The sequence below is a fragment of the Chroicocephalus ridibundus genome, chromosome 5 (genome assembly GCF_963924245.1).
Source record: "Chroicocephalus ridibundus chromosome 5, bChrRid1.1, whole genome shotgun sequence".
Taxonomy (NCBI): Eukaryota; Metazoa; Chordata; class Aves; order Charadriiformes; family Laridae; genus Chroicocephalus; species Chroicocephalus ridibundus.
In genome coordinates, this window is record NC_086288.1 from 69,164,582 (window position 1) to 69,308,760 (window position 144,179).

Genomic DNA, 144,179 nt, shown 5'->3' on the forward strand with positions numbered 1-144,179 from the left:
CCACCATCTCAGTCTTCTTCCAATATTATTATTGCATTTCTCACTTACTTTCCTCTTCTTCAGGCAAGAGTTACGTATAGTATTATATAAACCAAAGAATTATTATACCAGCAAAATATACAATGAAAAGCTTCACAAAATATCTACAACAGAGAAATCCTTTTGTGCTTAAATACAACGTCTGTATTAGAAAAATGGTCCATATTAGAAAAATGGCCCGGATTAGAAAACTGATGATAGTTGAACTAAATTTATATTTAAGAACTGTTCACTAGCTGTTGAAACTGGAGGGCTCTCAACAGTAATAATAACCAATAATAATAGAATATTATAGACAAAATAATGCTTGATAATATTGTAGACAGAATAAAATCAGCCTTGTACCTAGACACAAAGAGGTTGCATCTTGGTTTATCTGCTCTAATTTTAGTGGCTTCATGCTGTCTGTCTTTACCTTAACAGCATTACTTAAAATATGTTATTGTGAATTCTTCTCTGTGGCTTTAAACTTGAATAGATGGAGTTTGTCTCTTCCACCGACAGATCATGAAACTGAAACTTTTTTGCTGTTGGTTCAAATCCAGCTCATTTTGCTAATATATCCATGATGAAACCATTATATCTTGATCCCATAAAGACGGGAACATAGGCAGCTTCTGGTTTTGGCTCCCAAGCATGGAAGTTTTACCTCAGAAAAAAGTTTCAAATATTAAGAATCACATATCTGTTGTAGTTGCAGTATTTCCCCCCCCTCTTTTTTACTGTCATGCTCATCTGTGGTAATTTCATTCAAGTTAACAAAAGCAAAGCTTTTACCTGCAATACGTTCTTAAGCTGAATTTTCATAATGCACTGGCTCTGGATAAGTCAGGATTTTGTTTTAATCTTATATAAGGTGGCTCCCTAGGAAAACGAAAATAATAAAAGGAACACAAGGGATTGTCAAGGCTTGCAGAAATGCTTGGGTTTTAAGTGTTCAGTGATGCAATCTAAGCACCTTTCTGACATCCTAAGCAAATGATTTATGGAATGTGGAGGAAGAAAACTCTTATGGCAAAACACAGAACACCCAGGCCTGTAATTGTTTGTGTCTGCAGAATTCCTGCTTGTTTGTTGCTGCGTTGTTTCATCAAAATCATTTATTTTATGGTGATTTTAAATTATTATATCACATTTTTTTATTTTCAGTTTAAGTCTTTTCCAGCATTTAAAGAAGACAACACTTCATAGCATTTGCAAATGTTTACAATCAAGAAAATTACAATTTCTCAAATCTAAATGTATTTAAGTGTCTGATGTTGGAAGTAGCTGACAACTGAGCAGATGCTCATCATGTGCAGTAGGACACAGAGTTAAGGTTTTCTTATATCATGGCAGATGGAAAATTTTAGATAATATTTAGTAGAGCCATCTGAGGTGAAGGAAATCTTTTCTTGTGCATCTCTGAGAAATAACAGATTATAATCAAATGCTTCTAATGAAATAAGCTCTGTCCTAGGACAGGAGGAAGAGAAGGCTTGGTGTCCTGGTTTGAGGTAAAAAAGAACCAATTTTCTGTTCAGAAATTTTACTTTTCAGTTAAGTCTCTTCTAACAGACTGCACTCTCTGAAATTTATGGTGTATTTTCATCCAGGGTCCACTTCCACAGCGGTAAGGTCTGATGTTTATAGAGAATACCAAGGGACAGTATGCAGGGACGCTCCGGCTATACTTATTGCTATAACAACCAAGGTCAGATAACTTAGTTATTTGCTCCATTGGAGAGTCGGAAGCAGAAAAGCATAGAGGGGTCGCACCTGCAGGGAGGAGCGGACAGGACAGGTGAACCAAAATTGACCAACAGGACGATTCCGTCCCATCTGCCCCATGCTCAGTATAAAAGCCGAGGGATCAAAGTGTTGGCCTCTTTCTTCAATGGCCAGCATCCAAGGAGGACTCTGTCTGTCCATCTGCCGTTGATCCCGATCCATGTGTTCCTGTCTCCAGGTCCAGAATCCAGTTCCTGTCCATTGCCGAATCCAGCCTGGGACCTTCCCAGTGCCTGCTGGTGACATGATCGTCATCCTGGGAGATTGATACTGGTTTTGTATATATTCTATATATATCATTATTATCTTATTAATATTATTATATTTCTCTTAATTCTATTTTATTGTTAATATTTCATTAAAGTAGTTTAGTTTCTTTTCAACTCATAAGTCTCTCTCTGTCTTATTTTCTCTCCTCTCTGAAGGGGAGAGAGATAAGAGAGCATCTGTCGTTTGTTTTAGTGGCCAGCCCAGCCCAAACCATGACACTTGGACAGAAGATGAAGAATTTCAAAAAGCTAAAATAATCAAAGAGATCCCAATTCTGGAAGATGCCCAGTTTCAGTAACCGACTTTTCAAATTGTGAGTAGATGGAAATCAATAGAGCTAACAAGGGCCTGGTTGTAGTCTCAGTGGTGAAGACCTAGCTAATTTCCTAGCTAACTGGAGCCACCAGTACAAAAGCAGAACCACTTTACTAATGATTCATCATTTTGTTTTCAGAGAATACTTGCAGGTGTGAGTCCTTCAGAGAAAATAAGAGCTCCAATACTGTCACGTCAAATCAGGACAGCAGTTTCTATCAGCCTTAATAGGAAGAGAATTAATAAAGAAAGAAACTCAGCTAGCTTGGTGTCGCAAGTTATTGTCAAAGTAGAAGCTGGGACTCTCCAACCTAAAGCTGCTGTTTCCCCAGTACTTGCTACCTAAGTCAGCCAAGTCTCACTAGAAGAGAAAGACCTGACCTAAAACTTACTAAAGTTACCCACTAATTTCAACTGGCTGCAAGAAATTTAGCTTAAAATGTATTTGGCTAAACTTGTAATTTGAAAGGGACAGAACATTAATCCTGGGATCTCTGGGTCTCTTGTGATGGCTAGGGGTCAGATTTCATTCCTAAAGGTCTTCATTTGAAATTGCAGTCTACCGCTTGCTTTTGGTAAATTGTCTTTACAAAGACTTTTTTTTTTTTCCTCTTGTTTTGTTCATTGTTAATTTGTTCCATCAGAAGTGATATAGAGTTTGCTTAGTCTCGTTATTGAAGTTAGTGCTGTCTTAATAACCTTTCTCACAGTTCTTCCTCCGTCTTTTCCTTACAGTACAGAAAACAAATTTGCAAAGACAATGCCCCATTAATCAGATTGATTCTAAGTCATTAACGACTGTTAATTACAAAGCAAGACTAAACAAATGTACCTTCTCAGCCATTTTGTTTCCTTCCAGAGACTTCTTTACAGCCTTTTTAAAGTTAGATAATGTCTAAGATAAATATGTTCCATCTCTTCAGAAATATGATTTAATGCTAATATAATGTAATATGATTTGAGATCAAAATGCCTTTAAAACAATAGTATGATTTTACTACGAAAAATGGTATTCCAATTCTTTTCTTCTGATTTTAATATGGCACAAGCTAGATGATTGCTCACTGAAATCCAAATTGTTATTCCAGTCAGAGAGTCCGCTTGCCCTATACATCAAAACATTAAAACCTTTTAATTACTTGATGGAAATAGGCAGCTTCCTTTCCCTTTCACTTCCTGAAAGCAATAACATAAAATCTTTACTTCATAGCAATGTTTCATTTCATGTTATTAGAAATCTGTCAAAGAAATAAGGACGTGTAATTTTGATAATGGTAAAATTGGCAAGTACGAGCATCCCCAAATTCAGATATTACTGCTAAAGAAGGAGGAAAGCAATAACTTCCACACGGATTTCTTGGAGATCTGTCTATTAGAGTCCCCATGGCAATGAAAACTCTAGGAAGGCTCACTGTCAAAATACTTACTATCTTCATTCAGTGTGTCAGGATGGGCTCAGAGGAAACTAAACCCTCAGTCCTTCTTTTAAGAAACAGCCGACACAATTTACATTAGTAGGCACTTTACTCATCCTCATTCACGTGTCCGCAGTCTAACTTCAAGTCAAGAAGTTTATTATCAGTGAAGTGAGCAGGAATGTTCCCAATCTTTGTCAGATTTTTAATAGCACACTTTTCAATCTTTCCTCACTTAGGAATAAGAAAGAAAGTAGAGAACTTCTGACTGCAGGATACTGCTGTCAATGGAGAAGGTATTACTTAATCCTATGAAGTATGCAAGTTTGTTTAATATGATGGATGGCAAAGAAGCGGGTGTTTAACGAGAGAGACCTAGTTTTCTGAAAAGTAAAATAAAAAACGCTATAGGCTCTTGCATCAGCAAATACAAAAAAAATATATGGATTTAAAAAAAAAAGTCTGCCTATTAAATTTAAAATCGTAGAAAAGAAAGCTGACGGAACATATGATGCGGGAGGAAAAGTGTTATTGACTGTTAGATGCAGATCACAGAGGGAGACAGATGAAAGAAAAATTAAATGGAGAATTTTTCCTGATAGATTGGGTAGTGGTCTACATTTTATATACGCACAAATAAATTGTGTGCGAAAAAAAGTGGTAGTCCGAATTGCATGTGCCTGTTAGAGTGATTTGTTATCTTTTGTTTTAAAATATGGCGTACTCCTAAGGATATATTTCAAAGATTATTCAAAGTTTAGTAAACATATGATGGCAACTGTAAATAGGGAAAAATAGGAACAGAGAATTACAATTAAAGTATTTTGAAAAAAACGCAGAGTTCAAACTAAATAAATAATGATGACCTGTGAGGGGCTGGGTGGGGAAGGCAGTGTGTGTGGAGTCGATTTAGCAGAGCACGTCTGTTGTAAGGCCTGATGTGAGCGCTGAGCAGGGGGAACTCCAACACGTGGCAGTGAGACGGACAAGAAATTGCGGGCAATGGGGAACCCAATTGAATTGCAGTCCGGGTGACCGAAATCGCATTGATCGGCAGCGTGTGACAGGAGACTGGGGAGCAGCTCCGTGGAGGACGACACCTGCATGTCTTTGCACTCTAAAGGGTGAGTCCAACATTAGTTTACATATTCGCATCCCAGTCTAAACTAAAAAGAGGGAGAAGTCAACAGCAAACTAGAAGGGAAGCAGATGCCACAAGTGGCACCGGCAACTGTTTATAGAGACGATATATATTTGCATTAAAACAATCCCCAAGATATACTCCGTTCTGGGCAGCATGAAAGAAAACATCTGTTGCAGAGAGTGCAGAAGCTTTGCATTCAGAAGATGTTCAATCTTTTATGTGCAATTTGGTCTTTTATGCATATTACGAGACATTTATAGTGGTGCCTCACATAAACTGTGTCTCCCTTGTGGAATCTCACATTGGGGTAGGTTATTGGAAGCCAGTAGCCATTACAGTGGTAATTTGAGCTGGGACAGAGTAATGGCACCACATTATGGACCAATAATGGGATACTAATGTTTGTAGTACGCTCTTGCAGTGCATAATAATGAAGGGGAAGTATAAGTTTAAAATCAATCCTTAATTGGGTGGATGACTTTCTGATTCTGACAAACACTGAAACTTGCCCAGAACTTCAGTGCTGACTCACATCATCTCCAGCGTTTCTGCCTTAGGATGCACAGGTCCCTACCAAGCCATATTTCAGGCCCTGTTTGCTTTAGCTTTTATTGAATAAAGCCACCTGAGCCTCTGAGTAGCTTTTCAAATCCCTTAGATTTGCATAGAGTTTTATCCCTGTAGCGCAAGTGATCTTATGCCATTTGGCAGCACCCACTGCTGCGGTGAACACATGTCACGCTTTCAGCAGCATGAGAAAGGCAACGAAAAGGGAAAATGCTGGCATTTCGGGAGCAGGTGGCTTGCTTTCAGTCGGTGTGAGGAAGCGGACACTTAGCTGATGAAAATTATTTCAGGAACTGTCCTCTGATGTTTCCAGTGGCAAAGGTTGTGAACTTTCCCTGTGTGGGTGACGCTGGCTACAGGACACCTTGCGTGGGCAGGGCGGTGATTAAAAAGACCTGATGCTTTATATCCAGTGGGAATGGCACCCACAGGGAATGCCGTGGAGGCAGCTCTTTCCAGCTCCTGGAAGGCCTGAATATCATACATTAGTCGTATGTGGGGGAGGAACTGGTAAAACAAACAAACATATGGCGTGATTAAGTCTGCCACGGTATGTACACACTGGCCCAAATTCTCTTCTGCTGCATCAGTTGGAGTTTATAGTCACCTAAACGGAGACAGAAGTTGGGCTCCTCAAAGCTGAGCTGCAGAACCTCTTTTTTTTGGGTGTGTGTTTCTGTATTTGTGCTTCTGTTTTAATGAACTTGTTTTTATTCAGGAACTTTTTTTTTTTTCAAGGGCAACATTGAAGTCTTCTGTGTGTGCCCTCAGGGTCATCTGTACCAGCTTCAGAGCCCATTAAGTTAAACATCCCTGCCATTTTCACTACTTTATAGATGTGGTGTAAAGGATTAGGGAATTCTGCTAAAGATCTAGGAACCACATTGAAATCCGAAGAGCGGAGATACTGTATATTGAGTTCATTCATCAGTCCATGTCTTTGAACATCTGCGAGAGCTGACGGAGGCTGGGCTCTCACCGCACAAAGGAGATGGGAGTTAAGGAAACAGAGCAGCAGAAAGAAAACTGCCCGTTTGGCATCTCTGGCTTTAAAAGCTTATATTGGGAGCTTCCTCCTTCAAAATATTATTTGAAGTCCACCTGCTGAAGCCCTCGGGTCTTCCAAGAAATGAATGGGAACAGATTTAAAATGGTAATCTCTATGGGCCAGGAATTCTTATAGAAATGATTTGTATTTTCCTGTAGAGATGCACTCTCTTCCTCTCAGAGTACGCATTTATTATCAATCCTCCCTCAGTTTGTTATTTACTGCCTGCTCAGAGGTCAGGTCAACCAATTAAATTTTTTAATGGCCGATCATGTTCTTAGGTCATTTAATTTAGGGCAATTAAGTAAGTTGCTAGAAATTCCAGCACATTCCAGGTCAATTCATTTAGTTTTATAATTCTTCTGAAGTTTAAATTTAACACTTTTCTGCTGAATTACAACTCTAATTAATTATCTTCTGTGGTATGCATCAAAAGGACTCTTCTCCTATCTTTACCTGCTAGTAAATGACGGTGTTTATGAAGAGGAATGTGCCAGATTTTTCATTTGCACTAAGGGTCTTCTCAAGAAATGACAGTAAAAGAGGCCTAATGGGGGTGTGAGGTGTTTTGTCTCCAGTTCTAAGGACCCTTCTCTACTGGTATAATGGACAGTTATTTTGACAGCAACGATGTAAGATTTTGTGAGAGGCGAATAGGCAATGAATGACAAATGTTCTGGCATTTAGAACCCATTATATATGTACACACACCATTTTTTGTTTGATACACTGTTCATATATTACAATAGGAAGAGATCTTTCCTCAGTCTTCCTAGGGACATGCCTAACTCTCTCCCTGTTCATAAGACTTTTCAGAGGTTCATATTGTTTTCTTCTATCAGCTCCATTGTTTTTAAAAGCCAGTTACATAAATTGAAGGGGGTGTGTGTGCGCGCGCAAAGAATGGGATTATTTTTTTGTGTTTCTCTGACAAACAGGTATTTCCAGAAGCATGTTGACATTTCATCATCCTCTGGACTCTTCTGGTCTATGTTTTGTGGGTGATTGATTGCTTCCAGTCCACACAGTCACAGCTCCATTCCTGTCCTGTATTAGTTTAAGCACATAACCTTCTTGTCCTGCATGAAATTAGGACGAGCTGTTTCAATTGCAAGGACGGGGAAATGAGCAGTGAGCAGAACTGTCCGAGGCAGGTATTTGCGCAGCTTCTACTCCTTGACCTGTAAAACACAAAAAAAAATTACAGGAAAGTGATTACTTCTAATCAACTACAATTGTAACATGACAGAGGCATTGCTGCTGCTCCTGCATTTTTGTCACTATTTTTTTTTTCTTTTTTACTTTATTATTCTAGTCTTATTTTTCTTCCTAAGAATTTATCCAGTTGAACAGCCACTGCGTGCACAGACGCTGCCGGGGTGGCAGGGGCTGCCTGGGGGGCAGCAGGGCAGGGGCTGGCAGCCAGGGACGGTCCCACCGCCCCAGCTAGGGAGCGGGGCAACCCCGGCCACAGTGTGCACCTCCCTGGGGAGAGGGACAGACGGAGGCCAGGACGTCTTTCCATGGGTGGGGGTTCCTAAAGAGGCAGACTGGCAGCTTTGCTCACAGTCCAGGCATCCCAGATGTCTTCAAACTGCAACTCATCTGCTGCCTGAACCTCCAGGTGTCTGTCCATCCATCATCACCTAACTACCCAAACGCCTGCAACCTGAGGTTCCACCCCAGGGCTTGTACCCAGGAACAATCCCCAGCTCATCCAGCAGAACATCTGGGCAGCCACATCTGCCACCTCCCAGAATGCCTTTGCTGCTCTGGCTTTCTCCAAAAGCCTAATTTTTTTTTAATGAGGTAAGGGACACACCTGTCCTGCTGTGGGGGACGGCTCAGGTAGTGATGCTGGAGTTGAGCAATCATTCCCCCTACACAGATCCGTGTCCGAAATGCAGCACTGCTGCAATGAGGTCAGTCGAAAGGCAGCTGGTGAAGAAGAAGGTACGGTGAGCGGCTGGGGAAGGAGGGGGAAGGGGCGGTCTGCACTGGGAGGTGATTATCAGTTCAGTGAAAGGGTGGAGTAATCAGAGAGAAAGTTTTCGGGGCCAGACAAGTTTGGCAAAACTCTTAATTTCTCCTCTATTGAATTTAGCTTCCTTCTGGAGGCATGTTTCTACCCTCTGTGGCTTGCAAGGGAAGAAATTACGGTTTGTTTCCCATCCCGCCCCCACCATTCACCTACTGAGCAGTTGCTGCTTATTTTCGTGCCCTTGACTCCAGCCGCAAGCCCTCTCTCACTACCTCTCCCAAACGGCACAGAGATGCTGCTGGCTTCTCCCCAGTGAATCCATTGGTGGTTCCCACCTCAGCCCAGGAACATCACGCTCTCTGAGCACACGGAACCTCCTTCTGCTCCCTCCACGACCCTCCACCCGGGTGTAAGCCCTCTCCTCCTGCAGCTCTGGGCCCTGCAAGTCCAGGAGAAGCTGAGATCAGCTCATCACCGTCACCACCTGGGCTCTGCTCAGCGAGGTGCCTCTGCAGGTGCCTCTCTGTCCATACGGGTGTTGTTTAAGGCTCCTTCTCGGGGGCAGCACCTCGCTGCAGCTTGGGCAAGCGTCATGTGGTTGGCACAGGTTGCTGTGTGATCTTCCGCTGCCCTCTCTGCACTTCCCACTAGCTCCGTCTTATTTTTATTCAAAGAGAGATGAAGTTGGCTGCCGGCCCAGGTTTGCAGCTGGTGTCTCTAGAAGAAAGCTTACAGAGGGGAAAAAAAACAAAAACAAAACAATCCCACAAACCAATAAACAAAATAACCCAAATTCCATGCTGAATCTGCAGACTATGCAGTTGGCATTATCCAGCCATGTAAGACATTGGAGACTGAGGAGGAGGTTAAGGCTATAATGACTTTCTCCTGTGGTGGGGAGAGCAGCAGTAGTCCCTCTCTGTCCTCTGGTGGTGTCCAATAAACTGGGAGTCCCAGGTGGGAGCAACGCTTTTAGTTACATGGCTCTGCTGTGCAGTGCAGGAGTTAGAGCCTGAAAAAAAGGAAGAAAAAAGGATTTTGCTGATGGTGGCTTACAGAGAACACGCTACACCAGTGCCAGAAGATATCCCTGCTGCCAGAAATAAATAGCTCACTCTTCCAAAAAACTGTCAAAAAAAAGCATCTTGTTTTCCAAACCAGCAGAGCACAGAAGGTACAGAAAGGGTGAGAACACACCTTTCCTACCACTCAGCATGGCACTTGGGTAATACAAGTGGACTTGCAAATGATAAGCGTTGCAACAGTTAAAGGCAGTGATGGGCCAGCAAATTGTTTCAGGCAAGTACCTTCCACAGAGGCTTGGCAGCCCATTTTCAGGGTTGCCTTTGAGGAACTTTGGGTGGAATGTTCTATGCAGTCAGTGAGCAGAAACGTGCCCTGCGGCCACCTATCCCAGTACTTCTGCCCAGTGGATGGGGTTATTTGGAGAATTCATCTGTGTGGCATTAAGCCGGAGAGACTCTGCCTTGAGTCTCTGGAAAGGTCTGGGTCTCCGTTCTTACAGGTAGCAGAGCTTGCAAAACTGTTAAGTGTTCATTTTTTTTAATCATTTCACCAGTCTTTCTGAGGAACATGATGCTTTTCCAGCTATCCCTCTTCCATGAGGTAAGATCTCATGGCTACCAGCTGCGTCAGAATACTCCTCTGCGCTGCTAGGACTTGAACAGATGGGAAGCTTAAGAAATCAATTTTAAGTCATTAATCCTGCGATTGGATACCCACGGGAAGAACCTCATTCATACCAACAGACCTTTGCCCAACCATATGGTCTTGCTTAGACGTTAGGCTGCAGGACTGGGGCCTGTGAAGAACTACCCTCATCCATTGAGGAGCTTTCCTGCTTAGCGACACATGAAAAAACTTCTCAGCTACCACACACCCACCAGAATGTTCAGTAGGGGAAAAGGTTGTACGTAATTTCTTTTTTCCTCTATTTTGCATTCACGTGACACAATTTCTAAGTTAGTGGCTCGCACAGTTGATGAGCAAACAATAGAGCAAAGTAATTTGATAAGTCTTAAAAATATGAAAGTGTCAAAGAGGAAGATAGGTAATTAATTAGGAAGATTTGGTGCAGAAAAGCATAGTCTAGACACGACTTGATTTAACTCACATGGAGTTTCGTTGATTTAAAAACAAAAGAATATGAAGAGATTGTGATCTTACCCCACACTGTAATAAAGTTTAAACAGAACCATTCTAAGGAATACCAATAGAAATTACAGAGAACAACCAATCTCTTTGCATTTATGTTACATTAATTTCAACAGTCCCAGTTCCTGTTTTGTCATTTTCAATTGTCTAGGGGCAGGAGAGAAGTCTTTATGCTTAACTGTAAAGCACTAACCATGCATCTCATGGAAAATAAATAAAAAATGAATCATGATAGGCATTCTGGTATATTAAGTAAATCAGCACACGCCTACTGCATCAATAATCATTCTTACTGAATATCCTTGGGTGACTGAGGCACCAGCGGGGAAGAAGAAAAAGCAATAACAGATCTTCAGAACTGGGAGGAAGCATCAACCAGATAATTGCATAAGCACGTGTACAGCTTAAAACCCTGGTATTTTACGAGCTGAAAATAATCCTTTAATAGTTACAGTAAAAACAAGCTATGGTAATCTGAACATGAGTCCTGCATATTATGGCCGTTTTTCTGAGATCTTCTGAAGTCAAGATCATGATGGGATCCAAAACCTTAATTCCTAGGAGCAGTATATTGCTCTTGCACCACTCTTAAGGTACGATTGGTGAAATTACATCTGTGTTTTCTAAGGTGGGGTATCAATGGTGTTCTGGAGATGAGGCCCATGATGGCTGCAATGAAGTCAAGCAGGATCTCAGCCCCTGAGCACCAGTTAGGAACTATGCAATAATCTGGAGGCCCCAGCCCACAGGACATCCATCAGCAGACAACCAAGGTAATCACGTGGGGAGGATGAATTCAAAGTACCTAAAGACCTCACTGCTCCCCAGGTCCTTGGAGACAGGGGAAACACACTCAAATTACTTTCAAAGCCATGGAGAAGATTTTTGTCCTGTTCTTGATATGATTTCCCTCTCTTCCCTCCATGACAGCTTCATTGTGTGTAGACGTACAGAGGGACACAGAAGCCTCTGGAAAACTTCTGTAGATTTTCAGAAACACTGATGTACAGCTAATTTCGCGGAAGCTTGAATGCGTAAGAGTTCTTCTCATTTCTGTACCCCACAGAGCAGCACCATCACTTGGCTCCTGCTGAGATGCCCATCACAGGCTGGCTCAGGCAATTGCTGTTTACCACAGCGTGAGAATGAGACAGACTCACAAGGAGTATTAAAACATAGCTCTTGTCAGACTAACTTGATTATTCCTTTCAGTAAGCACTACAGAATAAGTGGATGAAAGGAATGGGACAGTATAATAATTCCTGATTTCGATTTCAAGAAACTTTGCTTGTAAAATTAATTCAATAGACTCGGAGTGGAAGTGGGAAGCTGCAGTTAGAGATGATTGACAGGTCCTATTGAGATGAGGAGAAGGGCATAGGGATCACTGCAGAGACAACATGAGTTTTTCAGAGACAGAAAATAAAAAAAAAAAAGAATTACGTGCCCAAGTCTCAGTAAAGGCCACAGGGAATTAGGAATCTCTCACCTGTGCCTTTGAAAAATCTCTCTCATATGTTTTATTTGCCATCTTCTCTAATTATCTAAGATAAAGTAAGTGGGGTGTTCATGCAATTCAGTTAGAAAAAAAGAAAAGAGACTCATGAGTAATTAGTAACATAGAGAAGGTAAAATGTGACTGAACTTTTGAAGAAAGTGGTCTGGTTAGAAATAATTGAAAAATCTGTGCTGCATATTTCCAGAGGGCTGAAGTAACCAGGAGAAGGATGTTAAAAAAAAAATAATAAAAAGAGTCAAGAAAAGTGACATAAGCTTGCAGCATAAGGAGGCAGTGAAAAAGATCATGCAATAATGATTTCTATATATGGAAACATCCCATCACAGTGCAGGAAGGGAATAACCTTTTTTTTCTACCTCTGTCCTTCCATTACTGATGAAAACTAGAATATGTGCGTTTGCGAGTATCTCTTTCCCAAAAGAGTATTGAACAGTTGGAATAAGTTCACAGAGAGTAACAAGACGTGTTTGAAAAGACAGACCTACACTTTCCAGGGCTTCTCTGGAGCTTTCCAGGTAGTCATTCACACAATGACTTAGCGACTAGTCACAAAAACAGAAGCCAAGCCTACTTTCTCTTCAGGGACCAAGAGGATGCTGCTTCATTTTTCCACGAGGACATTCAGGACTAGCATCATAAAACCTGAGCAACCGTTTCTTTTTCCCAAAGACTGGGCTTAGCTCTGCAAGATGGTGAAACCAAGCTTTCCCTTGGGAAGGGCACGCAAAGGGCTCCCTGTCCGGAGATGGAAGCACCACATGCCATGTCCTGGAGGGGCTGGGGCTTCTAACCCTTTGGGATGCCTCCGAAACCACACGGAGGACTATTTTTAACCCCATCTTCTTTAAGCCCATTTTTTGACTGTATGGCAGGTGTTCAATCACTCAGTCGTCTCAGCTGTTGGTGTCAGAAGCTTACCAATATAATTTAAATCAAGGGTAGGTATAAATCATAACACTTCAGGGCCAAAGTGTCAGCGATTGTTTTGTGCTGCATTGAATCTAATTCTACCTTCAACAGAAAAATGACACCACATAAAACACACAATTCGCCTAAATAGGAAGAGAAACAGAAAAAAAGCTTTTTAGGGTCATTGATTGATGATTTTCCACACTTCATCCTAGGCCAAACTAGCAATCTAGTAGAGATGAGAAATTTTCCATCAGGTGTTGCCTGCTATCAAAATTTACATTTACTATGTACAGTATACATTTATGAAGAAAACAATCTTTCAGAAATTTATCATGAGGAATCTAAGCTTTGAGCATATTATGAATTAATCAATATTAAACTAATGAATTGTACGCGTGTTAAGCAGATAGTAGATAAAGTGACAGTATTTCAGCATCAAACGTTGCTTTGGAATCTGGAAAGATTATTTATTGCCTATTTGTGACCTCCCTTCCTTTTATGTTAATTTAATTTACTTCTTGTTACTGGTACTCATCTGGTCTGGGGTGACTTCTTGCTAAAAATTACACTGCATGTAATTGAAGACCTCAGCATGCTCAATACTAGAACTTCATCTAATATGTGTGTGAAAGATTATCCAATCCAGGATCTCAGAACTAATCCCATCAAGCTATTTCTACATTCCCTTTTTCTGTCCATAAAGGAACATAAAATAACATTGTGAGGAAATAAAGTCATTTTTAAAAGTAATGCAACACAGAGACACAGAAATGCCCGCTACCTCCATCTGGTCTATTATCATTTTTCACAATCCCTTTTCCTTTCTCATTGTCTGAGGAGAAGAGAGGGCCCAGCAAGAAGGGGAGGAGCCCTTAGGGAAGGAGAAAAATCTCAAATATTTATTCTCTTGTATTCATCACCAACTGCACTGACTCCATTTGTGCTTCTCTGCAGTGTGTCTTACCCAATCTAACGCCTGGGGCTGAGGGGTGCCACGGTGCCGGGCTCCGAACAGAGGGGAGCACGGTTGGCACCCAGTTTATCTTCTGGGAACCAGTTGTACTCTGCTTTCTCGGCACCCTGTTCCACGCTGGCACGAGGGCAGTTTCAAAGAAGGAACAGCGTGCTAAAGCAGCACAGATCGCCACCTTCTGCTGTGGACCCACATGTAAGGACACCGGGATTTAGTCTCACGGGACAGCTGCTTTCTGCGCAAGCAGTGATGATCCAGCAGAACAAAACGATCCCAGCTCAGGTGCAGCGATGCAGGATGTGCCCATGTGAAGGCAGGTATCCACCACAGCAGCCTGCAATAAGCAGTATACCCTTGTGAATCCCAGCATCACCATTTCTGAACTGGGATGGCCACTTCAGCTGCAGCACCAACACACAGCAGGCGTGGATGGCGACTGGGATGCCGACAGCGACAGAGGCACATTTATCGGTGAATAACGTCTTTGTGGCTCGCTTTGTCGGACGTCTGGGCAGCGCTAAAGGTGTTGGATGCCCGACAGTCTGAGGGAGAGGACGAGCCGTAGGGTGACGTGACTTTGCCATCCAGCTTCTGCTTTTGAAGGTTGTTCAAACCAGCAACATTCCCAGTATGCCCAGCTTCCCCCCGTCATTTTCCAGTGTGAAGACTGTGGTAGTCCCTTATGAATTTGGGTAGGTGCCTCCAAGCAAGGAACAGACAAGCTCTTAAACACAAGTGATTGTACGAATGTCCACAGTAACAATGGAAAAGAGGGGGTAGAGCGGAAAATATGAAACAGGTTGAAAATTACTTCTAGATAACAGATCCTGGAAAAGTAGAAACTGCTTGACGGCCTGTAATATCCAAGGTGACGTAACGAAGCTATTTTTACGGTGAGCCATACCAGTGGTGCGATCCTGCAAAAAGCTCAAGGTTCCTTGGGGATTTCTGAGCATCCCAAAGAGCTTGGTTCAGGACATGAGTCACTTGTAGAGGGAACACAACATTGCCCTCTCGTTACCAAGTATGCTAAATTGGGTTTTCCACCTCCAGTAGGAAGTATATTTTTAAATATCATTACTCAAACAAAGACAGCATTAGCAAGTCAAATGATTTTGCATAAGCACTTTTTTTTTTAAAGGAGGACACAAAATTATGCTTTTTATACAATTTAGCATTTTTTTTAGTTCCTTCAAAGTGAATTCTAAAATTCTACTTCAGAATTAATTCCAATTATTCTAAGACTTGTAAATTTTTGTTAGTGGAAGAAGGTCTGAGAAGTATTCCTTCAGTAAAAGACATATTAGTCCACCATGTAATTCTGATCTTTGTTCACACGTTTTAAAGGTGTAAACATCACCGAATGGCAAAACCGTGTCTCTATTCCCCATCTGTTCAGTTAGAACAATAAAGTCTATAAAAATTGGCGCACATAATACCCATTATGAGGTCTTAAAATTAACTTTTACGGTGAATAAATGTGGGCAACGATAACAGCATTTTTTCAGCAGATTCTGATACACTACTCTTGTGAAATATTAGCTTAACTGGGAGACTACTTGTAAAGGAAGATTTGTTTTATTTTTATCAGCTGCAAATCTTTAAATACAATCTAGAATATCGCATTCTATATTGCTGAACATGTTAAAAATTTAGAATTAAACTTGTCTGGAAAACATAAAGAGATGGTATTCCATGTTGAATTCCCAATACGACCGCGATTTAAGGGGTTGTGTTGATTTAGAAAAAAAAATCTGAAAAAGAAATAATTCAGTTTCTCATCAGAATTACTTTCCTTCCAGAAATATGCTTCATTTTCATGTTATATTACTTCTTTGTATTTTACCTTTTTATTATTATTTTTTATATATTTTATCAAAGCAATTATTAATTACAATTTATAATAACAACTGCTGAATAAAATCTACTCAGTCTTTAATGACACTAAACTAAATAGTTCAGAATTATAACTGTAAAATATAACCCTATAAAACTTGAAATTAATATAAAAATCATAATTGAAGTATTGAAAGAAAAATAAAAACTGTATTTATTATTTAGATTCCTTTTTAAATTTAAGATTGACAACTGTCAGTAATTTGATCTTTCTTTCCATTCCATAAAAATGCTATGTTTTAGAATCATAAAATTCATATGAAGTGGAATTTTAACGTACTGACCACCTCCGTTGAAGTCCCACAAAAGGCACAGATTCCCACGGTAGATTATTCCTGTGTGTAACAAAGCGAATAGCTGGAAAGAAGACAAAAAGAAGACTGAAATGGAAAAAGAAAAAGCAGCTATCAGAGGAAAGTAAGAAAAATTGAAGACAAAGGGAAACAATGAAATCCCCCAGCTCTTATCCCTTCTGTTTCTAATACGCCGTTCTCCTGTAACACCTGGGAATTTCCCACCAACCTCACCCATCTACCCGCCCACAAGCTCCTCTGTTCCACCGAACGTCTCAGCTTGCTTCCTCCCTAATTACAGGCCGGAATCTGAAAAGTGTAGATTAATAACCATACAGATAGGGTTGGAGCTGGAACTGGGTGAACTGGGTGAAAAGCGTGATGGGAATTAGAAAATACGGCTGAACGGATTCTCGGGAGACGACTTTTTCTCCCACTCTCCCTCTGACTATAACACATCCCAATTTTTCACTCTGAAAGGAGGAGGACAGTGTCCACTGTGCAATTTCAAACCCAAAATCTTAAGATGCTGGGGTGGTTGCTAAGGAACAGCAATGTAGTTTATCTATCTATCTATCTATCTGCCACATCGCTCACACGCCCTGTGAGCACATGGGAAGCGGTTAAGGTTATCATAAATCTTACGCTGCCCATGCGTTAAGATACGTATTAAGATGATATTCTCTTCTCCTCAAGAATGAATTAAAAATGCTCTGAGAAATTTCAGGTAGTTTGATAAAAGAAAAAGAAAAATTAAAAGCTTACAAAAACATCTATATACGGACAAATTACAATAGATGGCAGGTCAAACAATCACCTAAGCATGCAGTGTCCTGGTTTCAGTGGGACAGAGTTAAATTTTTTCTAGTCGCAGCTGTGCTTTGGATTTAGTGTGAGAATAATGTTGATAACACATATTGTTGTAGTTGTTGCTAAGTGACGTTTACATTAGTCCAGGACTTTTTCAGCATCCCATAGAAGCTGAGAGGGAGCATAGACAGGACAGGCTGGCCAAAGGAACATTCCAAACCACAGATGTCATGCTCGGTGTATGAATGGGGGTCAGGAATCCACAATCGCTGCTCAGGATGGGATGGGCAACCGATCATCGGGTGGCGAGAGCGACTTCTCTGGTATCACTTTATTTTGTATATTCTTTTACCATTATTATTATGGTTCTTATTATTATTACTATTATTATTAATATCACTACTACTCTTATTATTATTTTCCTCTTCCATAACTCTTCTATTTAACTGTCTTTATCTCCACCCATGAGGTTCTTTTCCCCCTCCTTTACTCCCTCTTCTCCCCTACGCTACGGTGGGGGAGTGAGTGAGGAGCCGCGTGGTCCTAGTTGCCACCGGGGCTTAAACCACGACAGGCAGGTACCGTCTAAAATCCTGAGAATAACCAGGAAGGCAAAATAAATCTCCAAACTCAATGGTAAGGTTTAACGGGAAGGTTCAAGATGCTGTCTGAACCTAAAAGCTATGATCCCAGATGGAAAGCTAGCCTAAACAAAGGTAACAGAACACAGCATAAGGTGTGAGAAGTGCAATGAAGACAGACTAAAAGGGCTAGAAGAAAACTCAGTGTGAGAGTTTCAAAAGCTCTCAATAACAGTCTAACTTTAGACTAAATAAAACAGAATTGTATCCACTGGAGGTTAGTAAGTCATGGTTAAATAGTCGGAAATTTCATCAGGTAGAGACTAGGAAGCCGAAGATAGAAAACGAGAGAGAATGAGAAAAAGGAGTCCAAGAAGCAAGAAACTTTCAAAAGAAGGAATGGGTCTTTTGGACCTCAGAGAATGAAGCAACCAAGGACCATAAGGGCAGAGCGGAGAAGCTCTGTGTATGTGTATGTTTATGTGGGTGCACACAGTAATAATTTCAAGGCTGTGAGAACTCAGCAGCTCTCGCAAACTCCAGCAGTCCCTTCCCATTCCAGCTCTGGCTGGCTGAACCACAGTCGTCTTCTTGCCGTTGCTGTAATGAGAAAGGCATTGATTTTCCTCTGCCTGGGCTGAGAAAATAGGTTTGTCATATAAAGTTGACTATTCATAGAAAACTTCTCATTTATAAATGTAGCTCACTCTGCTGCGATATTTTAAATCTTCTATTTCTAAGCTGATTTTTGTGAACTTGTCAAATCGGAACTGCTTTCAGCTCTGTTAGTAAAACCACTCAGTTCTTTAGTTCATTCCCTGCTGCTTCTTATCGTCTTGAAGAGTCTGTATGGTGGTTCCAACTAAATGGCAATACCCTAAATATTTTTCACCCACTCTTGAAACATGTTTTTTATTTTGGTTTTTTTTTTTTTTAGCATAGTTATGAAAACAGTAAACAAAAAGTAACAATTTGCTTGATTCAATTTTTAAAAAAGAGAGGAGATAAGATAGCCAAGAAAATCTACCAGATGGTTCTTTTAATAAATACATTAAAGTCTCTTTTATTTTTCTCCAATTTGAGCGACTAACATAACAGAAACTTTCAGACCATCAAACCAGTTTTCACAATCTGCCATAAATTTGCATTTCACAGAAATAATCCTGACAAGCACTAATAGATGAACGTTGTTGGTGCAATAATAAAACAGTATAAGGCATATTTACACCATCCTTACATACAGAACACTGTACACACAAAAAAATCACAGATCCAGAACAAAGTAAATTCAATCCCTTAGACGTTTTACGTTTATAGGCTTGGTATCAAACAAACAATTCTCCAAGCAACAGACAACCTCTTGTTCTTGTGTGATTTATTTGTAACATTGTGCTCATGCAAAATAGGTATTTGCTTTATTGCATTAACATTGAAAGAACACTGGGAATTAGTTCTGAAACCAGTTCGATCCAATTTTAAACCCTGTTTCTCTTCATCCATAGCAAGTCTGAGTCATTTTTATTGGTGACATAAAACGAGGCGTTAACTGATGATTGAGATTTTTATTCGGTAAGTTCCAAAACGATAATGAATCTCAACGGATTACAGTTCGAAAACCATCTTTCTTGACCATGCACACTTTTCTTTGCTATTACGAGGTGGTTTAGATGAGACGCCTTTTGTATTTTTTAAGTTTCTACCTTTTTATATATATTTTTAAAGAGACCGTGTACTATCCAACATCCACTGTTCACAGAAAGAAAAAAGCAGCAGGAATAGCTCTGGTGGCAGAGTTGGCCAGAAGGACATCAGTAAGTTAGTGGCAACTTAATAAACATCAAATGCCCCAGAGACACGTCATGAAAGAGTTGATTACTATAACCCATATTTCTGTAAGAGTTCAGACTGCCAGGGACGTTTGCGCTCTGGAAAGTAATCTGGAATGTGGATTTTTTTAAAATCTTGGATACATTTTCTCATTTCTTCTTCAACGCTCAGCTTCTCGCATACCTTCTTTTTGGAAAGGTTTGTTTCTCTGGACTTGCTAATGAGAGTTTGAAAGAGTTCACTGTTCCTGCGTTTGTCTGGTGGTGGCATCCACTGCACCGGGGCCTTCTTAGATGGACGATCCAAAGTCAGAGTATTTGGCTGGTGGGCTGTGGATGGCTGAGTGCTGGTGGCGTTTTCTTGGGGGGTGCTCGCTTCCGAGTGGCTGTCACAGCTTGAGGTGGACAACTCATTACAGGAAGTCCCACTTTCACTGCCCTTGTCCAAGACTTTGTCATGCTTCCTTTCTTCGTGGTCTTGCTTGGGGGAAACGGTGCGCTGCGGGGGTCCTAATACAAGGCAGGAAAGAAAAAGTATTAAACAAGCACTGGTTTACATAGAAAACCGATCAGCTACCATTTAGAAAAACACAACTCAAGAGTCTCGGCCGGCGTAAATTGGTGGTGTTTCCTTTCAGTTGAAAGAACTATATATACCAGACTGGTACACAGTTTGAAGTTTTCTGGTCCTACACGTGTGTTCAGTTGTCAAAATTCTCACTCCTGAAAATGTTTGTGGCAAGAGTAACTTCACTGCCTGCCTAACAATCCAGGTAATGAGACGTGCACAATGCTCACAGATTATCTGCACTGGAAATCCCTGCAGGCAAATTTAAATGAGCTAATTTGCCATTACACCTCAAGAAGTTTTTTATGAGAAATTAGATTTTGTAGTATTAGGAAAATGCTACCATAAAATTTGCAAACTCTTTGCTCAAATAAAAATATTCCTAGGTCTCAGATATTTTTTGGAAGCTCTACCTCACCTTCCCAGAACAGCCTACTGATATCATGCTCTGCAGATGTCAACTCTGCAGAAGCCCTAGACAGAAAAAGGAGTATTAATCCAAGAATAACAGAGATATCGCTCACTGCTGACAGAGTCTTTATGTTTTTTTTTACTTTTATCCCCTAGTGATTTCACTGCACTTCTTACTGTCAGTTATTATCCCAGACTTGCCTCAGTGCAAGCTCAGAATTCAGTCGTACACCTCTTACTGCTCAGGATGGCAGGGAAAAGAAGGTTATGAAGTTATCAGCGAAGAGGCACTCTGCAGCGGCAGGGAGAGCGGCCTGATGGCCCATCAGCCGGCACCGCTCGGCGCTCCACACGCCTGAAAATCAGATCTAGGCTGGTATTCTCTCCAGATATCACTTGTGCTTTGAAGTCTTAAGCAGAGTATGAATGTGAAAATTAGGTGGTAGCCACTAAATCTGTACAAGCGTTTTCATTTCTGAAGCCTTATTTCAAAACTCCAGCTGTGAAGTGAAATGATGCTACGCTGACATTGTATAAACGTCACGATCTTAATTTAGGACACTATCTACAGCTCACAGAAATATCTACAGAGTTCAACAGGCGTTGGATCAGACCAAAGGGAAAATTTGCAAAGATGTTTAAACACCTAAATAAAAACAAAGCATGGGACTTCAGTGGCGGTTGTCTGCTACAAATCCCAAAAGAGCCCGAACAGTTTAGGTATCTAAATGTCTTACAAATACTAGATTATCCTTGCGGTTTACCCAAACATCACCAGCACCAACCACCTTTGCTGGTACCAAAACTCAGGGTATGACAGCTCAACCTTGAGTTACTGAGACAGAGTTTCAAGGAGATTTTTGAGTCCCTTAGTATTCTGTTTTTCAGAACTACAAGCTAGAAATATAATTACAATTATAAAGAATACAGGAGCAATATGAACACTCTAGTGTCTTTTTGACAGTGCAGTTTTATGATTCAAAGGAATCTAAGAAAACGGCAATATTTTACATAACACACAGGGGAAAACAAAACAAAACAAAACACAAAAGCAAATAAATAATAATCTAACAACAGCAGAACTCCACAACCTGTTCTTTTGTTTTAGCCAGCATCCCAGGATGAAGTGTCCCATTTCTGTAGTCCACCTACAGAAACCCATGGATAATCAAGATCCAAAGAGTAGAGGCAACAATCCATCATGGCTTGCACTTGCATTATTCCGAGTGAAAAACACAAGTGATTTTTCTACTTCATTATATTCAAGCCGAATATTTAGTGCATGGATGCAGCACTTTCCTCCTCTTTCTCATCCAGAAATACGTTCACCTTCTTAAATAGATTTACATGCCTGCCTTCCGTTGTTGTATCTGGCATTTCATTTCATACCTCAAACCATTATATGAATATGCTACATCTAGAGTCACTTGGCGTTATGGATTTACTCTGTCTTTGCGGCATGTGGTTATAAAACTGAGTAGTTAATCAGACAGTGATTTCAGTATTGTTACTCTGATTTTCAATAACATGGTTAATATTATCTAATCTAGTTTACGACCTTACCTTCTTCAAATGTAACAACGCACTCTATGACTAAGCAGCTAAAGTTTTCTGCTAGGAACACCCTGTAGTCTTCAACTCTGTCTTTCCTGCCCAGTTTTTTTCTGTAACTTCATAAATCAAGAGATTATTTCTAGTTGGCCTATTTATACTTACTTCTTTATTGGTAATCCTTGCTTCTCAAGGGCTCAAACCTGCAATGTACTAAGGATCTATTTCAAAAAAGCCCTGAAATACACCTTCAAGAATATAAAAAATTCCATTTCCTGCTACAAGATTATTCAGGAACCTGACAATAGGCAGGTGTTTAAATACTTTTTTGGATCAGAGCCCCAAGGTTCAGTACCTTACAGCACTGAGCTCTGCATGCTTCACCGAATCGCCTAAATCCACAATGACTTTAATCCAAACACAGGTTTCTCCCACACCTCTCCTTTGAAAAATTAACAAATCCTCCCTCACAAAGAATTCTTTATATGCTCCTGCACTTCTTTCTCAATAATGTGTTATTAACAGAAGCAACAGCTCTGCTAGAGAGGAGATTTTCTCACAGTATTTTCTGCCTGCTGAAACCCAAAAGAATTTATAAATACATAAGGACGGATCCTCAAAAGAAATTTTTTTTAATTGTCAACATCAGGGATTTTCAGATAAATTTAGCTATATCTCTAATTCAGAAAACATCTCCTTATTGCCCTCTATGCTGGCACGCTCATTTGTGGCTGGGATTGTGTGATTAGATACTGTCTCCGCTGCACCTTTCAGAATTAACACCAAAGACCTCCAAATAGCTCAGTCTAATTTTTCAGGAGTGCAGAATAGTTCTGAAAAACTCCAAGAAAGTATATTTGGTCTACCATGCACATAACTCTAAAAAACGACATGTACTTACAATCTGTCCCTCCTGCTCCTGCCCTTTCTAGCATCTCCCACCTGCTGCTGGTGCTCCAACTTCTCCTCCAGGCAGTTCCCATAGACACTGAACTTCCCACTTCTTTTTCGCTTATTGCTCTTAAATGACTTCCTTTCTCTTAGAAAGTAATCGCTCCCTTTACTCACCAGCTCTACCACAGCAGCTACTAGACTCCTAAGTCTAGTAGAGTTGAGACAGTATCTCAGACACATTTCTCTGATCAGGAAGGCATAGTACATTTACTTGGACTGTATTTATTTCTCACCTATGTTGCCCTCTGCACACATTTTAGGCAACGTTTCCTGGCAGAACTGACTGATAAAAGAATCACTTTCAAGCAACTGCTACAAAATATTAATGGAAAATGAACTTGAAACTTATAAACCTAATTCTCTGCAGTGAAAATCTGCTTCTACTGGTTACAACAATCTAAACAGGAACCAGAAGTTTCCTCTGGCTTCCCTGTTGAACAATAACTGGGCAACAGAGCTCCAGTCAAGAACACAACATGACAAACAGCACAGCAAGCCATCCACTGGCCAATATCTATTGGCTCAAAATTGTAATCGAGTATGTCAGGAAGTAAAAAAACCAGCTTAGATAGGTCTAAATTGCTTGTGGATATTCATAAAGTACAATCTGAATAACTACTTGAAGATTTCTTTAGCTCTGTCTCCTGCAACAGAGAAGAATACCACACTGGAAACATTAAAAGCATAAAATAACAGTATTCTGTTTATCTATATTTCCATTTTTGTGTACACTTATTTTATTAAATACTAATACAACAGGCTTAAAATAAAGGAAATCACACTCAAACCCAATTAACCTGACTGCTCCATTCTCCTCTCTCTCTGCAGGTCAAATGCCCAGTTTATTTTATGTGCAGTGGCAGATGCATGAATTAACTTCTTCCTCATTCACCTACTTGATTCCTACAGTGTCTCGAAGATCATTTTTTGTTTATAAATCAGTTTATTTTCACTGCAGAAGGTAAAAGAGGTTGTGAACATATGCATAGATTGCTGAGGTTAGCTATTTTAATAACAATTGTATTGACATGAGGAACGGAAAATCTTAGCTGTGGCATACAACAGTTATAGCTGGATGTAAGATAAGAGTTGAAGCTGATAAAAACATAGTAATTTATAAACAAAACATAACCAACATTTTAAATGTGTTCATTATGCAGTACCTCAATCAGGCAGAATGGGATCTGTTAAAGAGATGCTGTCTTTTACTGTTGGTTCAGAAAATATACATGAAAAAAGAGAAATTAATTGAGTTTTATTAATGCCCTTGACAGCACTATAAAATTAAGCCTGTTTGTTGACTTAAATAAAAAACTAACCCAGTTAAGAAAACCCCAAGTTAACAAACCCAAAATCTTGAGGTTTTCTATGATGAAATTTTAGTGAAAACTAAGTTCTTGGAGGTATTTCATCTTCATAATTTTCTGTTTCTTCAAATGTACTTAAAAAAAAAAAGTTCTACTAGATATAATCTATTGAATTAATCAAATAATCCAATTAAGAGTTCCTTTGAACTGATAATAGCTATAAACAGAACTAACTCTTGCATAAACTGAAAATTTTTAGCGAATACTTTATGTTTATTGAGAACGCATTTTAAAAATATTGAAGCAAAACTGTTAATAAAATTATGATGTAAAAAAATCCATGTTTTTAACTGAATTAATCAAAATTAAAACGGGAGGGCAAGATGGTTTTAAACTGACAGATTACATTGGAAGGCTCATAAACATAATAGCAAAGAGAACAAAAGTTATTTTTATTTGTATCTGTAAAAGAAATGGTATCTAATCCAACTAAATCCAAAATACTATTTACAGTTCGATTCATAATTTTTACATGGTTGAAAATATTGGCAGTATGTGATTTGGAAATGATTTTGCATGAAATGCGATTTTTTTCATAGGCAAAAAAATCCTTATTTTTATAGGCTACACAGGACTTTCAGTCTGGTACACAGCTATGTTAAACTCCTGAATGAACATTTCTTCCACCTACTATCTCAAAATTACGTTATATTCAGAGTGAACATAAAATGAATCCTATTCTGGTTTACGTTTTAATGTTAAGAATCTAAGTAAAATTAACTATAACTAATATACAGTCATAGAAAAAATACTCATCAAATCTCACATTATGACGGACTTATCCATCTTGCATATCCAGGGGTTTTTATTACCTTTCACCAACATTCAAAGTATTACACTACACCGAATGCTTAGAGAGAAGTCAGCTGTGAAATCTGATGACAGGTTATGGCTACTGTGGGAACATTTTCATTACCAGACTTTTGAGTACTTAATATCACACTTCAATGGTAAATGATTATCTTTTATGTCTAATTTCACTTTGATTTTATTTTTTAAAGAGATTATTTTTAAGAGCTATGAAAGGACAGCTCTAAACCCCTGACATTTCCTGTGGCGTATTAATGGTATTTCCAGTTTTAGAAGAAAATCCTGTTCTTAGAGCCCAGCTGAACACCTGAATTCTCTCCCTGAGACCAGCAAGGGATCCAGCTTGCCTCGTAGCGCTACAGCTGTCGGTTAAAACTAACTTTATGGCAAGCAAACGTACAAGGGACTTCCTGACCCCTGCACTCTGTCCTCTTTAATGCACTACAAAATCAAGATAAACCCACTGCTTGCATTTAGCAGCCAGAGTTTAAATGTTGTTTTTTTTAACTTCATACGGTTTGTCAAGGAAATGTTTCTACTTATTTTAGGTATTGCAATTTACACCTAACTTAGTCTTGTTGGGAGCGGGGGCAGAGGGAAGGCCATGCCCCACTCACTTTCTAATTTAAGGCTAATATGCAGGCCTACACAGGAATTAAGTGGCACGCAGTCCTTAGCTGCCCCTCTGCCTATGGATGAATTTTATGCATTATGAACATCCCAAGCAAACAATACTAATAACTAAGTATATAATGTGAGAAATATCTAAGTGCTCTTGACAAGCTCTGCTCTTGACAGCTTGCACTCCTGGGAAAAACTGAAGAGTTCAGTGTAGAGATTTCGGTGGAACAAAACTTTGTGTGGGTGTCTTTATGCTGTGTGGTTTCAAATCACTTCTAGCAAAAAAAATAAAATATATATATTCAGTTTCCAATTTGGGTCTCATCTGGCACAAAATTTCCAGCCACATTTTGGATTAAAGGCTTGATCCAAAGCATGCTTAGTATATAATGGTGAAGCATTTTTCAGAAAGGAGGATTGAAACTCAGCGTTTCCTATTTTTCTTCCTCCTTCCAGATGAGTGATGAATGACTACGGATAGCCAGATGCTCACACTTTCATGTTCTTTGACCCAACTGAAGCTCGGCTTTAGTCAATGCAAAGTAGAATAGCTTCAATAAAATGAAGAGAATGTTCCCTTCACCTTTGATTACTTCAGGGTAACATATTCATTTGGAAGAAGCGACTTAACTTCCCTCAGGCACAAGAGAGAATTAGTATCTGGGAAGCTTTGATTTATTAATGTGCTAAGCCCTGAACTGTTGGGTAAAAGGCCAGCACTGTTGACATATCAACTTCAGTACTTCGAGCAGAACCTGAATTTTATGTGATTTAGGAAAGCCAAACAAGGCAGCTTGCAGATGAGACTGCCACAGAGAGGTCTTGTGAATCTCAGCAGGGCTTCCCTGACATGAAGAATAGCACTTAGGTTACTCACATTTTATCAAAACAGTTTTGTAAATATGCCCGATGTTCTGGTGAAGCTTCAAATTTCTATCTACAGGGCATGTAAATTGGTTTGGGTTCACTAACAAACTGATTCTGAGCTGTGAGTCTGGGTCCAAAACTGCATTCACTTAAGAAAAAGTTTCGGACTTAAATGTTGACCCCATTCAAGTCAAAGACAACACACTCTGTGACCTTAAGTCACAAAAAATTAATTCAAAAATAGTGCCTGTTCATTCTAGTGAGAACGCAAAAGAAGATCTTAGAAGGAAAGCAATTTAATGGTGAAAGCAGAAAGGGTGAAAAAATAGTCTCCTCTTACAGGGGAAAGAAAAAGAAAAAGAAGTTAGAATGATTTCTGTAACTTTTCAGTACTTTACTCAGAAAGCATACTTTTACTGGCACTCCTGGAAAATTCACCTTTAGGTGAAACCACGAAAATTATTGCAGATAATCATTTACCCCCAATATATTTGAGCAAGAACATGTGAAAATACTATGTTCTAAAGAAAACATGACCATAGACTTAATTGTTGTCTTTGCTAGAATATAGAACCTATTGCAATAGCGTGTTCAATGAGTCATTGTAGAGAAACTAAAGAAATGATGGGAAATAAGAAAAATAAATTATGGCGATGATGAGAGATAAAGGCAAAATATTGATTATTCTGAAACGTTTTACTACATTCAGAATTTAATAGGAAATGCAGATTTTCCCATAATATTTCCTGTCCTCTACTGCCAAGCCCATGAGGCATCTCACATGCTTTGATTCCAACACAAAATTCCAAAGTGGGAACTGTACGCTGAAGCCTTCTTGGTAATGTTTAGGAGCATTACGATTTTTAGGAGTGTTTATTTGCTGTTTCACGGGGGGGGGGGGGGGGCGTATTTCAATAGGAAGAATATGTCTGTGATTGCACTCCTGATGAAGCCTTTTATTTAAATCTCCTTACCTGCCGTGGAAAGATAAAAAGACACTGTGTAGAGATTGCGGCTGTATTGGGCATAGCTCCCACAGGGGAAATTACCCTTTAACAGTGTTAAACTCGATGGTGTGTGAATGGTTACGTGGTACTTGAAGTGAATGAACCAATTCATCTTTCAGATTAGGACCACATGCCTGTAAGTGATAAGTGCTTTGTCTCAGAAGAAAAAGAAAAAAAGAACACAACAACATAAAAATATTTTTCTGTCACATTTACTACCACCTGATGTTAAACTACCTTCAAGAAAGGGTAGCACAGAATGAGTTAAATAAATCAATGAGGAAAATTCATTTGCTTATTTCCAGTCAGGCTGTATTTTAAATATTACCATTATTCACAATATAAAAAGAACAATTAATATATAGAGAGGGAACTATTTTTGTTATTGGAAATGACAGAAGATATACAATAAACAGTCCTGTGTCCAACTTGAATTCATTAGATTCTTTGCCCTAGTCTTGTTTTGAACAAATAACAAAACCAACAAACAACCAAAACCAACATGCCTTCCACTTGTTACTGGTCCAACTGGGTTTCGTGGTAGGCAAAACAGTACTTAATCAGGAGAGACGCAGTGAAATCCTGACAGAGACAATTTGTTGTATTTCAGTAATACCAATGGAGAGTCCACAGGTTTTTATTAAATATATTAATCTTTCAATTAATCTAATCAAAATTTTGTAGTCACTCTGAGAAGTGTCTTTTCTTGGCAGGTAAGCAGATAGGCTAAAGGTAACAGGAAAGATCACTAATTTTTCATATCCAACTACTGAGTCAAATATTGAAGAGGATGTTTTTATTTTGTGGAGCTAGAGATGATGATGATGATGATGATGATGATGATGATGATGATGATGATGATGATGATGATGATGATGATGATGATGACGACGATGTGGAGCTTTCGCATTGATGCTATGCCAGAGATACATAAAGAAAATGAAACGTTTTAAACAGATAAGATACAAATTGAAACAACATTAAAAGACTGAAAGTCAGAAAACCACCAATATCTGTTTCAAGACTGTATCTCCAGATCAATACGTTACAGACAGAGATGTCAACCCTCCTAATTATCCTTGAAGACACCACTGTTTAGCAAACAGATTGCAAGACCTTCTGCAAAATCCCAGAAGCAAATTTTAACAAGTCTCCACAAGGCTCACAGCAAAAGGAATATTGTAAAGTTATCTGACAAGCTCCTAGCAGACAACACAAACTTCCAGAGTCAACCAGATGCTCCACATTTTGTATGTGAGTTATACAGTGAGAGGACTCACTGAAGCAGTATAGAATTTTCTTCCTGAAGGAAGCTCCGGGTAAGTCATCACATTTTCCAGTGATGGTCACACGCCGTATTAATCTTCGCTAACAGCAGAGTAATAGCAAAAAATATACAAATATTATACTAGCTGCAGTAAGACTGAGCTTGATCTTGAGACTGAAGGGCTTTGGTTATTTTAGAATGAAAGCAATTTGACGCAAATGCATTTTACATGTAGGATGCTTGGTTTGTCGTCTCTCCATCCATATAAATATTTCACCCTGGCCCCACATCTGAAAATGTAGGTACTTAAAATAATTTTGATGCTTGAAGGAAATCTCAGAAATGAATGCATTGGTATACATGACAAATGAGAACAACTTTCATAAAAAACATGCCTCTCCCATAGCTTCACTTGCTACAGTAAGCAGTTCAAACTGTTTGTGTATCTCAGCAACACCTGGTATATGAGCTTGTCTGTCATTTCCAAACTGTCAAGTAGGTTCAGGCTCATTTCTGTGTGCTAATATAATTTGCCCTTTTTTGACTGGTTATTTTGCAGTGCCTATCAGTTAAGAGCTAAAAACTTTTATTTTGCCCATAAAAAGTGCTTATTGGTTGCTTATTAGATGTAGTATTTTCCCTTAAAGAAATAGTTAGTTGATATTAAACTCTACCAAATTATCTTCAAATTATTAACGTGGTGCCTGAAAGTTAATTAGAATTATCTAGAGCGATATTCTCAATTTACGACAGAAAGGAGTCAGGAGAATGGTGTCAAAAGCAGGACATTTTATCATGTTGCTCCCTTAAGACTTTGGTGCTCCTTTCCCCTAACTGGTGCTGGCAGAAAGTTTACTTCGTTAACACTGATCACTGGAAGAGCGACCCAGATGCCAGGCTTCCAGCTCCCACTCTAGCCCTTGCAGCTAAACCGACGAGTACATTCTTATTCTTTCAACACCAGGATACCGGGCACTACTAGAGAATGTCGGGGTCAAGGATGCAAATGGCTTTAAGTTGTTCTTTCTTAGCCATTTCCTTGAAATCACATCTAACACAGGCTTAAAGTTACAGGAGGAAAAAAAAAACAGACAACATATTTACAATCGCTTTATAAGGGCATAAGTAACGAAAAAGACAGACAACTGCTCCATCTTCGCATTGCAGAAACACACCCTAGATGCATGTCCCTCCCAGGATTCACAGGACAAACTATAAATGACTGCCTGACCTGTGGGTCTAGAGACTCATTTCTATTTCCATACTGCATTCAGAGAAAACAGCTGTTGGGCTGGGGAAGGACGCTGACTTTTATATCCTTGTTTATCCCTGATACAGCCCCCCGATCCTTGGGGGTCCCTCTGAGGTTACCAGATGTTATCATTCCCCTTCCTCCCTCCCTTCCCCTTTCTTCTAAGGACATATTTATTTGTAAGTCATTCAGGAATTTCAGTCTGTTGTCAACCACATTGCTGGCAGCTGCCTTCTGCTTTGTAAATATTAATATTGGTTGGGCATCTGCTCAACTGTGAAATAGTCTTTTAGCCACCAGGTCTGTGTTTGGCAAAGCCCTAATCAGAGTTTTAGGCAACGTGAAGCTGAATCTCTTTCCACCCAGATAAGCAACGCTCGTCTTTGAACCACTCGCATTTTGTTTTTCCTAAATTAGTTTTAACTTCTCAGCTGTCAGATGTGGCTCCCTATGTGGCCACATAAATGCTTGTGCCAGAAAAAAAGGCATCAGAGGGAAGGGAAAGAGTATTCAAGGGAAGGGATTGCAGTTTTCAGCGATGGCTTATGGCAATTTGAAACACACCTGAGGCAATTACTTGCCTTCTCCTGACACACACATCTGTTAAATACACTGACTTAATAATGTCCTCGTCAAAATATACTTTACTTTCAATAAAAGTATACATTGAATGTAAAAAAATGCCACCTCAAATAAGATCGAGTAGTCAGAAACGTTATTTTAGTGGGACTGTCCTGGTTTCACCTGGGACAGAGTTAATTTTCTTTCTAGTGGAAGAAAAAAACCTGAACAATAAAAAAGGGACAGAATCAACCACCACCTTTGTGCCTTGCTTCACCATTCAATTTCAGATACGAAACCAAAACTTTTCCTTGATAATTCTTATATCTGTTTGCCTAGTATCATCTCACATTACTTTGCTTTGTCAATTACTTTGTCAATTACTTTAGGTAAAATGTGTAATCTTCATTTCTTCCTGCCAGCTCTTTCAGTTTTACAGGTTTCCTTCCTACCGGCATGCAAAATAAATTAATGTGAATTTACAGAATATGTATAAAACATGCTAGCAGAAAGTTGTCAAAATACCATGCACTGGCTTTGGCACTAGAAGAAGTCTCCCATTAAAGAAATATTTCAGACACCAGCAATCTTGGCAGGGTTACATGATACTTATGATAGCACTTTAGGCAATAAGCAAGTGTGAAACAATGGGAAATGCACACTTGAATCAAGTCTGCATTCTGCTTTTGATTACTGAGAACTAGCAGTGAATGATATGGACTGGGTAAGAGCCCACAATGAATTATCCTAAGGGTTCAAGCATAAGAGGGCAGCAATTTTTAGTATACTCAGACTATATTTGTATAGTTTTATGCCTTTCCTTGCTGGTCCCTGGGATAATAGAAACTTCTCAATCTGCAAGAATTCTGTGAAAAGACCAGAAATGTTTGCTGAAAGCTTTCCCTAAGTAACAGTGATGGTCATCGATGAGGTCTTTCTCACTTCTGTGTACCTAGCATGAAGTACATTTCAGACTAACATTCCAACTGTAGCAGTGCCATTCATCTATTTTATCATTAAGGTCTGGTACATGAAAAATAAAGTAAAACAATAAGAAATTAATGGGGCATTGCATCCTAAACTATGTAAACACATGCTGATAAGAACACACTATCTTTAGATCCAAATTCTTAGATCAGCCTTATGGAGCATTCAAAGCATTCACTCCATGTAAATAGCTACAGAAAATATGAAAATATATGTAGAAAGCCAATCTTATTTATATGGTAAAGATTTAAGTAAAATAACAATAACTGCATACGTAAAGGATAATGAATTTGCGACACACACAACATCTTGTCTTCTGCAAAAAGCAAAATAGCTTGCAAATCATTTGCATGTAAAAATATTATATATCCATACTTACACAAACAAACTATTATGACTTTATGACATAAACCCACAAACAGATAAAAAAACTGAAGGTTGAATTCATTAAATGAATTCTCCTTGGGAAACAGAGATTACAACTACAGTATAGTAAAAACAATGTGAAGTTCTTAACAGAAATCCTAAGTATTTGCAGAACAAACTAAATTTTTGACACGACAGAACCAACAGCATTTAAGGGACAGGACTACACTGGTTACTCTTAGAAATTCAAAACATACAGGGATTCCTAACAGCGATATTTGAAATATTGCAAAATTTCTTCAGACACTTCTTAGGTAATACTGAAGATAAAAGTGATGTTAAGTATCTTGAACTAACCTAAATGTTTCCTCTTCACTTAATCCTGTAAGAGTAATAAAAAGGAAAGTCTAACAAGGATTCACTGCTATTACTGAGGTGGCCGTTGTTATTAATATTCATTCTATTTCTCTCGCAGTCTATATGTTCCAGTAACAGGCTGCATTGTGCAGAATGTAGTTGGGCTGCATCATCATTAATTAATAGATGACCTTTGCCCTGACCAGGTTAAAATCTAAGAAAAAGACATGAAACAACAGATGGGAAGAGACAGACAGATGGGAAAGTACCAAAAAGTGCAGTGTTGGTCAGCATGATAGGCCGGTTGTCTCAGACCGCCAGCTGTCTAATCTTTTGTCAAAATTTGTAAGAGCAGCAGAAAATCAGAGAGTTTTAAGGAGGATTTTGAAAGATAATATAACACAATAGCTTTGCAGTTGTTAGTGGTGTCTTTTCCCTCAAGTAAGAAGCAGCACCAGAGGTGACATGAACATGAGCAATAGAGAAAGTCACCATAGTCTGGTTGGGGCTAAGAGTTAACATTGCAACAACAAAAGACAGGGGCTTCACACTCAACCGAAGGCCTTGAGTGTGAAGATAGGCAACCCCTGTTTGACATAAAACTGAGAGATTTAACGTAAGGACTGAGAAACAAGGGTCAAAACAATAAACTACAAAATTTAAAATTTTTTTCATCAACAAAATGCAGATGCTCTGGAAGGAGACAAAGTACTATTTTCCACAGCTCGATACATAAAGTCTGGGTGGAAGAGGTGGAAAATGAAGACCCATTCTTAGAAATACAATTTAACTCTTCATATTTCCAAGCAACCCCATTTAAGACTCAAAAATCCACGTTGCTTCCAATATACACAGAAGGGCCCATGAGCAATTTCCATTCAAACACAAGACCCTGCTTCTTCAGTGTATCAGAGTGTCATCTGGATATAGTTGAAAACACCATTTTCCGGAAGACTTTTCCATGTTCTTGGTCATGCAGCTACACAGGTCTATGGAGCAACCAGGTCCTGGTTGGCTTTTCCATGCTTTCCTCACCACTTCTTCTAACACTTTCTTGCCTCACCCTAGCTCTTCCCAACTAACTCCTCCTATCTTCTTGCAGCAGAAATCAAGGGACAACTGACACCAGTTTGAGCAACTTTAGGCTTGTAAGATTAGTCCTGCAAATACTATATACCCTTCTGATTCAAATTTGCTTACACATGCAATGCATAATTTGTGAGCGGAGAGACCTTGCCGACAATACTTATTTCTTAAATCCCCCATCAGGAATATTTTCAGCAAGGTGACTTCTAGTTGTGTTCAATAGCTGCATTTACATGTGATGTTTCCATCCCTGACCAAGTAATAAAGACTCTGGTTGCTAGTCCAGGTGAAACCAGCATTACAAAGGGTAAGACGAAGAGGAATTCATCCTCCTCTTATTCCAAATGTTTCAGATATCTATCAGGAAACACAATCAATACACATAACTGAGATATTTAATCACTTACCACAGTTTGCAATGAATAAATTATGCCCTGTTCAGGCTGAAATTTGTTTGTTTAAACTCATTCTTTCTTGAAATATTAACTACATTTGCAAAGTTTTTAAATAATAAAAATGTTAAATAATAAAATATGGACTGATTTTTTACTGTCCTGCAAATTGAATACCAAATGAGTACAGAAGGCTCTCTAAAGAAGGTGACAGTGTTCTTTAGGGAAAATTTCATTTCTTACATTATTCTTATAATTTTTTTTAACAAAATATACCAAATCTTGAGATACTCACAAAACATGTCTTAGCAATACTGAAATATAGGTACTATCAGTTGATATCTAATTTAGCCCCCATGGAGACAATGAAAACAACAAAAAAAAGCCCTACAAGAAAAAGTAGGAGATTTTAGAGGAGAAATACACATTTATTTATATATTTCACCACAATCCTACATTTCAGTAAATTATCTGAAGAATGTTTCAATTAGGAGCTGAGTGGCTTTTGTCGATTTGCATAGTAATAAAAAGAATGAGAGCAGGAAGGAAAAATACATTAAAATTCATCTTGGGAGAGTGAACAGACAGTACTATTGAAAATTTTTACATCAAATTTCATTTGCCAAACAAACCTGCACAATTTTCATTTCAACATAATAACCTACCCTATAGTAAAAATACTACACAGAAAGGAATAACCTCACTCTGATAATCACTAATAGTTCTACCTCAGTTTGACCAAAGGCACAGTCAATAATTGTTTTACTAGTGTTTCATTAAAGCTAATTTACTTTTTCTTATTTTCTTTTCCCACCTTTGACTGGCTCAACAGAGCATTGACCAGCAGATGGAATAATTATTTTGAAATATTATCGCACAAAAAAGTCACTGTGTTAGAAAAGCAGCATTTGATGAATTTTAGTAAGTGATCATTTATAAGGAATATAATCTTATTTTGTGTTAATTGGCATTTTCGTTCCATTCATGTAAGAGCTATCATATCTTAGTTGTACAAAAAACTAAACCACACAAAATTACGAAAAAGATAAATGGCAGTTGATATGAAAACACATCTTTCTTCTAATAGCCACAAGGCTTGCGAGTATTTACTCTTTCAGGCTACAAGACTCATTTGTTGCCTTACAGGTGTCGACATGAGTCTACAATAACAGCTGCAGTTCCGCATTTGGAAGTTTCCAACAGCAATCCAAATTGAAACCTGCTTCTGATGGCAGCTGAGATGGGTCCTTCTTTTCTGTCACCATCCAGAGCTGACAAAAAAGACCAGTCTATATGTGTAAGGACGGCCAGGGGGCAATGATGTGACTCCAGTCACAGATTTCCAAGTGCAATCTGTACAGTTAGTAATCAGGGAAAGGGCCATACGCGCTCTCTCTTCTCACTTTTTGTATTCCTTAAAAAGGAACTCAGGATCAAAATGCTCCTCTTTTGTTACATTCATTGGCCTCTTGTTTCTCCTACTATTACTATCTTCATTCCCTTATATGCTAGTTTAATTTAAGCAAGCTTTACCAATGATAGCGTATCTTTCCTATTCAGCTGTACATTGAGCTTTCAAACACAACAAGGCAGTTACCCTGAACAAATTGGTTTTTTATATGAAAATGTAGTTTCCTTCTGCTTTTCAATGTCAATGTGAAAGGGTGCTTCTATCTCAGTGCCTGAGTTTCTCCATCTGTAAAATGTGAGTCATTCCTTCTGTAAAACGCTTCAAGATTTACTGATGAAAATATACGACAACTGGATACTAGTAATAAACTAGAATAAATTCCACTGAATTCTTACAAAATAAATTCCAAATTTATTTGGGGCTTACAAAAAAAAGTACAGCTGGGGCAAGAGAAAGTAAAATCAAGACCATAAATTAGGTAACAGGTTTATCTCATGAGACTGTATAAGAGGTCCCCCCTGTACATTCTTATTAGTATTTCTGGTCTGCGGATGCATGGCATGCTACAGGATTACTGTGGTCTGACAAACTGAGCGACGCAAAGGAAGCCAAAGTCCTCACTGAAAAAGCGGAATGAAGATCCAGTGATCCCAACATTGGTTCTTCTGGCTGCTTTTGGTTGACTGATTTTCACTCTGCCGTCAAAAGTTTATGACATTATCCCTTCTTAATTGTTTTTTATTAGCCTTAAAGAGTGCGAACAAATATGGAAAAGAGGAAGAAAAATGTGCTGATATGAACTCCTGCATTGTTCACACACGATACTGTAACTTACTTAAGATCTAGCTTTCGTGTTATCCTTAGTATGCACGAATGGCAGAGCTTTAGAGCTGCCTGTATTCCAGGCAAGGTCACAGACGGGAGATGGACACTGACAGGGACTTTTACTGATAGAACAAAAACTTTGAGATGTCCTTTGAAAGAGACTGTCTGCATTTAAAACAAAACAAAAAAAGGAAACGTGTAGAGAGCGCTCCCTTTTCTGATATATTCTTCCGTTTCCCCACAATTGCAGCTTAGGGGCTTCACAAACTGGGAACAGTGACTGCAATATGGTGGTATTGCGTTATTCTAGCTGGGTGTGTTCTTCATAATTATACTGACACGAAGCAAGAGGCACAATCTTGGCTACATGTTCTATTTTTTTAGAGAAAAACTTTAAATTGGATTCCTTATTGCCAGTTGTGAAACATTTTCCAATTCAAATGCCACCAACTGTTCCTTGCACATGAACACCAAAATAAAATAAAAGACCATTCTTCACAGTAAACTTATTAGCTTCTTCAGTTTTACTTTTCAGCCTTCTGCCATTGATATTTTTTGTTTAGAATTTATCCTCTTCAGCAGATGTTCATAGTAAAAAATCAGAAAACATGGGTATTTGTAATATTCTAATTATAGTAGTGCATTTTAAAAAATATGTAAGGGCCTAGAACAGAATTGCTTATTCTCTTGCTCAAGGTGGTTTTTGGCTTTTGTTTCGTGTTTTAAGACATAAGCTTTGCCATTTCAGCAAGTCGGATGCTTGTTGTATTTTTATACAACAATGTAAAGAAAGTGGGGAAATCAATATCGATAAAAAAAAATATTAAAAGTCATTAAATTAACTTCCAACGCTTTTGGAAATTATCTGTTTTTCTTCTTAAAAGTACTTTTTCGAAGAAAAAAAAAATTAAAATCCATGTGCTTAAATACTTTTGCTTTTGATGAAACCCATATTTTTCACTGAAAAAATATTTCAGCATTTTTCTGAACACAATCAGTGCGATAAATATACCCTCCCCATCCTACCTCACCCTGTGTCTGTGACACAACCAAACCAGTAGTTCTACAGATCACTTTTATCATATTTGTCTGAAGCTATTTAATGTCTTCATATGAAAGAATAAAAGGGAGAAACAGGCAAATAATAGGAATAATTTTAACATGTATGGTAAAGTAATTTGAGTATCTCTGGATTATGCAGTATCTATGGTTAATGCATCCAGTACTAAAAATATAGATATAGAAATATGTTTCTACTAATGGCAAGACATTATATAATATATCCATATAACACAAAAAATGCCACTTTTTTCCTCAGCAGGTGGAGGCAGGCAATTATTTTACAATCACCATCTCCTTTGCTTCCTACTGCTATTGTCACGCTCAATAATGAGAATTTCAATTCTAGCACATTCATATGGATACATTTCTGATAGCCTGGCTCAGATTCCGAGCGGAGTTGCACCGCTGTGAATCCAGCTTCCTGTTAGCGGAGCTGATGAAGGAGTTCTGGTCTTTCACTGCGCTCACAACAGAACAGGAGCTGGGCTCAGCGAGCGCGTCTCATTTATTCTCATGTATTAACCCAAACATGTGCAAGGGAGCCGCACTCCTATATTCAGCAACGCTACAGTCTGACCTGCAAGTTCTCAGCTCCTCTTCTTTTTAGCACCTTCTAAAACCTCTTGGTTTCCAAAAACGTGGAAATGTTTTCGCAGTCATATATTCTGTGTTGGAACCATTGTGTTCCTCTTGCAGTTCATTTCTTACAGTTCGTGTATTTAGACGTGTTTTTTAAAACATAGCTGCTGGGAAAGGATTCATCATTTTTAGATGATGAATTATTTTCTGCCTTGTGGAACAACCTCAGTAGGCGGCCCAGGCACACGCACACGGAAAGCATAAAGCCTGGGAAGGGGGAAACTCTGCTAGAGATTGCAAGTGTTCCCAGAGTGAAGCGATAGCTGAGTCAGGTTTCCTAGGGTGACATTTTGGACTTGGCTGTCTAAGTTCCAGCACACATACCTAAATCTTCTTTTTTTTGATGTGGCTTTCAGTCTTCCCCTAACTGGAACACAGCTTAGAGATATTTGCTTCTCTCCTCTCACGTAAGCAATGAAAGATTTCAAGGTTTTCCCTCGCCATGTTTCTTTGATAAAGACTTTGCTAAGCACATTGAGCATTTTAGTTTAACAAAAATACACACAAAAGCTTATGGCTGGGAAGCGAATGAGCAAAAGAGGTTTGGAAATGGTAGTGTATGCAGTAGTTTAACAGAGACAAAGCTAACAAAAGTAACGTGGGATAAAAACCATCACAAAATCCTTCTCTTAACTGGGACATGAGTACATAAGAATGCGTCGTGCTCCTTTCCCCTCCTGCCCACCACTGCGGGTTCCTAACGTCGCTGGGTGCCTGTCCAACCCTGCTTTGAAGCATCCACAGAGGGAAAATGGGCGACCACCTCCCGCAAAGAGGTCCACTTCAGCGCTGGCCATGTGGGTGGTAGGGCCAGGAGTCCTGCTTGTGGCTGGATGCCCTCCCCCGTGACCAGGCTGGGTGTCGGGACAGGGTCAACCAAGGCAAGAGGGCTCTCAGAATAGAGAGCTGGGAGCTACTGCTCTCTGAGGAGCAACGGTGCTGACCTTCAAACCTGCTTCCCACTCACTTCTGCTCAGGCACACAAGCTAGACAGCCATTTCAGTTACGCCTATTGTTTTTACTTGAGCTTTTTTTACAAAATAAATGAAACTCTTGCTTGGATCAAGGGACACCCTGAGAATGGGCTCAATTTATAGAGAAGCAAATATTGCCTGACATGCACAATTCCAGACGTAAGAAACAGCGATAGTCACTGAATGGCAGTCCGCAGCATTAAACTAACCCCCTCTGTGAGCAGCATGTCTTTTCAGGATTAACAATTTATGAAGTTAATGCACATCTAAGTATGCAGCTGTCCTTTTCTATTTTTAATAACCAAAAAGAAAATGTCACCAAGTAAAGGGGAAAAAAAGCTGCTTCTCAGCTGGGACTGTATATAAAACAGTGGCAGCATTATCCTCTGTGCTGTAAAATGGTACTAACCAGTTTTGTCATGGAGCTTAAAAATACAAGACAGACCTAAAAATTTAAACTCTCTTCATTTTCCCTGCATGTTATTATGGTGTTCTTTGACTGAACTTACTTTAACTGTGACTGTAAAACGAATGTGACCTCACGTGCGTGACTTGGTATAAAGAAGCATTAAACAAAGCTATTTGAGACATTCCAGGATTTCATTGAATTTTCCTACTGTTTTATACAAGACTTAATATAAATAATCCCTTACTTTCCTTAGGCATTTAAGTATGAATGATCCTTAAGTGCTCTGCAAAATTATATACGTGAAGGAAAAACTTTCAGTGTTTAAATGCAGCAGCCCTCTGAGTGGGCTTTGTGTAAATATGTATTTTTTTCTGCTTGCCATGGGTTTCTTGGACTTCGGTGATGGGTGTGCTATAAATACTTTGATAGGAATAGAACCTGCAGCTGCATGAAAAGATGAATTCTGAGCAATAAATATTTTGCTAAGACATCAGTACACCACCTCATTCATATTGTGAAACTTGTGCAGCAGTGATCTGCAAAAAGGCAGCCCAGAAGGGGACTGATACAGGAATACAGAGGTAGCTACAGACTTGAGTAAATGGGAGGTGAAGATGCACTGAAAATTGACATGTTGAGCTAGAGAAAAGTGACAAGTGTTTTTTGTTAGGAATCATTCTTGAGATGAGTCTCATTTAATATCTGTAGTAATGAGCTCTGCACAGGAGCATGCTGCTAAAACGTGGTGTTGACACAAAGCTGTAAGATATTACTGTTAAGAGGGAAGATCAGGATATCATACCAGAGAAATGAAGTGATGCTGAAGACCTAAATGATAGAAACAGGACTTTAAAGTGGCCTTCCAGTACATGAAGGGGGCCTACAGGAAGGATGGGGAGGGACTCTTTATCAGGGAGTGTAATGATAGGAAAAGGGGTAACGATTTTAAACTGAAAAAGGGGAGATGTAGATTAGATATTAGGAAGAAATTCTTTACTGTGAGGGTGGTGAGACACTGGAACAGGTTGCCCAGGGAGGCTGTGGATGCCCCATCCCTGGAAGTGTCCAAGGCCAGGCTGGATGGGGCTTTGAGCAGCCTGGTCTGGTGGGAGGTGTCCCTGCCCAGGGCAGGGGGGTTGGAACTAGATGATCTTTGGGGTCCCTTCCAACCCAAACCATTCTGTGGTTCTGTGATTCTATGAAATGTAACAGTACAAAATGCATCTTGGACATTATTAACAAGAATTTCTTCTTTAAGCATCTGAGTGGAAACAAAAGGAAAGAATTGGTTGTGCTAATTGATCACAGTTCCTCTGAATAAAGTAATACAGTCATTAAAGGAAAAGTTGTATGCAATTCCAGAACACAAGTGAGGCATACCCGGAAGGAAATACTGTACTGCTCTACAAGATAAAGGTAAGACCTGACCCAGAATATTGTGTTTAATTATGGCTTCCCACGCCTATGAAAGACAATTTCAAACTACAGAAATTGCTTCTAGCTTTTTTTCGCCTTCGTCTTTTTTTTTTTTTTTTTTAAATTTGAAAGCCCAAAAGAAGAAAAAGCAATGCAAACAGAAATGACAGTACTGGTATAAAATAAGTTGGTTTTAACCAATTATGAATTCAAAAGCTTTTTAACAAGCAGAACAACAAGGTTTTGCATTTTGATAAATTTATAAACAGGATTATGTGTGGTCGCTTGGGATAGTACAAATTCAGTAAACTGGGAATTGTCTTCCAGCCACAACTATGATGAGACTCCCAAATCAGCTACAGCTTTGGGGTGGATCTGCCTTGATAATTTCCTTATAGGTGCTTCTCAAAGGCACTTGACAAATTAGACGAGAAGAGAAAAGAATAAAACCAAAACCAGGTTTTCTTTGAATTGCTTGCGCTGTGGGCTACTAATTTTTTTTCTGGGAATTGCACACCTAGCAGCTTTGCAGACCTTTTCCACCCCCAGGACACTCAGTGAAGGAGTCAGGCAGAAGCAATCTCAGCAATTTCTCCCAGCCTACATATAAGAGCGCAGCGTACCAGCTTAAAGACAAATAAATGCCACATGCATTCTATCATGCCTCACAATGAAGCTGGTCAGTTATACACAAAATAATTTTTATAAATCCTGCATTTTGCTCAGAAAAAAAACCAAACTAACAAAAAAACCCCTCTACCCAACAGGTCTTCCCGAGAATTTGCTCTGCAGTTGGCAGTAGCAGACGTATTACACACGCCGTGCTACGAACATGGTAATATCAGCCAAGCTCTTGGTACAGCGTGTGGGAGCAAGACAGCGTGCCATCCCTGACAAGAAGGGGCTACAAAATACTCTGAAGCCAAAGGAGAGTAATAATCCAAGCCCAGAATGGAAAAAATATTTCACAGTTCAAACTTCATACTGTTAAGACACAGCATGAGACTGTGTTAGAGCTGCTGGATTCAACCAACTTTTATTATCTGTTTAAAACTATATGTGCTGCTCTTGATCTTTTGGAAACTGTCTTAACAGCTCTGTTTGGGTGTAACGACAGCGGGTCCACCTTTTAGTGAAACCTTGTCATCATAATTGGGGAGTATGTATCTTACATGCTGTTGATTTCATAAGACTTCATCACTTCCGTGGCTGTCAGTCTCAGCACTCGCAATGTTATGTTTCTTCCTCCCACAGTCTAATTTCTTTAGCACAGGGCAGGCAGTGGAGCATGATGTTTATGCTGCTATCTCTGCTGCTGTTGCTACTTCAACTAATGCATCTGTGATACAAGTTGTGAAATCATCATGAGAATAATGACACATCATGAAGCAGGCTACTTTACTATACAAGAACTATTCAGTAACGGTATTTTTAATGTACATTTGATTTCCCATCATCATTACAATCTGCATAGAGCCGGCTATAAGTCTAGAAAGAAAACAAATAATTGTATTCCAGTGTCATTAGTGCAACAGGTTATGAAGGAAATTCATAAACACATACGAAAACCTTTCTTGCAATTCAGTAAGGTAACTCTTTTGGGGTTATGTTAATAACCTGTACATTTCCCTAGTTTATCGGCATTAGGTACCAGTTACTCTAGAAAAAATAGTATACTATGTCCACTTCTGGGGCAAAACGTAACATACTTCGCTCCTTTGAAGTTCTCAGCAGCAACTGAGTGTAACACAATATTCACTGCCGCTGGACCCTAAATACCTGTTCACGGGAGAGGAACCTTAAAGGTTTCTTCCATGTTCAGCCTGAAAACCCTACATTTATCCACTAGTGCTATGATTCCAGCGGGCAAACGTAGACTTCCCAATCCCTCTGGAAACCAAAGCAATTAATCTCTTCTTTGCAGTGTATTTGTAGGGCAGATACCAGCATACATCAATACAAGTGGTCATCAACAGGGGCAGAATTCAAGGGACATATTAAAGTAAGAAGGACAGACATCCCTGGTAGATCTTGCTGAAGGGGGACAGAAGATTTAAAACTTAAACTCCTCCTTGTTTTCTATGAGCCTCTGGAAGAGGTTATTGCCCCCTGAAACAGTGAAGAAAATAATGTGCTGGCACTTCATCTGCCCCAGATCACAGCCCAATAACCAAATCTATTAATAAAAAACAATTTCAGTGTTGGTTTAAAGTAATAATCACTAATAAATAGAATTCTTGTTTGGTTCCATCATCATACATCAGAGATGTTCCTTGTATCATGGAGATATTTCTAATGCAAAGAACAGTGAAGCCTGTTAATTTATACCCTCTATTTTTCAAAGGCTGTTTTGCTCAATAATCCTGTAGTCCATAGATAATATTCTTGGTGAGCAACTCTCCTGATATGTAGAAAATACTTTAATCCTAATGGAAAATGTTTAACATAGTGGCTTCATAGTGTCTATAATTTCATCACTAACACTTACTGAAAATTAAAAGAAAATGTAGAAAGGTATAGCACCTCATTAATTAGCACCACAGCATGTGCAAAAAAAACCCCAAATAAACACAAGATATTGTATATTATTGAAAGATTTTGTGAAGATTATCTATTGTGACTTGTACCAGGATGCTAAATATTGGATAATGCCTATGTAAAACAGTTCAATTTCACTGATATCAGTGCTGTTATAACTGTTGCAGAAATCCATTTGGCCTTATTTTTCTGTTTCAAATTTTTAGGTAGCCCAGTCCCACTTCTACTACTCTGCACAGACATTCCAGTGTTTTATTTTCTTCACCCTATAACCTAAATTAATCAAATACAATGCAATCTTTGGATTGTAGCACAAGGCTGAATTGTGCAAAGAAAACTTCTACAGATAAATATATACTAGTAAATATACGAAAACTCAGCTACCGGTGAAAGAATGTCCAGATTTATAACTGCTAGCAGTCTTCTTTGAACAGTTATACCCAATGCCCAAAAGCTCTTTTCCAGACAATGTCTTGACACGGCTTTCGAAAGAGCATGGGTTGGGGTCTGTTCCCACTATGTTGGTTGCACATGGCCACAGTGGTTTTGGGTGAAGAAACTTTTGGTGTATAAATGGGGACTTTTGATCTCAGGCACAGCTCTTATTTTTTTTTTTGTTGGTACAATGAACACAGACCAGATGTCCAAAATTGACATAGCCCTCACTTTTGCTTAGCTTTCTTCCATTCCTTTGCTGAGGAGCCTACGAAATACTTCATGAGGGATCAAAGACATACAACCTAAATGGCGTTGTACGAGCACATCTGCCCATGTCTGCTTTGATGCTGTTTTTCTCTAATGACCAGATGCAGAGAGAGATAGTTAACAGGCATTAAGCAACCCTACAGCGGCTCTGATACAACGGTTGCTTTGGGTTAAGCTTCCCACACCATCCCTCCATGCCTTTAATGCTGCAGCGTGCCCCATAGTCACTATTCTGAAGTCTAAAGATACCTACTGGTACAAGACGCTCAGGATGAGAAGTGAGGGGACAGTCCTTCCTGCAGCGCTATCTCCAAATGAAAGAAGTGTGCATTTTACAGTTTAGCAAAATATTACAGTTGAAATCATTAGAAGCTTCTTGCAAAATGGTTTGGAAAAAAAAAAAAGAAAGCAATTCTAGCTTGAAAGCAGATTTGCATACAGGAGCTTAATTTATCAAGCTGTGGGATGTATTTTGGAAAGAGAGAGAATACAGGTAGAGAAAAAGAGAAGGCTATTTAAGATGATTATGCCTTCCAGTTACATACACCTTCACGCCCTGTATATTTACCTTCTGACATGTAAAGCTTCTATTTTCCAAATAAGAAACCTCAACACCTTAATTGAAAACAAATACGTTGAAACACAGAGGAAGAAGCATTTCCTAATCCTGTAAGGTAAAGTGGTAAAAAGCCAGCTATAGCAGGATAATAAGATAAGAAATACAGTTTAATTGGTGATAAAACGTCAATATGCTAATAGATGTATACAAGCAGTCCACTAGATTTAATTAGGCTCTCTCAGCAAGCAATAAATCACGTAAAAGACGAATTGAAAAGGAAATCAGCTGACTGCTGTGAAACACTCATGGGCTGGTTTATCAAAGCTAATCTTTGGGTAAATTAAGAACCAGCACAGACATGTTAAACACAGGATTTGAAAAAAAGACCAATGTCTAATATTAGTACAGCATTACGAGATTACACATGAAAATCTAAAGGCACTGTTGATCTGCTCAAGTTTTAATTATGATCTCATTTATTGATATCATAAAAAAAAGTATTAAAAAAGTATTAAAAAGTTCGAATGACGGGAAGCACTGGACTGGAAAACTGGGCTGCTTACGCACAGCCCTGTTCTAGAAACTGATAATAATTACTGCGCAGCACGCGGATGCTGAAGCTTCACCCTGTGTTCAGCGGGGCTCCATGTAGCGGCCACTGTACACACCATCAACTGGATTAAATCCTACAGTTCACAGGGCAGGAATGGAAAATGAAATGCAAATGAATCAGCGGCCCCGTTTGCAGAATCAGGGCAGAAGAGTAGCAAGTGCAACACACATTGGCTGAACACACAAAACCAAGTAGACAGAGGGGACACGACTATGAGAAAATAAAAGCAGTGTTTCTTGGATTACTGCAACACAGAAGAGTGAAAAGCCCATAGACTGTAATACAGCTCTCTGAACTAAAATTCTGCTTTTAGGTTGAGATCAATGATGGGATTTTCTACTTCCATGGCTCTTCATTAAAAAGATGTCTGAAAAGGAGCACATGACATTTTATAAAGCTTTAAAAGCAAATGAAACACAGGCCACATGGAAGCAAAAGAAGGGGAAGTTTTGTGTTACTGTTTGCCGGAGGACAAAGCATGACAGGAATAAGAAGATACAAGAAAACACAGCTTCTGATCAAACCTAAAAGTAACAACTGATTTTTTTGGTTTTGGTTTGGGTTTTTTTTTGCGAACTAATCACGATAGTCACTATTTCTACTCTATTTAAAATGGATCTGGCGAAACTGGGATAGGAGAGAACTGACACAGAGTGCCATTTCCCGCAAGCTAGACCTGCCCTAGTCACGTGCAAAGCACAATAAATAGTCTTCATGTATTCAAGAGTGATGCCATGACAGTTTGCATTAAGCAGTGAGACAGGCACTTAGTCTGCGTGTTACAAATAGGATGGGACTGGCGAGAAATGGAGGCTGAAGAAAAGTTTCTGGGTTTTTTGGCTTTCAGGAAAAATTCTAGATTTTTTTAAACTTCTGGTCCTAACCTGCCCTCTGTGAAATTACAGGGAGGAGGTGGAGAGGAAGTGAGAGGCAAAGTTCTACAAGGGTCTGTGGATTTAACTATTACTTCATGTTTGCCTTTTTTTTAAGTGTATATTAATATTCTATGAAATTAGCTCTGTAGTAAAAGCTCTACAGCGATTAGCAGTGAATAATGGAAAAAAGCAGCAGCAAATAAGCTTTCCATTTGTAATGTTGTAAACTCCCAATTTGTGTCTCTCTGTGTGAGATTGCCTTAATGTCATATCAAAAATACTTAAAACTGAAGGTTAATAACCCGTCTCTATTAACTTTCTTTAGCTGCTGTAAAAATAAGTTGAATATTTGCCTTTTTAATAGTTGTGCTTGATGTCTGCATAAAGTCAATTAAGGAAGAGAAATTTTGTACTCTGGTTTTAAAATAATTAACTGATTTTCATCTGTTTCCTGCAAACATTAAATCTCTCTCTGTTGGATGCCAGCATGATCCCCTCTGTGAAACTCTGACCTCTCAAGAGAAGCCATATTTACCAAGGAAAAAGCGGTCCTGGAGAGTTCAGTATAGATGTGAATTGGGTAGCCCGTACATCGAGCAGGTCTGGATTTTTAATTCCGTGCTTGACAAAGCATGTGCTCTGGCCGCTCAGAAGAACAGGCTCTCCTGTGGCTGCTGTTTTTCCAGATGTGCTTCATCCCTTCGCATAGTGAGTGCCATACTTCAAACCCAGAAGTCAAAAACACACGGATAACTAAGTCTACAATAATACTTGAAGAGCAAAAGTAGTGCTTAATGCAATGTGCTCCACGCAGGAATATGGATTTGTTAGCGTATGTACAAAACTCTTTCACCATTGTAACAACCACTGGCTCTGTGCTACGCTTCCGTTTGAGACTATCCAAGTTACCGACGGCTAACACATTACACCGAGAATTATCTACGGCATATTTTCAGTGCTACACCTGAGCACCAGGGCAGTGCTAACACGCATCAAGTGGATCGCTTCTGGCATCGGACAAGCTTCATCAGCACTCGCCTGGAGATGTGCTCCACTGCACTGTGTAGACCTGTCCTATGGGAGGGAAAGAGTGTCCAAGCTCCACTATGCCTTAAGTAGCTCATTCGTCTTCATTTGTTTTCTATTAATTTGGAGATGTCCTTTATATTTTCAACGTCTAGAAATGGAAGTGTGTCCACGCAACCTCTGCATGGTTACTATGTTTTATATGCATTACTACTGTGTCAGCAACCAGTGAGTCCACACAGGGGGGGTAAAATTTGCCCAGTGATTACTTTGGTATTGTGCAGTTTTTGGAAGACTGGAGCTTGTCACCTAGCACTTTCTGGTAAACAAGGTCTGCTAAACTTCTATTTTTCAATAAGTTTCCTGATAAAGTCAGTGTTTTTTCGTATTGGATAAATATATGGGAAAGGTTTAAATCTTCACCAAAGTTTATTTGATGGATTCTTCTTTATTATTACCTTTAAGAATGCAATTTAGATGTTAAGAGCATAACCTTCTGGCAGTAGTAAAGCACTTGGCTATTCAAATTATTCAGTGAAACAACTCTGGGAAAATTCTTTCGTTAGGATCTCCAACACACACATGCTGCCATTTCTTTAGTCTCACTTAGAATACATATAAAGATAGGATTTTTTTGGTATTAACTTGAGGATTTAATTAGTTTGATTATCTAATTCCAGTTCAGTAGGGAAAAATTTGCTGATTTGACCTTGCTGTGACAGAGTGCTTTATATTTGCTCAGTTTAAAATTATGTACAGTAGCCTGAGTTTGGTGATGTCTTTTCATAAGTGTTCTATTAACTCCTACTACTGCTGTCACATTTTGTGTAATAAATACTTTGGTCTACAACTTTTGATGGATAAAAGTACATTAAATTCTCACCTAAATCAGTTTTTCTTTCTAGCAAAAATCTTGCACTGAACTTTTCTTGACAAAGTTACAGAACAAGAATTAAGTCTCATTTGATGCTTGCAAACCATCCAGTAAATTGATTAAATAAATTAATCATTACAAATTATTTGCGCAGTGGGAATTGACTATTTAAGGGAGAATTTGGCATTTAAATTCTGTTTTAAGCTGTTTACGTAGAAGAAAAAAATGAAAACAAAGAGCACCGTTAGACCTGATCAATACATGACAGAGTAACCCAGCTGAGAAAGCACTTTGGTTATGGTTACTGAAAACTGCTCATACATTTCTGTTGATGCATATATTGAGTCTTTCAATAAGCACAGAAACTACCTCAAAAGAAAGCTTATTGGGTGTTTTCTGAAAGTGAGTCTGCATTCAGATAACGAACAGCATATACCACCCAAATCACCTCTGGTGGTACCTCCGAAGCATTTGCTGGCAATGGAAGAAAAGCTATTTAGTCTACAAAAACTAGAAGACTGGATAAGGTGTGCCTGTATGATCCAGAGCTGTTTAGCTAACCGTTAGAGGTTACCTTCATAATCCTCAGCAAGACTGCAGTAAATTTACAGGATTGCTGAGGCTGGAAGGGACCTCTGGGGATCACCTAGTCCAAACTCCTGCTCAAAGTTAACATCAACTACAGCAGGTTGCCCAGGGCCATGTCCAGTCAGGTTTTTAGTATCTCCCAGGATGGAGACTCCACAGCTTCTCTGGACAGCCTGTGCTAGAGTTCAACCATTCCCACTTTTACTTGTGTATCCAGAATTCTGTATCACATTGGCAGGGAACTATAGGTTCTCTGAACTAAGCAGTAAAGGTACAAGGGCACTACTTCTTTTACTGAGAATGGGAATTTCTCATATTTCATAAATAATTGTTAATTACGTTTACTCTATCAAGAGTTTTCCATGGGATCTTTAAGGGGAGAACCATGTAGAAAACCAGAAGAGGGTCAACGAAGAGCTGTCAAAACCACCCAGCTACCACCTGGAATATGTGATCCCAGTTAATGCCTCCTGGATCAGAATGTGACCTACTGAAATTCTTTTGAAAAAGGAGCTGCTTTGCTGTGAGAGGATGGTGCATCTAGCCTGATCTTTTGAATCGGGTAGTGGAGAACACCTTTTCTCCACTGCTTTTGCATAGGTTACATCAACAGCACTAGACTGAAAGTCTATTACACTTACAGATCATCTTCCAGAGAGAACATCCTGTTCTCCACAGCCTGCTCACCTTCTGCTCAGAGGCTGCCTCAGGAGAAGATGAGCAAGCACATGTGGCAACAAGCCAACACACTCAGGCAAGGCTTACGGGCTTGTACTGGTTTCTAGAGGCTTGAAGTGAAAACCAGTGGCATACACTGGTTTCCAGTCAGCATTGGGGCCACCCTTAGCAGACAGCATGCACACAGATACAGAGCCTTTGTATTTCCAGTGCAGAAGCTGTGCCCAAAACTGGCATTAATGTAAGAGCTGGGATGGGGGAGAGAAGGAAGAGCTTTCTTGACAACTTTCTCATGGAGATTCATGACAGAGGTGGCCACCAAAGTAGCTGCTTCTTACCATTTTTCAGGCTGCTGGCAATTCATCAAAATTTACGAACCAGGTAAGTTAGCTTTGGGGAGAGCAGGGAGGATCAGATTATTCCAGTCTCCATTTCTAGTACAGAACATGGGAAAGGGCAGGAGATACAAGAGCGTCCTAATAGGTTATTACATTATTTATCTCAAGAAACTACAACTTAATATATTGTCACAGTTACTGTGTTTGCTTCAAAGCTTTTTATTCTTCTATTACTGTACTCCCCATTACCTATGCTTTCCTTAGCCTTTCTTTCAGATAAAGAAGTAACATGATACTCCTAAAAAAGAAAGGAAAACTTTTGTCAAATTGTCAATTCTGTCAAAATATGAAACCATTTTTAACAGCCATACCTGATAAATACGAAGAAGAGGAGGAGTGTGTACATGTGGACAGCCTCATACCTAGCATTATTTCTTTCAAAATATTATGTATTACTCTAACCCTACATGTGCTCATCAGAAATGTGAGATTCAGAAAAGAGTTCAACGTATTCCTGGTTGAGGTATCTTTTTTTGCTACCTATGGTACCCATGTGTCGCTGCATCACTGCTTATATGGTATCACTACTGTACTGTCAAGAGAAGTGTTTTATTTACTAATAGAGGAACATGGACAATAAACATCTATTTAGAAAATGGAAAATAAGTGACTCTGAGTTCAGTGCCTCTTGGAAGTATTTTGGATGTTATACATAACAGTTCATTTATTTTATTCATCAACTGTTCATCTAAATAATATGAACGAGTATGTTCTAATAAAAGTAAATTTAATACCTATAAATATTCAGAAGGAAAATGCTTTTCCTTTGGGGCACATATTCATTCATTTGTTCTACCTAACTAGTATCAGCATCCAGACAAATCCCGTGATGAGAAATTGATACTATCCACCCATGGTGTAAAGTTTGTAATTTGTGACTGAATACTGGTTTTTGTAGATATGAGGCATCGATTTCCCGGTAGTGATCCTTCCATAAGAAGCTGATGAATTCTGAAGGTTAGTACTTTCTGAAGTTCTGAAGGTTTTAAAGCTTAAAGAAATTTTTAATAAAAAATTGCAGGGGACAGGAAGCCTGAAGGAGCTTTTTTAGGCTGGATGACAAGGTACGGGCTGATATTTCGAAATCTTTGAGGTTTCCTTTTTATTTCAATTTTTTAAACATTTTAAGTCACATAACAATATATGAGTAAAAAAAGGTTGATAGCTATACCCTTTGATGACAAATCATTATACTTTGTGGATATTTTCATTTAATCTGTTAATCAAATACAGATTTTATAAAAGTCTCAATTTCTCATGTCTTTTAAATAAATGAGAAAACATCAAGAATAAGCATGTCATCAAGCGCGCAAACTCAATATATAGATATAGGTATATTTTCCTAGATGTAATAGACTGAATTTTGTAGAGAAAGTTACAAGTACAAAGAGTAAAAAGATTAATGAGAAAACAGTTTTACAGAATCATACAATCATTTCAGTTGGAAAAGACCTTTAAGATGATTGAGTCCAACCGTAAACCTAGCGCTGACAAAACCACCACTAAACCATGTCCCTCAGCGCCACATCTACCTGTCATTTAAATACCTCCAGGGATGGCGTATCCAACACTTCCCTGGGCAGCCTGTTCCAGTGCTTGACAACCCTTTCAGAGAAGATTTTTCCTAATATCCAATCTAAACATCCCTTGGTGCAACTTGAGGCCATTTCCTCTTGTCCTACCGCCTGTTACTTGGGAGAAGAGACCGACCCCCACCTGGCTACACCCTCCTTTCAGGGAGCTGTAGAGAGCGATAAGGTCTCCCCTCAGCCTCCTTTTCTCCAGGCTGAACACCCCCAGCTCCCTCAGCCGCTCCTCATAAGGCTTGTGCTCCAGACCCCTCACCAGCTTCATTGCTTTTCTTTGGAAACAGAAAATATTTAAATTTATAAATATTTAGAAAGCCTCTTCTTGAAGGAAGAAGGCTATTTACCGAACACCTTCCAGTTTACAGAGCTTACCCCAGTGACTATAGATCGAAGGAGTGACAGGACTGGGGTATCAACACTCTGACTTTTAGGACCTCAATCCAAATTTTATCAACAGCTACTGCACAATAAACAGCACAAAATAAGCACTGTTTTGGTGAAATGGGTGTTTACTTCCTCCTTACTAATTATCCACAAACAGGCTAACTGACTCATTATTAACTCAATTGTGTGGAAAAACGTGAGCTGGAATTTCTCTGCTGTGGATAAACTCCTTTAACTATTCAAAGTCAAACAGCTACACACTTCCTATGTAAACAAAATTTTACAGGCTACGTTCTGCCTAAACATCCTAACCCTTGAAAAGTGAAAATGTAATACACAAAGATTGCTTATAGATATTTACAGAAAAGTAATTATAATTGTTTATTGAGCCAGATGCCAACCTTCCCAATTGTGATGGGTAGGGCCATACTGCACAGGTAGTCCTTATGTCTCTGATGCAGTCTGTTTACTTACAAAAAACCTCTGAACTGAATAAATAAATCTCTCCACAGTGGAGACCAAGAAAAACTGACACTCCAAAAAGATGTGTTAAACCTTTTTTTTTTTTTTTAAATTTCAAGCAATGCTTAATAATACCAATAACTAAATCTCCTCTAAGTGGTTGATAAACTGTCTGATAATAGAAACTTACAGAAAGAATCCTAGTTGACTTAAATTATTGAATTTTACACTGAATACTAAGCACAAAAAAACCCTAGTGTCTAGTAATAATAACCTGGTATCCTCCTCAGGAATTTTACACTTACTGTAGTTATAGTCTGGATGCTGAAAATAGCAAAATAATATGATATAATTGGACTAAAAGGCAAGAATGCTAAGTCCTTTATTATAACACTTGAAGTCACTAGCATGAGAAGCACCAGCATATCCTGAAGACATATTTTGGAAAGAATTATTTCACTTTTATATAAAACAGCAATTAAAAATCCTGTTAAAGTGATCTCACTTATACACACATATCTACTTCATGCCTGCCACTATATTGTGCCAGTAATCAGCAGCGGCAATCATATTTTTCTGTTTCTGTTTAGATACAGATGTGTTTTCAGCCTGTATGAGGAGACTGTTTGAAATAAAACCCTTTTCTTGGCTGACAACCATGTCATCCAAACAGGGGTGAAGCTTTTCCACCCTCTCAAGAAAAACAAGCATCGTTTGTCCTTGGAAGCACATGGACACAAAAGGCTTTATTAATGAAGAGTCAAGAGACTTCAGGAGACCAGTCACCTGCTAGACCAGAGCAGTCAGTAATAGAGAACTGAAGTACAATAATCTTATGCTTTTTGCAGTCATCAAAATGCTTAGTCCTAGATATCCCATTTCTCCCCACTATCCCTCCAGTTGCTATAGTTCACTCATCTGCAGCAGGTCTCCCTCAGGAGACAAGAACACAAATGGAAGAAAAATAGCAGAAATTGATTATTTGAGTACTGAATCACTTCCTGAAGAGTGGCTACAAGTGAGACAAAATGGTACTTTGCCTTCTTCAAAATGAGGTTATAAAAGCAGTCCCACAGAGTTTGAATCTTCTGCACGTAGCTTCAAATTCTCAATTCCCTGCTTTGTCAATCCCACGAAAATTCTCTCCAGAATAAGAAAAAATACGCTTCCTTAACTAAATCTTTAACTATACATCGATCAGACCAAAAAAATACCCTTGTACTTGATGTAACCTAATAGCAAATGTGTGACCCAGATTGAGCTACCAGGCTGACCCAAGCAGCTCTGCATAGTATACAACTGATGCTAAACATTGCAAGGGTGGGGAAAAGCCACCCTTAGAGATCAATACAAAAGTCAATGGGGACTGCACTGTAGTGTAGAAGCACATAGTTTACCTTCAGTTAACTTTAAGCTACCGAAATCATATTCCGTTCGGCATCTAATTACATTAGCACAGAGCTCAGCCCAGCCTCACACCAAAGAATTTATTCTGTTCTCTAAGCGATGCTGTGACCCTCACAGCTACAAACCCTGTATCGCAGTCAGGGCAAAGAACAGCAAAGACTGCAAAAGAAATAAACCCTGTTCCTGGAAGAAGGCACTGAAGGTGTTAAATTTACTAGAGCAATGAAGAGATATATAAATCTTGCGGCATCATCTCAACGTCTTCAGTTTGAGAGGCAGGAAAAAATATTAATTCACCTGGAAATTCCTCCTGTTCTCCTTTCTGGTGCATAAGAGACAACTATTGATTTAACAGTGCTGATAAATGAATGAGTGGTTCAGTTGAGGGCTATGAAATGGCACTTTCCAAAGTAAATTCCAACTTGTGTTGGAGTCAGAAGCAAAATAGCTGTCAGAGAGATTTAACTTGCAAGGAGCAGTGTTTGGTAGGAGGATAGGTTAAGTATTACATGCTTATCAAAACACAGTAATTCAAAACAGATTCACACTTTAGGAATGAAAACTGATAGATCAAGAATGTTTAAATTATCACAGGTAAATAAAAACCACAAAATAGGAGTAATTCACTCTCAGTAACGCTTCAGGCTGTCCTTCTCTTGAGAATTGATTCAGGAAGAGTAGGCATACTTGTCCACTCCAGCCCAGTACTACTGAAATTGGCTCTTGCTATTCAAGCAATAAGGAAGCATCGTCTCAGATCAGGCGCTATAATCAACCATCTTATGAAAGAAATAGATTTGATTAGTTTTAGTTAAGACTGGCAGGTCTTCAAAAGCAGATAATGGATTGATTTTTTTTTTCTTTTCTATATAATATGCTAAATAAAGGAATTACAAAGTATAATTCATAACCTGAAAGTACTCAGTAGACAGCTCTGAAACAGTGTTTCCTGGGTTTTTCTCTCGACTTCTTTTTCCTGTTTCCCACTGGACCTCAGCCTCAAACACAGGATGATCTTTCAGCAATAGGTCACTGACATGTTTCTCTCCTAAACCAAAGGCTTCGTGAATGATCACTGCTGTCACTTCCACTTTAAGAAAACAGTCAGTACATATTCAAATTCTAAAAAGAACCCCTGAATTCTAAGCCAATATTGACATAACCAAGCATTTATGTGATTCTACCAGCACAAGAAATGTATCTTAACTTACATCTTTCTATAACCTATTTTATTATTATTACATTTCTTTAAAGAAAGTATAGAAATAGAAATTAAGTGGCCAACTTCAGGAAAGGGTTTCCATTTTTTTTATTTATACAGTTAAAACCCCCCATGATTACAGATACTGTAATAATAAAGCTTAATAGTAACCCTTTTGGATCTGTCACCGCATAATATTTTGCTCGTTTTCTGGCCACTTTGTTGTAAGGAGGAAGATCACCATAGTATGACTTTGTTAAAACTGGTGAGTCTATGGAGTCTGCCTGAAAATAATCTGTTCTTCACTTGGAATGAGAAATATCTCACATTCTCTGCTGTAGCATGAGCTGCAAAAACATTTTAAAGGAACAATATATACACACAAGGAAGGAATTTGCTGGAGAGAAGGAAAAAAACTCAAACAAAAACCCCCCAACCAACAACATAAAACAGGCAACAAAGTGGAACTTGGACAGGATTATACTCATAACTCTTAAATGGATGATTCTGGAGTTTATTGCCTGTAAAGAAGGCAAAAATCTATTGGTATCTTATTATTCAAGTGTTGGCTAAACTCAAATGACATATAGTAAGCAGGTCTCCAGCAAAGTCAAAGCGGTATAAATTGCTAGATATAGAAATATAGTATTGGATATTCATTTCCAATGCACTACGTGACTTTACCAATTTTCTCATGTGAAACATCCCTGTAAAAGATTGAGAACCACTAATGGCAACTGGCAGATTTCCTACCGATACACACAGGCGCACACACACATGCTGCACTTGTCACCTGTGTTTTGAGCCAAAACCAGGCAGGAAACCATGGCATGAGAGGAACATGTCCAAGATAATGAGCTTTGCTGAGAGAGCGTGCATTTCTGTTAAACCAGACCCCGCACGTGTCGCAATGCCAAACGCTGAGCAATGTTTGGATCGGAGCTTGCTCAGAACTTGGGCAGGATTCATCTGCATCAGCCTGAAATCTACCACCTGTGGTCTAAGAGGGAAAACTACACTGGTACAGAAACCACCTGCAACAGGGATGCGCAGATCAGGGCCTCTTTAATGATCTCCCAGGGGGCTCAAGCTTACTCATCTCAAAGTACCCCAGACTCTCCACCCCCTGCCTTTAAATGACTTCTGAAAATCAGCAACTCTACCTGTGCAATTCTCGGTATCAAAGTACATACTGGTAGAGATTCTTCTGTCAGAAAAGTTATGCAAGTATTTCTTCATAGAAGATTAAGAAAAAGTCCAACTGAGCAGAAGCAAAAGCTACAGAAGGAGCCCAAGAGGCTAACCCTAAATTCTTCATATGCTTTATTTGACTAAAGTCTTAATATATTTCGTTTTATTTTATAAGAAGATTTATGAGCACCCTTGAAGAAACAATATCATTTTCAGATAAATTCTATCTTTATCTAATGTAACCAGAAGACAAATCAATTTTAGAATCCTAATTACAAGAGGAGAGATACAAGTCTAGACACTCAATCAAAACCAAAAAAGCAAGAGGGGCAGATGGCCTGAAATAAGAATTTTTTCACGCAGTGCAAAATCTCTTAATCCTTAAGACGGAAAAAAAATCAGACAGTTTCTAAATGTATTTGGCCCAAAAAGTTATATTTTTAATGTGATAGCTACTTCTGGTGCTTTTCTTTACATAGTGTTTGGTGTAGGCTGCAATACATTTTCAAGTATTTCCATGTTAAAGTGGGAGAATATTTTATTTAAAATGTTTCCGGAGGATGAGAATCAACAATACTCCATTGTATTCAAAAAACCACCTCTGATAGCCTTTGTTAGAATTGCATTTCCTTTTTGGTATGATTTCCTATATAATTTCTTTTCAACCTCTTCCATTTAGTGATGTCACACTAAAATCACAAAGTATTTCATGAAGGCAAGGCAAGACGCATCCTTGAAAATTCAGGATTTTCCCTGGGAAATCTACACATTAGGTGATGGGAGCAAAAGATAAAACAGGGCAGTAGTTTTCTGTGTCCAGCTGTAAGCTTGAGAGAGGTAGCTGATTCTTAACATACTGGAATACAACTGGGTCATTATTTTTTTAAAAACTTATATGCTTGCTTGAAAATTGTGGCCTAAAGATTTTCAAGCTTTTCAATCCCTACCATTTGGCTGTGGATTTCTATAAACTTCCAAGAAAGGTTCAGGTGAATTCAAGTTCTTATCAAGATCTGAAGTTAATGATAGCAAAATCCTCATAAATAAACTCCAATTTTAAAGTTCTGTTATACTAGCCAAATGAAGAGACTAGTAATTAACAACTGCTTCCTCATCTAGGAACTGCTCTGTAAAGTCTGTACAATCTCTTAAAACAAATGGCCGCGGTGTGCTAATTACGATTCAAATAGGTAGATGACCATTTCAGGTGATCAGGGGGTTCAAGTGCCTAAAAAACTGAATTGAGCCTATGACCGTAGTTATATGTCTTTGCAGGACTGAATCTAGCATGTTTAGAAAAGACTGAGTCAACTCCTACTACCACTGATGGGTGGGATTAGGTGGAAAAGAATGCCTGGCAGAGATGTTTAGTTTGTTTGATGTTATTTCCTTAAACATATATATACATATGAAATAAACAATTCCTTCTAATTGCTACAACCACCTCAGCTCTTTAGCAGATAGCAGGTTTCATTATTGGGCTCGTAAATTGACTTCTTTGACCTTATTTTGTAGGGAACAATCCAGATGGTCTAACCTTGCTGTTGGCAGCATTAGAGATGAAGCTGATCTTAATTCCATTTAAAGCCTTGCTTGCTCTTTGATCACACTAAACAAGGTTGAATTTATTTTACCTGAAGGTGTACCCCGTAAAACTCAAAAGAGTAAGTGCTACAAAGAAGCAATGGAAGCATTCATAATTTAAATGACAGCATGTTTTATACAAAGGACTGTCAAAGAATATGACAAGGCTATGAAGCAAATTGAATAGAATTGAAGGAATCTAATGCAGTTGGTAGAGTTAAATGAGAAGGATTAAAATCCTAGATAAAAGAAAGGGCAATGTAAATGAAAGCAGTCAGAGATAGATGCAAAATCACTTTTTTGATTGCCTAGCACATTTCTAGTATTTTACAAATAAAAAATAATTGCCAATTAGGAGAAAATAGTTATTAACAGCATAATAAAAAAGAGAATTGAAAGACAGAAACTCGAAGAACCAAAAGAGTTAGAAAAGAAGATGGGGCAGCCTGCAAACAATATTTCAGTTATAAGCTGAGGTTCTTTTAGTGGCTGAAGTTCTGAGGAAGACGTGTAGGGGGTCTTACACACCTCATGTGGTCTTGTGTAAGTGTCAGCAAAAATATACTGTATGAAGATATCATGCAAGTGAAAATGGAGTAGCTTAAGTTGTGATTTTTCCACTAATTCTCGAGGGGTTTTGTGCGATATTATAAAACATTGTTTCAGGTGTTTTATTTGATTTGTTAATGGTAAATAAATGGAGTTCTTCTTCCTCTCTCTAATGCATGCACATGCACACAGCAGTCTTATTGGAACAGTGGTAGAAATATCAAAATGCTACAAAATTGTTTAGCTAAATATAAAGCTTTATGCTCTAATTACCAGCAAGCTCACAAGAGATGAAACTAGGGTAGCGAAAATGAGAAGAGTCACTGAAATGAATGAAGCCATGAGACATCCCAGGGATGGCTTATATCTGTACCCACGTCCCTGAGATGTTCTCATTTGCCTGGCAATATCTCATTAAGATGAATGGGCCACTTCACAAATCTTTAGAGAGTTTCTGAAAGGGCACATAGCCATGAAAGAGAGAAATGATAGCATTTACTTTCTGCACCATTTAATGGGTATTTACTGGCATGGGGATCAGGTGCTTCACATTTTAAAAAATAGCAGAGAGAACCACTCAAGTTCTTTGAGATTCTTCATTCTTCTTGCCCAAATTTCACAAACCACCTCTGAGGGTTTTTTGTTTTGTTCTATTTCTTCTATTTAACTAGTTTAATGTTTCAAACTCTAGGCGGTAACAACAGGAGAACTATAAAAAGTTTCTGTTAATATTGGTAACTCTCAAATATAGCTTCACTACAGGTCAGTGCTAACCTAAATACAGGTCTCTCTGAAAGCCCATTAAAGCAGACCACCTCCTTTAAAGTACAGATGTACCTAATGCACCTTCTCCAGCTGATCTGAAAGTTGTTAGTTCTTGCTGAAAGTTAAGATTTCACGCTGACTGAAATGCAAGCAATCCTTCAAGCAGCAGGATAAACCTGCTATTAGACTGGCTTAACGTAAATTTCAGCCTGCTTATTAAAAAAGAAGTGGTGGTAGGTAGAAAGAAGTGGTGGTAGGTGAAGTTCCAGTACAGCTCTAATTAGGCTAATGTAATTTCCCAGGGAGCTGTAAGTGCTTACAAAATGCCAAGTCAATCTCCTATTCAAAATAAGCACAGATGGTACGCTCCATCCACCACATGGTGGGATCTAACCACGCTCCCTTCCCTCTGAACCAAACTGTCTCTGGATGAAGGTGAAGATTTCCTTGCTGCCTGGCACAAATGAATTTTTCCTGATGGAAAAAAAGAACATCCCACAGAGTCACTACTACATTTTCTCCTAATTCTGTACAGATTCCTCCTCTGCCTTGCCACAGGGAATTATAAAAGTAAGTCATGGTGCTATGCCTTCACTACTAGTTTGAGGAGAGAAAGGACTTTAGCGACACCTGCCATCTCCTCCAACACCTGTAAAGGAGAAGAGATCAATTGACCCCACAGCTGGTTGTTGGTTATGTATGTGACGGAACAAAACTCCTCCTGATAGAGACTGATCACGTAGTAAGATGTAACCTTGCAGCAACATGTTGCAGTCTGGGAGACTGCAGGTTGCACGTTAGGAGAAACTTTTGCACCAAGACCGGCACACATCTCCCAGAGAAGCTGTGAAACCCCCTCCTTTGCAGTTTTCAAGACTCAGCTGGACAAAGCTGGGCTGACCTTATATGAGGTTGGCAAAAATCCTGCTTCAGGCAGTAGGTTGAGCTGGATGACCACGGGAGGTTCCTTCTAACCAATACTTCTAACATTCTGTGAGTATTACACACTTAGAGAGGTCAAGTTGGATACCTTAAGGCAACAAGTGGAACTGTATTTGTCAAACGGTACCGAGGCACTTAAATCTGCTCCTTACCTGTGGGACCTTTGGGGTTATGGATTTAGTTCTAGCTAGGTCCTTTAAGTATGCCCTGATATTCATCAAACAGCCAAAATGGACTACTAAGTTTGTTAGCATAATAAAGCTTTAGCTTTAAGGAATCTGTAGCTCCCTTAGTGAGTTTGAGAACATGAAATCTGCATTCCTTTCTCATGTTTTTCAAACCATGGTCAATGCCACAGTGTGGTACAATGCAAAAAGGTAACGGACAAGTTTTTTTTCCTGAATTGGAATTTCTCATACCCATATTTTAAAATAATATGGCAGTCAAAGCCTCAGCTGGTGATGTAACACCCCCATCATATGAAACACTTATCACTATTTTAAATTCGCAGAAAGGCAATTATTTATACAGCTACATAAATAATAGGTTTATTGAATAGCCTAGCTGAAATTTATCTATAGTACTGAACATATATGATTTTCAGCCTCATGCTCTGGAAGATCAAGTCTTTAGCACCACAAGGTTTTCTGGTGCTAGAAGACATATGCATTATATTGTACAATTGTTTTAGGAAGTATTTAAAAGATTCTGACTTTTCTTGAAGGATTTTCAGTTAAGTAGTAGTAATTTTTAAATATCCTGAAGTGTGCCTAATAGGTTATGAAGCTACAAGCTTCATAGAATTACACTCCAAAAAGAACAATAATCCAGAAGACCACTTCTCGTATACTAATACTAATTCATATTATGCTTTGGAAATCTAGAATTATATTATTTTTGAAAATAAGTGGTTTAAAAAATACTTTGAAGTTGATTCTTTCAGGTAAACAAATTTCAAACTGATTTTTTTAGAGAAGGATTGCTTACGCAAGCAATTTTGCAACTAAACCTATTAAAAATATCACTTGCTTTTGCACACTTTTCCAGGCTGTTATTAAAAAAATGTTATCTCCAAATATGACAAGCCTGAGTTCCAACAGTTTTATAAATGCAAATTCACCCTAAGTGGACATAAATTCCAACAAAATATTTTAAGAAATACTTTTAAAGTGGGTTTTACATAGAACTTCTTCAAGAAGTGGGTTTTTTTTCTCCCCCAGCGATCTCATAAAATACTTGTAATACCCAAGTATCAATTTTCTATTAAATACATATTACATGAAGATTGTTCAATAGATGTGCTCATTATTTAATCACTGCTTCTAATGTCTCAGTCTTTTCCGTTTAAGAACTGAAATGAAAAAATAAAAATACGCATGTTAAGCCAGTTAGGTTTAAGTCAACTTTGCATGATTAACTGTGAGAATAGAGAAATTAGCATGCTTGTTAAGCAACTGAATAAACATTCAGTCTTCATGAAACAGAGCCATATATCTATGGGCATTAATTCTGTAATTAACATAAGTGACAATAACAATGTAAAGTAGCCGAAGGACATATTTACTAAAAGAGTGATTTTAATAACTCACAGATAAAGGAAGCAAAGTTGGGATTATCTCTTCTTCCTGTCTTTTAAAAATTCTAGTGAAAAGAACAGTTCATGTGGAGCCATTTAACTTTTCTTTTCCTATGTTGATGTCAGCTTTGCAGTTATACTTGGCATAACAGCTTTGATTAAACATTTTATATAATTGTAAGCTTCCTGAGGGGACTCAGAATGGAACTATCAGGTGCTTGGGTTACATTCCAGATGGCAAGAGATTTGCTCAGCTTCACACTCCTCTTCCCACTGATGATACTAAACCACAGTGGAATTCATTTGCAAGTAATTCCGGGAACCATCAGGTTGAATTTCAACAGAATTAAAAAAATCAGCAACTCTGCTTTTAAAACAAAGCAGATGATTTGTAGTTGTTTTTTAAACAATTCCCAGGCTTTCCCTTGAGTAATTTTGAAACCCATGTCTGCAAGCATTACAATCCAAAAGCACTGCTGTTGCATTAAGGTTACCAGTGAACTGAAATGGCCTTCCACAGTTAATCTTTTCCCACTCCCGATTTAAAGTGTAGCTAAATGGATGCTAGATTCAACAACATCTAGAAGCAGATAGGTATGGTAAGGGAATGTGGAGAAGGTAGCCCACAGTCAGATTCATTTGGGCTACTATCACACCCGGCCACTATTTAGATAAATTTATTTACCTCAGAAAATTAGTTTCTGCAAGAGAAGGGAAGCTAGGAGGGACCTAATCTCAGCTGCAGAAATAGCAATGCCAAGGTACACTTTAAGGATGTTTGGAAACAAACCTGGGGACACTGCTGTTCTATATTCCAGAGAGCTTTACATGTTCAGGGCTTGGAGGACAATCACAATAATCTTCCTCAGAAATCTCTAATAAACCTTTTCTGCTGTTTGCCATTTCCCCAGTTCTAGTGAGGATTGTTGATTGGTCATACTTGTTTCCAGCTTGCGAGTAGAACATTTTCACGCGTGCTTATACGTGCATAATGATAGAGCTGGACTGGCTTCTGGAGTTCTCCTCTCCAATGAAAATGGTCCTCTAGAATGGGACTTGAGCACAGTGGAGGTATTTCCACCCAAAGCTTCATCCCAAACATCCTCTTTGGCAACTGAAGATTCCTAAACTCACTGTTCTCAGTTCAGATCCACTGGTACCTATTCAGCCTGAATTGGACATTCTTTTATTTTAGCACCCTAAAAGACCCCATCTGATGGATTTTGGGCTCAATACACAGCAACAGACTGGCTTTCCTGCTCCCATGCTCAGTAACACATGGCTGTGACAGCTTGAGGATGCCTGAGGAAGAGCAAGCAGATATGGAGGACCGAGTACTGTTCTTGCATTTCATCAAAAGACTGATAATAATAATGTGATTTTCCTTCAAGAATTCTTTGAAAGCGTGGCTAGAGATGCCCAGACAGAGGAGAGGAGTTTGAAAAGATATTTTTTTCCTGACCTGGAACCAAAGTTTTTTCTGCGTGCTGAACAAAGTTATAATGCAGAATGAGATCCGAATTAATGCTAACAACTCTAAGGAAGATACTGGCTAAAAATAAAGTCTCCTCAGTGCTGCTGCTATGTGCGGATTCACTCAAAGTTATTGCAACAGGTAACAGTAGAAGTGGTGATGGTAGTGAAATTAATGCCTGATAACCAGGATGAAGAACAACAAATACAAAAAGAATTTGGTCACTACAATTCTTTTTGTTGACTCTAAATTAGCCACTTTTTAACTAATAACAAGGCAAGGTGGAAGAACAAATACTTACACAAAATTTAGACTGACCTGATGCTCATGCCAAAAGCTACTGAGAGAATGGCACAACTTTGAATGGACTTCACTGTTACACCAGTAGACAGTAGTTTTCAACAGAAGATTCAACAAAATACTGTCTGAGAGAATTCATTATCCTCTGTACAACAATCAAGCAACTAAACCGTGGGTAGTAATTTGAAAAAGTAACATGAGTATCTAAAGTCAGACTGTCTCACCAAAGTAAGATAAGCCCAGGCAACTCCCGGATCTCAGGTTATTTCAGGACACGACTATTTCAAACCCCACTTCACTCTGCGTAAGCAGAATAGAGACCATTGCACTGGAGCACCTTAACGTAGTAACAGTATGAACGCAAAAAGATTAATTCTGTGGAAAGACCTCTGCCTTCTTATCAATATAGTTCACAGATATTACCTTTGGCTGACAGGAGAAGAAAATGCAGTATTTCACAATATGGGATTCTTTGAATCAAAGAATTAAAGTAATGTTAAACGGAGTAAAGGTCAGATGAATCTGATCTTGGAAGATCAGGATGATGAACTGCAGCAGTTTAAAGCTTCTGAAATCTCAAAAAAAAATTAAAAAGAAAGGTCAATAAAGGATTTAGTCAATTTGCTGATGAGTAACACTTTAATGAAAAATAAATCTTATGCTCCATCAGATGATTAAAATGTCATGCCTGAACTACATTACAGATCTAGCAACATAAATGTGAATGAAAAAGAACTCTCTTTCACCTCAAATATATGTAATATTATGGGACAAGTATTGGAAGTTTTAAACAGTAATGTGGAAGTTTAAAGACTGTTGCATGAAAATTATGCTTAGAAAATAACATCGTAATAATAGGAAAGGTCACATAAAGTTAAGTTAAAAAATGAATATATACTTGAAGGATAAAACTTCAATTACATTTTAAGTTTGAATTCTGTTTTGAAATTACCATGACAGGCACTTAAAAGTATTTGTATACAGTACTGATATTTTTTGTGTACTTAGAGCTGAACCTTAGTTCTAAGATTTTGATACATCGGTTTTTTTGGGTTTGTTTTTTTTTTATTTTTTTTTCTTTAGAATATGAAAATACCAGTCCTGAATGCTGGTAAAGTAAAGTCTTCATGACATAAGTATCAGTTATAACCCACTGTTCTGACTGTTCTACTGATTTTTAAAAAAAAACAAACCAACCACCATTCAAGTAATGACTTAGTCTTACGGGACAGGAAGCAATCCAACAGACAGTGCTACAAAAATGGCTATTTTATGCCACTCTGGAGACTTGAGCATGTAGAAGATTCAGAATCCATTCAAGGAACAACTACTTGACTTTAAATAATAAAGGATTACCTCTTCCGCAGTTCTTAGAGAAATCTTTGTTCAAGAGAAGAGTCAAAAATGGACAGAGCTCTTTTATCCTGGAAGAAAATCTTCAGGAACACTATATCAGGCAGGATGGTGGACTTTTGCAAGTGATAATTCGCTTGTAATTCAACTGATTTCAATTTACGAATTTCCTTTTCTCTTATCTACTTAGAAAACTCTTTACAAGAGAAATATTTTCAGAAGAATCTCTGAAATTATTCTCTTTACATAAATAAAACTGCCAACAAATATCTCATCCCTTCTAGAAATGGCTGTGTAATTATGTAACATCCAAAAGCTTGGAAAGTTAGATTTCAATGTAATAGTTATTGAGACTTCATTTGATGTCCATGGACTTTAAATCTGTCAGTGATGTATTAGAAAAAGTAACTATGATTACTCTGTTTATGCAAAATATTCTCTTTTTCTATTAGAAGTATATAAAGCAGAGACAATAAAAAAAAATATTAAGCTACACTAATTCTTCATATAAAGCTAGTTTGGAACCTATGCATTATATATCTGTTCATACCCGTGTTTCGTCCCTGCAAGACTTGTCAGAAACACCTAGGAGAGATCATATTCTTAGTTCACCTCAGAGCAATCATTATACTTTTATGAATTTGTGTTTTATCAGTCCTTCTGAAATGCTGTAATGAAACATAGTGGAGTTTGCCTGTTGTTCTTGGATGGACAAACCAATAGGTATTTGGAGAGGTCTGGGGGCTTGTAAAATGCCAAGATGTTACGATGCTGCCACACTGATGTCTACTCAAGAAACAGCTTTGTCATGCTACCCGCTATAACAGTGGGTAGCATGACAAAGCTGTTTCTTGAAATTCAATTAATTTTTAAAAACTTAGGCACCCATTGGGTGTCTTCTGTATTTTCAATCTGGCAAGGTCTTCTCTGTTCCATTTAAAACCTTTCCCCTAGCTCTGATGCAGAGAAGATGACTGTTACCTACAGTGAGATAAAATGGAAAGTCCCATGACGAAATCGTTAATCACATGAATCATTTCATAGAGAGATAAGAAATATTCCTCCTATTTTTAAGAACTGTAATCAACCTGAGGCCAAGGCTGCCTGCCTGACCTGCTAGTCATTACAGGTAATCAGAAAATTTGTGGGGAAAGATGTATTGATCATGAAACCATCTTAATGCATATAGTTTTTTTCTTTTAATGCAGACTTGTATTGTCTGTTGCTTTTAAATGTTTCAGGAGACACACATGAACATTTCAAATAAAAATGTGTCAGCTTCTTGGGCATTTACATTACATATACATTTCAAAGAGCAGTTATGGGTCAGATGGTGTGAAGCTGCATAGAGCTGCAGAAATGAATAAAACCTCTGTTATCTTCTCTTGTGCACCCATCTGGGAAGAACAGCAGCCCCAGTACTGAATAACACAGCTGTTCCTTCTGCATTTTTGCCCTAAGAGAAGTCTCTGGGCTGCTTGGACAATCTTTGGGAAGGCAGAAGGAAGTGAATTTTCTGGTCCCTTTTAACAGATGTTGCTGGAGGGGCACATTATCTGCATGCTGTGCCTTTGGGAGGTCATTGAAAGGACATGGATTTTTCTGCAGGATTAAAAAGAAGACAGGGAAGTAAACCGGCAAGCTGGATTTGCTAAAATACTGTTTCTTGTAAGAATCAAGTGTAAATATACCTGACCTTCCCTCTTTCAGATGTTCCTGTGTAAAGGAATCTGGGAGAAAAGTAAATCTCCAGCTACACTAAAAAAGAGAAAGGAAATTGGGAAGATAAGGAAAGAGACATTTTTTTGTTTCATGACTAAGTGAAAGAAAGGACAATTCATCACTTCTAAATACGTTACAAATATTAGCACAGTCCTTACGCTCAAGGCAAATGAGGCAGCTCAGATTCACAATGAAAATCTCCCATGGCAAACAGTAAATACAGGTTCGGCATTTTTAGGACAGAGGTTCTGGAACCGCCTACCCAAAAGATCCATCAAAAATTTACTGACGTTGGCAGTAGAGCAGCTTTCTTCCTCAAATAGGACTACAATGAAAACCCACAAATGCTCAAGCATTTCTAAGAAAAGCGACAATGTATGTTCATTTTTTTCTGAATGGACCCTTGCATCTATATCATCTTCCTACGTCAAAAATAATTTTGTCATAAGAACTTTTACAATGAAGAGAAAGACGTTAAATATGATGAGAAAATATAGCCAAGTATGTAATACAGCAAGCAAAGGGAGAGCAAGTCACTTTTGGATGCTATTTTAGGGCAATGTTTTTATTAATTAAACCCACAATCACAGAGCATCTGTCAGCTATGGCAAAGCATTAAGGAAGTATGAATGAAAGATTGTACTGTAGAGAAAAAAATGATGAGCTGAGTACAAAATTTTCTCCTGTAGACCCTCAGAAGAACAGCAGATTGTATCGTATGGGGAACAAACTAAATGTGTTCATACACCCTGTGCTGGAAATGAACACCGCCACATCTGGCTGAGTCCAGGGAAAAAAGCTACCTTGTACTTCTATTCTCATGGGCAGTGCGGACTGACACTTTTGGGTGGCTGAAACCACAGAGCTAAGTATTCATTAGAGAATAAGTGCATCACAAATGTAGGTAAGCCCTTTCTGAGACAATGAAGCATTTGCAGGTGTACGTTTTCCAAATGTGTTTTTTTTTTTGTGATTCAGACAATTTAGCTGAGTATATTTTTGCCGGAAAAAATCATTAACAGCCTACCTGGACTGCTGTTCTTCCTTATTTTTGGCATAAATCTTGGAAATGTTTGTCAATAATGAAACCAAAGAGCAGAAAATAAAGAATGAGACTATGTAACTGCTTTTCAAGAAGTATCTACCAAAACACTCACATCCTGAGGTTACGGTTTAACATGTGCATTTTTCCTTGTACAAACTTTGTATAGTGAATAACAGATGCAAGTAATGTGACTTTGACATGAATTTTAAGCAGCTAATAAGCTAAAAAATATTCTTAAGTCCCAAGAATTTTCACATGCAACTGGAAAGCTTCTGTGTAATAATAATATAATGAATATTTTGACATAGAAATCACAACATGATAGCTTTAACTTTTATTCATGGAGGCGTTTTAAACTTAACTTATATGCCTAATCATTTAATTATTCCCTGTGCATCCCAGCGCTCCCTATGTAGCACCCTTTAATCATTTCTCATTTGTTATGAACTACAGGAAAGGTTAACACTGCCCTTTCATATTCCGTGCATTTCTTTTCCCAGAATAGCCAGATATTCATTTCCTTCAGCTGAGTCCCTAGTCATATTTGTTGTTATGTGTGTATTCACAGTACAGTGCCAGACAGATTTCCACTGTCAGGCATATTGCAGGTTGACGCTGCACCACCAAAAATATACAGCACCCCTGCTTATTGAAGAAGACAAGAAACTGAAAAGCGCCAATGCATTCTTAAAAAAGACTTGCAGTAAAGTAGCTCTAAATCTGAGTAACTGCTATAACCAGGAAAATTCTTACTTCCGCGGACTAAGCCTGCGGCAATATAGTGGTGAATTGAGACTGCAGAGTTCACTCATCTTTTCCTTTCTGCTCATTAAGAACAGCTATTTTATTTTCATATTTCTACTCAGTATCTTTATCCTCTAACACAATTATACATTGGAGATCAAAACATAGGGAAAAATGTTTCCTTAACAGTATCAAATCAATTATTAAAACTGAAGTTGTTTTTATTGTCTTGGCCTCAAACACTTACAAAGCTTATGAATTTCCCCTAATTGTGCCCGAGGAATTAAAAAATGTGATGCTTATGTGCAATTCTGCTATTAACATACTTTATCTAATGACATTTAAATTAAATATTTTGTGTGCGGTTTATTCCTAAAAGTCAGGTTTATTTTTTATTTTCCAGGATAAAGCAGTACTAGTTTTACAATCCAATTAAAAGCAATCATTGTAGCGGACAGTTTCCAGTTGAATACTTCCCTCTCTGCCTAGGTGTTTACATGTCCCTTGGCATATGTCTCCTTTCCTGTAGCAGCAACATTTCTCCAGCCAACAGTGTAAGTTGAAGCAGGTTATGAAGTACTGTGACTGAAGCTGTGAAGGCAAGGAAGTAAAAGATGAGGAGGTTCTCATGTGTCTTTAAATTTCTTCTTATTACTTCCTTTCTATATTTCCTCTTTCCCATCGTAAAAAATTATTATATACTCAGCAATCATCCTGGGCCCACAGATGCTAGGAAGCAGATAGCAGCAAATCGCCGTGTCTCAGGAGAGCCTGTGCCCAGAAACACGATCAGTGCGTTTGCCCAACAGGCCAATGCTGCTCAGTACAAAACGCTTCTCTGCCGCATCTGCCATAGGATAAAGCTATAACCAAAATGCCTCCCATGAGCTCTCATATAGTATTCACTGAGGTGCAGGACAAAATAAAAAGGAGTCTAACTTAAAAATTACTCATGCAAGCAACTTGTAACTATGTACAATGCTCTTCTCCCGCCCAAACAGGCTTTCTCTCCAGATCTTTTTTCCTTATGAATGAAACATCTTGCAGTCCTAGCATGATTCATTTTGTTGAATAACATAATATATATGATTAAAAGTTTAATGATGTTTTGATACAAAAGAGCATTTGCATAACTACAACAGAAAGATATGAAGCTAATATTAAATATAAAATTTTGTCACTCATCGTATACATTAAATCCAGTTAAGCTTTCACAGAGCATCTGCAAAGGTTTCCTTGAACTCTCCCAGTGTTCGCTTTGTTGTGGACCGGGTTCATCCCTCTAAATTATGACAGCTGTCAGCAACTTTAAATTATTCAGAGTTAATGAGGTATAGGAAAGCCCGCGGCACTCCTAAGGTTAGAAGCACAGACGTGGTGTTCTGTCACCTGTGGAGGCGTGATGCCTTTATGGCCACTAAAGGAGCCTTAAATTGCTAATATGCCACTACAGCACTGAACAGTAATGGCTCTGAACCCCACAGTTCATGCCACACTGTTCTGGGTATTCTGTAAACAGAGAAGTGGATCTAGTTCCTGCTACAGAGATAATAATCTAACACACTAATAAACTAACAGATTATTAAATGTGATTTTTTAAAAAATCTTATGACTGGTTTATGACTTCAGTTATACTGGTACCAATCTACTGTAACCTCCCTGTAATTCATTAATCACTATTTCTTTTCTATAAGGTTCCAGCATAGGTATGACGTACGTCTTTTATAATGCATTATATAAAAAAGCAAATATCATTGTTCCCATTAATTTCTACTACAACTATTTACCTCCCTACCAAAACTGGTTTAAACAGAACACAACCATTCATATATTTTGACAGATAACTGACAAATCCACTCTTACATCAATCTGTTCAAGCTTCTGGATTCCAGCGTGCTAACAAGACATCCAGACATCCGCAACAGGAATAAAAGTGCTCATTTCTAGACATGACTGGTCAGGTAACTGATGCTTCATCTATCACGTGATCTGCTGGATCAACCATAGCTTTGGGCTACAGACTTAGCTATTCCAATTCATATAAAAACTTCGCATTGTAACACAAGGCTATGAAGACACTATGATAATTGTCTGCTCCCTGTGTGTTGTCTTCACCGAACACTGTCTCAGTCATCTGCTGTCTCCTGGCACTAAGCACTCCTGTAGGACTTTTCTCACCTTTCTCCCTCTTCCCTTCCCAAGCATGGTGATTTCCAACAATAGCTCTGTTTCACTGAAATGGTGAAACTGTGCACTAAGAGAAGTCTTCTGAATCCAAGACACTACACATTCACTGGAACTAGGAAAAGAGAAACGAACTCACTATCTGAAGAAACAGAAAATTACTCTGGGTCATAGAGACAAGAAAGTGAAAAATCAACTCTTTTCCTTGCTTCACCCTCATTGCCTCCGTATGCATGCAGAAACACCTGCTGGAATACATGCACACGGAAGTACAAACAGGATTGTTTTCGGTCTCTTGTAAATGAATACAAATATTTGCAATGCATTCTAAAAAATAAGAAAAAAGATAAAGTAGATATTATTGTATAGTTAATTCTTTTTTTTACTTGAGATTTAATTCATAGCAGTACCACAGTCACCTCTCTGTGAGAGGAATCGCTCTGTGAGAGGAATCTTTAGTTTCCCACTTGGGATACCTTGACTATCTGAAATGGACAGAAAATTCCCCTTTTTCAATTAGGTTTGTTACAAATTCTTTGCAGTATTTCTATAGATCACTAAATTCCAAGCATGCACCACAAAAAGTCTGTATGAAAGAATGTACTTCTCCCATACACAGATCATTCCATTGAAACAGATTTTTGTGCAGTTTTGTAAGGTGGAGAGCAAGGCTTAGCAACAACTAGCGGGTCTCTTCCAAAGATAGAAAACTTACAATTAAGAAGAAAGTGGAAAAAGATATGTACCAATACCAGCCAGTAATGCCTATCAAACCATGTCCCACTGACAGCAGCCTTACTATAGAATTCCTCAACACAAGCCGAACATTTTGCTGATAGTTACAAATGACAAATCTCATATCTCATTTAATCATATTACACTTCCTGTTATTATTAACATCGTTTTCTGCTAATAAGGCCATTTCCTTTTGCTAAATTTATAAAGAAGTGAATGATCTTCTCTATGCTATATTAAAGTAGATACGTGTACTGTATTTTTGTTGTCCATTAGGCTAATACTTTATTCTGAAACAAATCCCAAAGGTCTCATATCGGTGGACAGCAGATGAAACCGATGAACACATACATACCTAAGAATGGCAGCCTTCACTTGTTTTAGTGGCTGGAAAACTTCCCAAAGTAATATATGTCTTGCTCGTGTATTCATCACTCATTTGTGATATACTCTGAGTAGTTCCCAAGTTAGAAACAAACCTACCCAAAAATGGAACTCAATGTATGTTCCCTTTTCAGGGAAGATTTATTCTTCTGAGAGTTTCAACGGAAGCCTTGGGACCATTCATTCAGCACTGCTGATCACTGCCTGTGAGGCTGTGAACTTCTTTGACTTTGTGGAAAGTCAGTGACTATGGAGATACTCAGGACTCTGATGCTAAAAGTGACCTTTGATAATTAGTTGAAGATGGAAAAAAAGCAATTTATTACATGCATGAATAACCTTATCTTAATTGCCAGCAAATGAAACCAGCCTTTTTTTTAATGCCTCAGACTTCCACATATTTGCCATAAAAAGCTGTATCTGTGGTACTTGCAGGCAACCGAAGCTCAGGAGAGCCAATTAAGATGAGTAGAGCCAAATGGATGCTTTTTGACACGGGCAAGGACAGACTGCGAAAGAGTAAATGCTTTGATCTGAACCGCAGCCCGAGTAAGAGGGCACGTGTCATGAAACCTCATTACAAAGTACTGAATCTAGCACAAAATAGTTGCCAGGAGAAGGAGGCTGGGCTCCACCTCTGTAAAAATGCGAGCATCAGCACTGTGCCAGTTCAAGATTTTCGTTTATTTCCACAGCTGTCTCTAGAATGAAATGAGATGTTATTGTAACATTGATGGAATATTCAAATAAATTTTAATTAAATTTGGAAAAGCCCTTCTTTGACTTCAGAACCTGCTACTTGTACTGCAACTTTCACTTGTGGGAGTTTGTGATGACTTGGTTTCCTCTGTGCTCTTTCATAGGATTGTGTGTAAAGGCCTTGATTTTGAGTAGGGTTCCTGGAATGTCAGTTTGCAATCTTAGATTTCCGTTCCAAGAAATTTTTTATACCCTTTTTTTCTCTCTCAGTATATGTACCCACTCCTGTTTCCATGCGCACACAGGTCTTCCTGAAACCCCAGAGTTTCAGAAGTTATAGGAATATGGTTGCTTTTCCAGTAAGTTTCAGTTCAGTAATAATTACAAAATTTAACAGCAGGGTTTGCTGTTTCAGCTTGGGGCAGGTTGCTTGAAGTTTCTGATATTGGCCTCCTGGACAAATACTAAATCACAATTAAAGGTCCCCGACCCTCTCAGTGAGTGAAAGCCAGAAGCAAAAAGAGACGGAAGAGACATAAAGGAAAACCAGATGCCTGCAGCTAAAGTTTGCCTCTTGTTGCATTCAAGCAAACACACTGAAGCAACTCGGCACAATTCCATCAAGGTTTTCAGTGGGATGCAGGGATGCAGTGGGATAGCACTCACAGCTCACTGCATTGCCAAAAAAGTGGATGAGCCTAAAAGCCACAGAATTGTAGCACCCAGAAAGGTTAATTACCTGACACTTTTTTGGAAACAATGAAAACACAGCTCTGAGTTATGATGACATTTCTTACAATTTAATGTAGAGTTTGTCAATTCTGCAGAAACAGACATGTGACTGAATACGTACCATAACGTGAAACTTATACCTCCTGATTAGTTCTAGTAGTCAGAAAGGGCCTTTCTCCCTAAAAGTGTATTTACTCCCTAATAATTACTGTTCTTCCACAGTGGTGTGACCATTTTGGATTATGAAAGTATTATGGAATATTTCAATTCTCATTACAATGTCCATACATGATGGAGATATTCGGGTATATTTTAACTGATAGACTTACTCAGTAGGTGAACTTTTAGGTTCTGCCTCATCTGTGAGATATTAAGGGGATTTAAGTTTGAAAAAGTTTAAGTTTGAAAATACCTGGAAATCAGATATTTAATGACTAGTCTGGGTAGACAAAGGATTTTTAAACAAATAATACTAATTCACAGAAGTATAGAATCATAGAATATCTCAAGTTGGAAGGGACTCATAAGGATCATTGAGTGCAACTCCCTGCTTCTCGCAGGACCACCTCAAACTAAACCATATGACTAAGTGTTGTCCAGATGCCCCTTGAACTCCAACGGGCTTGGTGCCACGGCCACTTCCCTGGGGAGCCTGTTCCAGTGACCAATCACCTTCTCCATGAAGTATTAGACTTAGAATTACAAGCATCCAAATTCACACGGGAAGTCTATAGTCATAACATCACCTTTAATGTCTTGACAGGAAGAAAAGACTAGGATTTGACACCATTACTGAGGTGTGCTTGTCAATCTTTTCTTTGTGACTTATAAAGGCCAGTACTCATTTCAAAATACAATAAATAAGGCCTAACTTCTGAGTAATCAGATTAATCCAGGAGCTTGTTTTTGACTGGTGGATGAACGGGATCAAGATGGGGTGGGGGAGTGTGTGTCTTGGGAAATCAGTCATGGGACACATCATGAAATATGGTGTGGGTAAAATGTTATGTTGGTTTTTTTTTTTTATAAAAAGATGTGTATTCATGAATGTTATACTAATAGAGTACTAATTCTATGTGGCTCTTAATGATGTTAACTTATAAATTTATATCAAAACGCTTAATAAAAGTAATCAGAATCTGTGCAACTACTTTACAGATGGAAAAACTAGGACACAGAGGACTGAAATCACTTGACAGAGGGAGCATCCAGCAACAACCCCATATTGACTTTCTATCTCAAAAATCCCACAGAAGTTTTCCTTACCCAATACTGTCCCAAAAGAGGTATCTCTGCGCTTACGGATTTTACTCATAAACTGTCCGAGTTAAATAAAAGGCAACTTGTTATTATGTGCAGTATCTTGCAATTTGCTCACATATTTTTTTCTAAAAATCTTGTTTCAACACTTTAACCACCTGATAAGAATCATTTTCTGCAAGCTTCAGATCTGATCTAAATATAAATACCTGTTCATATTGTCTTTCTCATTATGTAAAACTTTCAGGACTGTAAAATTAGAGTGAAAACACACAACACACCAAACAAATTCTAATTGCTTTGAATCTGTGTCTTTGACACCCAACAAATTAAGTAAGGGCGAAGTATAAAAACAGAAGGGAAAAGTAGAAAGGATAATTTCAAGGTAATGATTAGATTCATTATTTATTTGTCACCAAGATAGAGTAAAACTTTAAATAAACAGAAGACCCAGATATAGCATATTTGATGCTAATTTAGCAACGCAATATACCAAGATCTCCCTTTCAGTAACACTTCATTGTCTTTGCCCTAAGCAATGGAAAAAATCAAGGGGTGGCATAAGATTAAAGTGAGTTTATCAAGTAGAATACTTTTTCATTATTTAGCATAAATATTTGGCAATCAGCATCTAAATTTTATGGTGTAATCCTGGGAATACTTATGTACAAGCTTAAATTTACTCAAATGCTTAAAGTTTATAGTGTGCATAAATCTTTGGGATCATGTCTGAGTCATCCATTGAATCCTTGTGATATAAACCAATGTGTCACTATATAAAGTAAGGTATCACTCTCATTATTTTTGGGATAGGAACTTTGTCTTGGAATCTCATTCTGACTACCTGGGATGACAAGGCAACATTTCCAAAACCGCACAAGAACACTTCACATAGGAAAAGCTGGTCAAGAGAATAATCAGAATTTTCATAATTACAGCTCAAGGTTTACAAATCTCAGTGATTCAGGAATATAAAATCTTTTGACTAGTTATTTTCAGGTTATAACTCTTGCCTAGCTATGACCTGTCACATATGACAAGAGGTTAAGTTCTGAAAGTGAAAAAAACATTTGAATGGAAGTACGACCCTACTCAAAGTATAAAAATCAGCTTATATTTGTAAAGACTCAACTGTACTTCAAAAAGATGGTATTCACAGACAGCTTCCGTTCATTATGGAGCGTGCTTCTAATTTCCTACTGCTGACTCACAGCAATTAAGCCGGGAAACATAGTTGAGATAGAAAGACTCTGGCAGACAATTCACCGTTGGCAGATAAGCTTATTCACAATGGTGAATTTGGCTCTAGGGGCAAGAAATGAGGTGTCATGAAATCCTACAAAATGAAAGTTTTCATGTGCTTTAATTTGAAAATTACAGAAAATGGAAAGAGGTGTATGGAATAATTATGCTGACAACGCTATGCTTTTAGTTATAGCAGGCAAAGCCATAACAAAAACAAGCAGCTGAAAACAGAAGTAAGGTTTGTAAAGCATTGGGTTTCTTTCCACCCTGAACATTTCTTTAATGATGGAATAATCTCTGTCACCTACAGAAAAGAAAAGGTTCGGGTAAAAAAGTGCATTGGTCTGTCAATATTAAAGCAGCATATGCAAAGAAACAAACAAAGTATAAAGTTGCAATGGTGCAAAGCACCACAGAATTCAAGTCAGAAGTGGGGCTTCTGCGTATGATCTCATGAGAAAAATACTCAAGAGACATCAAGTTTTCAATAGGTAGGCAAATATACACCCATAGAAGTTTGGGTAATATTCTGTTACAGCAATTGTAGACACTTTTCCAAGCCCATGACCTTTAATTGCATGAGTTTTTTATTTCTTTATTCATTGAAATCAACTGTGAAACTACATGGGCTCAGTACAGAATGGGAGGACAGAGAAGTTGCCGACAGTTGATAATAGCCCCCCATCCCAATGTTTGCATGGCCTCAGCTCATCCTGAGCCGTGGCGATTACAGAAGTGCAAGGGCCCAAAGGAACTGCCTGTGCCAGCGAGCTGGGACAACACATTGGTACCATCATCACCATACTTTCATAAGCATGTCCAGGACAAGAAGTAAAAGAAGAAAAAGCTGCTTCAGCTTTTTCATCCATCCTAGAGTAACTTGTTAACATTTTTACCTGTATCTACAAAGAAAATAATCGCACCTTTATAATTTAGATTGCTTCATTCTTTTTTTCCACATCCAATTTATCTCAGAAAAACTCTTTTAACAGGGAGTTTTAGATAAAAAAAAATATTTGCCACCCAGTATTAAATCGAAGGTTTTTATCCTTCTAATTGTACTCAGTTTTTAATGTGGTGAAGAATTTATACAGCTTCCAGAAACACTGCAACAATAGATGTTACTTGGGGTTTATACTGCTCTGCGTTTAATACCTTGTCAGTTCAATCCAGTTGCCAAGGTATACATTTTTCCTCGGCAAATGTTTTCTAAACTACGAGAAAGGAAACCATGCATAATTTGCTTCATACAGCTAATTCTTTAGTAGTCACTTTGTCCATTACACCCCTTCTGTTTCAAAAGCTGGGTTTTTCAAAAACGGTTTAGTTTTCAAGTAAGTGCACTTCAACGAAGGAACAAGTACCATGCGTGTTACTGATATTTCAGATCACCAGTAATACAGGGTATTTCATCATGTAAGATCACACGTGTCCAAGAACACTAGGGTTGGTTTATGTTAGAAATGGACCTTGCAAGAGGATTGTAATCATTGTTAAGGTATAAAGTGCAAACTATTGTCTGGGCAAACCTTCCAGCGCACACGAGCTGTCCCTGAAGTCAGAGATTTTCAACCAGCTGAAGCAAGAAACAATTATTTCCCACTTTGCCCCTGAGCATTTAGAAAAAAAAAAAAATAAATGAAATAAATCTCTGATTGGTAGTGAAGTGAAGAAAGAAATACTCAGTGCTAGTGGAAACAGTGCACAGGAATAAACACTATGTGCCTAGTTTTCTAAGTAAAAGTAGGTGCCTGAAAAAAGATACACACAATTTAAATAACTCTATTTGTAAGGCTAGAGAGCTTACGAATATTTTTACAATCAAATGCAGAAAGGGATGTATTTTTTTTTCTTATGCAGACTATGCTAATATCCTTCACCGCCTTATTGCCATTTAAAACTTTCAAGCACACAAGCAATATTATTTAGAACTAGGACACTATTTATCATTCTCAAGGTCAGATGCTTATCTACAGCCCACTAGACTTTAATCAGCGCCACTGCTCTGTGAGAATAAACGTCTCAGACTGTGAATTCTTTTTCATACTATGAAGAAAACATTAGGGTGGGAAACTTCATCTCTCCTGAATTCTATAAAAGCACTTGTAGTTAGTTCCCTATTACTGGTCTCTATCATTTCATTATAATTTTTTCCCTTCTCTTACTTTTCATGTTGTTATTGATCCCATAACAAACTTATTCCAAGTTTATAAAGATCCGCACTTAACACCCTTTTTCACTGTCACAAACATTGCAGTGTTTACTCATCTTTAGAGGAAAAGATATTATACCCTATTTTTAATTAACTTTCTGCAATGAAAGAATTTCAATATCATTGCTCACGGACCTCAGAAGTCCAGATAGGAAATCACAGAGACATCTGAAGCCTGAGATGCTAACGTCTAAAAAAAAAAAATAATTATTTATTCTCATTTTTACTAAAAGAGTGGTGTACAGAGTTAGAGCTAAGGGACAGTCCAAACATGTCAAGCACTTGTAAATCCAATGACTGTTGAAAAAAACGAAACCTATTGACTAAGAATCATGAACTTAACTTAAAATTAACCCAGTTCTGAACACCCAAACATTTGACACTGTGAAACTGTTTTATGTGAAGTATTCATGAAGGGGAGAAAAAAAATAAAATCCTGCAAATAAATTATGAATTATTTTCTCAGCTCTTTTCAGGACACCAAGTGATGTGCTTTGGTGTCTCAAAGTTTTCTCTGCTTTAAACATAAAACATTATCATATTTTAAAATTTAATGAAGAAGTCATAAAGATATTACAAAGGATCGGTGAATAATAGTTACTTCAAAAGTATTTTAGGTAGGCAAAGTTTAATGTTGGCTTTAAAATAAATAGTTTATCATTTGCCAACAAAATTGTCTACCTTTTTTGGTGAGACATTTTCTTTTGGGCAAGATGTATTAAATTCTAGTCAAAATACATAGTTTGCAAAATTATTGCCCAAAGTATATCTGGACATCTGCTTCCAGGCCTCATGCTTTGGTGTGCCAGCATCTACATTTCAAATATTAACAGCAAAATATCTTTCTATCTTTTATATAAGTAGAGGAAGTATAACTATAGGATCACAAGTATTCAGACACTTTACCTATTAAAAAACTTAGTTTTATTCAGATGAAGTTTTACACCTAAGAGCATGAACTTACCCCCAGATGAAATCAAGTTAACACTAAAGGAGGTAACCTCATTATCTTAAAATAGGCATGCAACTTCATTCCTTCTAGGTTCCTCTGGAAGTATCCCTCTCCATCAGCTAAACAAAACTAAACACAGATGCTTTAAACCTTACCTAGATTAGATACTTAAGGGTGGCCTAAAATTTGCAGTGGGAAGCTTCACCATGTACACGTTAAAGCCATAAGCATGTCTTTGAACATTACTCCAGATACAGTTGTTGGTATTTGGCAAAAATTGAGGAATGGACAAGCTCAGATACAACAAAAAGATTTTAAAATCCAAATTAAAATAGGATGGCAAACTTTCAATGGCTTGAATTTACTGTGACCTAAATGCAACAATATCATGGAATTATTTAGGTTTGAAAGGACCTTTAAGATCATCAAGTCCAACCGTTAACCTAACGCTGCCAAAACCACCACTAACCATGTCCCTAAGTGCCACATATACACATCTTTTAAATACCTCCAGGGATGGTGCCTCAACCACTTCCCTGGGCAGCCTGTTCCAATGCTTGACAACAATTTCGGTGAAGAAATTTTTCCTAATATCCAATCTAAACCTCCCCTGGTGCAACTCCAGGCCATTTCCTCTTGTCCCATCGCCTGTTACTTGGGAGAAGAGACCGACCCCCACCTGGCTACACCCTCCTTTCAGGGAGCTGGAGAGAGCGATAAGGTCTCCCCTCAGCCTCCTTTTCTCCAGGCTGAACACCCCCAGCTCCCTCAGCCGCTCCTCATAAGGCTTGTGCTCCAGACCCCTCACCAGCTTCACTGCCCTTCTCTGGACCCGCTCCAGCACCTCAATGTCTTTCTTGTCGTGAGGGGCCCAAAACTGGACACAGTATTCAAAGTGCAGCCTCACCAGTGCTGAGTACAGGGGGACGATCACTTCCCTACCCCTGCTGGTCACACTGTTCCTGATACAGGCCAGGATGCTGTTGGCCTTCTTGGCCACCTGGGCACACTGCTGGCTCATATTCAGCTGGCTGTCAACCAACACCCCCAGGTCCTTTTCTGCCAGGCAGCTCTCCAGCCACTCTCCCCCAAGCCTGTAGCGCTGCGTGGGGTTGTTGTGACCCAAGTGCAGGACCTGGCACTTGGCCTTGTTGAACCTTGTCCTCGGCCCATCAATCCAGCCTGTCCAGATCCCTCTGTAGAGCCATCTTACCCTGAAGCAGATAAACACTCCCACAAAACTCAGTGTTGTCTGCACATTTACTGAGAGTGCACTCAATCCCCTCATCCAGATCATTGATAAAAATATTAGACAGAACAGACCCCAGTGCTGACTCCTGGGGAGCACCACTTGTCATTGGCTACCAACTGGATTTAACTCCATTCACCACAACTCTTTGAGCCCATCCAGCCAGCCAGTTTTTCACTCTGCAAAGCGTATACCCATCCAAGCCATGAGCAGCCAGTTTCTCCAACAGAATACTATGGGAAATGGCGTCAAAGGCTTTACTAAAGTCTAGGTAGACACCATCCACAGCCTTTCCCTCATCCACTAAGTGGGTCATCTTGTCACAGAAGGAGATCAGGTTTGTCAAGCAGGACCTGCCTTTCATAAACCCATGCTGACTGGGCCTGACCACCTGGTTGTCCTTCATGTGCCGCATAATGGCACTCAGGATGATCTCTCCCATAACCTTCCCAGGCACCAAGGTCAGACTGACAGGCCTGTAGTTCCCTGGATCCTCCTTCTGGCCCTTCTTGTGGACGGTGGTCACATTTGCTAGATGCCAGTCAACTGGGACCTCCTGGGTTAGCCAGGACTGCTGATGAATGATGGAAAGTGGCTCGGTGAGCACTTCTGCCAGCTCCCTCAGTACCCTTGGGTAGATCCCATCCAGCCCCATAGACCTGTGTGTGTCTCAGTGGTGTAGCAGGTAGCCAACTAATCACAGCACCAAAGCCATCTATTCTCACTAGCAAGCCATCATTTCAGATCATTAAATTTACATCCGTGTACCTAAAAAACAATTTATTGGGATGTGGTTGAAAAATTGCTTCTAGATAAATATTTTAGATATTAATAATATAATGTGACTGTTGTTTAAATTTTGTATATTGCGCTATCCATTATTATTTCTTAATTATGTTTTAGCACCAGCAAGTAATTAATTTTCATCATACTTTTCTACTTGAAAGACTTCAAGAACCTAAAGGCATTCTGTGAAAGCTTTGAACTTTTGATTTCCTTTGTACTTTCTATTTCTCTCCCTGTTCTGCTGGTTCACTCTTACATATTGAAAGATATAGCAAAAAGGTCACAAGTGAAAAAGACAGCTCCAGCAGTGCTAAAAACAGTAAAGTATTGGAGTAAACAGAATGAAAAGTAAATCTTTATAAACATAGTTCATGAAGGCAACAGAGACTGTTGTTGAAACAATTTAGTAAATTGTTCTTTAGTGACACTGTTGTCACTAAAGCTTACATCTCATCTCTGAAGCTACTAAACTGAACATCTTTGGCGTTCCAGTTTTCTAAACCATGAGTAAAATTAATTCTTTAGTGGACTTAAATTACTAAGCCCTGACGTTTTGCAAATTTCCCCAAGAATCTCATGCTTTTCAAATGAGAACCTTTCCTTTTATTCATTATAGACCTCTTGGAAACAGAAACCATTAACTATTCCCAGCTAGGAATGTTATTTTGTATATAAACAACTAAAATCACCCAAGTATCTTAAATTTTAGTCTTCTAAAAGGAAAAAGCCACTAAGTCTATTTCAGAGCATTTCCAAACAGCCATGACTATGTGATACCCGGGTGGAATAATCAGCTTTCTGTAGCAACAGTTCAACAAAGCACGTGTAATATCTTCCAGAAATATTGTTATTTAGGAACAGGGTGTAGTTTTCAAACACCAACGGCAAGACTTGACATTTACATACTTTACTATGGATCACTGTTGGTGATATACTTACAGTCATGTAGTGTACTGTCTTAGCTATATTTTGTATACTGCTTAATTTAATAGTGTTACTTTCAATGTAGAGCATGGGCCCAGCTATAGTAATGATCTACTGGTTTTCATTAGCTAAGCATTTAAAAAGAGCAGCAACAGCAATATTAACTGCAATTTTTTTCATGAATCTATAAAAAACCAGCCAAGTTCCAAAGAATTACAAAAGGTATTTAGTAAGCAGCAAATTCTATTGGCAACAGTTTGCCTTTTCAGTGTCAGTCAAGAAATGACACATGGACAAAACCAGACAGGCTGCTGGCCGGCAACAGGGAAGGGAACAATAAAGAGGACAATGTTAAAATAATCAAAATCAGTGTTTACCATGTCTAGCTGTTGATGGCTCCTGAAGAGATTCAAGAACTAAAGAAGGAAAGGTGAAAAGAAACCTTAGTATTGATAAATGCAAAGAAAGAAGCAAGAGTGGTAACCTTGGACTTGCTGATTTTCTCTCTGAAAAAGACAGCAGACTCCTACACAGACAGGGAAATGAAAGCAGGAGGCAGAAAATGTGATGTATGCATAAAAGTCCACTTTAAATTATTTGAGGTATGAATATCCAGATGAGATGCCACTGCTGTATATGCAGAATATTGTTTCTGGCCTATGAGGAAATAGTGTGACACACAGTTCCTCCCTGTGAAGGTGCAGCTGGTGTGGTTTTGTTCATATTGCTAACCACAAAAAGTCACACTTGTTTGCTGATGGCTTCTTCTGCAAGACATGTCCCACTCTACAAACTCAACTCCAGGGCCATGACAGGAAGGGTGTAATCCTGTGGAGGAATGAGCACAACCATCAGGAGTGTGGCACTGCTCCTCAGAGAAGGAAGCTGTGCTCCCGAGGACAAGCAGCAAGCACTCACAGCGTAAAGGGCTGCCGCAATCACTGAAATAACATTCTTGCCTGGAAGTTAGATCAGCACAGCTGGGATGCATTGAGCAACTCAACATAAGTGCTTCTGCATCATGGGATTTGGTTTCAGAATTCTCTGAATTCAAGAATAATTTTGAAACAAGAGATTATTCCCAAACCAAAACATGCTGTTCTTTCAACCGCCCATGTCTGCCATTATAAGTGCTAATTGTGCCTGCTGTGCTGAAGAACTAGGCATAAGATGATCCCATAGCCAGTTACATTTCTAACTACATCATCTGTCATTGACTGAATATTTCAGTTCCCCAAATTCAGCAAACTGATGAGGGTACTGCTGCCCCCACCGCTGAGCTCTGATGAATCACTGAATTCTACAACATTGGCCACTCCTTCAACTACATGTTGTGAAGTCTGTGGTTCATCTGTGCAGTACTTCATCATCCTCATGATGCACCACTGCAACACACTGCCAGATCATGCCATTCTGCCTGTAGCAAGTCTGGATACTCACTTCCCTCCTTGGCCAACCAAGGTCTAGAAATGATCACCACATATCCACGACCAGAACATGTTCTCTCTGAACATCAAGGGGAAAAACTGTTTGAAAAACTATTGAAAAGGGAAAAATCATATCACTATTCTTGAAGAAGAATGTTGAGCAATCTTAGCCACGTTGCAGCATATCCAAAAAATTCTGAGTTTGGAAGCATATCCATAAGGAAGTGATAAATGAGTGTAACACTAGACAGATTACTCTGTGTGACATGCAAGATGCCATCCAAGAAGCTGTTGTCTCAAATCCGTGTTGATGCCACTGTGTTGATGCCACCCCCGGACCGTGGCAGACTCTTACTTGAAATGAGTCAAGATCACAAACACCTACTGTAGCAGTTTCTGCTCTTTGTCAGGTGTGACTACTGAGTTACCAGGTCCTGTCATATCCAGCAACAGACATGCATTTCTAATGAATTTGAGGACTTTGCCAAAACCCTCACTCATTTAAGCTATCACCCTCAAACAAGCAGGCTGAATAAATGATGCAGACAGTTGCAAGTGCCTTGTAAAGAACTCCTGAGGGAGACTGGCCAACAGGGCTTGTCAGATCCTTCACCTGCAGCACGTCATGTCCACAGCTAGACAAAGACAATCTCTCAGCAGCAGTGCTACAATGTGGACTCCACCTGCATCTCTGTTGAATGTAGGGGGCTTTATTCCACCACTGAGAGGCCCCAATTCACAGCCTGACTCTCCTTATTCTTGTTACTCAAGAGAGATATATTGCTGCTGTTCTTGGAGTAGATGGGAAGTTGCAGTCTCCCAAGAAACGTTCCCAGCTGAGGGTGATTAATATCTTGATTGTATTGCAGTATTGCAGTATTGCAGATATATGCTGCATGTCCATGTTGTAGAGATGGGTATTTCATATAAGGAGAAGGAATATTTATGTACAAGGAAGCCTACAATTTTGGCTGATAGAATGAAAGTTTACACAGCACGTATGCAGAGGCAGATGGAAGAGGTAAAACTGGATTTAAAGATTGTCCCAGAAACCTTCTAGATATAGCAGGCAGTAGAGGCAGGAAATAGGAAGTTATACATACCTAGCATGTATAGTTTTGCATGCTGTGAGCAATTGTACAACAGCTGACCATCTCAGTGGTGGCGTAGAGCTGGCTATGCATGGAATTACCCTGTGCAGATGTTTAAGCTTCATCGCACGTGGGTTAATCACCACGTTGCTCTAGTAAAGCAGCTCTCTGGATCTGCAGCAGAGCCACTCCTGTCATCAATGGCCAAGATCCTGGCTAAGGTATGAGAGACTAGAGGTGGAGAGGTTTTATTCACGCTACTGCAGGAAACCCATCAGTGTGTGCACTACAGGTTTCAAAGAATCTGGGAGCACAGGAACCTTAGGAACTTTAGAGGAACCAAAGACTGTCCAGATGATTTATGTTCTTCTCACGTGCTTATGGTGTTGAGCATGGGAATACTTGGAGCAAGTGTGGAGAGAACGCCACCTCTTCCAATTCCCACCCACTTTTTCTTTCACTAAGGGACCTCTGCCAAATGTGCCTTGATGAGAGACGCACACATTTCAGCCCCATACAGTTTCAGAGCCAGGAGGGATGAGTAGAATTTAATGCATGCCTCTCTACCAGCTGTTGGCAGGCAGGAGATCATTGCAGGAATAAGTAGACAGAAACAACAGACTTAAGAGCAGATTAAGATACCTGTGCCAAACCCTGCAGCAGGCTTGAGGAGTTGCAGCTAAAGCTGAAGATACAAGCATTGAGAGTGAGTGCAAGAAAAAAGGAATAAAAGTAATTGTCTGGAAAGGTTGTTATTGATGGAAACTTTTGATAAGATTTATATCTTAGCTATCTCAATTTTTCTTCTATAGACTGGGAAAAAAAGTGAGGATCATGGTCCAGGGTCCTTCAGAGATCTTATTCCACCTCTGCCTTCTCCCTCTTCTTTCTCCGCCCTGCTTCTCCTATTCCTGTCAGCTCGGCCATGCCCTGTACACTTATGGTGACACCTTCATGGCATGGAGCTTACCAATCCACTGGGGCAACATCCATAAAGTGAAGCTGATCAGTAAGAACACAGTCTGACCCACACCACGTAACTGCTGAGGCAGAGAGCTGCATCTCTGCTTTCTGCGTGGTTTGTGCGCACTTTTCAGGCTTGTAGCAGCGTATGCATTTTGGCGAGCTTAAAGGAAGCGGTATTACTTGGGGTGGATGCCTAGGTCTCTCAAGTACATCTTGTGTAAAGTGAAATTAGCCCATCTGGTCTGAAGCAGCTGCGTAATGACCAAATGTAGGCACTTAGCTTGTGTGAGGTGTTTAATTGCGTCATAGACAATTAATTTCCTATCTTTCTGCCTTCAGACTGAAACAACTTAAACCTTCTTAAAATCAACACAGAGGAAGTCCTAAAACACACAGTCAACAGGAAGTTGCAAATACACATGCGGGATGGGTACTGCTGAGGACAGTGATAGTAGAGGCAAAGTCTGAAGTCTAAAATCTGAGCAGATGTATGAGTGTGAATTACCACTGAATTGCTATCATAACAGAAATAAGTATATATATCCTCCATTCTTTATATATAATCTTTTGCTAAAGATGACAATGAAGGTGCCTAAGAAATTGAAGACAAATAGTTCAAGAGCAGAAATTTTACTGACTTTACTGGTGGTTGCATGCCGGTAATGAGGAATTCTGAAAACTAAAGACTTGAATGTGAAATACCTTATCTTTATTGCCACATGTTCCAAAAACAAATGCTACCTATGGTCTTACTACCAACATCAAAGCTTTTGAAATTTTTGTGGAGTCTTACATTTTCCATTTGGCTCAAAGACACAGAGGAAGGCTCTTCAAAGCCTTTAGGAATATATCACAAGCAGAGTTACACGTATTAATAAGAAAATGCCCTAGCCTTGTAACAAAAAGATGAGCTTGCACATTACAGCCAAGTCCAATACGTTGAATTACAGGTGGACTAACAGGCAAAAATACTGATACCAGCTTATTTCCACATCAACAGAAGCCTGATATTACATATTAGATGAAAAAGTTGGAAATCTTTCAAAGAAAAATTTGCTTGGTATTTTAAAAGCAACTATCAGTTTAGCATATTATGTGGAACTAAAGGCCAGAGGAAAAGATTACTATTCAAAATGCTCTTTTTTTTTTTTTTTTACTCAGATACTCTCTGGCAGAAACGGTGAAAATGTAGATTTTAACCTTTCAGATATCTATTTCACATGATTTCACTGAGTGTAATATTACACTGTCATATTTCTCTGTGCGGCAGTTGATGATGTTGATGAAACAAATGGCATCTTATGATTACATAGGTAATGCCACTGATTGACCAAGAATTCAATTAGAGACATTTCACAGAGAGAATCTGAAAGATTTCAAAGCTTTAACTTGGTAGGCAAAGTCATCCTGGGCAGTGTTTTGACACATTATTATTTCCACCATGGAAGTAACCAAAAAACTCAAAGCTGTTTACAAGAAGTGGAAGCTTGATTAGATCTGGAAAATAACTCAAGTATCCTGGAATATAACTCAAGTATAAATAACTATGCTAAGCATTTAAAATGTTGGGGGGGTTGGGAGGGTTGTTTGTTTGTTTTAAGAGGTTCAAAACCTAGATATTAATAGTACTATTTACAATTTAACTTACTTTAAAAGCAACATGAGTCCATCTCATAAGTGGATTTCCATTATACTATTCCCAAATTACTGTGTCTAATATAGTCTATAAATAGAAAACCAACTCACACAGATTGGCTTGCACAGATTGGGCTTTGTGCTTGAGAATCAATGGGTCTGGCAGTGCCAATGATGCCTTCTGTCAGAATAAAATATAGTTCACAGCCAAAAATTACATATGCGAATATATGTGTACAATTGCCACTCCAAAACTCATGGCATGTTACAGTAAAGCACTGAAAACAACAAATGAAAATGTTAAAATTCTGAATGAAGATGTGAAAATACCATAAAGTGGGACTTAATTAATACTTTTTGTGAAAGGGATCTGAAATAAAACTGTGTGAAATTTAAATCTCATGCTACGTCCTATTTATTGCAGAGTGCACCTACTTCACATAAAATTCTGAAGTGGACAGACTTATCAATTTTGTGCAGAACAACTACATTGCAGCAATGGTTTAAATTCACTTTGCACCAAAAGCCCAAGGCGAGCAAAATGTCTAAGTTAGTAGTAAGAATGTCTTTTTGCCACTAGAAGAGATAATGAATCCTATTACTAAAACGCAGCAGTAAGCCTAATTTTGAAGTCACACACAAGTTATAACTTTAAAATTAGCATTTTTAATTTTATTCCTACTTTTAATATAGTTTCCTAGCAAATTGGTACATAAAAAATGTAAAGAGGAAACAGCAGGCAACAATCAACTCTTGATTATAGGCTCTCAGAATCTGAAGGGGTTGTATAACCTGGGTAACACAAAATCACATATAATACAAGATAGAGGTAAAATTTGGCCGTAAGAACACACAGCAAGGGTGCAGCGGGAAAAGGGCAGCATTGCTGCTGAGTGTGGAGCAGGGAGATCCCCCAGCTGGCACCCGGCAAGCAGTCAAGAACATATTGCGGGCGCAGCCTGGGCATGCCTGCACTCCTCCTGACGTGAAACCAGCTCACGCAGAGCCTGATCCGGTGTCTCCGCATCGGCGGCACACTTAACCCTGAGACTGAATAATTCATCCTTGGATAATCAAGAGTTGACTGTATCTGCATGAGCTGAGTCCATTTATTAAACATGTCACCTGTGACTGTGGCTACAACAAGCGAAGGGAAGTTTTCCCTCACCATACGCTGTCTATTGAACGGGGTTCAAATGCTCAGATCTTCAGTGCATTAGCTGCTTATTCAATTTAAAGACTAAGTTAACGTTTCTCATAACGAACTTTTACCCAGTATTATGGATATTGCCATTTTGCTACTGTTAGGTATTAATTTTTTACATAAGCTCAGCACAGAGAAGTAGTTTGCACAGAATTGACTAAAAGTATTTTCTTTCTCCTGTCCTTTTCTTCCTTTCTATTTCAAACGTTGAAATTTATTCATGTGATTCCTCACCTTAGTTTTAATTCTGCAATGCACTGCAATCTCCAGTCACTCAGATGCTTGTGTAGCCCTTATAAATGCCTTGCAGATTCATATTTTCTTTGATTGTATTACGCTGTATTTAAAGGAAATGGTAATCCCATATGGCCTAGCGGTAAATGTGAGCAGCAAATCATATATTTAAAGTGCACTAAAATCTTCAGGTGTGAAGGACTATAGAAGTTTAAAATATTATTACTAGGAGTCACCAAGAGAAATAAGACTAATTGCTCTTATACGTCCTCTTAATATTATACTGCCATTGTCTCTGGTGGAGACCAAACTATGCTGGCAACCCATCTGTCTAGCTTCAGTTAAAGGATCTAGAAACATTTTTACTACAGACTTTGTGAACAGCTATCAAACATGCAGTATGACTGAAGGGTGCTGCTGAATTTACTGCCTAGTTGACTGAGTATTATTTTTACTTTTTATTTAGTCCTGCAAAATGTAGAATTCTGACAGACTGCAATCGAGAATGCTCTTTTCATTCTAGAACATGCTAAATTTGTAACTTCACCTTAAAATTACTAATGTTTAATAAATCATATAATTAGCACCATTCTTTAACAAAAAAAAATATATTTTGCTTTTAAAACATTCAAATGTTTCAGAAATCTATGTAGCTAATTTCCTTGAATCACTACGTCTAAGTTCAGTAACAATAAAATTCAAAAACAAGGCAACAAGCTGTTACTGTGTAAAAATTTACAAATGTCTTTTTAAAAAAGGATAATTTAGGGCCAAACATACAATGTAAAGTCATTTTAACCCTAATGCATGTAGCTGTATGGCTACCATAGTTAGTAGCACAGTTAAAATCATAATTAGACCAATAATTTTGTACAAAGAAATATGCTGCTATTATCTCAGTGGGAGATAACCCTGGCCTTTAACTTGAAATAACTCAGCAAGTTACCTTCCTGATAAACAATGCAATATTAATATCACAGTTGGGAGCAGTTCTCTGAACACCCACAGCAGGTATCAAATTTGTTGCTCAATTTCTGTTGGAAATTTAGCATTCCTTTCTAATGGGTATCTTTAGCTTCAAGTAAAAGGAACAAGTAGAGTTCAAGATATAATTAAAGTAATTTCATATTAAGATAAAGGACAAAACAATCCACAGAGCAGCAAATATTAAATCACAGAACGCAAAATTTTACAAATTATTCAAGCCACATGTAATGGTATGATGTAAGACTCTTAGCCATTAGTAATACACTAATAAGCACATAAAAATTGAAAAAAAACCCACAAAGACTTGGGGAAGCACTTGTGCATGAGTGCAGTTTATGCTGAGATTATAAATTAAATTTCATCGTATATTGTGATTTCACAGATAACCCACTTTTTTAAAATAAAGTCCTCTATAAAAATATAAGTGACAATCTTAAGCACTTTCTAGATTTCTGAAGAACAAGAAACAATGCTCTTGTGAACAGGAAAGGGTGTCTGACGCTGCTATTTCTTCCACTTTTGAACATCACTGATCCTAACACGACCACTCTACACCTGTTAGTACACCACAAGATGAGAGGTTCTCTTTGTGACAATGCACACTGTTTGGTAACAGACTGAAAATCAAACGTAACACGGAGGCAAAGTAGTCCACTCTGCTCAATTTCTAGATTATTGCAAATTGTATAACCAAGGAATTCTCTTGGAAAAGCAATAAACTATACTTATCATGAAATTTTCGTATCTTAACATAATTTTCAACTGGCAAGTTGTAATAAATGCCATTAAGTGTTATGCTGTTCTTTTATTCTCAGCTTAATTTTACCCATAGCTCATTTTGGCATTCATCATGGCTCCTCTTCCCTTCTCTTAACAGCTGAGATACAAGATCAGGGGTTTAGTGCACTGAAAAACTCAAAAACGGAAAACCGTGTTTCCTGAGGAAAAACAAAATTGCACTCAGAATTTCAAAACTGCTGATTTTGTCTCTGATGTTTATGATGATCACGTTGTAACGAATTTTGTTTTACAGTGTTTGGATTTATTTTTTTTTTAAGCGCCCTTTACATTGCTTCTAAAGTAGCTTCGGCAATTTCAAAGCGTAAGGAGATTTTATAGCTATGGAGTGCTCAGCAGTTTATGCACCAGAACAGTCAAAAAGAAACTTCTGAAATCCCACAGTCAGCTGCTCTTATCTACAGTTGCTTTTAATTCTACATAAAATAAAGTGAGATTAATCAGAATGTCAGCTGTCCTGCCTGTCAGTATTATCTGCTGATGGAATAAACACACCACAGAAAGTAGAGCCTGTGTATTGTAACATATTGATGTTTTGCTGCACAACAAAAAAACCCCCACAGTCAGTGATTTTGTGTTGCCTTTTATAGAATCCTTCCTCCCAAAATTCCTTTTGTAACCTTAGCGAGTGTTGAGATCAGATATACATATATATATAAAAAATACGTCCAAAAGTTATCGTTAAAGGCCTCTATTCCCCAATATATTCACTATATTTTTCAAAAACACATGGATTATATTCTTATAAAAGTAATGCCAAGAAACCAATGAAGCATCTGCACAGTATGGCAAACAAGACTGAATCGAAAGCAATATTTCAGTAACCACTAGAACCACATGTCAAAGAAATAGTTTGTAGAAAGGAAATTTTTTTTAAAAAGCAGCTTTGCATTCACTCTGACCATGCTAGTCTGGATCTCTTGGTTGTGACGGCTGCAGCATGGTTGCAACACGGTTGCAAAGACCCAACAGCTTATAGAAAAAAAAAGAGGGGAAAAAAAAAAAGGCAGAAACAGAACAGATCAAGAAAAACCTTCCAGACAATATAGGGTTTAGAGGGTTCAGACAAGTCGATAAGCTAAGATCAGAATATCATAAAAGAAGAATTGAAGTAGTGTGAAATGTAATGGGGTGAAATGTAATACTACCAAGTGAACTGATTGCTAGGCTAATGACAAGGAAATTCTCAGTTGGAGACAACAAAGGAAGACAAAGATATGACTATCTTAATCTGGTAAACTAATGTCTGCATGATATGGCTTTGTGAAAATAATGAATGTTATCCTAAAATGTGTAAATGCCACAGCAATGATAATATCTCATTGAATGTACTGTATACAATTCTATCTTTCTTCAGAAAATGTACAGTTAAACAGGATCAGACGCAGAAAATAAAGCTACTAGATAGATCTGAGGAATGGCAGCACTATCAAATAATAGCACATGACAAAATCATATCTTGTTCATCCTACCAAACCAACACACAGAGAAAATATGATTGTTCTTTATAATGGAACATGAAGACCTATTTAAACTAAAGAAGTATCAGCACATAACAAAAAGAATAAATTGACTCTGACTAAAGCTAAGGCTGAACATTTTAAAGTGGTTTCTAACCAACAAAAGTAGTGACAGTGGACAAAGTGATAGGTTTTAAATTGATACAGATGTATTAGCAGGATGATGTACATTTACTTACTAAGGCAAAGGACCGGATCTGAGCATCTGGTATGTCACTCCCAGGCTTATGTCCTACTTTCCTGCAAGCCAATCAGTATGGCTGAAAGTTGCACAGAAAGTGCAATAAAACAGAAAGCTAAAGATATCTCAATGGGTCACTCGAGGAAATCTGTTATTTTATTTTTACCTTAAGATACAGAATGTATTCGTAAATGAAGACTGAGAGCAAATAATCCACCTCATCTAATTCTTTGTGATATTTAATTACTAATTATATTTTTTTCTTTAATGATATGTTTGGGTAATATTTGGGTTACCTTACCTTTCCTACAAAAGGAGATGCAGGATTATATACAATCATTAAGGTTCACTACTAACCTGCAGGAAGGAAGACTGATGCTGAGACAAGAGGAAATGTAGGCAGTGTCACTCCGTTCCCATGCAGCCACACTAGAAAGAACTGAGAATCTTTAATCTCTGCAGACCACATCATAATGGGTGTGATCAGTTGTATTTTAGCTCACAGAAATAAAATTATTATTGTATCCCATTAATTTACATAGGCTTTAAAGTATGTAAAAAAATGCATCAGACTGTGACTGATTCCTTGTCAGACCTTAGACGGATCCAATCCTTTACACTCCTCCTCACCAGAACTACTTAAACAATTACGAATGTGCAGGTTTGGGGCCCACTGCTCTATTTCCAGGAATTATACCAGCCCCATAGTTATTACTTTTCAGACATTTCACTCCCAGAGAACAGAACATCAATAAGGTGTATCCTTATGTCACCAAGCAAGCAAGATATATGGACAATTTTGAAACACAAAGATATGCAACACCAATAGTTAAGGAAAAGAAATAGGATTTCAAACCTTGTATGTTATGCTTGTTTTTCATAAGGCGTCTATAACAAAATGAAGCTAAAGGTTGCAGCTTTCTTCACTTGGCTTTTCCATTCAATAAATACAGTAGATGAATAAAACTTTTATGACAATGAAAAGTTAAATTGTCTATACGGACTGCCACCGAACACTACTGCCTTCATCTGCACGTCACACTGATTGCTGTTTATATTGCCATGACGAGTCAGAACACAATAAAACGTGAAGCAAAACTCATGATGCCAAACTGATCTATTCATACCAGACAACAGAACCATGTAATAAAATCAAACTTTTGCAAATACTCTATACATGTTACTATGGAAACCTAATAAGCAGTTCTTTCTTTTTCTTTTCAGACAGTCCATTTTCATTTGCTAGAAAATGATATTTTAAAGTCCCTCGGGAACATTCAAAATCATTTGTAATCTGGAAGGATGAGTGAGGTAACATTTCTGATTTCCTTTTCCAAAACCCATCATACTTGGAAACACGTTCCACCTTCCAGCTTGGGAAAGGAGAATTACAAACTCGGAGCACTGACCAGATCAGAGATTCAACAACCTCTGCCTAAAGATCTTTGGCAAATAGTTCAACTAACAATTAATGTCAGGCCCCCACCCAAATGATTTTAAAAATTTAAACAGAAAGGAAGAAAAATATATGATATATGGTTTGCAAATGGATGAGACTTGGAAAGAATACGGGGAAATTAGGATTTTGTCTCTTTCTTCACTGTATCATACAAAAATCTATAGCTATTTTGAGGGATTTTTCAATCAGTCTCTCTGACACAGTAAATAAATAGCGATTAGTACTAAAAGGTATGGATTCAAGCTAAGGGAACAGACTGTTTTAGGGCGGATGTTCCATTTTGGAAGATTTAATTTAACCAGTGAAGTGTGTACATTAAGAACTGAGATGATAACATATTAGGCATGTCCATCAAATCCAACAGGAAAGTACGTCTGAATACATTGTGTTCTCGGGTTTGTACTACCAGTTGATCACTTAAGTCATCCTCAGCCACTTAGAAAATGGAAAAGCTTTCTCTCACCTTGCCTTGCTCTTGTTTTCAGCCTCATATATCTGCTCTGGGTTTTTTTGTGTTTAAAAAGTATCTTAGCTCCCTTCCCAGGGACACCAGCTTGCTTTGCCCATGCCAGCCCCAGGAGAAACAGCATTGCCGCCAGCTACCCACTATGTTCGGGTGTCAGAAATGGAGGAGCGTGAGCTACGCAGCCAACGACAACATTCAGCATCCCACACTGAAGATCATCAGTAACGAGCTTCCAAAGTAAGAAAAAGAATAATTTTAGTAGTGGTAACTTGGTTCCTCAGGACCAGCAATTTTGGATATTTAAATTAAATTGCCAGTTCTGGTTTTACCTCCTGTCTGTATACAGAGCTGTGATCATTCCAGACAAATATCCTGTGTCTTTTGTTGTTGACTTCTGAAGAAATGGCATGATTGAATATGATGTTCCCTTCCCCCTCAAACAATTCCTCTTGAATTTTAATGCTTCATGGTTCTTTTGCCATCTTTGTAGAGAACAGTATTTTCCATAAACACTCAGTTTAATATTAAATTTCACAAAGTTAAAATGACAGTGAGGCAATGCTAAAACTACACATCTAAAACTGGAAAATCAAGTCTACAGAATACAGGATGGGAAATAAAAAAAAAAAGCTGATGAACATTAATTTGTAGGATAGCTTTTTTTGTGATTTTTTCAATAAAATAAATTTCCAGTTGGGTAAAATTGGCCATTTTCCCTTTAATTTCTTATAGACGTCTTTAAACAAAAGAAAATTAATTACATATAATTATGTAGTAATACTAGCAAAGAAATTATTGCATTTCAGTTTTATAAGTTACTGCCTCTAACAGTGGGAAGGACATAAATCTACCTCACTACCTTTGCTGCTATTACTATACAGTATATTTACACAAATTGTGGTAAATCTCTGAAATGAGGCAGAAAGTTTAAAAACTGCAACAAACAACAAAACAGACAAAAATTATAGACTCTAAAATCTTATTAGCTGTTATTTCATCTTTTTGCCTCTTTTTTTTGGTGTCTTTCTGTCTTAACAAAAATGCATAAAGCTTTACTATTTGTGTGCTGTAAGGGCAGCCACAATTTACCACAGGTACCATCCTTGCAGCAGTATGTCTTGTCAGTGCTCAGGTCTTCACATAGAAAGGTGACACAACTGCTTTCCATCTGAAGGAAACAGGCATTTGCTAAATAAAAAAAAAACCAACAAAAACAAAAGACAGCTAAACATGGATTTCTGAATGACAGGAGCAGCCACAGCAAGCATGGGAAATCAAAGGGCCAAACACTCGCCTTGCTGGACCTGCTGCCAGCATCTGCCTGGGTTGGTGGGAACTCAGACATCCCAAGGGGTCTTGCTGCCCATCAGCTACTTTCTTCAATTTTTCAGAAAGGAGGCTGCATCCTATGGGAAATTGTCCTCCCGTACACAGCAAGGGATCTGCACGTCACCAAGTCTACTGGCTCTGTGATTAATCCAGGGCAGTTAAAATGATAGCGTGAAAAATGCTAATTTGGCTATGGTTGTAGATGCCCCAATAGAATATATTCACAGACACTTTGCAGACTATAGCAGAAGTTTCTCACTTGCATCTGAACCTTCTCTCTAGCAGCCAACTTGGCTTTTCACCTAGACTGAGGACTTGAATCTATGGCAGCAACCAAAAGTAGTAAATGGAAATGAAGGATTTTGAGTATGTTGCAGAATTTTACTCATGAATGCAGTAAAATAAGAAAGCGTTAAACAGGGAAATTATGTATTTCAGCCCCTATTTTAAAACACATGAATTGAAAGAAAATGAAAAAAAAATGGAAGCATGGCATTTTATAAAGAAAGTAACAATCTCTTATCTCTGTGATGCCACCCAAAGAACTTGCATTGATTTGGAAGAGCATGTGACCATAGGAAGTAATAGTTAAGGAATGGAAACAAGGGAACCAGCTGTTTTCCATATGTCTGGCAGGATGGAGATGAGAAAACAAAGACAATTAAGAAATAACCAAAGCTGCTGTCTTTTAAGGGTTCTAACTTTGCTAGAAACGAAATAAAATGTGATAAAGTGGACAACATGTTAAAAAAAAAACATGAATACAGAGTCTTCAATTGCTGGTAGAACAATGTACCCCATTTAGAGGCAATTTTATAAAGAAACAGAGATTTTTAAATTAAAAAAAAACAAACTCGAAGGTAATTAAAGAAACAGAAAAAAAAAAGCTAGGACAAAACGCCGCTGGACATTAATAGTAACAGCAAAAAAAGACCAACCTCAAAATGCACACAAAACTGAGAAAAGAAATGTAAAAGAAAAACGGTATCACGGCAGAAAGGATAATGAATTCATCTACAAGCCTATGAAGAGGAAGATGATGGCAAAAGGAGAAAAAAGCTGTATAGGTCCAAGTAAGGAATAAAAAGGCAAAAATCAGGACAATAGGAGGGCTTAATGCATATTTTCAAAGAGTGTCTAAGACAAGAAAAGGCATTCAAAATTGAATGTATGATAGGATTCTTTTACCAAGTACAATGAGTCTAGAAGGATATCTTCCAGATGATGGTTGGAGTAACTCAAGTGTGGTCCACAAAGCTTGACTAAGTGACTGGATAGTGTAAAAGCTGCAATGAGGAATGCTAACATTAATTTAGCAAGAGTAGCAACTCTGTTGTTCCTGTTGTGAAGGTGACGTTTCAGTATCGGAAGGCGGCAAGCAAAATATTGGGGAGGGGAAGCAGTAGTACAAACCCATAAGCAACACTGTCTAAAGAGAACGCCACAGAATCACAGAATCATAGAATTCTGTAGGTTGAAAGGGACCTTTCAGATCATCGAGCCCAACCATCAACCTAACTCTGAAAAAAAACATCACTAAACCATATCACTAAGCGCTATGTCTACCCGTCTTTTAAATACCTCCAGGGATGGTGCCTCAACCACTTCCCTGGGCAGCCTGTTCCAATGCTTGAAAACGCTTTCAGTGTAAAAACTTTTCCTAATATCCAATCTAAACCTCCCCTGGCACAACTTGAAGCCATTTGCTCTTGTCCTATCGCCTGTTACTTGGAAGAAGGGACCGACCCCTACCTGGCTACACCCTTGAATGTTTTCTTTCTGAATGCCAGATTATCAAAACTGGAAAGACTTGCAATTTTGTTTGTTTTTCTTTTTCAAAAACACAGCCACAGTTAAATTCAAGAGCATATTGCCATTTTGAGGAAAAAGTTTGAATTATGGGTGTTAACATTTAACAAACAAGGGTAGTCCTTATGCTTACAAAGCCTGATCCTTGAAGGCAAACCTACTGCTTAAAATTAAATCATGGCTATGAGTAAAGACAAGTCATCTTGGTGGTTTGAAGCATCTTGTCATTCATTTGTTCTTCAGATCTAATCATCAAAACTGTCATGTGAGCAAGATAAACATCTCCTATTACAGCGAGTTGCTCTCGGCTCACATGAACAAAAAGAAGAGGGTTACTGTTGCTTCCCAAAGTGCTGGGCACGGCTGTTAAAAAAAGTGAAAATGGCTGCCGAACAACTGATGAGATAATCAGATTTTAATGAGACTCTCCAATTATTTTTAAAATATAGATGTCGTGTTCCTTTGGTACTTACATTAAAAGTTTACAAATTACCTTTTTTCTTTTTAACCGGAATTTGATCTGCATACTATGCAGATTGGTTAGAGGAGTAACGGAAAATGCTATTATGTTAATTTTAAAGAAACTCTAGCACTGGGGTACCCAGTGGCCCCCTATATCTCCAAATACTGTATATCATCCAGTCTGTGAACTGTGTGCTCAGGAAGACTAAAACTCTGGAAGGAATTCACTCGCTCTCCATATGACTTCCTTTTCTCAGACTTCCCAAAGATCCGTACAAAGGGAAAAACACAGTTTATCACCTGACCACACCATGAAAAAGAGCCAAACAAAGACAGAACATAAAAAAACCCTCTGAACCCAACTGCAAACCTCCCCCAATTAAAAATTCTGCATAATACTGTTCATCTAAATACTCACTTTTTCTCAAGACACCTCATACCTTTTTCCTCAAACAACTCCGTGTCACGCTTCCTACTGATGTCAAGAAGCCTAATTGGAAAACAAGTTTCTGTTTTATGAAAACCTTCAAGGCAAGATATATTCAAATTCGGAAAGAAAAAAATCATTGTTGCAAGGTGAACAGGTATTTCCCTTGACAACCTAACCTGGTGATTAGAAAATTTGTCTGGGAGATGGGAGGTCTATATGCAATCATTTGTTCTCTTTGATTTAAAGGACTGGCAACTTCTATTTCCCACATAACCGCCCCAAGCAGAAGGCCCACTCTCTAGCACCAGATTCCTGACAAAGTCCAACTTTGCACCATTTGTTGCTTCCCCTAACTAATAAGGAATTGTCTAAGTGGCACTATCAAATATAATTTGCATTGCATTTTTATAGCAAGCCATCTGCATCTTCTGCTCTGGCAGAACTATGTAATAAATTACAGGCAGGACTATCACTTTCTGTGACATGCAAAAAATGACAGCAAATAACAGCAGCGTATTTTGCAAAAAAGATTTCAGTATCTCTGAACGTTGTGGTAGAAGCCAGGTAAACATTCTTTTGGCCTGTCTCCCTTCCAGCAGTATTAATGAGATTCTAGCTACTATGGCAGATCCAGTAAAAACCAGCGAAAGAAAATCTGTTTTCCTGTATTTCAATTTGTTTTTATCCAGCTCATTCAGTAGGGATGTAGCAAAAAATAAAATAAAACTGAATAAATAAGGCAGAAGCTGCATACAGCGAGGTCCCAGGAGACACCAAGTTTAGTTAAATTTTCTTTAAGAAAATGTATTCATGGCAGTATTCTTCCCAGCCTCGAGCAAGAGCTTTCTTGATTTTCAAATGTTTAACTCCAGTGAGTGAGATAAAGGTATTGCATCAAATTTATCTCCTGTTAAGTATAAATTGGACTGAAACTTGAAACAATGATGTTATTTTTGAGCAAACCCCACCATGAAGAGACTCTTCAGGAATTTTACACAGAGAAAGTTATTTCTTCGCCAGCTCCTGACTTCTTGACATCTTTCTTTTTCAGGCTCTTTTGTATCTTCTTACTTTCAGCTGTTTCTTGTAATATCAGTCATTTGTATATCAGGCCTCCTTTTTCTTCTTTTTTTTTTTTTTTTCCCTACTGCTGCTTGTCTTTTAAGGGATTGAATTTCTCCTGATAATGTTATGTGACCTTTTTTTTTATTAACTGCAGAGTCTAATGATATGTGCTGTTTTTCAAAATCCTGTCTACTCTTTTCATAGGATTAGGTGGATGTTTTCTTTTAAGGTTATGAACACAAGATTGAAAGAATGAACATTGGAGACTCCAAAAACTCATGACGAAGGGGGTTTTGTTTGTTTGTTTTAATAACCCTGTGTTTTTAAGGACCTCATCCGTAAATTTCAAACATTGTATCACAATTTCAGGTTGAATTTCAACTCCAAGCTTCCAGCTTTTAGTTTTCACCTGTTACCGCCACATTTACACTTCCAGACCCATTTGTCTAACCATTATCTCCCCTTAGCCCCCACCATCAAAGTTTCACAGACTTTTTGGTTAATCAAAATACTTTAATTTAGTAGACTTCCAGTCTTCCACCCAACACGCAATCCAGGAGTGCATGACAGCTCGTAGGCATGTGTATGTGCCCTGGCTGTCTCCTAGCTCTAACACAGCAATATCTAGGTGCACCCCATCACCTCTCAGCTCTCTGTAGCCACCTCTCCAGCACCTGGTTTTCTTGGAAAGAGAAGGAATCTGTGTTTTTCTCTCGCTGACTTCTCAGTATTGACAACATATGGCTCAAAACTGTGAGGCAATCTGCTCGGAGTCTGGATGCACTCTCAGCTCTAACTCAATACAGCGTTTCATGGAAAGTTTCTGTGAATGCAATTCTTTGGGGACAGCACAGAGAGATAGCCCCAGTTCAGCTCACCTACGGCCAGTGCAAGCCTGGTTCGATCAGCTTGAATAGATTTTCATTTGTACAAAGGAAGAGGGAAAATAATTTGCATCTTCCTTTGCCCATCCATATGTACCTAATCATAATCCAGTCTCCCCTCTGCAATTCTTTGAGCTATGTATGTAAAAGAAAACATGAAATAGAAGGATTTTGTGCCCCCTGGACAAATTAAATCAATTCCCCTATCACGCACTAGTGCTAAGGCACTGCCATCTAGTGTGGGAAATCAATATAACAAAGAGGGAGGAAAAAAAAAAAAGGAAAATAAAAGATAAAGAGTATTTTCAACATGCCAGATGAAATTCTATGAGCTTCCATCAAACGTCTTGAACACCTACACATCATATTCATAACACTAGTCATTCTACTTTATGAAAACACACATAAGCCCTCTCTTTTACAGCGAACTGCCGGGCTGGATAGACTGCAATGGCTTCCATTAGACTGTACTGTGTCACATCAGCCAGGCTCAGCAGAGCCCTTTGTCCCAGTAGCCTCATTTGGAGCAACTCTGTGGAACTAAAAATAAAATTCTACAGTATTTAATGGCAGGAATCTCTTGGTAGAAAAGAACTTTTTCTTAATTACCACATATTTTATTGCAAATTTACAATTTCAAGACTTTATTCTCCAATTCACATTATATGGAAAGCACTGCAACAGTCTGCAGGACCAGAAAATAAGGAACTTTTGAGTTTTGCCTCTGCATCTGTACTAGCTGAAGATTTTCTCTTGACTTCCAAGAACATTCCTGCCCATCAGCCCCAGGTTTCCATTGTTTTGTGTCCTTTGCAATTACTTACAATTGTTCAATGAACATGCAAAGGATCTGACCTGTTTCCTTTGGACGAACTTTGTACAGATGAAGTACATGTGACATGAGCCAGTGGAGCACAGATATGATAATTTTACAAAACTTGCAGAGCTGACATTAAGATCAATGAGTACAAACACCTTTATATTACTAATCTCTTTACTACCACTATGCTAATCAAGGCTTTTAAGTACTCGGTAACGCTGTAGTCTACTTCTTTCCAGAACTGTAGCAAGATAGTGTTATATACTATTTGGCTGGTGCAGATATTCCTTATCACCCTCATCACAACAAACCCCTGTTTAGAATACAAGCTGTATCAATGACTCTGAAAGTCCACATACCAAAATTCTGCATCCTGATAAAAACATGGTCATTTTTGTCTCCAATAATGCTGGAGAAACACTGTGAATCCAGAGAACAAGACAGTTAAGAAAAAATAGCTTTATGTGACACTGAGAGTACTTTCCTATCCAGTAAGAATCGGAACATCACAATCTTAAAAGAGAAATATGTAAAGGGAAAATCATATTTAAAATGTAGAACTGAAAAATAAGACTATACAAAAAGAAGAGTTACTTTAGTATAATCTTCTACACTTGATAACATAATTCTTATGTATTTGATGTAGGATTTAGCACTACACAAAATGATTACTAAATCAATATTTATATTTTGGTAACTGCATATAGCCTGGATCTTTACATATACATATTAAATCACTGAACTGAATGCAAAGACTTCAAAAAGCTTTGAACCAAGATGAAACAAACAGTTCTTAGTTTCTGCAAAATAATTTAGGAATTATTTTGTATTTCAAGCCATACTGTAAAATAAACAATTTCAGCATTCTAAGCATTCTAATAATTGCCACAGATCACTGAAGTATTTGTTTAACTTTTTAAATATGTACAAAATAATGACAATTATATATGATATGCCAATACCTTTCTGAATTTTATTGGTACAAACATCTATTTCATGGATGTTGTAAAAAAGAAATAAAGTATCTTGCCAAGTATTCAAAGCCTGTCAACAGCATTGTAAGGAAAACTACTTTTCATAAAGAACTTTATTTATGCGCCTCCCAAGCCACCATAATATGACTCAGTTACAATATTGAGCCAGATATCACAATCTAGATCATGTCTTTTCTTTAAATATTTAGGTTGTTAAATATAGATAGATAAATATATGTACATTATATATGATGCATAAAGATTATGATATATTAGATTTAAGAAATATTTGGGAATACTGTGTTGCTAAATTACTAATGTAGTTCCAATGGTAGTCTACAAGTAAGGGTGGAAAGAGGGCACTGAAAAGATAGTGAAAACATAGCACAGAAGATACTAGGCTCCCGATTCACGTGATCATGTGTGTATTTCAGGTTTCAACTTTAAAAATATAAAGCAATCATCTGGCCCTCATGGTTGTGAAGAAAAGCTTGTAGCTCATGACATAGACATAAGCAGAGTTACGAGGCCAATTAATGTCTGGAGAAGAGCCTGAAAGAAGTCCTGAAATGATGAGCGCACCCATGCAAATCACCAAGGAGCTAAGCTCCATGATCCACTGCTTCTAGGTCACCACACCAGCTTAGGAGGAGGAGAAGAGATGTGCTGAAACTCTGTGGCTGCTGTTCCTCAGAATCCCTTCCTCCCCTCTCTAGGGAACCCATCTCAACCACTATCCTAGAAGCAAAATACAGCCAAGCCACATGGTTTTGAATACACTGTCACATAAGTTCTGTATCGTATTTAATGTGGACATAAAGGGACAGACAAGTTAACACAACCAAGACATCCAAATCTTCTCCAAGTGTACGTAGCTGAGCTCATAACAAGGACATCAGTACCAATCTGCCTGATCCACCCATCACCATGAATGCTGATGGAAATATACTGTACCTTAACAACACATGCCCTGCCCAGGAGAATGACTTTATAGAAGAAAACTTATTACCAGCCATAACTGACATAATTTCATTGACAACAAAAGTGTTTTGACAATCTACAACTGACATAAGACCTGTCTCAAGATCTTTTTATTACACTGCTTCTCTACGACTATATATGTATATTTATCTATTAGGTGTCAATTCAATACTTCTGTTTTAGTTTGTTGTCATAAGAGAATTTTTAACAGTAAAAAGAGTCTCCAGACACACCACTTCAGCAATCTTTCCAGTGATGTGGGAAAAGCAAGAGGAACACTCAACATTTTTTCTATAATCCTACTTACTAGGAACCTTATGTTCCATTCTTACAATAAAATTTCAAGAAGAAAAAAACCCAAATTGTTTAAATATCCTAATAATTAACTATCTTGCTATTATGTTATGCATTCATTCAGCAATGAATTACTAAAAAGTAATTCAGCTTTGTTCATGTTTACTTTATGGGTTGTTTGTTTTTTTTAAGTTTTCCAGGCTAACAAAAAAATTCTGTTCAGCATTTTTGCAGTTGTTACGTAAAGTGATTCAAGCTATGCTGGGGGGTAAAATACAGAGCCTGAAAAGCTCCAGCAAAAAAATGCGTCACATTAAGGAAACTCAACACTGATGAAAAGTATCAAAATGGGGAAAAACCCAAAGAAATCCAAGGCGGTCTGACACCTTTGTGTCAGAATAGAATCTATTTAAAACTATCCTTTAGATAGAATCTACCTAAAGAATGACTATAAAAATGGTAAGAGGTTCAAATAATAGTGATTTGCTAAATTTTTGATATTTCTTTCTTCAGGCAATATGTGATCAACAACCACAGTGGTATCCAAAATTAATTTTGAACATTTTTTCAGATATTTTCTTATCTGGGGCCTATTTAACATTCTGCAGTTTTGAATTTGGGCCAGAAAGTCCTGTAAGAAACTTCCTCCTAAAGCATTTGTTTGAATTCTTACCACAAGTAGGACACATACAAAAGTAAGTAAAAAGATAACATAAAGTTAAGGCTTTGAAGCTTGTGGTTTTCAGAATAATCAGAATTTACAGCTCTCTAGCATCTACTTCCCTTACCTGCAGCAGTTTACTCTTCCGTTCCTGAGAAGTGATTTCAAATAGCTAATGCCAAGTTAAATCACATCGGAGAAGAGAAGCACAGGATAATTTAGAAGGTTTCTAGTCCAACCCCCTGTTCAAAAGCATGGTCAGCTGTGAGGTCAGACCAGGTTACCTGGGCTTGATCCAGACGAGTCTTAAAAATCTCCAAGGATGCACAACGCGCACAGCATCACTGCACAGCCTGTTCCAACACCTGACTACCTTAATGGGGGAAATGTTTTTCCTTTTATCAAGGAACTCGTAAATCTATTAAGAAGCTTGAAAGCTGAGTGTGTTATATAGCCACCACATGTAACATTTAATAGTCTTAATTTACTGATCCACAGTCCAACACCACATACCTTCTTGAATAGAAATTGTGGCAACCCACTCTGAACCAGCAGTAATTATCCAGTAACTTGCAATACTCTTGCTATATGACTGCTTGACAACACAGTAAATAGCTTTTACCACTGTTGCTTTCACTGTTGTAAACTGATTTAGTTGAGCAAATTAATGACTGAGAGCTGCTAACCACTGCTAGAAATCAAGGTGAACTTGGGTAAAATGTCAATTTCTGTATTCCTAAACCTCTAATATAACCACAGGATAAGGAAGAAGCAAAACAAGTGCAGTTTACTGCCAGTCACAGAGATGATAAGAAGAACTAAATTTTCCAAACCAGCAGCTTAAACTTAAATTTGTCTACCCCTGGTGCTTGCCCAGTACCCAAAGTACAGATAGAAATCCTCACTGAACTTGGCCAGGTTTTCTAAAAAGACATTCAAGATCGCAAGCATTGATTTGGAGGTCTGTTTTGGACTCATATTATTCTCAAATGTGATTCGTTATATGGTTCATTAAAAAGGATAACTATTTTTGCTAGCAGCCTCACTATTGACGATTGAGGACAAGCCCGATTCCAAAAACATGTATGAAGATATTTAAAAAAACAAACAGTGCGTCCTCTGAAACTTCAGAATATTATTACTGTTTTCAGAAAGTGCTGCTAAGCAACCCTCCAAGCTCCTTTGTACCTTTTATGCATCTTAAGTGTGACAATATAGAAAGGCCTGCATATACTCGCACCATAAATATTAATTAAAAACTCAACATTTTTACGTTGTCCAAAACGCAAATAAATTTTTTCCAATGTGTTTTCTTCCAATTTACCAACTGCTTATAACAGGTGCTTTTTTCCCCCTCCATATTTTGCTGCCAAATGTAAAGAATATTTAGCTTAACTGTATTAAATTGAAGATTACTATTAAATATATACCACTTCAGCAGCACAGTGCAGAAACACAAATAGCGTGCCATGCCACTGAATAAATATTAGTTAGATGCCACTGAATAAATATTAGGTGCTACTCTTGCCTTACTCCTGTCTTTGACCAAGAGCCCCTTTCTTTCCCTGTATAAATATAACTCAAGGCGTTATTTCTCATGTATTTTATGTCACAAAATTTCATGAAATTGTGGAAAACGACCGCACGCCCAGGCACTGCCCTGGCATTTTGAGGCCCTGACACTGACCTGTCATTATGGCGCCTGCCCAGGGGTCCTTGGCGAACATGGCCACCGCGGCACCAGGCCCAGAGGGGGCACCTCCAGGCTGTACTGTCCCTGACAGACCCCCCGGGGGTCCCCACACCCTGCCCAGGCCGCCATTTCACCCTCAGCAGTCCCCAAGGCCTCAGCAGGGCCTGTCTCCATCTCCCCACAGCCCTGCCCAGCCATGGGCCCCGCCATGCCAGGCCCGGCCAAAGGCACTATGAGGCCCGCGCCTGTTTTTGGCGGGGGAGGAAGGATGTTTGGGCTCGCTCCTAAGTCCCCGTTGTACCCCTCAAATCAGAAAAGCAAAAACTGCCTGCTGAAGACGTGGAAATCGCACAGGCGACGCAGCTTTTATTCATTGCATCCACAGCAACGGGATTTAGGAAGAAAGCACTGCCAGAAGTCAGTCACCAGGGATCTGATTAGACAGGCAGCATTTAACCTAATCTCCTCTACCGCGAGCGCGTTCTTCTTCCTGTAATTAAATGTGATCACAGATGCAATTATTTAGGGGCATAATTCCACCAATTTAGACACCAAACTACTTCAGCTGCAGGTGGAAAAGGTAAATATTGAAAGGGCAGGAATAAAAATGCGAGCGTTGTTATGACTGGAGGCTGGACTACTGGGCAGGTAAAAGTCACAGGAAGATATAAACCTAGCAGCTTACGAGGTAAAACTTCAAAAATTTCAATAGTCCTCAAAATATCACATACTGAATAGCTGAAACATTTCTGAAAAGTTCGTCCCTTCTATCCTAAAAGATTACAGGATTATTTTGAAGCCAAAGGATATCGCTATCTGTTACTCCAGATGTTTTTTGGGGGCTGGTAGCAAAACCACATAGACTTTGTCTATCTCTGTCTATAATATTTATAAATTTTATATTCATTTATTACATCCGCAAAGACAAACCCACAGTATGAAGAAATTCCATAGGAAATAGAAAATGATCGGAAATAGATGTTTGCAAGCTATGACAACACTAAAACATGTAAATATGCACAGCTTTCTGAGGGATTGCCAACAGAGAAAATGAAAGTTTACAAGTACTAGGAAAGTAAAAATTCGAAGCAGGACTGAGAATTACGCTGGTCTTAGTTATATTCCTTACGTAATTTTGGTTTACTCTTTTTAAAATGATAAGGCTTATCTACCCGTACAGATGCTGACAGTTCCTGCTCTGAAGCAGCAGTACTTCGAATGGGTAAATCACTTGGAAAGGCAGGTGTGGGATTTGATGCCAAAATTTTGGAAGTAGGAGAGGACCGACACAACCTTACTTGAACAACAGTGCCGTTCCATCTTGCGTCATAAATAGCTGAATTACTTTGTTCTTTTTTTTTTTTCCCTAAAGTCAATGTAGCTTTAGCAATATCGATCACACTTTCATAAGGGTGTATTTTGGTATTTTTAGAAGGACAGCATGAGAGATATTTATATTCCCAAACACTGGAAAAAGACAAAAATAGGTGGAAAGGCAAGAGTAGCCATGCGTCCACTTTGTTTCAGATCAGCTCAAAAGCCAGAGTAGGCATTAACAACAGAAATAGTAACAGCTGAAGAGAACAATAGTGAGAAGTGACTGGCAGGTATGGTGGTTTTAATGGGTATTTGAGTAACAGACAGGAAAAAAAGTCTGGTTTAACTAAACTGTTTGTAAGAGGTTATGAAAGTACCTGTTTTGGACACAATTTACTTATATAATCATATGTGTATGCAATTCAGGGCCTTTTTTCCTCCTATTATTTAACAAATATAAAGAGCTTCACAGATACCTGACACATATAGGAAATATTCACTGATAAAAAGCCTTTGGAATGATAGCATACTTTTAATAACTTCCATTGAATACACTAACATAGTTGCAATCCTTACAAAAGCCTAAAAATATCTATGTTCAACAAAACATAAAACAATGTCACTATTAAGTTGCAGGAGACTGTTTACAACAAAATGTGACAAGAGTCCCTGAGCACCAACTCATCTCTCTTTGGGAGTATTTGTTAATACTACTAAAGGGTAAAACCCGGTAAGGATGGAAGATAAGACAATAAAAATGCATCTGAAGGCTATTGTTGTTTGCTTATATAAAAAATAAAATACACTGACTTATTTCATTTCTGAATCGTATCTTTGCGCTGATGCAAAGAGAATGTTTCTGTATGTATTATGTATAATATGACTGAGCATATGCTAAGTGAAGTCCTGCAATATTTTATTTGATTAATAAAAATCACTGATGGTGTTGATTTCTCTCTCCAGTTTCTCAACCCACTCCTTGTCCCCCAGAGGGGATGTGCAGCACATCTACTTCAACGCATTAGTTATTGTTGCTGCATGTACTTGCACTTGCGATTGAGCTGTTGTCTCTGGATTGAGTTATTCAAAAATATTTTTTGTAAAAAGCGTTGCAGTATTCCCTTCAAAAGGGAGCACCATTGTTTTTTATTCTATAATCCATGCTAGTTTTCTTTATTCACCAAGCGCATGTCATTGGAACAGAAAACAGGTCAGGCACACATGACTCGAGCAGCAGAAAGCAAACCTGACAGCCCAGAGGCAGTGGCGGCCACCCGAGGCAGTGGCAGTTCCCCGGGGGCAGCGGCCCCTGTCCCTGCAATTCCTTTGCTCAGAGCCCGCCCTAGCCTTCAGGGGAGAACGAGAAAGGGAACAACTGAATTTTGACCCAGCTACTCTCAGCTGCAAAATGTTGATGAAGGAATCGTTGCACCAGCTGTAACTGAGAGCAGTCCTGATGCAAGTTATGGCCAGGCAGGCCCCCTGGGGCAAAGAATGGGTAAACACGCTGCTCCCTATCTTTGAATCCTGTTTTGAGCAACTTTGGGAAAGCCAGTATCAAGATAGAAGTCATTCCATAAAGAAGAAATAATATTTGCATAAACGTTTTTAAAGCATTCTATTCATCTTGTTGCTAAAACCATGAAACTCTCATTAACATCACTGTGATATTTACATATGTGTGGTAAAGTCCTGAAATTATTTAGAGATGTGATGATATAAATGGAGCGACACCTTGCAGCAAGGTGCGCTCTTTAATTTAAATATGTCTTCTGTCAAAATGTAACAAACATGACAAGTTTTGTTACCACAATCTGATAAAATGCAACTGAAATTGGATGCCATTAGTTTCTACAAGTGCCATGAAAATTACAAAACATCACTGCTTACCTCCTGTCAGGATTATGTGTACTAGAAACAGTCATGACACCAAATAACCACTCCTGTAGTTTAAATTTCACTTCTATGTGAAAGACTAGCCCAAGAATACTTGCTGCTTCAGTCCCAGTGAAGGTTTGCCTTGCGGCTGTGAATGGGACTTGAGTGTGAGTTTCACACATTGTTAGTCCCTATTTATACGATTAATCCCATTTATGTCAAAGAAAAAAAGAAAAATAATAAATTCACTGAATAATCCTGAATTTACATGAGGCAAAAGCTAAATGTGCAATGGCCATTACTGGTTTAAAAATAAAAATCATACAAAACATTTGAAGAAAAGTACTTAAACTCTACTGATAATGATAATTTCATTTTAGACATAGCACTTTTTTCTCCTAACATTTAGTCAATATATAAGTTTTAAGTAGAGTATAAATTACCTCTTCTCGAACATGCAGTTTTATCAAGCTGGAGTGAACAACCTCCCCAGGAAATCCATCATGAAGCATTTGATTTGCTAAAGCAAAATGAAATTTGCCTGGTAATTTTTTTAATGGTTTTCCAGCGGACTTTCAGTGGCTCAGTTTATAAAAGAGCCATGATTTGAGAGTGCCTGCTTTAAGAAATAAAGATCTCGTGAGCAGAAATGAAATAAAATCATCCTTGGAGATAAAAATAACATCTGCTCACCAGGTTAGGATGATCGCTGGTCTAGTGACTCCAGCTTTTTTCAACAATTATACCAAGTCAAATAACCAGCAACCAAATAATCAGTCCATGGTGTGGACAAGCCCTGCAGACACGACCTGGTCAACCTAACTCTGTAACAGACTTCTTATGTGACTCTGGCAGTAAAGGAATCCAAAACTGGAGACAGAAAATTCAGACCATGGCCATGCTATTCACTTCTCCTGCGGCAACACCCAGGACCTGCCAAGCTGCTGAGACAATGTAGGGCAATGCTAAACCGTCTGTGAGCTACACCGGGCACCACACCGTTCTCAAGAAGTCCAGGACCCCAGAGGCGTGAGATGGGCGCACACCACCTTACAGGCTTTCCTTCTTTGCTCCTCTAGGTATCTGGCTCACCAAAGATCATAGAATCGCAGAACTGTCTAGGTTGGAAAGGACTTTTCAGATCATCTAGTCCTACCATCAACCTAACACTGACAAAACCATCACTAAACCATATCACTAAGCACTATGGCTACCCATCTTTTAAATACCTCCAGGGACGGTGACTCAGCCACTTCCCTGGGCAGCCTGTTCCAATGCTTAATAACCCTTTCAGTGTAAAAATTTTTCCTAATATCCAATCTAAACCTCCCCTGGTGCAACTCCAGGCCGTTTCCTCTTGTTCTATCACTTGTTACTAAGGAAAAGAGACCGACCCCCACCTGGCTACACCCTCCTTTCAGGGAGCTGTAGAGAGCGATAAGGTCTCCCCTCAGCCTCCTTTTCTCCAGGCTGCACACCCCCAGCTCCCTCAGCCGCTCCTCATAAGACTTGTGCTCCAGATCCCTCACCAGCTTCGTTGCCCTTCTCTGGACTCGCTCCAGCACCTCAATGTCTTTCTTGTGGTGAGGGGCCCAAAACTGGACACAGTACTCGAAGATCTCACCCTTAAACAGATAACACACCCAAACATGACCGATTACTGCTGGTCACTTTGTTCAGGCCACACCGATGTTCAGCTGGACCAAGAAGGTGGCGCTGTCTTTCTGCCACTTGTCTCCTCACATCTGTAGCATTTTACTTTTGACATCTGTGAGAGCTGCCTGGGCAGTTTTTCATTTCTGGGGACCTATGTTTAAATGTGGAACTGTGGCAGAAAGATGGTAATGTGAGAATCAGTGGACTTCCTCTTGGTGCAATGTTAAGTGAATTTTTGTTGACCACACAAATCCTCATCACATTACAGCAAATTTGGTATTTCCTGCAAAGGAGAAAACCAGCAGTGAAATACCAGCCATATCGCACTGAGAAAGCGAATATACTGCAAAATGTATTTTATCAGCAGTAATGTTTTAATTTTAAATCATGTGCCTGGAACAATAGTATAAGGAAAACTTTTGTACACATAAATTCTGCACTTGAACAGCAGATAACTAGAAGTTCATGTTGACAATAAAAAAAAATAAAATATGATTTGCTCATCCTACTGTAGAAAAGTAAACATTTCCCTGCAACTACTGTCATAAATCCTTGAAAATGTATGAAGTGATCTGACACCAAGAAGCAGTTTTCCTGCAAAATATTACAGATCCAGCCAAGTCAGCTTCTCCAGTGCTGTCACTTTGTTCCCAAGTTAATCCATAAGAAGTACAAGTCTGGGATATTGTCAGCACTGGTGTGTTTCCATTTCACGACATCAGAAACAACAGCTGCATATTGCTTATCTAGTATTGATCCTGGTATATAATATCCAGGGTAGTTGATTTTCTCAGTTAATCTATAATTTTACTTTTAAAATACTGCACAACAGTTACAATCCTCAGCTCCAGATATTAAAATGGCTCTACAGTACTTAAAAATATAATTTCATTGTAATAAGAGCAGGAACTGGATAAAATGATTAAAATCTGATCACAAATCATTGTATCGACTTTTGTGTATTTATTTCTATTGAAGCGCAAGAAAAAATGAAGAGGTTCTTGGCACAGTTTTGCACTGCAGCAGTGTCTTCACACCAGCTGTAGAGGAACGCAGCTTGTTTTCATTATTTATTTATTAAAAAGCCAAATTTGTTCAAACTTCTTTTTAATCTCACATTTTAAGATCATTCTTAAGTAGAGTCTCCTGGTTGAAATGATGACTAAAATCAGAGTACCAGTTTCAGCAGTCTAGATTATCACACCTTATGTCAAGTGGTGGCATAAGAAAGATATTCTCATATTAGTAATTTATGACAGTACACTTTGATTCATCCCTTTACATTCAGGGACATGTATTTTGGAAGAATGACAAGATAAAGAGTAGTCTATTATTTATTTATTTTTAAACTGTATTAGAGTTGAGCTGGAATCATAAAGCAGAATATCCTGAAGTTTTACATCAGTTTTCCAAAGTCACAGGACTGCCTACAGAATCTCTCCTTAAAGGGCTTTCTTTGCTCAGTCGTCCTACCAGAAACAACGTTCCTAGATCCTGATACCGTCAGAAACCCGCAGCTTTTCTGCATCGTGCTTGGGATACCAATTTAATCCTTCACGTCTGCCTGTACCACCAAAAACGTGTACTCTAATCTTTGAGGCTCTGGTTCAGGCTCAAAGTAAGTTGCCCAACTTCACCTTAACATCCCACAGAGAGGCAATACCCTTGGTTTACTTTTGTCTTGGTCTCCTCAGCCTAGCACATTTCAGATATGTTTGTGCCATATAAAATAGCACAGACACACTCCACATAGCAAAAACTCCACGAAATACGGAGTGGTGGATGGAGAGCAGCTTGGCGTGGTCACAGAAACCACCTGCAGGATGGCTCTCGTACCACTCTGCCCTCAGAAGAGCAGCTTAGGGTTATCTGCCAACCCACTGTCCCCTCGCTCTCCCAGTGGGATGTTGAACTGGATGTGGCATTCACAAGGCAACTAACACCTCAAAGTATTTTACACACGTTTGTTCCCCATGTATCAAGTGTCACCTTCTGTTTTCTTCTCCTTTTCATTACAAAGACAGAGACAACGTTTGTTGGGTTTTGTCGTTGTGGGTGGGGTTTTGGCGGGGTTTGGTGGTTTTGTTTGAGTTTTGAGGGGTTTGAGGGTTTTTTTCAAAATACCATCTTGGTTCCTAAAAGTTCATTGCTTCCGACTGCTTATTCCACGCTGATTACAAAATTATTATCACTTGTTTATGACAATTTCCACAGCAACCAATATAATCTCAGAGTGCTGTGACTTCAAGTGGAAAATAAGCACCATAAATTCATGCAAATGTCACCTGCTACAAACAGAGGCAAGATACAAAGAAACAGAAACTGTCACATGTGAAACACTGGTGTCAAAACAGAATACATGTCAAAGTTTTTTCTTTAAATCTTACTGCATTCTTCTTACAATAAACACATCAGTTCAGCACAGAAAGCTTCCAGCTGAGCACGATGCTCTCAACATCCACAAATCAGATTGCGTAGCAGATGTTAAATGTAAAATCCATTAAGACCAATTAGATTCTACAGAAGAAAAAAAAAAAAAGGAATAACACACACAGGCAATCCTGCACACACAGGCAATCCTGCATTACACAACAGTACTGAGAGATACAGTGAACCACAAAAAAAAAAAACAACGGAAGCTTAAAAATGTAAATCGCAGCCTTTCTTCACAAAGAGACCGGCTAACAGGAGGTATGTTACACTGCCTGCAGCCACGTGAAGCAAGGTCTCCTGGCTTCTGGGCTCCTCTCTCCAGCTAGAAGCAACTTCGGTGAAGGCCATCACCTGTCACACACCAGCAGGTAATTAATCAGGGGTCCTCTACGGCAGCTTGAAACTAAGCAGGAAAAGAGTCTGAGCCTCTTTCCCAAACTACATACGAATTTTACATCACGTTAGCTGACACAAGTCATCCTCACGTGTGCTAAGGTGAGAGCTTCAATAGCATGGGGCCAAGTTATCAGGGTGGTGGGGGGGGGGGAATAAAAAGGAGAAGTCCATGGTACACTCTGATAGAGCCTTTTCACTACGACATAAAAATTTACTCCTTTCACTGACCATTAAGAAATGGGATTTGTAATGGACACGTGGAAGAGATCTGTGAGCACTTCTCAGAACTAAGCCACCAATGCAAGGTGAAAGTTAAATTCTGGCCGTGTAGTAATTGTGTAGCCAAATGAAGCTGTCATTGCATACATGATAGCTTGCACGCCACTGGGGGCACAGAACCTCATGTTTTTTATAGGAATTATGCATACTAAGGAGGAAAGTCTGTCTCTGTACTTGTCAGGACACGTTGCCAAAGGCTGAAGCATTATTTCCCAGTAAGCAGTTTCAAACAACCTCTGGTTCTTCAATCAGAGTTAGTCTGCAACAACTAATCCACCCCTAGATATTAAGCAATTCATAAGTTAATTAAGTATATATGTAGTATCCAAGGTGAATTTCATCTGCTGGAACCTTTAAGAGTATGAACTCATTTCTTTTTTTTTTTTTTAAAAAGTGACAGATGGTCATTTCACCTCAAAATACCTACTGAAGTTTGAGGCATACTAGAAACAGACCTGAAATCTGTTCCACAAACCATAGATTAAACCTTTGGCCTTCAAACATTCCTTAGTAGCTCTCAATGAGAAACTCATGCAACTGCTCCTGACCTAAGGAAATGATGAACGGAATGTGTATATCCTCACATGTTTTTTCCAATCACATTGCTATCTACTGTTAATAGAAAACAGATTTGTCCACAAGTCCTCAGGAGGAACGGTGAAAGAGAAGTTTGTGTGGCTGCTACAGAATTACAGACCAGCAACTAATACAGGGGCTGGTTGCAGATGCTCGTGCCGCAAATAACAAATGCAAATGCAGCTAGGGCTTTTTCCAGTGGAACATAAAACTAAGGTTTCTTCTCCGCTAGCACCAAATTAAGTCTCGGGTGCTGGCCAAAACCGGAATAGGCTCCCCAAAGTTTTTTGTCTTGATATTTTTGCCTGTGAGGAAGGCACGGTCCAGTGTTGAACATTCTCCATGAGAGCTCTTGAAATCAGCAACCTCCTAACCAAAACAGCCTCCTTTCTGGGGTTCATGGGGATGCGTGGCAAAGAATAAATTGAAAAGTGAGTGCTCTTTCTCTTTGTGTATTAAGCTCTGTTTGTGAGTGAGGAAGGAATATGGTCCTGGCTAAAGCTGTTGGAGAACCTACAGCCAGTAACCCTGACCACTCTTCCCACCCCTGGGGTGCAAGGCACTAAGGCTCCCAAGGTTTCCTCTCCCTTCGATGGATTCTTGTGCGGCAGTCCAGCAAAGCAACATCAAGCACCCAATCCATCCAGAGCATTTAATAATAACAATAAAGTACTGTTTCATCAATGGCCTGCTCCAACTGGACATTTAGTCAGTTTGAAAAAACAAAACAAACAAAAAAAACCACCAAAAAAACCTAAAGCATTGTTATGCTTGTTTCTCTTCCCATTTTAGTGATTTTTAAAATTCTGTCTCCGTGTTGCTATATTTCAGAAAAATCTACCTAACTAATCCTACATAAATTTATAAAATTGTTAAACAAAAAGCTTGCTAAATGCATAACAAGCAACCAAAATTCAAATATGCTCCTCATCTTTTCAGCCTACTTTTATCTCAGCCATTTTTTTCACTCACAAGTAAAAAAAAAGAACTCAAACACGCCCAAAAACATTAGGCAACAACATACATTTTCAGTTAAGTGTATCAATTTAAGTAATTAACTGTTTTACTTTTCACAACATCATAAGCTGGAAGACTAAAGATCAAAACAAAAATCATGATGTACAACATCCACTTCATCCCTGGCATTATTCCACGTAAATCAGTGGTATTACACCAGGGATTAATTTGGAACACTGATCTGAATTACAGCACTGTTCTATACAGCAACTTTATCATAACACACACGTAAAAAAATAACACAAAACATTACGAGCATCACAAATGCACACAGCTAGTTATGCACCTACAAATCTACTTCTAAGCAAACAGAATAGACTATTTCATAGTCTTGATAATAACAATTAGGAATTTCTACTCATTAGAAAATCAGCACGTCCATTTTTCTCAGAAAGGAGATTTAATAATCATGTAAAATACTCGATAAAAGTCCACCCAGAAGAATGTAAAGCTCCTCTACAGCTGAGGTTTTACATTTCCTAATGAAGTATGACCAGCGATAGGTCATGCAATGAATCTTCAAAAACTGCTCTAATATAGTTCTGAAGATTGATTTGAAGTACTTAAGCCTGCTCAGCAAAGGGTGCTCACCACCTATATAATATACAGCAATGTAAACTATTTAATGAATTTCTCCTCCGAGTAGAAGACCATTCACATTTCCCTCCTCTATTAAAAACCGTGCCTAGGTCCACTTTCGCACGCGAGACAGGTTGCTTCTGTTTAGCTGCCCAACTGGTGAAGTTAGTTAGAAGCTGCATCTCCCACCTCACCCCAGAGGCAGATGCTCTACCAAAGCATTCTCCTGCCTTCAGGAAGCCTCAGACCAGGCAGGAGAAGTGAACGGAGAACACCTCTCTCTCCCACAGGCTTACTCGACTCCCCAACACATCTGTCATGGTTAAGGCTGCCTCTGCCTTTCAAAGGCAAATCTCCGCCAGGGGCTGGTGTTCTCCATCCAGCTGCGGTTTCATTACCCGACACCGCTGCCCAGCCAGTGCCCTACATAGCACTACGTACTTGGCCAGATTGAAACTCATTCGTCATCGCTCGATTTCCCTATTTGCGAGTGACCTGAAACAGTTAAGGCTACCCACAGCCAACTAGCGAAGTTGCTTAGGAGCTACGGAACGGTTAATTTTCTTTTTTTTTTTTTTCCCCCATTTTTTTTTTTTTCTTTTCCCACCTCGGAGCCAGACTCCTTCTCGCTCCTCGGGAAGTTGGCTGTGCCCCCGCCGCCCCTTTCCCTCCCGGGGACGGTGCCCAGGCGCAGTGCGCTCACTTGGCAAGGAAACGCGGCCATAAAATATTAAATATCTGCTTTGCTCGGGGCTCCGCCGTTCCCAGCCCCGCACCGCGGCTCCGCAACCCTCCGCGGCGGAGACCGCCCCCCCCCCACCTCCGCCACCGCAGCGCCCCGGTCCCCGCGGGAGACCCCGACGCGGGGCAGGCGGTGCGGGGACGGGGGTGGGGGGGGGGCAGCTGATTTTCCCCCCAAACACTCGTCACCAAGAGGTGGGGGAGGCTGGTTCTCCCCCCAAACACACTCGGCACCAAGAGGTGGGGGAGGCTGGTTCTCCCCCCAAACACACTCGGCACCAAGAGGTGGGGGGCAGCCCCCGATTGCCGCAAGGAGTGGGGGAGCCGCTCCGGACGGGGCATTCGGCAGCCCTATCGTGTGTCTTCCCACACTCCCCCCCCCTCCCCCCCCCCCAAATATAATCTGAACTGTGGCGGTGACAGCCCCGAAGGAGGGGGTAAAGGGGGCAGCCCCCAATTTCTCTCCAGCTACATGTTGCTTTGGGACAGCGAGGGTGGAAGTGCAGGGGGGTGCAGATGTACTTTTGACTGCACACCGCCATGCACCCCCCCGGGGATGGGGACGCGGGCGGAGGGGGGTGGCAGCACTTACTGAAGAAGATGTACTCGGTGTAGCTGCTCCAGATCTTGTCGTCCCTGTACTGGTTGATGAAGGCGGCGGTGCCGGTGGAGTTGCAAGCCACCATGTGGAAGCCCGCCTCGGAGAGCCGGTCGAAGGCTTGCTCCAGGTAGGTGAACTTGAGGTAGAAGCGGGAGGTGTACTTCTCGGGGGGGCGGTCGGGGTCGCGGCTCTCGTTGAGCGTCTCCCCGAAGACCTCCTTGGCCAGGGCGATCCTGCCGCACACCATGATGCGGGCGACGCGGCGGAACTTGGCGTCCGCCTGGTTGTCCCGCACCGTGGTGTAGGAGCCGCGGTAGCCCACGGTGAGGAAGCCCGAGCGCTTGTCCAGCGCCGCCCGCTGCAGCCGGTCGCTGCTGCCCTGCGAGTTGCTGTCCTCCAGGTCGCTCTGGCAGCCCTCGTCGTTGAGCGAGCTCTGCTTGGTGACCTTGGGCGACAGCAGCTTCACCAGGTCGCCCAGCTGGAAGTACTCGGCCTCCCGCAGGAGCCGCTCCTTCTCGGGGAAGTGCTCGGGCAGCGCCAGCTGCTTGTCCCGCAGGTAATCCAGCACGTACCTGAAGAGGAAGCCGTCGCGGTCGATGAAGAAGCGCGCCCGGCTGTCCCTGGGCAGCTGGCGGGTCGCCGCCGGGCCACCCCGGCATGGGGAGAACATGGTGGCCAGCGTGCTGTCCGGGACGCTGAGCAGGGTGGAGTGCCTCGTCACGTACACCTGGCCCCCCACGTTCAGCTCCACCACTTCGGGGAACGGCGAGCCCGACGGCCCCGACACCATATCGCTGATGGGCAGGATGCTGCCGCCCGCCTCCTTCAAAGCCATGGCTGCGAGCGGGCGGCCGCGAAGGAGGGTCTCCCTCCTAAAAAAGCCGGCCTCCCTCCCTCCCTCCCCTCCACCCACCCCACCCTTCCTCCTCCTTCTCCTCCTCCTCCTAGTCCTCCTCCTCCTCCTCCTTCCCCCGCCGCGCCCGGAAGCGCCTGGACGGAGCCGCCGCTCCCGCCGCCCTCCGGCACGGCCCCGCCGCGCACCCCCCGCTGCCCCGGCGGCGGGACGGGACGGGACGGGCCGGGACGGAACGGGCTGGGCTGCCCCGATCCGACCCCACTCGACCCGCCCCGAGCGCTGCCCCCGGCCCCGGCGGCGGGGGGCGAGGGGGCCCGCAGCCGCGCTGGCCTCAAAGCCGAGCGCTCGCCGGAGCCGGCGGCCACTTGGCAAAGCGCTGCCAGGCTCGGCCCAGGCAAGAGCCAAACCCCTGCCCCGGCTCCTCCCCTCGCCTCGGCTGGGTGGCTTTTTTGGATTTATATTTTTTTTTGCCCCCTTAAAAATCTCCCAAATCTGCCTCTGCCTCCCTCACAGTGTCGCGCCGGTCGGCACTCGCAGAGTGCCAGAATCATGGTCGCCCGTCCGAAAGTAGCATCCTGCAGGATGCCTGTGACAGCATTTTTCACCATCTTCCCTAATAACAGCATACTTTTATCATGAGGGAAAGGGGGGGGATTTGATTGAGGGCACAAAAGGAACCGGTGTTCAGCTGCGCTGGTGGTACAAATCTAAGAGACCCTGGTGGGACACAAATGCTGTACTTGCTGTCCTGCTGCTTCGCTGGGGCACGGCACACTGGGCTCTTGATTTTCAGAGAAGCTTAACGGGCTCTCCAGTTTGACGGTGGAACTGGGGTGATTCAGAGCAGAAAAGAAAGTCATCTGCCATAAGGATCCAGATGCCAGACACAGATTTTGATTTGTAACACATTAGCATCTGGATTCTTGGCCGTGAAACAACTAAATTTGCACCTTATTTAAGCAGTAGATTTTAACATTTTATTTATTTGTTTTTAGCCGGAGCCACAAGTCACCTGCATCCAGATTTCTGATGCGTGTACTTTCAGGCTGTGCTGCTGGAATGTGTTAGAGCACAGACTTGTGCCCATGTGTTGGACTGGAGATGTCCAATTCTCTTGCCAGTAGAAACCGAGGCCTAAACCTGGCTACATTTCTCTGACTACCAGTGCCAGATCTAAGCGTGACTCTGTTGTGCTGGGTGGTTTGTGCATGGGAATACTTTAGCTTTGGTTTTTATGACCCCTTAAAAGTTAAGGTTTAAACCCTTAATCAGTTCGCAGGTAGATACAGCTGCAGTCTGTTACCTCCTCATTAGTGCGTTAGTGCGTGGCGATCACGACGACCAGTCATCCAAAGCTTTTCATGACGTTCTTTAAACTGCTGGTGTAGACTTCACACTTTCAAAGCGGTAACGTAGATGTCTCTACAGCACTTCACCCCACCTCTCTGGGACATCTCTTTCAAGATGGGATGAATTAGTCTATGGCGCTACCTTCCTCCCTCCATTTGTTATAGACAAACCCTAAATCGTTGTTTAGAGAGAACTCCTACCTTTTATGTGGCTCACTCATTGGGTGACAAATGTTGTAAAGACTGAGCAAAAACTCCTGGAGAACTAGAGAGGTTGTGCTTCAAACATAAGTATTACAGGGGAGTGAAAGGGCTTGTAACAAGAGAACAAAAAGTGCGGGAAAGATTTCTGCCATGCCTCTTCTTCACCACTTATCGAAACTGATGAATGGTTTTGAAAATGAGGATGACTGCTAGAAACTAAGCAATATTCTCTCTCTTTCCTTGGTTATTTTGTTTGAAATGCTTTTAAAGGTCAGAAAACTCATTCAAACTGCTGGGCACCAAGAAAGCAGGGCATCGTTGTTTATTGACCATTTTGTCATATATTTCTTTATGCTCAAACCCTTAAGGCATGAGAGGAGACAGTATCCATTGGCTTGTTCTTGCATGCAGGGGATATCGTTTCTCCTGAGGATTCAGCTGAAATATTTCTGCTGATTTCTAAGAGGACAGGTTTCACATTCACCCTCTTCTTTGTAACATGGGATACAAGTTTGCCCATGTCTAAGACAACTCGTGCCAGAGAACTGCATGGCTGTGACCCTGCCGCATCGCAGCGATGAGCAGCACTGAGCTACTGCCATACCCAGTGCGGTGGCATTTGCAAGGGGACAATGCCACTTCTTTTTCATCTCCAGAAGCCCACAGCCGCAGCAGAACTGCATCTCCAACCTTCTCTCTAGTGACTCGTGTTTGTAAGGATGTGTAATCTAAGGATATGTAGCTTCACAAATGTTAGAGTGAGATCATTTACCACCATTGGCAGGTTGCATAGAAGTCATGCATAAAATAAATGTTAACGTATCACTCAGGAAAAGAAGAAATTTATTCTCAGGATTATGGGGGAAATAAGGGGAGAATCAGTGCTTCATTCTTTCTAGGCTCAACAGCCATTGCCTGAAATGAAAATTGAAAAATTAAATTAAAAAACCCTTATATCAAATGCTTGCAGTCACTTCTCTATTAAGCTCCTGTATGCTGTCTATTATTTGATTAACTCATGGTTTCCTCTGTGAATAAGTATACGCTAGGCCAAAAATGCCTTTGTTTGAGTTGATGAAAAAAGCTCATATAAGCTCCAAAAGTAATTTTTCATGAGAACAGGCAGAGAGGACATATTTGTGCTCTGTGGGGTAAGAAGCATCTTCTGACACGCTTACATGATGCGTAGCACAACGGCATCCTCGTCCTCCTGTGCCATTTGAGTGCTGTCTAAGGGCAGTACGATGGAAACATGTAAGTCTGCAAGCACATAAGTAAATATCCTTAAGCTTCAGATATGTGAGGGTTTCTGATGCTTGAAGCAGAGAAAAATAATTGCAGGTGAATATCTGCCATCATCTGTTTGCTTATCTCTGGGAGTGTTTTGAGATAGGGCTGAAGACTTGATGTAAGGAAGAATTTCTCTTAGAGATACCCTTAGGTAGGCACACTGGTGCAAGCAGCAGGCAACACCACCACCCCTTTGGAAAGCAGCCTGGAGGGGCACGGCCAGGACACGTTCCTCAGTAAAAAAAACTTCATTTCACTGTAGTCCTTCCTGCCCCGGAGTCAGTCAGTGTGCTGGTCTGTGCAAGCTACATGATAAATCTAGATTTATCTGAAAAGATCATGCTGAGAAGGGGGGAAACGACAGAAAGGAGGGTCAGGGAGATCATCCAGACCACATCATGTAGATCAACCAGGTCATCCTTATGAAAAATTCATGTAGATAAAAGTACGCGTTTACTGCTGCTCAGACTGTCCAGTTCTGAAGTGGAAATTACGATATCGGGAATTAACACATTTACTTGGCTTATTGCTCAGTCAGGCTTTGAACTAATATACCTGGCACAAGGCAACTTTTTTACATTTTAAAAATGTTTCAGTAATCTCTTGTGAAATTGTACTCGGTAAAAAACTGTTAAATAAAACATTTAGGGTTTCTGTGCAGGAGAGGTTGGAAGTGAGAGTTTCCTTCCCAAGAGACTTGTTTTAAAAATGTTCACTGATGCAATCCAAGGTGATTCCTGCCATTACAGTCTTATTTTTTAATGTCATTGGATAACATGAAATGAAGGATACATAACCACTTTTCAAATGAAATGTAAAATACATCTTATTTCTCTACTGAAAAAGAACAACAAAGCAGAGAATAATGTGTAGGAGAAGAACAAACACTGGAACTGGACACTTAATTGGAGGTTCTTAGAGAGAGAATGATGAAAGCTCTGTAATCACCACAAGTGAATAATTAGGTGAACTTTTTTCAGTAAGGAGATTTTTCTGTCAGAGTCCCAGTGAAGTCAAAGGGAATTGTTCCTCTGTCCTGAATCGCAGGATCAGGCAGGAAGAGCAGTTCATCATGCAGAAAAAGTTCCAGATGATTCCTATGAGCAGGTCTGCAATAATTACAAAAATCACCTAATAAGCATTTAAGGTGATTATGTTGTCTTTCAAAAAGTCATCAGCCAAAAAAATGACATTAAAATTGTAGACAAGAGTGTGACAAACTGCCAGCAGAATCGTATTTCTAACACTGCTGTACTCTGGCTCAGTAAGCCCTGAAAGTCTTGGCCACTTTTGTGATTCTCTGTTCCATTTAGTTCTAATTTCTGTCATTTTCCCAGTTATTAATATTTTCCTGTGAAGAATCCTTAGATCTTACTTGTTCCTTTATATCTTGCTCTCTGTTGGCTACAAAGCATCATCCCAAAGGAAATGGCTTTTCTAAAGACTCTGAGCTTGTCAATTTTCCATCCACCTAACAGTTGTCATTTCGGTATATACATAACGTTTGCTACTTATTAGCTCTTCTCCATTCTACATTTTCCTCCTGGTCCCCAAATTAATCTTCTAGACCTTAAAGATATTTATATGTAACATTGCATTATTCCAAAATGATTGGAACTCTGTCCTACAAGAATTTAGAAATGTTTTTATTTGTGTAATTAATTCTCAGAGCTAAATGGAAGCACTCATACGTGTAAAGTCAGCGCTGTGGGAATTCAGACGTTCAGGACCGAAACAACATTGCTTACATTTAGATTAGTATTACAGATTATTTAGTTGCACTGGTGGGACTGAAATCAGAAGAAACGGGTCTGCACGCTTGATTCTGACAATGTGGGAACTTTCTTCTTCGCAGTCCATCACAATTCATTGCTCTAATTTAAGTTGCATTTTGAAACATAGCTAGTAGTTATTGAGGTTTCAAAGATTACGCATTCTCAGGGGGAAAAAAAGGTTTGGCGAGAAGGTTTTGTCAGTCAGGTTAATCAAGAAAGAATTTAGCAAGCTTTTAGTCTCAAGGACTGGAAGTTTGAGTCACTAATAGCTAATGTATCTGTTTTCTGACAGTGTTTACGGAGGTTACCACCGTGAAGTCAGCTCCCTCGTTCTGTGGCTGAAGTGATTTCTTTGAATTATTCACGGCAACGGCTGCCTTAGCTTTACCTGGCGAGCTCTTTGGGTCCAGAGTCATTTATGAAAGTTAAAATAAAGCCCGTTCTTTCATACTGTAGCTGTTTGGAGTATTTCCTACATTATGCTACATCACCGAAGAAAAAAAAAAAACAAGAGAAAGAACAACCCCAGGAATTTTAAGTCAGTCTAGCTTCATTAAAATATTTGAATTATATTACTTTATTCAAACGTACATGAGAATAATTTGGTATTTTGTGTTATTAGATTTGTTCAATGAAGAATGCACAATTTCTTTTTCATCATTAAGGTCAGCGCTCACAATTAGTATTCCCAAAGTACTTGGGCTCATAGTTCCTTTTCAAAGCAGAAATGTGTCTTCTATGTGAATTTACACTAACTGAAATCTAACTAAATTCTAACTTCAGTGTATCAAACTCTACATTTAGCATCTTCTGCATATAAACACCCCCATAGCAAGAATCTGTTAGCTTACTGCTAATTAGGCCTAATAGCCTGAACAGTTATGCAAGTGTATCCTGAGTATGACAAAGACATTTTTGTCACTTTTCTCAGTGTAGGCTGTATTTAGCATTTGAATGTACTATTTTTTCCTTCTTCATTCATCTATCTTTTTGAAAAACATCTTTTAAATGTTGATCAATGTGAAGTGATCTCCACAGAAGTACTGCGTATTGATGTTCCGCTCAGCTGCTCATTTCTTTCTTATTCTCAAGCAGCAATTTCCCAGAGCCTGCTAAAATGAACAGCCCGACGGAACAAACTTATATATCTGGTACTGTATTGTTTCATTATAGTGAAGTTAGGTTATATTTCATGAACACCTGGCTCCTGAATATTAAAGCACATAATATGGTCACTTGCTATAGCAACACACTTTATGTAATTACGTACCCTTTTGCTTTCATCGGAACAGGGAATCTCGTATTCTCTCCCCTCCACTTCTTTATGAACCTAAGTTGAACCAAATCCAGAATCATCAGGTGCCGCTAGCACATCCGTGTCATGGTACACACTTGTGCTGGAGCAGCTACGGTCTGACTGGAACTCTTTCGTCAATAAAGATTTTGATTTTCCTGTTTGTGATGGAGTCTACGTAATCACAGCTCCCTTTGGCTTCAGCGTGTGTTTGTGGTATTTGGGAGTTCTGATAAGTAGGCACTTAATGGCTGAGTGGGTATATATCTACAGCCTAGCACACAGAAATTAATGCAGCAGTGTTTATTTCAGGAGCTCCCTACAGTGGTACAAATTATGGCTCCACTAAACTCAGTATAGATTTTTCCTGTGTGCTGTAGGTTATCTGATATTGGAATGGACGATCATAATGATATTTTCCTTCTTCATTAAGGGAGGAAATATCAAAGAAAATATAATGCACAATACTTTTCCAGTATAGGATTACGCTTGAGTCTTTAGATGCACAAACCCAAGAAATGTCATGTTTTTCGCCCTATTGTGTGTCAACATTTCTGTTGGCTAAGTGAAAAAGGAAGAGGAAATGTCGGGCATGGCTCTGAATCTGCAGAACACTTAAGGCCAGATCTGTAATAGGATGTACGAGAACCTATCCTGATTCACTGAAATTAATGTGAGTGAAGTGCCTAAACGGGAGGTAAGTGCTTCAATACCATTTTGGCACTGGACATATAAACACTTTTGCAATCTTTGGAGAGCCCCGTTGGCTATGATGAGAGTACTGATCAATGTAAACGTATCCACATGCAATGCAGAGATTATACTAAGTCTTTGCTTCTGTGTCAGTTATACTATGTTTCATTAGTACGAAACAATATTTATATAGAGCATTAAATAATAATTTATAATGCTTTAGAGCTTCCTGTGTACTCATTTCATTCTGCAAGAGACAAAATAGCACAGTAAAATATGACTATGTGTTTGTAACTTCCATATATATTTTCTTCTTTCTTTGTGTACTTGATATTTTCTTCTTGATGTTCCACAGAAGAACCAAATCAGAATATAAAGATAGAATTCCTTTGTCATGCGGGGGGCTGCATTCACAAAAGAAAGCTGCAGAAGGCATTCTAACGATAAATTAATGATAGCTTTAAAAGAAAAATTATGAAAGTGACAAGGCTCCAAAGAATAGCACAGTAAATTAACCCACATGAATGCAAAAGTCAGTATTAAGTACAAGTAACAATGTGCATTTGATTTTGCAGCCAACCAAACGGTTGACACTATCAAAATAGTATTCATAGAAGCCATAAAGGAAAAAGAATAAAGTCAAATTTGTAGTGGTGGACCGCCCAAAAGGATTTAGAGATGCTGCCTCCCACGTTTGAGAAGACAACATAAAAAAAAAGTCAGGATTTTCACAGCTGTTAGGGAAAATAGACAAAAGGAGACACAAGAATGCATAACACTGTAAAAGGCACATTTAAGCCAAAACATTGTACTGTGTTTTTTTCTTTCCTGTCATGTTGACAGTTTATAACTGTTCTCCATTGTGATTAACAGTCTGGGCTGTTTGTTTTTTTGTAAGGAACAAATATCTTAATAGGCATATAAATATATATATATATTCTTTATATTAAAGTATGAGATGTAAAAAGCTGTTAATGACCTGTAAATAATTGCTTCACTGTTACGCGGTTTTCATATCAAAATAGGCAACTGTATTATATATGTATTTAAGATATTAAAAGTCACCCAACTGCCCTGTCTACTGGGAATTAATGCTTTGATTCCTGTGGACCCGTTCTGATTTAACATTCAATAGGTGAGGAAAGACTTCTAGAAATTATCTGAGTGCACCAGTAACTCATGTTTGTTTGGTATCCAACTGTTAGAAGAACATCTTATCATCAGTAAGGTAGTATCTGATAGTCAGCTGAACCTATTCAAGCAAATTCAAATCTTTCCTGAATGTGACCCCTCTAATAATTATGAACGTAGAGAAGATGAAAACAAAAAGATAGAGTAAATGCTAACAGGAAAATGTGTTGGGTTTTTTGTGATGGAAGTGTCCTATATAAGAGATTAATGGGGAATTTATAGACATTAATATACAGTAATGTAACAATAATAAATGCTGCTAAAATGCCTATGTAAAAATGGAAAGAAGTCTACCAGAGTAGGTAGGAGAATGAGAGCTAGTCATATGAAGAAAAGTAGGATATTATGGGCATAACTTAAATCTGGCTTGAAGATTACATTAACTGGGCTATTAACAACAAAAGATAGAGGTTAGATGGAGCCAGCAGAAATGTGAAATGTGAATTAGAAGCATAGAATCATAGAATTGCTGAGGTTGGAAGGGACCTTTAAGATCATCAAGTCCAACCATTAACCTACCCTGACAAAAACCACTTCTAAACCACGTCCCTAAGTACCACATCTACCCTTCTTCTAAACACCTCCAGGGATGGTGAATCCACCACCTCCCTGGGCAGCCTATTCCAATGTTTAATAACCCTTTCAGTGAAAAAATGTTTCCTAATATCCAATCTAAACCTCCCCTGACATAACTTGAACCTGTTTTCCTCTCGTCCTATCACTTGTCACCAGGGAGAAGAGGTCAGCCCCCATCTCTCTATTCTGTGAGATGGGAAGCCTGCGCCTTCCTTATGAGCAACAGCCCTTAGGAATGAGATTACAGAATCACAGACTCACAGAATGGTCAGGGTTGGAAGGGATCTCTGGAGATCATCTAGTCCAACCCCCCTGCCAGAGCAGGGTCACCTAGAGCAGGTTGCACAGGAACGCGTCCAGGCGGGGTTTGGAATGTCTCCAGAGATGGAGACTCCATCACCTCTCTGGGCAGCCTGTGCCAGGGCTCTGCCACCCTCAAAGTAAAGAAGTTCCTCCTCATGTTTAGGTGGAACTTCCTATGCTCAAGTTTGTGCCCATTACCCCTTGTCCTGTTGCCGGGCACCACTGAAAAGACCCTGGCCCCATCCTCCTGACACCCACCCTTTAAGTATTTATAAGCATTGATACTTACATAGATTACTCCCTCCCCTTTTAATTTTGGCAGAGAATTTGGAGAATGGTAAACAATGTTGTAATATCAACTTAAATCAGAGAGCAAATTCAATATGGTGAGGAAATGTTTGGGTTTTCCTTCCAGCTGGTCCACTGTGTGCTATGAGAAAAGGGGAGTCAAAGGCTTCCCTTCTGCAGGCTTTCCCATGGCATGTGTTTGTACGGCCATCGATTTGCTTGTTCCTTGGGTGAAGAACGGTGGCAACCTGGTTATTCTGAAGGTTGCAGTGTCATTTGGGGTTGAATTTGAATTGGTCTCAGAGAATAAACTAGTTACAGGAATATGCTATACTCTGCCTTCTCCAGAAAGAACAGCTCGAGTGTGAAATGACTGAGTAAATGAAAAGGCATACAGAAAGGTCAAGAGAGCTGTAGGAGTAATGGGAGATTTTCTTAACCTAGTCATAGGTTTGAGAGAATCAAGTGGAAGAAATGAAGCTGGTAGTAGGTATGTGGAAATAAAACACAGCCTCTATTTTCTACATAATGAGTTTCAAAACACTTTTAGCACAAATACTGCTGAGAATGACAAAACCCACAAGTATGGAGAAGTATGGAGGATGTCAAGCATAAACCTGAGATTAAAACTAAAAATAGAGGTGAAACAGAGGTGTGTCCTATTAAACATCAAACCAATGTGTTTCAGCAACTAATGATTAAAATCCAGTGGGTTGAGGTACTGAGGAACACAGAAGAGATTTCAATGCAATTATTGAACATACTAAAGGTACTCGGTGCTTCAAGCAGGTAATAAATGTAATATAAATACCTATACATAAAATACTAATAAAGTATTAACACAGAATTAAGAACATGGCTACATAATTTTAGGTTTGACTTTAGGTTGACCTTGTCTTACTGTTGGTTTCAGTCTTATGAAGTGCACCTCATATTACAAATCATGAAACATTATAGGCGTTGCTCATTCTTCCATCTGCTGGAAACCGGGAATTGAAGGATCGTATTCCTAAAAGCCACGAAACATTCAAATCTTCAAACTGACTTTACAAAAAAAATACTTTATTTATTTAATCTTTGAGTATGTTGCAAATGCGTCTTAGATCTGTGGTTGACAGCCGGTGCTCTGTCAGCTCTTGGGGTCGCCAAAAGGTACCTAATGCAGGCAGAATTAATGCTATGAGGTTGAAGTTTACTACGTAGTAGTTCATACCCCCTTGCAGGGGATGCTAATCAAAAAAAGTTGAAAACACCATGTTAGCTAAATATAAGATCTGTCTTCCTCAGAACAGGTGTAAGTGGCCTGTTTTTATAATTTCAGATCTTTTTACGATGTAAAATTATCAAGTAGTCCTCAGTTCTATTGTGGGGTGTTTGCACCCCTCGGGTAATGAAAGATACTGGAGCAACAACTGTGGCAACTCTATGCAGAAGGATCTATTGGACAATTCTTCACTGCTCCCATCCATTGTTGCAAGGATATGGTATGCAATTCCTTAAGGGGAGCATAATTCAGAGTAGTGGGGAGGCTGTTTAAAATTGTGCAATCACCTAAATTGACCTAAAACTAACTTTAGTTCTCATGTGTTGTGCAGCAAATTACTGAGAACACCGTTTGTAGCTGAATCGGAGAAGGAAGAAGAAAAAACTTTCAGTATAATTTTGTGGATTAATTTTTCAGACTGTGACCTACATAAATACTTACACACCGTCTTGGTTTAATTCCTATCTTCCAAGCTGATGACAGGTTTTTCTGGCACAAAGAGCAACTTCACCTTTCCAAAGTGAAATATATCTTATTTCTAAGATGCACGATAGAAAAAAGAGAATTGTGCTAAGGCACAATATGATAAAAGAGCATATTCTAATTATTTAGCCCAGAAACCCTGCATTGCGTGTAAATAAGAGGAGAATTTGGCCTTTGGAATCATGCGTATCTCTGGGAGAAAAAGCACACCTTTTTCAGTAATGTTAAACAAGGAATAAGTGCAGCCAAACTTTGCACGTGTGGAAGGAATATGGTCTCAACTTGTTTATTCATGGCCTAGGCATTATGCTGTAACATATAATTAGATTTCTACTACATAGCTAATCATAGAGGCTGGTTTCATATGAAGTAGAGCAACTGGCTGCCATCCATGCATTTTTACTGCATTAAAAGAAAATTCGTTGATAGTGTCAAATTCATAGTATCTGTGGCTGAGAGTGTCCTACCCAGGAGCGCATAACACCATGTTTTAACAGTGTCATGACCAAAGGATGAACACCTTTAAACTCTTCTATGTGGAAAGGGGTAGAGATAAAATACCTTTGGTCTTCTTGAAAGCTTCCCACTTTAGTTTTCTCATGGTTATGCTTAGTGTTACCTCTATTAGTTCGGTGATGATAATGGGCTCAGGACATAGATCAGAACGGACGCTGGCCAGAGGAGCCAACTATTGAGAAGAGGTAATAAATTATGTGGTGGACCAGATGTATTCCTAATAGACCAGTGCATCAAATACATTTTCTTACTGATGGGTAATAATACTCCCTAAATAGTTGATTGAGGCTACCTGGTCGTTGGGAGGCACATTTCTAGGGAAGAAAGTGATTGCTTTCCATAGCATGGAAGTCACCTTGGAAGAAGGCACCTCTGTGTCCCACTGATCTATAAGGATAACCATGTGGAGACAGAAAAGGAGAATGCATCAGAATAGCACAGCAGAACAGAGATTTATCTCTTAGAGACTTAAAAAGCAAAGAAATTGAGTGAAAACCTAGCCTCCCTGAAACTGGCTGCAAAATTCTCGTTTACCCTGAAAGGATTTTGCCTAAGAATCCTGGAGTGTATCTCAACTAGAACTCTGATTTTTTAAAAAAAAAACTAAGTAGAGAAATTCGTCGTTATTATAATGCAGAATAATAATCTAAAGACTTTAACCCCGATATGAAATAACTTGCTTTTCCATCCTCAGCCTTTTCTAGACCAATGCTGGCTTGAGGGGATTTGTTACACTTGGATGAAATATGTGAGACAAAAAGCTCAATGAATCATGCAAAAAAGCAGTGAAAGTGCTGGGAGGTGCAGAGGGAGAGACTGCCTGTTAGAAAATTAAGTAGAAGGGAGAGTGGAAAGGAATAATTTTTTGAACATGTAAAAATATCACCTGAAACAAAAACCTCCAGCTCTACAAAAATATGCTCTAGAGACTTTAGGGAAAACTAATTTTAAATTACGGTTTTGCATGTCTTGCTTTTATAGAGGTTTATATCTGATCTATAGCTATTAACGATGAAATCCTCCCATGTTAAAAACCAGTACAGAGCCCATGTACTCCTTAAATCTCACTTAAACTTACAATTTGGGTGGAAGTGAGACAATAAAATGCTGGGCACTATTGTGAATAGTGCACATTTTCCAGGTTTTATAATGAGATTGAAATACAAGTCATTTGTTCTTCAAATGAACAGCGAAATACTCTTACGATGGGTCAACAGTGCCCCATTGTTTTGTTATCACCTGCATGCTTTTGGGCAAATGTTTCATTTCATATTCAGTTGCTATACTGCATCGGCTGGTTATACAGAGAGTTGTCTGAGTTAGGTTACATTTATATTCAAATGACAAGTCATGATTCATTTTTTAAAAGATCCTTTGATAGCGCTAAATAGCCTGATTAGAAATATATCATTATGGTACATTATGTCAACCAAATCTTTATGAGGCAGCATTCAGACTGCCTTTAATGTTTATCTTCAGTGACGTCCAGAAATGGAGACTGAAGCCAAGCATGGTCATGCCGAGAATGGAAATTTGAGGAGCCTTTTTCATTTATAATAAACACACCCAGCTGGGAGCACAGCTGCTAACTAAGGAGCCAAAGCTCTAGCTTCCTGCTACCTGGGAGCGTCTAATTACAAAAACCACCTAGACTGGCTCTCAAAACTACAAATGCAGGGTCAGGATTAATTTAGGCATGGTCCAGAATGCTATCAACATAAAGCATCTACAACAACATCGTATCATTAAGCAGTGGGGATATTTTATACAGTAATATGAATCCAAAGAGCTACTAAATGAAACTAAAGTAACGTACTTCCAGGGGTATCTAACTTCAAAATCCTAACTGACCCAGTTTGCCTGATGTCCTTTTACAAAGCCATTTGGAAAAAAAATAAAGGACACCAAGCCAATCCACAGTCTCTTCTTAAAAGTGGAAGTTTCACACTTAGACAGAAAAATAGCCCTTTTCACTCCAACTTATTTAGCAGCTCTCGTTAAATGAAGATCTAGAAAATCAGATAGAAAAGTGCTACATATAAGTCCATCTTCCTTATTCTTGTTATAAAAACAAATGTTATGATAAACTAGGAAGTAAAATTGTCTTCACTATATTTAGATGTTCTTGTAATTGCAGCGCAATTTCCTGTGTTTTGAGAGATTTTAAGATAGTACAGGAAAAAGATTTTATAAAAAATAAAAACTGAGTGTAATCAGTGTCTAGTGAGATGCCAACAAACGTGGATCCGTCGTTCCAATAGGAGGACCCCTACTCCAGAAGTCTGCAAAAGGTTTCCTTTGCTTTGTGTGTGCATCAATAACTACGCTTCTTTATTCATCTACCAGAAATGTCCAGACTTTGTCAGCCCCTTTCCTCCACTGAATCCTGAACATTATATCTATCAGGTATATTTTATCATAGGATTCTGCCATGGGGCTTTTTATCTGGCAATTAAATCTGCATTTTGGATGGAATTTGTCTTCCAGGTTTGCTGAGCAAATCACTCAAATTTATCTTTCCACTTTCTGTCCATTTCTTCCTATCTTTTAAAATTTTTCCCGGTGTAGGATATAGCTTGCCATAAGCACTTAAAAATTAAAACATTTAATTATTGCACATATGTTGTACTGTATGAAAGAGAATGGGCAAACCAATTAAAGTCCAAATTTGGCACTTAAAGACTATAATAGAACTGAATATGTTTTCTCGAATGAGCACGCACGTACTAAGCATGCGTGCTTAGTACATCAGTAAAGTAAATAATCAATTAGCAAGTGATGAATGAATGCTGAAAGATGGTAACTGACAGGAGGATGCATGACATAATGCATAAGAAGATCCTTTCTGCATTTTCTCTGGTTCCTGCCTTACCTGTTCTCCCATTCTGCACCTTGGTCTCCTGCCAGTCCCCCGTTACTATCTGCCCCTCTTCTTTAAGTTTCAGGGACTTCCCAATTTTCTATGGGAGCATCAGGAGACCTTCTGTAGGAGCAACAGGTGAAAATGCTATTTTTCTTGCTTCTTCGCTTCAAGAATTGGAGGAAATGTTTGTAAAAGGGACAAATCCTTCCTCTTCCTCGGTCTCCCCACCTCCTTTTGGACCTGCATAGCCGGAGGAACCAAGACAGGACAGACAGTTGTCCTAGAAGTTGTCCTGCTGCCTCTCAACATACATGCAGGAAGTCTGAGAAGCCAAAAACCTTCATGGAAAACTTTTAATGCTCTTGCTTTGGGATTACTTTGCCTGGCACTTCACCAAAGAGTGAAGCATGCAAGATTTCACAGAGGGGATGGGGAGATTTCTACTTGCTTTATCCCTTGAAGCGTTTTGATCACTCCTAAGTTCTTTGGCTTCAACATTCTGAAGATTCCCCAACAGAAGTATTGTAGGACTTCATGAATTGCTGCTGTCCACAACGTCAAACCACCCCATGACATGTGGTAACGTGCTTTCCGTGCACTCCGCTCCTGTGCAGCTGCAGAAGGACGTAACGTTCAGACAAACCCAGGCAACATGTGCAGGCCAGAGCTCTGTTTAAATGAGATTCGGATACCCCCAATAACTACAAATCACATCCGAAGGGTAGGTTGATCCACATTGATTTTCGGTATGGGGATTTATAGTCACCATGGTTTTGAAAAATGGACAGCACTGAGATAATATGTCTAAAGTGCTTATGGTCTTTTCATTCATGTTCCATCATAAGGTCATGGCAAACAGCAGCAACAGTTCAGGCATCTATCTTTCAGACAATTTAAAACCTTCATCATAGCTATCACTCTCAGCCTCTCCAATCGCTTACAATTTTATTTTCATTCAAAATGAGAGTTGAAGTCTAGGTAGATATTTTTTTAATTCATGCATTAAAGGATACAATTCTTTCTTGCAGTCTGCTTCCCAGTGTGTTTTTCCTTCATTACAGTAACTAAGAAAACAATCTTCTCGAGCAGTGTATTAACTGCAGTTTTGCCCAGTGTTCCCGTTCTTGCCGGCACCCCCAGCGCGTTCTGCCCTGCCTTCCCCCTGCTGCCTCCACCGCTCGTCGTGGGGCTTTTTGAGGGCTGGTCTGAACACGACTCTGAAGAACGCGTGGGGACGCACCTGCAGACTCGAGCAGCTCTGGAGAACGGGCTGGAGGTGGAAGGGAAACCGTTAAATGGAGGAGAACATTATTTGCCCTTCTACCTAGTTTTCTGCCATTAGGCTATGTTACAAGAAGGTTCAGGACTCAGGAATGAATGCTGACTTACAAGAATGCAAGGCACAGCCTGTAGATGCATTTGCAAGTGTGCTGTGTAGGATCAGAGGATGAAAGCAAGATTTATCATTTTTATTAATTAATCAGCTGCAAATCTGCTTCTTATAAGTGCGTAAGAGTTCTATTATCTTCTTTCTAGGCATCAGCTTCCTATTGATATTAATGAGAATTATGTGAGCTTAGTTATGGTGATATTAATTTAGTTATAGAAAAACATTTTTCTCTTCTAAGCGCTCTAACTAATTTTCTAGGACATACATGTACCCTTTTTTCATCAATAGATGTGCCTGTGGTTTGCACGAACGCTTGCTAAACACAATATGCTATTTATTTCAACATACAATACGGACAATCCTTATTTCCTTATTATTCTTATCACTTGGAACATTTTGATTCTGAATGTGTGATACACCTGTACTTCATTGGAATGATCTCATATTGAAGATTTCCTCCCGCAGAAAACAGAACTACAGATGCAAAGTGGGGTTTTTTTTCAGTGACTCATTTATTTCTACTGATTTTTAAAACTCTGTATCCAATTGTTATTATCTGGAGTTGTAATTCCCTAACCACACCTTATACCTGTGTTGCCCTAAAATTCTGCGAATTTAGGAGCTTAATTTCTGCTGTAGATGCATGGGGGGATAACTGTGTTAATTGTTCAACAGGCTCAGAAAAATTTCTAGCGATTGTTACCAGTATAGTAATGGTATAGGCAAAAAGAAGTCAGGATTCCAACAAACCCCAACCTTCCAGGTGTTTCTTGCTTATTTAACATGGGAAATAACATCCCCGTTAAACCTGTTGTATACTCACAGCCAGATGATACCTTCCTGGTGCAATTGCTCCCTCATATACGACAATCTTCCATCTTGTTCTTAATCAGAGGAAAACTCAGACCACAAATGCAAGAAAAAAATCTATTTTAACCTACTGCAGAGATTAAATGGGGAAGATAGAGTTAATGGTACTTTGTTAGTTTTGAGGAAGGTTGTTACAGCAGCCAAAAGACACACACCTATATATCATAGAGCAGTGCAACATCGAGCAAAAAACGCTTCATGCTGCCAGCTTCCTGCTAAAAATCCCTCTTAAATCACAATAAAAGACTCAATCCCTAGCATAATACTTTCTGAAAAGAAAAATATGGCCTGCCAGTATCCTGCCTTAGCTGGGAGGTAGGGAAGATTTCATTCACTGTTTATCAGTGTTTATGTCCATGCCCTTTCTGTACAGATGGAAATGTAGTGAAGCAGAAGCTATTTGGAGAATATAAGCAGGCTGGCAAAGACTTACAGCAAGATATGAAAATAAAAGGCTCAGCCCTATGTGTTAGAAATGGCAATGCAAACTAGCTCCAAATCTGGGATGAATCCTTCACTTTTTCAAGTGCTGTTCGTTTTATTTTTGCAGTTTCTAGTTTTGGAATGCTATTAAAAAGAGTTCTTAATCAAATGGTTGCTTTATACTTCAGTTACATATAGATGGATAGCTGACCAAGGAGGAAGAAAAATAAGACGTCAAATTACTGTGTCTGAAGGTTTGTTGAACTTTCATAAGACTGTTTAATGTGCCAGTGTCAGTGGTGGCTTCTAGCATGTATTTATCTGGCTCCTGCACTAATAAATGAGCTCCATGTCTCCAGAGGGATTGACACAGCATGACCTTGGATGAGAGAGGATATTTTGCTTTCTATTAAATATGGCATATCTCTGCAGTCTTGCAGAAGCGTGTGTTTCAAAAAATTGGAAACAAGAATTGAAATCATTAAATACATGTACCCAAACATACATAGGTACTTTTTCCGGAAGACTAGACAAATCATGGATCCACAAAACGAAGGCAAGAGGAAACCCCTCAGACCCCTCTACACAGGCCCACCGTCTTCAAGTCGGTGCTTGGGACATGCAGCTAAGCTTGACAACAGGCAAGCGAGGAAGAAAACGAAATATAGGGATGTGCTACAGTCCCCAGGGTATTAACTTCTCCGGTGCCTTAACCTTTGACTCTGCCTTTCCTCCTCCTCAGGTGTACTGCCAGAAGCCTTACCCATGTGTGCGCTGCAGTGCTGACCCGGGGCTTACACCGCTCTTCTCCAGAGGAAAGCCTACCTCTGAGTGACTGCCTCTGCCCCTGCCGCAGAAACTCTTCTCATCTGCTTGGCAAAAGCAAAGGGTTGAGCTGAAGTAGTTAAAGTAGGCATCTCATTGTTATTTAATTTAAAACGAGATGAAATGCAAAACAAACGCTGAGAGTGAAATGTGTGTTTTAGGACAGAATATCTCCAGAGTCCCTTAAGCCCTTCACAATTAAAACATCATGACAGATTTTAGTGTTTTGGAATCTATTGCTTTCCCTTACTTCTTCCACAAAAACCTTGAAGTTCAATATAAGGAAAAGTTTTTAGGTCGTCTAGTCTGTCCCATGCCAGGCTTGGATTACGTTCACTGGTATTATGCCAGTTTTTTAGCCACCTCCAGAGCAGCAGCTTATTTTTTCTCTTTGTCAAGGATAGTGTTTTACTGGCAAGAATAGTACGAAAAAAAAATATTGCAGTATTTTCTATGGAGGCCAGCCAAAAAAAAAAAAAGACTGGAGTAGGGGAAAGAGACTGAGAAGAGAGACAGAGGAGGAAATAAAGAAATAGAAAAGAAGGAAAGAAATATGGCAACAGCACAGGAGAATAAATAAGACACTGAGAAACAAACAGAAAACTAGCAAGGAAAATAGCAAAAACCTAAAAAAGAAAAAATTCTTAAAATGGAAATCATTGGTGAAATAAAAAGGGAAATAATTTTTATAAAATCCTAAAATAGTGTCATGCTGGCCCACAGTTGCCAGAAAGACAAGAAGATAAGAAAAGCTTGTCATCCTGTTATTTTTGTTTTGTTTGGTTTTTTTTTTCCCCACTCCTTAGTATTTTCCTGCCCTGAACCAAATAAATTCTCTGCCACACTTTTTTTTTTTTTTTTTCCTGAGTAACTTTTTTTCCTTTTTAGCCAGGTATCTTAAGCAGTATTTTTCCAGATCGTTGTGGCATCCTCTCCCTACTACTTTCTTGCTGTTGTGCACCAACCTTTGTTATGCATCAGTGCAGTGATTTGCTCATAATACAATAGCCACAGTCTATGGGTATCTATCAGTTTTAATACTTCTCTTTTAAATGATTTTTTTTTTCCTGTTCAAAGAGATGGAAAATAACAACAGGGGCTCGAAGAGTGCACAAGGACAAAAACAATAATGATCTGTCTTTCAAATGCAATAAGAATTACTAGTAACTTGCTTACCTTTGGACATCTGAAATGATAATAAAGTTTTCATTTTTAATCTAGGAATAGAAGTACAGGACAGTCAAGGATGGGCAATAATTCTGAATCAGACCTCTTCCATAAAAGTATTAATTATTGCAGGGGAGTATAGCAGTAATCCAAGTTTGTCAGTATACACAAAGACATTAATAGGCACAGTAAAAAGGTGGACCTTTGCCAAGGAACTCAAGAGTAATGTTCCAAGCCTTATTCCTCTTAACTATCCTAAAGTTCTCTCTGCTTTGCTGAAATAGGGTTTTTGTTCTCCCACACACAAGGGTGACGTTGTGGCCATGAAAATATTGGTCATTTATAAACAACTTTCGTTTTCTCTCAGAAAATTTTGCAAAAAAACTACGTTACAAATACTCAGTTCAGAAGTATGTATGTACAACTGTGCTTCTCTGTCACCACAAAACTACAAAATACTTCTCAGAATATGTAGAAACTAAGAATTTGTATCATAAGGGTTAAAGCAGAGTCCAAAGAATCACCGACGTCCCAGAGACGTGCAGTGACTGGGAATTTGTCAGGTGAAAATTCCCAGGACATCAGTTCTTGTTGCTCATTATTACAGGCAAAAAAACCAAACCAAGTCTTTTAGATTCCTTGTGTAGATAAATCCTCCATTTCTTTTTCATGGCAATATCATGTTGGCATCTTTTCTTTATCTGGTGGCAGGCAATGAGTTATTTAATAGAAAAGCAAGTATTTCTACTACTCTCCAACAGAAAAGCCCACTGTTTATAGAAGGAATTCTTGCTTTAAGCCTCCAAGTTCATGCCCTCTCTTTTAATATTGTTAAACTTCAGGTTTGCTTTAGCCTAAGGCTAGTTTGTTTTATATGGTATAAACTGGAAACTAAGTTTCCAGTTACTGGAAATTGTAAATTTCCAGTAAATTTCTCTGGAAATATTTCACATCTGATGTCCCCCACATTTTGCAGCAAAAATTGTGGAAGCACTGTCAAAGTTGCAATACAATTGGTACGATTTTTCTAATACAGACGAGATCTACATATAGGAAATCGTTTTGCTGCTTGCCTGATTCATACTGCAGGTATTTTCTTCTCTTCAAAAGCAGTGGCAACTCAATCAGCCAACAGAAAACTCGGTCTCGCACATCAGTGTTAGCAGTGATTTTCATTACATCTTTCAAAAACGTTTCCCTATGCGTTTTATCACAATTGGTAAAAATTCAGGACGGGTCTGCCAAATAACTTTGCTGCGATGTATGGGCAACGAAAAGAGCACGTGTTTCCTACATAACCTTTCTATCTGAGAGACCCAAATCCTCCACAGTCCTGAGGACCACACTCTCTGGGGTGTTGGTGGGGAAGGGGTGCGAATTAACGGGAATTCTTAGAGAAGCCTTCCAAGAAACGCACTGGCCTGTATGTGAAAAAATACAGCAGGTCCTTGAAATACATACATATAAATAAAATACAATCTCAATACCATCATAAGCTCTCAAAACTTATTAGCCTGCTTTGAATATCTGAAAAGTAAATCCTGCTAAATCCCACATATGCCTGCAAACCAGATACGGAGACTATAACGGAGTATAGCATTGATTTTTTTTTTTTCTTGTGTGGTTTTGCTTCTCGTACCGTCTTTCTCCTAACATTTCTCTAGGTGAGCACCTCTGAGGTAGTTTCATTAGTGGTAACAACAATGAGAGTGCTGTTTCAAGCAGGAAATAGTAACCATTTAAATAACACACTGCTTACAGCTGCTTAGCACAAACCAAGGTAAGATAATATAGTGGTTAAACTCCCCATAGCGATTACAACTTGCCTACATTTATGCTCCGTTCTAAATGCTGAATAGAGTCCTCAGGACAAAGCTGAAATGTTCAGGCTGTTGCTTAGATACTACTTTCACGGGCTTCATAGGAAAAATCTACGTTTACAGGCAAATAAATAGGTAAGAGTTAATAGGCTGAACCCACAACGGACAAACACAAATCACTTCTTTTACGCTATGTTTGGGGATGGAAGAAACAGCTGCGGAATACATAGAACACTCACGCTATGCAGAATGGGAATAGCTGTGCTTTGCTGGGATGCCTCCTCCATGCACAGGTATTTGGGACCAGTCTATCCTAATGAAAACAAGTTACGTGAATTTGGGTCACTCGGTTTATCTATGTGTATTCTTGCTGTATGGGATACACACCTGAATATCGTGCGTGTTTGCTTATACGGGAGTCTCTTATAATTTGTGACCAACAGATCAAAACCAAGATCATGTCCTAAAGTTAGAAAATCACCTTAGTCACATACACTATGGGCTTTATTTCCTCACCCGGAGGAGTTAAATTTGCAATGGTTCGCATATTCTATTCAGAATGCCCAAATTATATCTAGTGAAAACTGCTTTACTAAAAATAGATGCTGTTCTGCATAAGTATTAGATTGGTTCCTGCTATGCCATTTCCTCAGTAGCAAAAAAAGAAAAAAAAAAAAAAAGAACGAAAAGAAAAAGCAATTTTGGTATGTATTCTGCTTTGCTAATATCCAAAAATTAATTTGTTAATTTTTTTAGCACCAATAATTCATGACTTGGAGCAACACACTGAACTAACCGGGGGTTATGTAAAAGCTGACAGTTGCAGCACCACAATATCAGAGCATTACCTATTATGTAGTTATGGTGACACATACTATTCTTGTGATACACACCACAAATAATATAGGATTTTTTGAGTAACTCCATTCTGCTCTATTGAGCAAAATGAAATGACTGCACAAATTACTGCTTTTTCCCTTTTGTTACGTTTTTTTTTGTTAATCCCCTGTAATACAAGTGTGTGCCTTCATAGGCTTTGCATTAAAAAACAATTGTGAAAATAAAAGAAGCAGAGCGGAATTCAATATCCAGATTATACTGGAGGAAAGAACAGATAGCAAAATAATTCTGAATTAAAAAAATAGTTATGCTTTGTAAACAAATTTCTCTCCTTGAACTAGCTTTTAGTTGTTTATTTGGTCCTGCCTTAAGCATTATTTTTTATATCAGCTTGCCATTTATTTCATATAATTACTGCAAAGATTCAAAAAAATCAGTCAAGATATTTAAAATAGCAAATCAATCTGATTATCCACATTAAATGTACTTTCCATCAATTTCCACTACCAAAGAGTATAAACTAGCTGCTATCTACCACTTCCGTAGCAACTTCAAGATTAATAATTACGTATATATGCCATTTTTTATATTTCTGAACCTGACTCTTTTACGTGGTAGTGAAAAGGGACAGAGTAACTACTGACAGCAGTAACTGTCTTTAAAATACTTACATAAAGAGTTATTGTAACAAGAATGAGATCCCTTACATTATATACTGTCTGCAAAATTATCCTACGGTAGATTATCATTTTCCAGACATGGGTTTTGGGGAGAGAGACTGATTTCAGTGTTTGCTTTTATGAAATGAGCCGTGTTCAAATATTGTCCGTATAAATATATTTATAAAAAAAGAACTTCATCTGCTCACCGAGAGTCACATCTCAGCAGAGGTGATCGGTATTGTTTGATTTTGTTTTCCTCTAAAATGATATTATTACATATTAGATTTTTATTAAATACCTTGCTTGATTTTTTTCTCAACTTTTCCCTAAAATAACGAAGTGCTGATAAGTTTTTTGTCTACAGAAATAGGTGATTATTTAGGATGTATTTTACACTAAAAAAACCCAAGCAAAAAAAATGTTTAAGTCAAGAAATCAGCAACCCGAGCCATTTAATCAAGTCTTTTGACAATTTATAATCAAACCAATCAAAATCATGTTATAAACTTTCCACTGTGAACCAGATAACATTCCTTTGTTCCTCCTCCCTGCATGGGACAATATCTTCCTCCCCTTTGAGGGAATGCTACATTGTCCCAGCTGACAAAGGGATGGGGGATGTTTATACAGAAAACCAGTTCAGCAACCCACAGCTATTTGATGATCGTAGACTTTGGGGAATAGACTTAAAAACCTTGCTGGAAGGGAGCCCACAAATGGGAGGGAAGCATCTATTCAGCCTTCAGGGCAGCCGACCCCGGAGTGTCACTGAGATCCCTGATGCTTCAGGTCAGGCGCCCAGCACGGCACTTGGCAGCCTGCGGACCAGCCCCTGCGGATATCGAGGGATGTATGCCCAGGTCTCATCCTGGCCTGGAGTCGGAAAGCCTGGAGGTCACCCCTCACAGCACAAGGGCTGGGCAGGCTTCCCACGTCCCACCCTGCAGACGCAGCCTGAGACACCCACTTGATTCTTCCTTATCCTGAACTTCTCTTTGCTAACCAAGGCCTAGCTCTTGCTGGATTAACTTTCCAAAAATACTATTAGTGTACGTATCCCTTGATAAAAAGTGATGAGAAGTAAAATCATCCTCACAGAAATAAATCTGATCGTTAGAGTACCATAGTGAGACTGAACAAGCTCATTATCCCGTGCCCTCCCCTCGCAGCAACGGCCAGCATGGAGAAGAGGTCTTTGCAGAGGAGTGCGTCGTGACTTATGCCTCTTGGTATCTTGACTTAGTGACGGTATAGTGCTACAGTTGGATGGAGCTTTTGAGTGCCTGGAATAATTAAATCATATATAGCTGTGGTTTTATTTACTTTTAATTAAAGTAGTTTGATGTCTCAGGGTTAGATGGTTCCTTTCCATTTTTACTGTCGGTGATGCAGTATATAATATTGGATTCATCATAAATGCAGGTACTTCAATTCATAACTTATAAATCAGTAAAACTCTAATTTTATGCATACACCATTTACTGAAATGTATTTATACAGTTAATTAATGTTAAAATACACTGCATGACAATTTCAGGTAAGGTCTTAGCAGAGTGTATGTTACATCCATTCTCCCTCTAGTCGGTCAGTGGAATCCCTTCCTTCCCCATTAAACATTATGGTTCAGCAGCTAAAGTAATGTCCAGACAGGTTCAGCTGATGTCCATAGTCAGATAGGCAATGGTAACAACTGCTGGTTTAAATTACTATTTTAATTATGAACTTTTTTATTTGATATTTTTACTAATAAATACTGAATATTGAGCTTGAAAATTAAAGACAAAAAGATACTGGGTTTGGGGTTTTTTTACTATTATTTTTGCAGGTGTCAGAAAATTTGGCTGGTTTCAGTGGCCCCAGTCTCTCCGGATGATGCAGATCCTGAGGAATAAATGTAAATCTGCTAGACTCACCTCAAAACAAGCAGACGTAGTTCATCAGAGCTTTCAGGCTCCTCTTCTGCTACTGAAGATCTTTGGTTATAGGTTCATCTTCAGAGGTGAGTTCATTTGTTTCAGTCAAGAGATCCATCATGTCATCTATAAAGTATCATCAGCGTTTTCTTTTGCAGCCAATCGAATACAACAAAAGAGCATTCACAATGCCCCTCCTGCCCCCCATCTGCTTTACTCAATTTAGCTAAGTCTGTACTTAAATTTTTATCCATAAAAGTGGCTGTCCTTCACGAGGGCATGTAGACATAATGAGAGGCACTGTATATTTTTAATTTACTGGAGCAGTATCATTCATTCATTTGCTCATTCACTCATTCATTCATGATGTTATTCTTATGATTTTTATACTCGTCATGAATAATGTAGTCACAGAAAACTGCAGTTCAGCAAAAGTATGTCAAAATTTAAGCACATGAGTTGTCGCTTTGAAGTCACATATGCTAGGGGACAGAGTGAACAATTTAGAAGCCCAATCATGAGCAAAAATACCCTAATAAATTTTTCACATAACATATTCACAGCAGATTCATCAACGAATGTTACTTACAAAAGCAACACATATCTTACAAAAATGGAAACACAGGATTTTTTGTTATACAAAAAAGAAAGTATCCAAATAACATAACCACATAATTTATGTACCTTCGCCACGACAAAATTATACAAGAGAGCGGACCACGTTCTATAAAAACACTTCTAAGACACAATTTATCTAATTATCTCCTGCTTTTCTACAGGAGAAGAGAGACAGCTCAACCCACAAGGTAGTACACGCTTTCTCCAGGAGGGCTTTACCACCGGTAGGGCTTGCTTGAAATGTCTGGGTAGATCTTTCGGTCAACTCGTTTGTGGCAGGACAGTAAAAAGCTGACGTGACATGTTTGATGTGATTTCTTTTGACAAATAATAGAAACTCTTTGAACATGAATTGATTTCCATTGTCATGTACAATCTGTTCAGAAGCTCTCTGTCCTTGAAGACAAGAGTCTTAAGAATTCACCATCTGGGCTGAATTAGCTGAATTCATATGGAATAATTCAAGCCATTTACATTAGTCATCTGCTACAGAAAAAATATATGTATATGTATGATAGAGAGATATCTATTCTGCCAGTGACCCGTGTAATTTCAGTGGAATCCTCATCATGGAGCCAGGCATTGGGACTGATTTCTGAAGGGAATTGCAGCATTCAGAGGAGACGTTTTAGGGTGATAGAGCCCCAAGGCTCGAATGAACGCAAGCAGTCAATAATACAGCCAATTATGAGAAGCCAAAGCCAGCAGCAGCAGTTTTCCAAACACAGACAGTTCAATGATGACAGAGGCAGCTGCTAATCTTTTCCCATTATTATTAAAGTTAAAGAAAAAAACAACAAAGCACACACACAAGAAACAAGAAACCGACTACTTGCAGCCAAATACAGGTCTCTGTTATTTTTATTTTTTCTTAACTCCCCAGACTAACCTGAGAGCTTTTTTGTCAATCTGGGCAAATCTGGAAGAGATTTAGAAGCAAAGTCAATGGGCCTTCAAATGCGATCTTCTGCTCTATATGAATTAATACTCTGCCTCTATGTGGAAAATCAGCTTAAAGTAACTTTAACTTCATTTTAACTTCATTTTAACTTTCATTTCAACGTATCACAGCAGCTTGGCATGATATAACCTTCCTGTCTCCATCAGAAACTTTCTGAAGGTGTGCGCACCAACATCTCATGCCTAAAAATTAGTACAAAGGAGGCAATATTCCTGGTGTGCTAACCAACAAGAGATAATAGCTGCGCACTCCCGGAGTACTGCTTGTGTAATAGGAATTAATCTTCCACGGCAGGAAGGAATGTATGTAAAATGTACTAGACTCACAACACAGGCAAGCCTAGCACCCTTGTTAGGGTGGCCAGCCCCGGCATGCAGCTACACTAACGAAATAACATGAGAATTTCTAAAATGCTACAGAGAGCAAAAGGGTGGTAACGCATATGCAGGCATCTAATCCTGACTTGCAGCTACGCTAATAAAATAGCAAGATATGAAGTAGTAGAAATGAGAAATACGATTGATAACAAAAGGGGGTCACTAACTTAAAGGAATTGCTGATGGGGGTAGAAATTACCAGTGCAACCATATCACAAATACTGAAGACATATAAAGTACCAAAATTAGGGACAACAGGAAAGAGTAAACAGGGACAGGTTATTTGGGAGTGGATGAGGGTGGTAAAGGGAAGAACTTGGTAAGCAAAAAAGGGAGAAAAAGGGAATATAAGCAGAAGTGTATCATTTAACTAGCTGTTTAGGGGCACCTGTTGGGCAGCCTTCTGTTGACCCTGCTTGGAGAAGGAAAATAAATCCATTATTGCTCTGATCATATGTATGTCTGACTTTTTTCCTGCGGTAAGTGGGGGTACCTGAGGTGTTTTCCCTGAAAATCACGAGGGAATACATGAAGGTGGTGGACTAATCCGAACAGTTGTGGTATTTAACTTTTAGCAGAATCCACATCCAGAGTTTGGCGCCTAAGCTCCCAATAAACAGGCTCATGAAGGCCAACAAGTTAAACAAGCAATTCCTAAAAGCTGAGAAACATTCAGTCCCTTCTGCTAAGCCAAATTCAGTATTCAGTATGGTTGTTAGCTGCCAAAACTGCTTGTCACTTACCCGTGCTCAGAGTATTAGGCTGGAAGTAGTACTGCCACATATCTACTCAATGCTGTAACGGTTATACGGGAGGGGGAAGCTCAGGGGCAGTTCTGTGCCTTACCTGAATTAGATCCACATCTCCCACAGCATAATAAGAAATTATGTCATGTGGAAGTCTCTTGATCTCTTCCAATATATTTTGTGCAAAATCCTTATATACTTAACTGGATCGGAATTAGCATTTACCAGTTTTCTATTTATGACCAGAGTTGCCCAGATAGCCTCATCAGGCTCCTATGGAAATTTGGAGTATATAAGTTTTGAATGTGCCAGCTTCATGGTCAAAACTCGAGCACATGTCTGTTTTCTGTGTGTGTTAAAGTTCCAGCTGTAATGTGAAAGACCCCAGACGCTTTGTCTTGAGTACAGGAAACCTTTGGGTTGAGTTCATCGTTTTCTGGAATCTACAGGAATCTTATACCTTGCTGATTACAGCTGAACTTCTTACAGCTGTTCTGAAACAGAAGAAAATACGCAAGACAGAATTTGTTGTACAATCCAGAAGCTTAGCATATGCTGTTTACAGTTTTACTTTACCTTTG

General features: G+C 39.0%; 1 protein-coding gene across 1 annotated transcript; it reads right to left on the minus strand.

The window, feature by feature from the left end:
• Positions 1-18,726: 18,726 nt before the first annotated feature.
• On the minus strand, positions 18,727-116,934 carry KCTD8 (potassium channel tetramerization domain containing 8). Its single transcript, XM_063337027.1, has 2 exons — positions 116,033-116,934; positions 18,727-20,044 (listed from the first exon to the last, which is right to left on the minus strand). Exons 1-2 carry the CDS (start codon positions 116,874-116,876, stop codon positions 19,584-19,586), a joined length of 1,305 nt encoding a protein of 434 aa, XP_063193097.1. The 5' UTR covers positions 116,877-116,934; the 3' UTR covers positions 18,727-19,583.
• Positions 116,935-144,179: the final 27,245 nt, after the last annotated feature.

What these genes read in the sequence shown, in the direction of transcription:
- KCTD8 (XM_063337027.1), bottom strand. Translation starts at nt 116,876, where the DNA reads ATGGCTTTGAAGGAGGCGGGCGGCAGCATCCTGCCCATCAGCGATATG. An exon ending in CACCGAGTACATCTTCTTCA is followed by an intron (nt 20,045 to 116,032) that starts GTAAGTGCTGCC and finishes GCCTTGTATTAG; the next exon opens with GACCCCCGCAGCGCACCGTT.